Source organism: Bos taurus, chromosome 5 (genome assembly GCF_002263795.3).
Source record: "Bos taurus isolate L1 Dominette 01449 registration number 42190680 breed Hereford chromosome 5, ARS-UCD2.0, whole genome shotgun sequence".
Lineage (NCBI taxonomy): Eukaryota > Metazoa > Chordata > Mammalia > Artiodactyla > Bovidae > Bos > Bos taurus.
The window spans coordinates 100,264,872-100,369,588 of NC_037332.1; the positions used below are offsets into that span (position 1 = coordinate 100,264,872).

The window sequence follows — 104,717 nt, forward strand, 5'->3', positions numbered from 1 at the left end:
TCTATGTGCTGTGCTGTGCTTAGTTGCTTAGTCATTGTGATCCCATGGACTGTAGCCTGCTAAGCTCTTCTGTCCATGGAGATTCTCCAGGTAGGAATACTGGTTAGCTCTCTTTATTTTTAATTATGTGTTTGTCTGGCCAAACATCAGTGGAAATGGAGTTATGACCTACAGAAAGTTATCCCTTTATAAAGTCAACAAGAATATTAACTAAATTATCAAAATGAATTTTCTTAGGACACTGGAAATTCACAAAGACTTGCAAAAATCTACTACAACTTATTCAAGAAAACAGCTGCATCTCCTTAAGAACAGGGACTTCAGGGGAGTTTTCACTTTGTCATCCGTTTCTTCTCAGCCACATAGTAGACTTGGAACCCAACAGTCTTGCAACTACAGTAGCTGTGAAAACCAGTGACCGAACAGGAACTGGAAAGGACATTAACAATTTGGAGGTCCTCAAAACTGATTATCAGAGTAGTCATTATTTGAACCAGCTGGCACTTCCCTGGTAATTCCCACCTGTAGGATAAATTTTTACTTGACCTGAAACAGTCAAACAGAGCTTGCTCAGTGAAGCCAGCTTTTTCCCCAAAGACATTTGTCAAAAACTATCAGTACCAGTTGTTGAAAATTATACCTTCCTGATGTGGAAGTAAGTGTTGGGGCAAAGAAAAGTCTGATAAAGGTAGTTTAAGAGAGAAACTTGGGGGATACGACTGTCATAGAAGGCTTTGAAAAATTTAACATGCTTTTAGAAATATGGAAAGTGACATTCAAGTATAAGGCTGTGAACATGTTCAAGAAAGACGTGATAAGGCACTAAATTCTCACTTCTGACTGACAAGGCTCTATACAAATATTAACACAAAGCTTTTCAGTTGGCTATTTTAAATATTTTCAAAGGAATAAGGCAACCATGCTCTCAAGCATGTATGAGAATAATGTCTTAGCAAGTAGAAAATCTCAGTAAAGATACAGAGAAACAAAAATACACAAAAGAAACAAATAGAATTTCTGGAGTTGAAAATTACAAGAAGTGAAACTAAAAACTGACTAGCAGGGCATAACAGTGGTTTTGGCTAAAGAATCAATGAACTTGAGAGTAAATTGACTGAGAGTATCCAGTCTGGGAAAGAGAAGAAAAAAAAGAAGAAGAAAAACCTCACAGAGGTTTGGAACACTAACAAGCAAATCTATGTAGGCATATAGGAGCACCAGAGGGGGAGGGATGGAAAGGAGTAGAAAGTTTTTAATTATAATTACATAAATTTCAGGTGTACAGCATTATAATTCAATGTATATGTACACAACAGAGTGATCACTAAATACTAACCATCATCATGCAGTTGCCCTTCTTCAGTCATTTAACCCATCCCACCATCACCTTCCCCTCTGGTAACCAATAATCTGACTGCTATACCTATAAGTTTGTTTTTGTTTATTTTTGTTTGTTGCTAAATTTTTTTGATTCCACATATAAGTGAAATCATATGATATTTGTCTTTCTACCTCTGAATGTTTCACTCAGGCTAATGCCCACATATGTAGATGTTTATTTCTGGCCTCTCAGTTCTGTTTGAGCAATCTCTGTGTCTCTTTTTGTGTTGGTACCACACTATATAACTATAGTATATATAGCAGTTTCTCATTGTTTTGTAGTATGGTTCAACATCAGGCTGAGTAATATTTTCAGCATTGTTGTTCTTTCTCAAGATTGCTTTGACTATTCATGGTCTTTTTGATTCCATACAAACTTTAGAATTATTTGTTCCAGTTTTGTGAAAAATGTCATGAGTATCTTGATAAGCACTGCATTGTAGTTGTAGTCTGTTTTTGGCTTCCCTGGTGGCTCAGACGGTAAAGCGTCTGGCTGCAGTGCTGGAGACCCAGGTTCAATCCCTGGGTTGGGAAGATCCCCTGGAGAAGGAAATGGCAACTCACTCCAGCACTCTTGCCTGGAAAATGCCATGGACTGAGGAGCCTGGGAGGCTATAGTCCATGGGGTCACAAAGAGTTGGACATGACTGAGCGACTTCACTTTTTGGGTTACAGACATTTTAACAATATTAGTTCCCAATCTATGAGCACAGAATATTTTCCATTTATTTGTGTTTTCTTCAATTTCTTTCACCAATACCTTATAGCTTTAAGTACAAACCTTTTACCTACTTGGATAAGTTTGTTCCTAGGTCTTTTATTCTTTCTGGGTAGTTGAAATGGAACTTATTTTCTCTTTTGGATAGCTTGTTATTAGTATGTAAAAATGCCAGACATTTCTATATATTGATTCTGTATCCTGTAACTTTGCCAAATTCACTTACTACTTCTAGCAGGATTTGGAGGTGGAATTTTTAGGGTTTTTCTATATATAGCATTGCTCAGTCATGTCTGACTCTGTGGCCCCATGAACCACAGCATTCCAGGCCTCCCTGTCCATCAAACCCACGTCATGGAGTCCACCCAATCCCATGTCCACTGAGTCAGTGATGCCATCCAACCATCTCATGCTCTGTCATCACTTTCTCCTTCTGCCCTCAATCTTTCCCAGCATCAGGGTCTTTTCAAATGAGTCAGCTCTTCGCATCAGGTGGCCAAAGTATTGGACTTTCAGCTTCAGCATCAGTCCTTCCAATGAACACTCAGGACTGATCTCCTTTCGGATGGACTGGTTGGATCTCCTTGCAGTCCAAGGGACTCTCAAGAGTCTTCTCCAACACCACAATTCAAAAGCATCAATTCTTCTGGGCTCAGTTTTCTTTATAGTCCAAATCTCACATCCATAAATGACTACTGGAAAAACAATAGCGCTGACTAGACAGACCTTTATTGGCAAAGTATTGTCTCTGCTTTTTAATATGCTGTCTAGGTTGGTCATAACTTTCCTTCCAAGGAGTAAGCGTCTTTTGATTTCATGGCTGCAATCACCATCTGCAGTGATTTTGGAGGCCCCCAAAATAAAGTCAGCTACTGTTTCCACTGTTTCACAATCCATTTGCCATGAAGTGATGGGACCAGATGCCATGGTCTTAGTTTTCTGACTGTTGAGCTTTAAGCCAACTTTTTCACTATCCTCTTTCACTTTCATGAAGGGGCTCTCTAGTTCTTCTTCACTTTCTGACATAAGGGTGGTGTCATCTGCATATCTGAGGTCATTGATATTTCTCCCAGCAATCTTTTCTCCAGCTTGTGCTTCATCCAGCCTGGCATTTCTCATGATGTACTCTGCATATAAGTTAAATATGCAGGTGACAATATACAGCCTTGATGTACTCCTTTTCCTATTTGGAACCAGTCTGTTGTTCCATGTCCAGTTCTAACTGTTGCTTCCTAACCTGCATACAGGTTTCTCAAGAGGCAGGTCAGGTAGTCTGGTATTCCCATCTCTTGAAGAATTTTCCAGTTTGTTGTGATCCACACAGTCAAAGGCTTTAGCATAGTCAATAAAGCAGAAATAGATATTTTTCTGGAAATCTCTTGCTTTTTCCATGATCCAGTGGATGTTGGCAATTTGATCTCTGGTTCCTCTGCCTTTTTTAAAACTAGCTTAAACATCTGTAAATTCACGGTTCATGTATTGTTGAAGCCTGGCTGGGAGAATTTTGAGCATTACTTTGCTAGCATGTAAGATGAGGGCAACTGTGCAGTAGTTTGAACATTCTTGGGCATTGTCTTTCTTTGGGATTGGAATGAAAACTGAGCTTTATTAGTCTTGTGGCCACTGCTGAGTTTTCCAAATTTGCTGACATACTGAGTGCAGCATTTTCACAGTATCATCTTTTAGGATTTGAAATAGCTCAACTGCAATTCCATCACCTCCACTAGCTTTGTTCATAGTGATGCTTCCTAAGGCCCACTTGACTTCACATTCCAGTATGTCTGGCTCTAGGTGAGTGGTCACACCATCATGATTATCTGGGTCGTGAAGATCTTTTTTTGTATAGTTCTTCTGTGTATTCTTGCCACCTCTTCTTACTATCTTCTGCTTCTGTTAGGTCCATCCCATTTCTGTCCTTTATTGAGCCCATCTTTACATGATGGTATCTAATTTTCTTGAATAGATCTCTAGTCTTTCCCACTCTATTGTTTTCCTGTATTTTTTTGCACTGATCACTGAGGAAAGCTTTCTTATCTCTCCTTGCTATTCTTTGTAACTCTGCATTAAAATTGGTATATCTTTCCTTTTCTCCTTTGCTTTTTGCTTCTCTTCTTTTCACAGATATTTGTAAGTCCTCCTCAGACAGCCATTTTGCTTTTTGGAATTTCTTTTTCTTGGGATTTGTCTTGATCCCTGTCTCCTGTACAGTGCCACAAACCTCTGTCTGTAGATAATCAGGCACTCTGTCTATCAGATCTAGTCCTTTAAATCTATTTGTCACTTCCACAGTATAATCATAAGGGATATGATTTAGGTCATAGCTGAATGGTATAGTGGTTTTCCCACTTCCTTCAATTTAAGTCTGAATTTGGCAATAAGGAGCTCGTGATCTGAGCCACAGTCAGCTCCTGGTCTTGTTTTTGCTGACTGTATAGAGCTTCTCCATCTTTGGCTGCAAAGAATATAATCAATCTGATTTCAGTGTTGACCATCTGGTGATGTCCATGTGTAGAGTCTTCTCTTGTGTTGTTGGAAGAGGGTGTTTGCTATGACCAGTGTGTTCTCTTGACAAAACTCTATTAGCCTTTGCCCTGCTTCATTCTGTACTCCAAGGCCAAATTTGCCTATTACTGCAGGTGTTTCTTGACTTCCTACTTTTGCATTCCAGTCTCCTATAATGAAAAGGACATCTTTTTTGGGTGTTAGTTTTGAAAGGTCTTGTAGGTCTTCATAGAACCATTGCACTTCAGCATTAGTGATCTGGGCATAGATTTGGATTACCATGATATTGAATGGTTTGCCTTGAAAATAAACAGAGAATGCATCCAAGTATTGGACTCTTTTGTTGACTATGATGGCTACTCCATTTCTTCTAAGGGATCCCTGCCCACAGTAGTAGATATAATGGTCATCTAAGTTAAATTCACCCATTCCAGTCCATTTTAACTTGCTGATTCCTAGAGTGTCGACATTTACCCTTGCCATCTCCTGTTTGATTACTTCCAATTTGCTTTGATTCATGGACCTAACATTTCAGGTTCTATGCAATATTGCTCTTTACAACATCGGACCTTGCTTCTTTCACCAGTCACATCCACAACTGGGTGGTATTTTTGCTTTGGTTCTGTCCTTTCATTCTTTCTGGAGTTATTTCTCCACTGATCTCTGGTAGCATATCGGGTACTTACTGACCAGGGAGCTCATCTTTAAGTGTCCTATCTTTTTGCATTTTCATACTATTCATGGGGTTCTCAAGGCAAGAATACTGAATTGGCTTGCCATTCCCTTCCCCAGTGGACCACATTTTGTCAGAACTCTCCACTATGACCTGTCCATCTTGGGTGCCCCTAAACAGCATGGCTTAGTTTCATTGAGTTAGACAAGGCTGTGATCCATGTGATCAGATTGGGTAGTTTTTGTGATTGTGGTTTCAGCCTGTCTGACCCCTGATGTCCTCTTTCAGCACTTACTGTCTTACCGGGCTTTCTCTTACCTTGAATGTGGGGTATCTCTCACAACCGCCACTCCTGACCGTGGACATGGGGTATCTCCTCTCAGCCACTGGCCACCCCAGCACCGTGCAGCCACCACTCACCAGGATATACTGGAACAAGTTATGGACATCACCAGATCAGATCAGATCAGATCAATCGCTCAGTCGTGTCTGACTCTTTGTGACCACATGAATCGCAGTACGCCAGGCCTCCCTGTCCATCATCAACTCCCGGAGTTCACTGAGACTCACGTCCATCGAGTCAGTGATGCCATCCAGCCATCTCATCCTCTGTCATCCCCTTCTCCTCCTGCCCCCAATCCCTCCCAGCATCAAGGTCTTTTCCAATGAATCAACTCTTTGCATGAGGTGGCCAAAGTACTGGAGTTTCAGCATTAGCATCATTCCTTCCAAAGAAATCCCAGGGCTGATCTCCTTTAGAATGGACTGGTTGGATCTCCTTGTAGTCCAAGGGATTCTCAAGAGTCTTCTCCAACACCACAGTTCAAAAGTATCAATTCTTCAGCGCTCAACCTTCTTCACAGTCCAACTCTCACATCCATACATGACCACTGGAAAAAACATAGCCTTGACTAGATGAACCTTTTTTGGCAAAGTAGTATCTTTGCTTTTCAATATGCTATCTAGGTTGGTCATAACTTTCCTTCCAAGGAGTAAGCATCTTTTAATTTCATGGCTGCACTCACAATCTGTAGTGATTTTGGAGCCCAGAAAAACAAAGACTGACACTCTTTCCACTGTTTCCCCATCTATTTCCCATGAAGTGATGGGACCAAATGCCATGATCTTCGTTTTCTTAATGTTGAACTTTAAGCCAACTTTTTCACTTTCTTCTTTCACTTTCATCAAGAGGCTTTTTAGTTCCTCTTCACTTTCTGCCATAAGGGTGGTGTCATCTGCATATCTGAGGTAACTGATATTTCTCCCAGCAATCTTGATTCCAGCTTGTGTTTCTTCCAGTCCAGCATTTCTCATGATGTACTCTGCATATAAGTTAAATCAGCAGGGTGACAATATACAGCCTTGATGAACTCCTTTTCCTATTTGGAACCAGTCTGTTGTTCCATGTCCAGTTCTAACTGTTGCTTCCTGACCTGCATACAAATTTCTCAAGAGGCAGATCAACACCAAAATCAGATTGATTATATTCTTTGCAGCCAAAGATGGAGAAGCTCTATACAGTCAGCAAAAACAAGACTGGGAGCTGACTGTGGCTCAGATCATGAACTCCTTATTGCCAAGTTCAGACTTAAATTGAAGAAAGTAGGGAAAACCCACTAGACCATTCAGGTATGACCTAAATCAAATCCCTTATGATTATACAGTGGAAGTGAGAAATAGATTTAAGGGAGTAGACCTGATAGATAGAGTGCTTGATGAACTATGGACTGAGGTTCATGACATTGTACAGGAGACAGGGATCAAGACCATCCCCATGGAAAAGAAATGCAAAAAAGCAAAATGGTTGTCTGGGGAGGCCTTACAAATAGGTGTGAAAAGAAGAGAAGCAAAAAGCAAAGGAGAAAAGGAAAGATATAAGCATCTGAATGTAGAGTTCCAAAGAATAGCAAAAAGAGATAAGAAAGCCTTCCTCAGTGATCAGTGCAAAGAAATAGAGGAAAACAACAGAATGGGAAAGACTAGAGATCTCTTCAAGAAAGATCTCTTCATTTTAGAAATACCAAAGGGACATTTCATGCAAATATGGGCTCAATAAAGAACAGAAATGGTATGGACCTAACAGAGGCAGGAGATATTAACAAGACGTGGCAAGAATACACAGAAGAACTGTATAGAAAAGATTTTCATGACCAAGATAATCACGATGGTATGATCACTCACCTAGAGCCAGACATCCTGGAATGTGAAGTCAAGTGGGCCTTAGAAAGTATCACTATGAACAAAGCTAGTGGAGGTGATGGAATTCCAGTTGAGCTATTTCCAGTCCTGAAAGATGATGCTGTGAAAGTGCTTCACTCAATATGCCAGCAAATTTGGAAAACTCAGCAATGGCCACAGGACTGGAAAAGGTCCATTTTCATCCCAATCCCAAAGAAAGGCAATGCCAAAGAATTCTCATACTACCACACAATTGCACTCATCTCACACGCTAGTAAAGTAATGCTCAAAATTCTCCAAGCCAGGCCTCAGCAATACGTGAACTGTGAACTTCCAGATGTTCAAGCTGGTTTTAGAAAAGGCTGAAGAACCAGAGATCAAATTGCCAACATCCACTAGATCATGGAAAAAGCAAGAGAGTTCCAGAAAAACATCTATTTCTGTTTTATTGACTATGCCAAAGCCTTTGACTGTGTGGATCACAATAAACTGTGGAAAATTCTTCAAGAGATGGGCAATCCAGACCACCTGACCTGCCTCTTGAGAAACTTGGACTGTGAAGAAGGCTGAGCGCCGAAGAATTGATGCTTTTGAACTGTGGTGTTGGAGAAGACTCTTGAGAATCCCTTGGACTGCAAGGAGATCCAACCAGTCCATTCTAAGGGAGATCATCCCTGGGTGTTCTTTGGAAGGAATGATGCTAAAGCTGAAACTCCAGTACTTTGGCCACCTCATGCGAAGAGTTGACTCATTGGAAAAGAGTCTGATGCTGGGAGGGATTGGGGCCAGGAAGAGAAGGGGACAACAGAAGATGAAATGGCTGGATGGGATCACCGACTCCATGGACATGAGCTTGAGTGAACTCCAGGAGTTGGTGATGGACAGGGAGGCCTGGCGTGCTGCGATTCATGCGGTCGCAAAGAGTCGGACACAACTGAGTGACTGAACTGAATGAACTGAACTGAGAGGGAAATGTAGTGATGTAAACACCTATAGTAAAAAAAAGAAGAGAGATCCAACTCAATAACCTAACTTTCACCCAGAAGATATTAGAAATAGAGCAGCCAACCAAATCTACAGCAAGATGATAGAAGGAAATAATGAAATATGAGAAGAAATGGAGAATAGGAAAACAATAGAGAAAAATCAGTGATACCAGAAGGGTCTTTTATAATCAGGAACATATTAAAACTTTGACTACAATGAGTAAAAGAGACAAAACTAAATTACTAAATATCTGCCTTACTTGACAGTCTGTGTACTCTTTATAAGCATAGGTGTCATGGTTGCTTTGCCAATTCTGTATCCCAAGGACCTATTTCAGTGTTATGCATAACGTAGGTGCTCATTAAATATTTGCTAAATGAATCATCCATTTGTGATTTCCTACCTAAGGGTCTACCACCTGTATCACAAGACATGTTAAACCTCTCAGTTTCTGGCTTGTATTACTGATATGAACTATCCTTATTTTGGTTCCTTTTATCTGGTTTTGTTGCTCCCCACCCATTTCCTTAAATTCTCTGCTATAGAAAATGTCTATGGTGTTTGGACAATAGTGCTTTAAATTTTTTTCTAGTTACCTGGTGTGGTTTTAAAATTTCCTGTTAGGAAACTAAGATAAACGTAAGCTAGGAACGTAAAGTTCCAGACTTGAACACGAAGATAAACAGAAAAGATTTCTTTTTGATAAATATTTTGCAGTAATCACTTCAGATCGTTATGGTTTACCAGCCCATAGACAATTCCTCACTTCATCCATCCTTACAGCAATCAGAATCAATAGGCTCTTCCATGTAGCCCTGGTGTTTCAGGAGGCAGTGGCTACCATTTTTTAACTCAGAAAATAAATCCTAACTGGTCTCCATAATTATGATGATATCAGTTCTTTGCCAGCAATTGGATTATAAAAGATCAGTGAGGTATAACAGCTCACATTTGTTAAGCACCAACTTTAAGCCATGCACTATTATAAGTGTTTTACATGTATAAGCTATTTTTTTGCAACTACTTTATGTGATAAGTATAAATATTATTTCATTGTAAAGTTAATAAAATTGAGGTACAGTTAAAATTACTAAAATTTAATTAGTATAGATTTGATACTCCCTGATAAAGAGGAATTGCCCAAATTATCTGGAATAGACTTTCTCAGAGATATGCAACATCTAGGCTAAAATATTCAAATTACCAAAGATTTTTGAAGAACCTGAAAAAAAATACTCTAGTAACTAGAACATGAGTTATCTCCAGGCAGGAAGAAGTGTAAGAACTAAGAAGAGAAGAGAAGGTTATTTCAAAAGATATGCCAATAACAATGGCCTGAGTGGAGAAAACAGAAATGCTCTCAAGTTTCCAGCAAATTCCCACTGACAAATCACATTCACTTCATCTCAGTAGAAGTGAAAGGTTAGATATTATAGAATATAATATACATTTGCATATTTATTTCTCTTTTTTGCTGGTTGCCCTCATGTCTTCAATGTCAGGAATGAAAGAGTAACTATTATTGCATATCTTGTAGACATGAAAAGGATAATAAAAACATTTAATGAGCCAACAAATTTAGCAATTCCAATGAAATGGCCAAAATCCTTGAAATTGCAATTTAAAATGTCACAGAAAATTGCCTTATATCTTTTAAAAAACTTGAAATTGTCATCAAAAATCTTCCCTTACAAAACAGAACAAACAACAAAAATCTTCAAGTCTGATGATTTTATGTGTCAACTCCTGTAAACAATTAAAAAAATAATTTCAAATATAAAGTCTTTCATAAAAATAGTGAAACACTACCAAATCTGCATTTTCTAAGGCTCCAAAATCACTGCAGGTGGTGACTGCAGTCATATTAAAAGACGCTTGTTCTTTGGAAGAAAAGCTATGACAAAACTAGACAGAATAGTAAAAAGCAGACACACCACTTAGCTGACAAAGGTCTGTATAGTCAAAACTATGGTCTTTCCAGTAGTCATGTACAGATGTGAGAGTAGGACCAGAAAAAAGGCTGAGTGCCTAAGAATTGATGCTTTCTAACTGTGGTGCTGGAGAAGACCCCTGAGAGTCCCTTGGACTGCAGGAGATTAAACGAATCAATCCTAAAGGAAATTAAACCTGGATATTCATTGGAAGGACTGATACTGAAGTTAAAACTCGAAAACTTTGGCCACCTGATGCGAAGAGCTGACTCATTGGAAAAGACTAATGCTGGGAAAGATTGAGGGCAGGAGGATAAGGGGACAACAGAGGATGAGGTGGTTGGATGGCATCATGGACTCAATGGACATGAGTTTGAGCAAATTCCAGGAAATAGTGAAGGACAGGAAAGCCTGGTGGGCTGCAGTCTATGGTGTTGCAAAGAGACAGACACAACTCAGTGACTGAACAAAACAACAATCACTGTTTACATTTTCTAAGTTATCCAGCTCTTCTTACTAACAGTTTTCACATACACATTCTTCTACATGTGTAATCATCTAAGATATATCATATGTAATGATATAATTAACTTATTTCTACCTTCAGTTTCTACCCACTCCCCTCTTCCTCTCTGAGAAATGTCTACTACTGCTGTAGCCAGAAATTATTTATTTTTTCTATAAAAATTTTAAACTAAACCATTCATTTTGCAAATTATCTAGTATGACATTAGCACATATTTCTATTACTGCCTTACATGCTTTTCCAATCTTTATTGTATTTAGATTTGTGGGATTATTTCTCCTATCTATGTTGTTGGGTCTTAGAGAACTGTGATTAGATCACAGATTTCTCTGTGTCCTGTACGACACACCCGTCACAGTGTTTGGAACCTTGCAAACAATAAAAGTATTTTGTTCAAGGACTAATTTATTGATTAACTACAGGTGTATTAGCGTTTAAGATAACTGAAGTGTTTCTTTCTATAGATAGGGGAAAATACAGTGTAATTCTTTTCTCTTAGTAAATTTCCTACTGCCATAGGTTTACACAAAAGATTTAGCTATAAAGCCCAATTTATACAGCACTGCTTCAGCTGAATTTGTTCTATTAGTCCTGGACAATTATATTACCTACAGACATTAATAATCATGGCCCAGATAATCATGATGGTGTGATCACTCACCTAGAGTCAGACATCCTGGAGTGTGAAGTCAAGTGGGCCTTAGGAAGCATCACTATGAACAAAGCCAGTGGAGGTGACTGAATTCCAGTTGAGCTATTTCAAATCCTAAAAGATGATACTGTGAAAGTGCTGCACTCAGTATGCCAGCAAATTTGGAAAACTCAGCAGTGGCCACAAGACTAATAAAGGTCAGTTTTCATTCCAATCCCAAAGAGAGGCAGTGCCAAAGAATGTTCAAACTATTGCACTCATCTCACATGCTAGTAAAGTAATGCTCAAAATTCTCCAAGCCAGGCCTCAGCAATATGTGAACCATGAACTTCCAGATGTTCAAGCTGGTTTTAGAAAAAGCAGAGGAACCAGAGATCAAATTGCCAACATCCACTGGATCATCAAAAAAGCAAGAGAGTTCCAGGAAAACATCTATTTCTGCTTTATTGACTATGCCAAAGCCTTTGACTGTGTGGATGACAATAAACTGTGGAAAATTCTTCAAGAGATGGGAATACCAGACCACCTGACCTGCCTCTTGAGAAACCTGTATGCAGGTCAGAAAGCAACAGTTAGAACTGGACATGGACCCTTTTCCCCTACCCCGTGTTTCCCCGTGTGTCCTGAGCACCACGGCGACACCATGTTGGGCATGATCAAGAACTCGCTGTTCGGGAGCGTAGAGACTTGGCCTTGGCAGGTCCTGAGCAAAGGGAGCAAGGGAGATGTCTTCTATGAGGAGAGGGCCTGTGAAGGCGGGAAGTTTGCCACAGTGGAAGTGACAGATAAGCCTGTGGATGAGGCTCTGAGGGAGGCAATGCCGAAAGTCATGAAGTATGTGGGAGGCTCCAATGATAAGGGACTCGGAATGGGGATGACAGTTCCTATTTCCTTTGCTGTGTTCCCCAGTGATGATGGGGACCTACAGAAGAAATTAAAAGTCTGGTTCTGGATTCCAAACAAGTTTCAAAGCGACCCACCAGCTCCCAGCGATGACAGCATTAAGATCGAAGACAGGGAAGGCATCACTGTCTATTCCACGCAGTTTGGTGGTTATGCTAAGGCAGCTGATTACGCTGCCCAAGCCATCCAGCTGCGGTCCGCCCTGGAGAGCACAGCCAAGTACCAGACTGACTTCTACTTCTGCACTGGGTATGACCCTCCCATGAAGCCCTACGGACATCGCAACGAGGTTTGGCTGGTGAAGAGCAGTGAATGAGTCACTGGCTGTGCCCCAAGCTCCGCGGGGGTCTGCATCTGTGCCCACTTCCCCTGGGAGGAAGCAGTGCCCCCGTGCCGCTCCAGCAGAACCAACTTCCCTTCAGAGCCAGTCACTGCCAATTTCCTGAGATAAGCACGGTCCAGATGCTGAGGCTCTGTTTCTCTTGGTGGGAAATAACGTACCCACGATACACATGCGTCCTTCTAACTGACTTATAGACAATTCAGTGGTAGGCCAGAAAAACCCAGCAGCATTTTTCCAGCTCTCTGGATCCCCTAAAAACAGATATTTACAAATCATGAAAACTGTATTTTTATTAATCCATGGAAGAAGTGTGATTTACGCGTGATCTTTCATATGTAATTCTTAGAAGAGCTTTCTTTAAAAAGAAGCCAAAAATAAAGATCTTTGACTTAAAACAGCTGAAACAAACAAAAAAAAAGAACTGGACATGGAACAACAGACTGGTTCCAAATAGGAAAAGGAGTACATCAAGGCTGTATATTGTCACCTGCATATTTAACTTATATGCAGAGTACATCATGAGAAATGCTGGACTCATTGAAGCACAAGCTGGAATCAAGATTGCTGGGAGAAATATCAATGTCCTCAGATATGCAGGTGACACCACCATTATGGCAGAAAGAGAAGAACTTAAGAGCCTCTTGATGAAAGTGAAAGAGGAGAGTGAAAAAGTTGGTTTAAAGCTCAACAGTCAGAAAACTAAGATCATGGCATCCAGTCCCATCACTTCCTGGGAAATAGATGGGGAAACAGTGGAAACAGTGGCTGACTTTATTTTGGGGGGGGCTCCAAAATCACTGAAGATGGTGACTGCAACCATGAAATTAAAAGACGCTTAATCCTTGGAAGGAAAGTTATGATGAACCTAGACAGCATATTAAAAAGCAGAGACATTACTTTGTCAACAAAGGTCTGTCTAGCCAAGGCTATGGTTTTTCCACTAGTCATGTATGGATGCGAGAGTTGGACTATAAAGAGAGCTGAGCGCTGAAGAATTGATGCTTTTGAACTGTGGTGTTGGAGAAGACTCTTGAGAGTCCCTTGGACTGCAAGGAGATCCAACCAGTCCATCCTAAAGGAGATCAGTCCTGAGTATTCATTGGAAGGACTTATGTTGAAGCTGAAACTCCAATAATTTGACCACCTGATGCAAAGAACTGACTCATTTGAAAAGACCCTGATACTGGGAAAGATTGAGGGCAGGAGGAGAAGGGGAGGACAGAGGATGAGACGGTTGGATGGCATCACCGAATCAATGGATATGAGTTTGGGTAAACTCCGGGAGCAGTGATGGACAGGGAGGGCTGGTGTGCTGTGGTTTGTGGGGTCGCAAAAAGTTGGACATGACTGAGCGACTGAACTGAACTGAACAGACACTAATGTGCCTTTCTTAAGTTGGCCCAGGCACCCTACATATTTGTCTTTTTTTTTTTTTTTTACTTCAGAAGAGCTTTAATCATGAAATATAGTCCAAGAAAAAGAGGTATCACTTGCATCAGTGCAACTCACATTTGCCTTGCCTTTCTCTTTTAACAGTCTTTGCTGTATTTGTCTTAGCAAAGTGACAAATTATTAGCCATTTGGAGTGTATGACATTAAAATTTCCCTGTAAGCAGAATTCACTTTTATTTAACAGGTCCATGGTGCTAATGATCCATCTTCTGGTGATCATTCATATTTTATAAATCACCAACTGAAAGCATTAGTTTTTAAAATAATTCTTGATCTTAAATTCTTGGTTTTAAAATCTACTATAAAGTTTGTATCTATAGTATTTAAATAACTTGCAATCAATTTATTGATTACATAACAAATTTCTAGTTGTCTAACTTAAGGGCGGTAATCTTGCAGGATGGAAATGCAGCAACAATGACAGCCACATAAAAAACACTATGTGAAACAAGAGTTGAAATATGGGTTCAAATGTCATATTGGTTAGTAAAATGCACCTCTAGTGAGCAAACTATTTATTTGAGGTTTAAAAAATCTCTTACATTTGTTTCTGTACAGTGTTCACAGTGCATATATTTAAATTGAGCTTGCTAAATGAATTAATTCTGAAATATTGAATTAAATCAATTAAATGTGTTTAGTTAAGAGTTTTTTTTAATGCTTCTCATATTTCCCTTTCACTGTTTGTGTCTTCTTACAATCATTTATCATAGAAATTCTTCTTAGATATATATATATAAAATATATAATATGTGACATATATTATATGTCATATAATTGAAACATTTCTCTAGCAATAGATATTTTAAGATATTTGAAAGAAAAGATGTTATGTGAAAGGATTAGAGAGATTACACCATTCATAGGAATGGGGAATATAGATATGTTATGAAGAACCATGTGAGATGGAAGGAGAAAATAAAATCATCAGTTAAGTAGCAGCATCAGTAGACAAGAAATAAAAATTATAAGCTTGACAATAAAGGATAATTAGTTTTGAGGTGACTTTTAAAAAGCAGTCAAAGTTCAAATTGAATATAATCAGAAATAATATATCCATGAATTATAGTTGTCAGGTATATTCACTTTCAAAATGACTATATATGTGTGTAATTGTGTGCTTTTGTATAGAAATATACGGTAGGAAAAAGGGAAGATAGTATTTCCACAGCAAGAGATTTTACCTTACATTTCTGTAAATATAACTGAATTATAATACTCTTCTTTTATCATAAACACAGAATTAGCTTGGGTAAACATTACATTAATACTAAATCTTTGTCAGTTTGCTTTTTGCATTTAGGTCTACAATCCATGAAGAAGTTATTTATGTATGGTATCATAGGGATCAAATTATCTTTTTTCATGTGATAGCTAAGCACTTCAGACCACAAAATTAACATAGGTTGCCTACACCTTACAACAAACACTACTTCTGTCTATTAAGGCAACATCAAGCTAGAAAAGAAAAACTAGGACCAGTGTCCAAGCCCAATTATTGGAAACAGGATCACCTAGTCAATACCTTGATATATCATTAAATAGTCTTTATTTGTGAATGGATATCTCCACTTTGTTCCATCAATTCAGTCAGTTTAGTCGCTCAGTCATGTCCAACTCTTTGCAACCCCATGGGCTCTATGCAGCACACCAGGCTTCACTGTCCATCACCAACTCTCGAAGCTTGCTCAAACTCATGTCCATCAAGTCAGTGATGCCCTCCAACCATCTCATCCTCTGTCGTCCCTTTCTCCTGCCTTCAATATTTCAGGGTTATCATAAGGGTTTTTCCCAGTGAGTCAGTTCTTCGTATCAGGTGGCCAAAGTATTGGAGCTTCAACTTCAGCAACAGTGCTTCCAGTGAATATTCAGGACTGATTTCCTCTAGGATGGACTGGTTTGATCTCCTTGCTGTCCAAAGGACTCTCAAGAGTCTTCTCCAACACCACAGTTCAAAAGGATCAATTCTTTAGTGCTCAGCTTTCTTTATGTTCCAACTCTTACATCCATACATGACTACCAGAAAAACCATAATATGACTATATGGACTTGATTGGTAAAGTATTATTTCCATTTTTTAATATGCTGTAAGTGTTGGTCATAGTTTTTCTTCCAGGGAGCAAGTGTCTTTTAATTTCAAGGCTGCAATCACCATCTGCAATGATTGTGGAGCCCAAGAAAATAGTATAGGACATAACTTTATTCTATATATCTGCTTTTCTTTCTGTAGCATGGCATTACACTCTCTAAATTACTATAGGTTTGTAACTATTGATGACTGGTAGAGCAAGTTTTACAATCTTGTCCTTTGTTAGGAGTGCCTGGCTTACTTACAGATGTGTGAAGAATTATGTAAACTTATGTCAGTTTGTCAACTTTATTTAAAAATTTGTTAAGATTTTTGAATGGGATTGCAATGAATTTAAAAATTAATTTGAGGTATTTCCGAAGATGGCGGAGGAGTAGGACAGGGAGAACACTTTCTCCCCCACAAATTCATCAAAAGAACATTTAAAGGCCGAGTAAATTCCACAGAACAACTATTGAATGCCAGCAGAGGACATCAGGCACCCAGAAAAGCAACCCAAGACTTCGAAAGGAGGTAGGAAAAAATATAAAAGACAAAAAAAGAGACAAAAGAGGGAGGGACGGAGTTTCATCCCAGGAAGGGAGTCTTAAAAAGAGAGAAGTTTCCAAACACAAGGAAACCTTCTCACTGCCAAATCTGTGCCGAGCCTTGGAAGCACAGAGGGCAACATAACAGGTAGGAAAAATAAATAAACAATTAAAACCTGCAGATTGCGAGCCTTATGGTAACTCCCCCAGAGGAGAAGCAGCGCAGACGCCTGCACACGCCACTAGCAAGCAGGGGCTGGGCAGGGAGGCGCTGCGTGGGCTGCATCGCTTAGAGTAAGGATCTGGCCTGAATACCCTGAGCCCTATCTGAGCGAAATAATTTGGGCTAGCAAACAAGACTGTGGGATATCTACCACGCGAAAAGCCAGCCCTAACCTAAGACACCGCCAGGCCCATGCACAGAACAAAGGACTGAACAGAGATAGCCAGCTGCAGACCATCCCCCTCTGGTAACAGGCAGCCAGAGCCAGAAGGGGGCAATCGCAGCCCCAGAGAGACATTATCTATAAAACTGTAAGCAGGCTTCTTTGCTAACTAAAACTTCTTGGGGGTCTGGACAGTCAACATCTGCCTGAGAAGGTGTGCCGGTTGTACACCTAGATAACCTAGCGGCAGGGAGGTGATAAGTCGCAGCAATAGCGCTTGCCAAACACCTCATCACCTGAGCTGCTCGGACCTGGGACGGGCACAAAACGCAGGCCCAACCGAGTCTGCGCCTCTGAGGATTACCCGAGTGCCTAAACCCGAGCGGCTTGGACCTGGGAGGTGCAGGCAGCCCAGGGCCGGCCACGGATGGTTCCTGGCAGAGCAACCTAGAGCCTGAGCAGTGTGGGCAGGGAGGCTACACGCGCCGTGAGCTGGGGCAGATCCAGTGTGGCTGAGGCACTGTGAGCACACGCCAGTGTTACTTGTTTGCAGCATCCCTCCCTCCCTCCCCACAGCGCAACTGAACAAGTGAGCCTAAAAAAAAAAAAAAAAAAAAGTGTCCGCCACCGTCCCCTTTGATCAGAGCAGAAACTAGACACTGAAGAGACCAGCAAACAGAAGCTATAACAGAGGGAACCGCCTTGGAAGCTACAGGCAATAGATTAAAACCTTGTGGTTAGTACCGACTACATTAGGAAGGGGCCTATAGATCTTGAGAAATATAAGTCAGACCAAGGAACTAGCCAAAAATGAACTGAACCCACAATACTCACAACAAAACCAGAGAAAGTCCTAGATATATTTTTACTATTTTTACAATCATTCTTTTTTTTCTTTTAATTTTTAAAAAAAATTTTAAGTCCTCTATTATTCCTTTAGTTTTCACTTTTATAACCTATTACTTTGTAAAAAAAAAAAAAAAAACAAAAAAACAAAAAAAACTTATTTTTTTAAAGCAAACTTCATATATACATTTTTTATAAATTTTTTGACCTTTTTTTTTTCTTCTTCTTTTCTTTAACATTGTATTTTTGAAATTCCAAACTCTACTCTAGATTTTTATTTATAGCCTTTTGGTATTTGTTATCAATTTTTTACCTATAGTTGTTTTTTTTTTTTATAATTTCTGTGACTTTTTTTTTCTCTGTTTCTTTCTCTTCTTCTTTTATATAACATTGTATATCTGAAATTCCAAACTCTACTCTAGATTTTTAATTTATGCTTCTTGGTATTTGTTATCAATTTTGTACCTGTATTTTCTTTATAATTTTTGCGACTTTGTTTTTGTTTGTTTGTTTGTTTTTCGCTCTTTATTTTTCGTCTTCCTTTTTTTAACACTGTATTTTTGAAATTCCAAACTACTCTAGGTTTTTAACTTTTGCTTTTTGGTATTAGTTATCAATTTTGTACCTATATTTTCTTTATAATTTTTGCGACCTTGTTTGTTTTTGTTTATTCATTTTTTCTCTCTTTCTTTTCCTTCTTCTTTTCTTTAACATCATATTTTTGAAACTCCAAACTCTACTCTAGATTTTTAATTTTTGCTTTTATGTATTTGTTACCAATTTTGTACCTTTAAGAACCCAGTCTTCAGTACTCATTTTTCACTAGGGAGCGAGATCACTGGTTTGACTGCTCTCTCTCCCTTTGGACTCTCCTTTTTCTCCACCAGGTCGCCTGTGTCTTCTCCCTAACCCCTCTCTACTCTACCCAACTCTATGAATCTCTGTGTGTTCCAGATGGTGGAGAACACTTAAGGAACTGATTACTGGCTGGATCTATCTCCCTCCTTTTCATTCCCCCCTTTTATCCTCCTGGCCACCTCTGTCTCTTTCCTCCTTCTCTTCTCTGTGTAACTCTGTGAACATCTCTGAGTGGTCCAGTTGTGAAGTGCACATAAGGAAGTGATTACTGGCTAGCCCACTCTCTCCTCTATTGATTCCATCTCATCTCATTCGGGTCACCCCTAAGTCCCTCCTCCCTCTTCTCTTCTCCATGTAATGCTGTGAACCTCTCTGGGTGACCCTCATGGTAGAGAAACTTTTCATCTGTAATGTAGATGTTTTATCAATGGTGCTGTATAGAAGGAGAAGTTTTGAAACTACTGTAAAAATAAGACTGATAACTGGAAGCAGGAGGCTTAAGTCCAAACCCTGACTCCAGGGAACTCCTGACTCCAAGGAACATTAATTGACAGGAGCTCATCAAATGCCTCCATACCTACACTGAAACGAAGCACCACACAAGGGCCAACAAGTTCCAGGGCAAGACATACCAAGCAAATTCTCCAGCAACAAAGGAACACAGCCCTGAGCTCCAAGATACAGGCTGCCCAAAGTCACCCCAAAACCATAGACATCTCATAACTCATTACTGGACACTTCATTTCACTCCAGAGAGAAGAAATACAGCTCCACCCACCAGAACAGAGACACAAGCTTCCCTAACCAGGAAACCTTGACAAGCCACCTGTACAAACCCACACACAGCGAGGAAATGCCACAATAAAGAGAACTCCACAAACTGCCAGAATACAGAAAGGACACCCCAAACTCAGCAATTTAAACAAGATGAAGAGACAGAGGAATACCCAGCAGATAAAGGAACAGGATAAATGCCCACCAAACCAAACAAAAAAGGAAGAGATAGGGAATCTACCTGATAAAGAATTCCAAATAATGATAGTGAAATTGATCCAAAATTTTGAAATCAAAATGAAATCACAGATAAATAGCCTGGAGACAAGGATTGAGAAGATGCAAGAAAGGTTTAACAAGGATCTAGAAGAAATAAAAAAGAGTCAATATATAATGAATAATGCAATAAATGAAATTAAAAACACTCTGGAGGCAACAAATAGTAGAATAACAGAGGCAGAAGATAGGATTAGTGAATTAGAATATAGAATGGTAAAAATAAATGAATCAGAGAGGATAAAAGAAAAACGAATTAAAAGAAATGAGGACAATCTCAGAGACCTCCAGGACAATATTAAACGCTACAACATTCGAATCATAGGGGTCCCAGAAGAAGAAGAAAAAAGAAACACCATGAGAAAATACTTGAGGAGATAATAGTTGAAAACTTCCCTAAAATGGGGAAGGAAATAATCACCCAAGTCCAAGAAACCCAGAGAGTCCCAAACAGGATAAACCCAAGGCGAAACACCCCAAGACACATATTAATCAAATTAACAAAGATCAAACACAAAGAACAAATATTAAAAGCAGCAACGGAAAAACAACAAATAACACACAAGGGAATTCCCATAAGGATAACAGCTGATCTTTCAATAGAAACTCTTCAAGCCAGAAGGGAATGGCAAGACATACTTAAAAAGATGAAAGAAAATAACCTACAGCTCAGATTATTGTACCCAGCAAGGATCTCATTCAAATATGAAGGAGAAATCAAAAGCTTTTCAGACAAGCAAAAACTGACAGAATTCTGCACCACAAAATCAGCTCTCCAACAAATACTACAGGATATTCTCTAGACAGGAAACACAAAAACGGTATATAAATTCAAACCCAAAACAATAAAGTAAATGGCAACGGGATCATACTTATCAGTAATTACCTTAAACATAAATGGGTTGAATGCCCCAACCAAAAGACAAAGACTGGCTGAATGGATACAGAAACAAGACCCCTACATATGTTATCTACAAGAGACCCACTTCAAAGGAGGGGACACATACAGACTGAAAGTGAAAGGCTGGAAAAAAATTTTCCATGCAAATAGGGACCAAAAGAAAGCAGGAGTAGCAATACTCATATCAGATAAAATAGACTTTAAAACAAAGGTTGTGAAAAGAGACAAAGATGGTCACTACATAATGATCAAAGGGTCAATCCAAGAAGAAGATATAACAATTATAAATATATGTGCACCCAACACGGGAGCACTGCAATATGTAAGACAAATGCTAACAAGTATGAAAGGAGAAATTAACAATAACACAGTAATAGTGGGAGACTTTAATACCCCACTCACACCTATGGATAGATCAAATAAACAGAAAATTAACAAGGAAACACAAACTTTAAATGATACAATAGACCAGTTAGACCTAATTGGTATCTATAGGACATTTCATCCCAAAACAATGAATTTCACCTTTTTCTCAAGCGCACATGGAACCTTTTCCAGGATAGATCACATCCTGGGCCATAAATCTAGCCTTGGTAAATTCAAAAAAATAGAAATCATTCCAAGCATCTTTTCTGACCACAATGCAGTAAGATTAGATCTCAATTACAGGAGAAAAACTATTAAAAATTCCAACATATGGGGGCTGAACAACACGCTGCTGAATAACCAACAAATCACAGATGAAATCAAAAAAGAAATCAAAATTTGCATAGAAACGAATGAAAATTAAAGCACAAAAACCCAAAACCTGTGGGACACTGTAAAAGCAGCCCTAAGGGGAAAGTTCATAGCAATACAGGCATACCTCAAGAAACAAGAAAAAAGTCAAATAAATAACCTAACTCTACACATAAAGCAACTAGAAAAGGAAGAAATGAAGAACCCCAGGGTTAATAGAAGGAAAGAAATCTTAAAAATTAGGGCAGAAATAAATGCAAAAGAAACAAAAGAGACCATAGCAAAAATCAACAAAGCCAAAAGCTGGTTCTTTGAAAGGATAAATAAAATTGAAAAACCATTAGCCAGACTCATCAAGAAACAAAGGGAGAAAAATCAAATCAATAAAACTAGAAATGAAAATGGAGAGATCACAACAGACAACACACAAATACAAAGGATCATAAGAGACTACTATCAACAATTATATGCCAATAAAATGGGCAACGTGGAAGAAATGGACAAATTCTTAGAAAAGTACAACTTTCCAAAACTGGACCAGGAAGAAATAGAAAATCTTAACAGACCCATCACAAGCATGGAAATTGAAACTGTAATCAAAAATCTTCCAGCAAACAAAAGCCCAGGTCCAGACGGCTTCACAGCTGAATTCTACCAAAAATTTAGAGAAGAGCTAACACCTATCCTACTCAAACTCTTCCGGAAAATTGCAGAGGAAAGTAAACTTCCAAACTCATTCTATGAGGCCACCATCACCCTAATACCAAAACCTGACAAAGATCCCACAAAAAAAGAAAACTACAGGCCAATATCACTGATGAACATAGATGCAAAAATCCTTAACAAAATTCTAGCAATCAGAATCCAACAACACATTAAAAAGATCATACACCATGACCAAGTGGGCTTTATCCCAGGGATGCAAGGATTCTTCAATATCCGCAAATCAATCAATGTAATACACCACATTAACAAATTGAAAAATAAAAACCATATGATTATCTCAATAGATGCAGAGAAAGCCTTTGACAAAATTCAACATCCATTTATGATAACAACTCTCCAGAAAGCAGGAATAGAAGGAACATACCTCAACATAATAAAAGCTATATATGACAAACCCACAGCAAACATTATCCTCAATGGTGAAAAAATTGAAAGCATTTCCTCTAAAGTCAGGAACAAGACAAGGGTGGCCACTTTCACCATTACTATTCAATATAGTTTTGGAAGTTTTGGCCACAGCAATCAGAGCAGAAAAAGAAATAAAAGGAATCCAAATTGGAAAAGAAGAAGTAAAACTCTCACTGTTTGCAGATGACATGATCCTCTATATAGAAAACCCTAAAGACTCCACCAGAAAATTACTAGAACTAATCAATGATTATAGTAAAGTTGCAGGATATAAAATCAACACAGAGAAATCCCTTGCATTCCTATACACTAATAATGAGAAAACAGAAAGAGAAATTAAGGAAACAATTCCATTCACCATTGCAACGGAAAGAATAAAATACTTAGGAATATATCTACCTAAAGAAACTAAAGACCTATATATAGAAAACTATAAAACACTGGTGAAAGAAATCAAAGAGGACACTAATAGATGGAGAAATATACCATGTTCATGGATCAGAAGAATCAATATAGTGAAAATGAGTATACTACCCAAAGCAATTTATAGATTCAATGCAATCCCTATCAAGCTACCAACGGTATTCTTCACAGAACTAGAACAAATAATTTCACAATTTGTATGGAAATACAAAAAACCTCAAATAGCCAAAGCGATCTTGAGAAAGAAGAATGGAACTGGAGGAATCAACCTACCTGACTTTAGGCTCTACTACAAAGCCACAGTTATCAAGACAGTATGGTACTGGCACAAAGACAGAAATATAGATCAATGGAACAAAATAGAAAGCCCAGAGATAAATCCACCCACGTATGGACACCTTATCTTTGACAAAGGAGGCAAGAATATACAATGGATTAAAGACAATCTCTTTAACAAGTGGTGCTGGGAAAACTGGTCAACCACTTGTAAAAGAATGAAACTAGAACACTTTCTAACACCATGCACAAAAATAAACTCAAAATGGATTAAAGATCTAAACGTAAGACCAGAAACTATAAAACTCCTAGAGGAGAACATAGGCAAAACACTCTCTGACATACATCACAGCAGGATCCTCTATGACCCACCTCCCAGAATATTGGAAATAAAAGCAAAAATATACAAATGGGACCTAATTAAACTTAAAAGCTTCTGCACAACAAAGGAAACTATTAGCAAGGTGAAAAGGCAGCCTTCAGAATGGGAGAAAATAGTAGCAAATGAAACAACTGACAAACAACTAATCTCAAAAATATACAAGCAACTCCTATAGCTCAACTCCAGAAAAATAAATGACCCAATCAAAAAATGGGCCAAAGAACTAAATAGACATTTCTCCAAAGAAGACATACAGATGGCTAACAAACACATGAAAAGATGCTCAACATCACTCATTATCAGAGAAATGCAAATCAAAACCACTATGAGGTACCATTTCACGCCAGTCAGAATGGCTGCGATCCAAAAGTCTACAAGCAATAAATGCTGGAGAGGGTGTGGAGAAAAGGGAACCCTCTTACACTGTTGGTGGGAATGCAAACTAGTACAGCCACTATGGAGAACACTGTGGAGATTCCTTAAAAAAACTGGAAATAGAACTGCCTTATGACCCAGCAATCCCATTGCTGGGCATACACACTGAGGAAACCAGAAGGGAAAGAGACACGTGTACCCCAATGTTCATCGCAGCACTGTTTATAATAGCCAGGACATGAAAGCAACCTAGATGTCCATCAGCAGATGAATGGATAAGGAAACTATGGACCATATACACAATGGAGTATTACTCAGCCATTAGAAAGAATAAATTTGAATCAGTTCTCATGAGGTGGATGAAACTGGAGCCTATTATACAGAGTGAAGTAAGCCAGAAAGAAAAACACCAATACAGTATACTAACGCATATATATGGAATTTAGAAAGATGGTAACAATAATCCTGTGTATGAGACAGCAAAAGAGACACTGATGTATAGAACAGTCTTATGGACTCTGTGGGAGAGGGAGAGGGTGGGGAGATTTGGGACAATGGCATTGAAACATGTAAAATATCATGTATGAAATGAGTCGCCAGTCCAGGTTCGATGCACGATACTGGATGCTTGGGGCTGGTGCACTGGGACGACCCAGAGGGATGGTATGGGGAGGGAGGAGGGAGGAGGGTTCAGGATGGGGAACACATGTATACCTGTGGCGGATTCATTTCGATATTTGGCAAAACTAATACAATATTGTAAAGTTTAAAAATAAAATAAAATTTAAAAAAAATTAATTTGAGGCTTTCCTAGCAGTTCACTGGTTTAAGACTCCACTTCCACTGCAGCAGGCATGTGTTCAACCACCAGTTGGGAACCAAGATCCAGCATACTATGCACCATGGCCAAAAAGTTTTTTTAATTAATAAAGAAGTAAATTCAAGAAGAATGCCACACTTACAATATAAGCTCTCTAATCCTTAAACAGGATATGTCTATTATTTGTATCAATATTTCATAGTTTTGTTAAATGTCTTTTGCTAGACCTATTCCGTAATATTTGATTTTTGATACTGTTGAAATTATCTTTTTAAAAATATTATTTTATATTCTTTATTGGTTTCTATAAATTCAATTATATACATATAGTCTTCTACTTTCAAGAAAATTAGCTAAACTGTATTAAATATTCTAATAGATTATTTAACAGTTTGTAGATTCCTTGGCATTTCTTATGCACTCAATAATATCAACTATGAAAACTAAAATTTATGAATCTATTTCTAGGACTATATGAAGTATTTTCCCTATTCTCCCCACTTAAGTGCAACAAAATCCTTGAATATTACATATAAAAGTTCCACAAGAAAAATGAAAGATGGTGAGGATAAGACTGATTGGAAAACTCAGGACCAGAAAAATGGTACTGAGAGAGTCATTTCCTAGGCAGGTTGATAAGAAGTCTAGGGGTCCCCAAGGAGAGAGCGGTCTGGAGTTTTCAAGGAGGAAGAAAGGACAAACTTTTTTTTCCTTCTCTACATTCCTTAGAATTATATAACAATAATGTGTCCTGCCTGAGGACAGTCTCTGGATTAAACCTTCTGGCCAATTCTGTTATCTTAAAATGTAAATTATGGGAGTAGGTCTGGTGAGGTCTTTACAACCTCCAGACATTCTTTGGATTCATTGGAGAGTATATAACTTCATTGCTAACATTAGCAAGGGGGTACTCTTTCTGCCCCCTTCTGATGGCTATGTCAGAAGCTTTCTCTATCTCCTTTATACTTTAATAAAACTTTATTACACAAAGGCTCTGAGCAATCAAGCCTCGTATCTGGCCCTGGATTGAATTCTTCTCCTCTGGGGGCCAAGAATCCTGGTGTCTTCACGTGATTCAACAACAACCTTTCAGTACAGTGGTGGGTGTTCTCTTTTTGTCTCACTTGTCCCAGAGACACAGGGCTGAAGAATCCAGCAAGCCAAAAATGCTAACCAGTGCAAACAGGAAAATGTCCATACCACAAAACCCTGTTTTCCAGCAAAAATCCAAGAAAAGGCAAACTAGCAAAACAGCAAACTTTTAGTGAATAGCTACTCTACTCCAGTCAAGCACTGTGAAAAAAATTATGGTCCTACTGTCATCCACACTAGCACACTCCAAGGTTCAAACTTGAATTTCCACACTTTCCAGCCTATAAAAAACCTTCCAACTGCACCCTCTCCTGATGAGGTGGCATTAGAGAAAGCCATCCAGGGATCCAGGATCATGTTTTTGTATTTATTTTGTATTGGAATATACTTGCTTTACAAAGGTGTATTAGTTTCTGCTGTTGTTGTTCCATCAGTCACTCAACCATGTCCAACTCTTTGCAATCCCATGGACTGCAGCATGCCAGGCTTCCCTGTTCTTCACTGTCTCCCAGAATTTGTCAAACTCACGTCTATTGAGTCCATGATACCACGACAGAGTGACTAACACACACACATACACACACACACACACACACACACACATCTCTTCTTTAATGTTTGGTAGGTGGGAACATAAAACTGTATTTCCTTAGTCATGTCTGATTCCCTGCAACCTGTAGACTGTAGCCCACTAAGTTCCTCTATCTATGGAATTTTCCAGGCAAGAATACTGGCATGGGTTGCCATTTCCTTCTCCAGTGGATCTTTCTGCCCCTGGGATCAAACCTGCATCTCTTATGTCTCCTAAATTGGCAGGTTGGTTCTTTACCACTAGAGTCACCTGAGATGCCCCAAACTATCTGAGTATGGTGTGTTTTACTTATGTTTTTGTGTTTTATTTATTTCCCAAAGAAGATGTATTCAATTATGGATTCAATCTATTTAAAATTTATAAAACCATTAAGATTTTTAAAAATTCTTGTTTTAATTGTAGAAGAGGTTTATCTAGGATATGCCCATTTTGCTTAAATTGTCAAGTGTGTTAGCTTAAAACTATACATAATACACTTATGACATTTCATGCCTGCTTTGACCTTCCCTTTTTCATGGGTTTCATCTTCCTTCCCTAACATCTTGCCTCAGTAAAGGCCAGAAAAATCTATCAAGAAATAGTTTAATACATTTGAACTTCAAATTTATTGAGCAAAAGAGTGGTCATAATTCCTGAGTGTCTTCTACCTGCCGACAAATGTTCGTACAGTCAAAGTTGTGGTTTTCCCAATAGTCATGTATGGATGTAAGAGTTGGACCATAAAGAAGGCTGAGTGCTGAAGAATTGATGCTTTAAACTGTGGTGTTGGAGAAGTTTCTTAGGCCCTTGGATTGCAAGGAGATCAAACCAGTCAATTCTAAAGGAAATCAACCCTAATATTTATTGGAAGGACTGATGCTGAAGCTCTAATATTTTGGCCACCTGATGTGAAGAACCAGCTCATTAGAAAAGACACTGATTCTGGGAAAGATTTTGAGAAGGGGGCAACAGAGCATAAGATGGTTAACTGGCATCACCATCTCAGTGGACATGATTTTGAGCAACTCTGGGAGATGAAGGACAGGGAAGTCTGGCATGCTGCAGTCCATGGGGTCACAAAGAGTTAGACACGACTGAGCAACTGAACGATGATGTCTTCTGCCTGGAGGTTTTTCTCTCACTATGTTAGTAGATATAAATATATCCAAAGGAGGTGAGAGAAGCAGTTCTGTTGAAATTCATCATGCATCTATCAAGATTCACATACAAATAGAATTATTTGTTTCATCATTTAGTGACACAGGCCCTTATCTACCTAAAATTTCTACATGTTATATTTGCTATTTCTATACTACTATCTTTGAGAATATTCTCCCAAAATATTTTCTACATGTAAGTAGACTGGAATTAATTTACATAAAGATATATCTTATCCTTGGTATAGTTCTTTTATGTCCTTTACTTTCAAAAATAGATTTTTCAGAGTCCAGGTTTACATAATAATGAACATTGTATTTCACCTTTACTATGTCAAGTTAGGAAGAAGAAACATACCAGCTCATACTTTCCAAACCAACTCATTTCTGTGTTTGAGAAGATATTTCACCAAAGAGGAAAATTAGAAAGTTCAAAGAGTCAATTCAAAGAGAAGAGAAGGTAAGAAAGTGGTTAGCAGTGGAAATTCCCCACTTATTTACTTAAGGCTACCTCTTCTGAGCTTTTATGGTAACCAATATGAGATCACTCACACACCTGTGATTTCAAAATAAATTTGACCAATTTGCATAATTTGTTTTAATTCAAACAAAAAATGGAAGCCGTGATTCTCAAGAAGATTAAAAGTTGTTTAGAAACCTAACTCACCCATTGAAAGAAAAAGGAAACTTAAAAAAAAAAAAAAAAAAGATGAACAGGTTGTCTCCGGAAATTGTATCAGGTCTGAAGTTTGCGGTTTCTGTAAACGTAGGCCACCAAAAAGGATTCTGCTGAACTGCTGCCCAATAAGGACTGTATATCCTGTCTTCTCTGTACCACTTTGCATGCAGCTCACATTACTTCATTTCCTTTCTGGAACCTTCCCCCGGATTCTTCATATAAGGTCAAACGTGAAGGAGAACTGTTTTGAGTTGTAGTGGCTTCTTCCAAATTTGTCCAGGCACTAATTTCTCTATCTAAGTCTCAGTTTTCTCAATTGAACTGTGAAATCTTAATGATAATCTTTGCCCTGTGATAGCCCTCAAAGTTTTGATATGTTCTTTATGAAATGAAATTTCAGAAAGATCTCTAAAAAAGTGAAAGTTATATATTATGACCATGTATGTTTTGTAAGGAAAGAGTGTATTTGCACAAGTTTGGTTTCTTTAGGGTTTTTATGTGTTTCTTTGCTTCAGAGAACTGAATCCATCAGGGGTGACCACACAGGAAGCTGGCTTCCATATTTAGATGAATAAAGAGCAACCGAAATACCCTCTGACCCCAAAGTCTCTCTTACATCGCCCTGACCCTGTACACTTTGCTTTGTCCTATTTAGTGCCATTTCATAGGTGAGCTATCTTTCTTTGATTTAACAAACACTGATTAGTAATATAAACATAGAATTCACATGGGAAGACACTCTTGCAAGAGAAACTATAGGCTTTTAATAATTACATCATGACAACAGGTATCAACCAGAATTGTGCTTGCTAACTCCTATTCATTGTTCACACCTCTGCATGGATTTAAGTTGACTGCTTTCTCAAATATAAGGCAGATTTCTTACACCTAAAAAAAAAACGACTGCAGAAGGGGAGGGAGGAGTAATGCGGATTCATTTCGATATTTGGCAAAACTAATACAATATTGTAAAGTTTAAAAATAAAATAAAATTTAAAAAATTAATTTTGCAATGAAATTCAAGTTATTGCAGAAGACTTGAATTATATCAGGTATGAGGTATTCAATTAAGTATTGAATTGAATAGTATGAGGGCCAGTGGATACACCTAAGAAGCCCATCAATAGTATATGTTCTTGGTAATTTGATTAGGTTTTATGTTTTCAGCGTCTGATTACTCCCACCTTGCAAAGTGTTAATTTCAACAAAATACTGCTTTCATAAAAAACAAATAGAGAAAAATGATTTCATAACAAAAATAACAGATTTTGATCAATGTTATAACATTTAAAGACATTTATTTTCATAAAATCAGATCACCAGACATCAGTTTTCTGTGTACAATGGCACATGTAACATATAATACACATATTATACATATATATATAGGGAAGATCTATTACATGTATTACATAGTAGTGTATATAACATGTAGTACATATAGTATACATATGTTATTACATACACTATACATAAATATACAATACGTATAAAGTATTTATGCATGTGCATATATATATAACCATGTTTATATAAGTATATATGTATAGTATCCATTCACCTGATTATGACTGAAGAAATAAGAAAACTTGAACACAAATAAGTGTTTTGGTGTCACAAAAGCTGTTAGAGTTATAAGAGACTACAACTTCTTCACCTGTAGTCTAGACAGACAAGAGTCACATTAAGTCATATCAGCAACTATACTGTGACTGCTCAGTTATTATCTGTTAACATCTTCCATCAAAGGAGGAATTTTTCTTTCCCATGATCTTAATCAAACTGTTATTTCTTCACTTATTACTAAAGGCCTAATCTATGCAAACACAGTGGTAGAAAACTAATTTTCTCATTTATGATGTTTTCTTTATAAAAGCCTTATAAGTTGGATATTAATATTTTCATTGTACACTTAACAAAGCCAAAGTCCAGTAGAGTTGTATATCTGCAAATCTGCATAGGTAACAAGTGCTTGAGTTGATATTCACATATATTATTTGATGTATCCATCCAGCAAGTATTCGTTGAACTCCTATGTTCTAAGCTCTATTCTAGGTACAAGAGATGCATTGTTGTAAAATACAACCATGTCCCTGCTCTTAAAGACCTTACTTCCCAGTGAGGGAAGTAAATAAAACAATTGATAGTTTAGAAAATATGCATTTATGTAAAAATTAAAAACAAAATCTCAGATGATGACATGTTCTATAAACTAAAAGAGTGAGATAATAGTGACTCAGTTAAGTTAGTCCCTCAGTTTTTCCAACTCTTTGCAACTCCATGGAGCACAGTATGCCAGGCCTCCCTGTCCATCACCAACTCCTGGAGTATAGTCAAACTCATGTCCATTGAATCGGGATGTGATCCAGCCATTTCATCCTCTGTTGTCCCCTTCTACTCCCACCTTTGATCTTTCCCAGCATCCTGGTCTTTTCAAATGAGTCAGTTCTTCACATCAGGTGGCCAAAGTATTGGAGCTTCAGCTTAAGCATCAATCCTTCCAATGAATATTCAGGACCAATTTCCTTTAGGATGGACTAGTTGGATCTCCTTGCTGTCCAAGGGACTCTCAAGAGTCTTCTCCAACACCACAGTTCAAAAGCATCAATTATTAGGTGCTCAGCTTTCTTTATAGTCCAACTCTCACATCCACACATGACTAGTGGAAAAACCATAGTTTTGACTAGACGGACCTTTGTTGGCAAAGTAATGTCTCTGCTTTTTAAATGCTGTCTAGGTTGGTCATAACTTTCCTTCCAAGGAGTAAGCATCTTTTAATTTCATGGCTGCAGTCACCATCTGCAGTGATTTTGGAGCCCAAAAAGTAAAGTCTGTCACTGTTTCTACTGTTTCCCCATTTATTTGCCATGAAGTGATGGGGCTGGATGCCATGGTCTTAGTTTTCTGAATGTTGGGTTTTAAGCCAACTTTTTCACCCTCCTCTTTCACTTTCATCAAGATGCTCTTTAGTTCTTCTTCACTTTCTGCCATAATGGTGGTGTTAAATGATAATTACTAGCCTGCAGTGGTGGAGAAGGCAATGGCAACCCACTCCAGTACTCTTGCCTGGAAAATCCTATGCACGGAGGAGCCTGGTAGGCTGCAGTCCATGCGGTCGCGAAGAGTTGGACACTTACTGAGTGGCTTCACTTTCACTTTTCACTTTCATGCATTGGAGAAGAAAATGGCAACCCACTCCATTGTTCTTGCCTGGAGAATCCCAGGGACGGGGGAGCCTGGTGGGCTGCTATCTATGGGGTCGCACAGAGTCGGACATGACTGAAGAGACTTAGCAGCAGCAGCAGCAGTCTACAGTGGTGGTGTACTTGCTAAGTTGTGTCCGACTCTTACAACTCCATGGACTGTAGCATGCCAGGCTCCTCTGTCCATGGGATTCTCCAGGCAAGAATACTGGACTGGGTTGCCATTTCCTCTTCCAGGGGATCTTCCCAAACCATGAATTGAACCTGGGTCTCCTGCATTGCAGACAGGTTCTTTACCAACTGAGCTACAGGAGAAGCCCAAGCCTACAGTAGATGTTAATTTCCTACCCACTTGACCATAACATTTTCACAAAGGCCTTATTCTGAAAACAGAATATCTTTATTCAAGTCACATTAATGACAAAATTTGAGTACTAAAATTATTAATTAGAGCAGTATTTTGATCCTCTCCTTAAATCACTGGATATAGACATTCTGTATTTATTTTTGCATTGAGCTTATTAATTTACCTGTATGACATTGATACTATGGTAATATATTTTTATAGTAATTATACTCTAATCTAGCAAATGGAAGAAAAATAGAATAAAAAGATATTACTGAGGGGAAATAAGGCAGTCCAAATGACAGTAATATATAACCTGAAAATTGAGATAAATGAAATAGATCATTTAAGATAAACAATTTTAGAACATAGAAAGGAAGTTCCAGCCACAAGGTTTCTATTTCCTGCATTAAAGCAACTACTTACTAGATAATAACTTAAGAAATTAGTTCCCAGGGAAGAAGTGAATGGCACATTTCTAAAAGCCAGTTTATAGCTCGCTAAGTAAAACACTTCCAGACTGGAGAAAGATCCATGAGGATAGATTTTTTAACCAACAATAAATCTTCTAACCCCAAATGGTGTTGGGTTCATAGCAGATGTTCAATGCATATTAGTTGTTAAACGTATGATTTAATGAATGAATGAGATTCCAGGGAAATATGACTCTTCAAATTATTTCCATCTCAAATATAGGAATCTCTAACTTTTAATTCTTTACTTGGATATTCTATTTCCTAAACTATTTGTTTTCTACAAATTTAAAAAGGATATCTCAGATTCTGGGAAATTCCCGCTTGCCTCTTCATATTGCACCTACAGTTGTGAGAAAGCACATTTCAGATGGCAGGGGAAACCCATAGCTCACCACAACAACACATTGTAAACTGTCTGAGCCTCTGGAGCATAAATTAAAGAGAACAGGAGTATCTGAGCGATTAGGAGGTGAGAGGAAGGGGGTGGAGACAACATAGCTGAATATAAATGCTGAGGTATCTCAAAGACACAGAGACGGAACAAGAGCTCCAGCAGAGACTTTCACTGTAGGTTGGCTCCACGTGGGATTAACCAGGGGGATTGTGACAAGGATGAAGATGAATTCTGAAGATTTTTCTGCAACAGAGACCAGCTCCTTGCACCTGAAAAGAGAACAACAAAGTAAGTCGATTCTTTTTCTCTAAATACTGGTAATATCTACATCTATGTTTATATCTATCTATGATATACACCAGTAGTTAGGGAGAAAATCAAGCTTGCCTTTTGTGGAAAAACTTGGCTATGTTCTATTTGATCAGGATACAAGAGAAAGTGGGAAGAAGTAAATATTTCTTTATCTATGTGAACACAGAATACCTGAGACACAAAATGAAATCACAAAGGTGAATTTTAGAAACTTCTTAAAAATCTACGTCTTTGTTTTATTTTATACCATCTCAGTTTTTCAGATTTAATTAGAAAATCCCCTCCCTAGCCCAGTGAAGTATCATTTTTTCATAGCCATCTGGACATCCCTTAGGAAGCACTGCCTCTCTTTATGAAAAATTCTATTTTTCATTCTTGACTGGCTGAACCTTGTACCATTGTGTGATTTTCATGGGCTTTATCTTGTGTTCTCAAGAAAACATCCTCCAGTTGCTAGGAACACAGGTTTCCAGACTTTGAGAGAATAGCCATATAAGCATCTGAATATTTATAGTGTCCAAAGGCAATTTATTGTGAGAACCTCATAAAGAATTCTTGAAAACACAGTCTTCTTCTCTAGTCCTATGGGTACTCTTTCCCTCCATTTCACTTTTCTATTTGTTGTTGTTGCTGTTCAGTCACTAAGTTGTGTCTAACTCTTTGTGAACCCAAGGACTGCAGCATGTCAGGCTCCCCTGTCCTCCACTGTTTCCCAGAATTTGTGCATATTCATGTCTCTTGAGTCAGTGATGCTATCTAACCATCTCATTCTTTGCTGCCCCCTTCTCTTCCTGCCTTCAATCTTTACCAGCATCACGGTCTTTTCCAATGAGTCGGCCCTTTGCATCAGGTGGCCAAAGTATTGGAGCTTCAGCATCAGTCTTTCCAGTGAATATTCAGAGTTGATTTCCTTTAGGATTGACTGGTTTGATCTTGCCCTCCATGGGGCTCTCAAGAGTCCCCCAGCACCACAATTTGCAAGCATCACTTCTTTGGCACTCACTTTTCTATTTCACCTTTCTAATCGTGGACTTCAAATTCTATATGAATCAGACATTTTTCTTCCTTTCTTTTATTTTTCGTCAAAATCTACACTTTTGCTGTATCACTTTTCTCATTTTCTGTTTGTCTAATCTATCCACAGACCTTTTCATCTCTTGTCACCAGGATTTTCCCATTGTTTTCCAATAACTTTTTTGGTGAAACTTTCTTGACTTATTTCATTTCTCTCTCTCTTCCTCTCATGTTAATGAGGTGCCCCAAACACTAGAAGGTAGGAACTAGAGTTTACTTGTAAACACAACTATCCAGTAACAAAGAATGTGTTCAGAACAACAGAGGTGAAAATACCTAAAGGAGGGGGTTGTTTTCTGAATATGTGTCTACTAGCATGGTTTGCTTTAGAAAAGCATTCATTGCCTCTGATAAAACTATCTTTCACTTAGGAACACAAAATCAAGTGTGGATATTGCAAGCCACACAAATTTTTTGGTGACCAGATACCCATAACTTGATGACTCAGCTGAACTTCCTGAAAGAAAATGTATATTTAAGAATAAAACCATTCAATAATAGCATAGTTGAAATAAGAAGGAATTAATTGTAGGAATTGTGAACTTTTCCTGAAATCATCCCAATCTTCTATTGAATACTTGATTTATGAATATTAAGTCTATGCTGCTCTTGTAGCTTTATCAGTGTGAACAATCTTTGAGCACCACCCTTGAGGGATTCAATATGTACTAGAGGATTTGTTTTCAAATTTCTCCATTAATGGACAGGGCTTGTAACCAAAGCGGAAGTATACTCTTAGGGGAATGTTTTGTTGCCTAGGTGATAAAACAAACTGTGAATAACAATAGCCCTAACTAATGAACTAATGATATAACTTAAAATCAGAGAATCACCTCCTCAGCTTATCCACTGGATGTCCAAGCCAACAGTGTGAGTCCAGTGGATAAGCCAGTGGACTCTGGCATCCATGAGCTACTTGGATGTGTTGATACCTGCTGAGGAGCCAGAGATGTTCCTGCATTGAGTTTGAGCCCCTTCATTGAGTCTCACATGGTGAGAAGTGAAACTAGACAGAGAGCTCTGAACTTGCTACCCCAACTACCAAGCGCTGCTTCTGGTAATAGTTGTATGCTGATGAGAAAATAAAGATTTGCTTTAACAAGTTGAGAGAAATAGAACCAGATAGGAGTGAAGAAAAGTCTTCTCTTGGAAAATTTGAAAGCAGATCTATGCTGGGAAAAACAACCTTCAGAAGAGGCAAAAGTTGTCTTAACATCCATTGCATAGTAAATTGCTTTGAAGGAAAACAGCATCTCTTTGTCTAGTTAAACCTTAAAGAATACAATTATAATATATGTTGATTTTCATAGCTACTCAGTACATATTTGGGCAAATATTTTATAATCTCATTATTGTGACTGGATTGTTTCATTTCTAGCCAAAAATAACTTATTCAAAATTTGAGGAAACGTAACTTATAAATTTCACATAAGAAGGTAGGGAGACATATATTTTTTTAAATGCCTCAAGAGAAAATCAAATATCTCTTTCTTACTTCTATAGCCTGCCTCATCATCCACTTTCTCTCTTCAGGTCATGCCACTGGGACTTATTCTGCAACATATCATGAAGGGTCCATTCAAGTTCCTATCCCATGTGCTGTAGTAAACGTGGTCTTCATCACCACTCTCATTATAGCTCTCGTTGCTCTATCAGGTGAGTCTGCACTTCATGAGTTCATCAAAAATTCTGATTAATCTTAAATCATCTCATTTTTCGTACATGGTCAATTTCCTAGGAAATATAAAATATGGTTCCACATTCCTTAGATAACTGATACAATACTTTTCTAGTTTTCTAGTGCTTCAGAACTATTAAAAATTGTCTATGATTTATATAATACCATGGGATAAAATTACATGTGAGAAGATATTTAACTCTGGAACAGAAAGGGTTGATTTAGATTCTAAACAAATTGATATTTAATTGGAAAAATGTGGGCTGCCCATTCATTGTTGATTAAAAAATGATATCTAAGCCATAGATTAATCAGGAATTGGACAGTCTCTTATCTCAAAAGACACACAATAGTGGGTATGGATAATTGAGATAATTAAGAATATATCTAGAAGCTTCCAAGAGCTAGTTTTGTTACGGTATTTGAAGCATACAGCTATACCAAGATTCATTTGTGTTTTATACACACATGAAATTTTACAATGTTAGGATACATTCCCCAGCCATAAACCTTTTTGTATTCTGAATTGCTACTCTGCTAGTATTCTCTCCTCCACCTTGCCATATAGAGTTATATCTATCACGTCTTCAAATTCTTCCCCCTCTGCATTCAAATGCAAAACCTTAATTGGAATTTATAATATAGGGCTGGCCATAAAATTCAGTTTTTCTGTTACCTTGAACCAACTTTTCAGCCAACCCCTATACCTTATACCCCTTTTCAACTAGAGTCAAAAGACTATTTTCAAGATTTTTAAATTTCCCCACCATTTTCTGACCAAAGTGACACCCTCTTATTTCTTAGACCTTGTACAATGATGATGAGGTACAATAAGAGATCAGATAAAGTGAAAAACTGCCTTCTTGCTCTCTATGGAATTTACCTTCCTTTTTTGATATCTTTAAATGGAGCATAACCTATAAAAATTCTGAATCAGTGTGCTGTACACCTGAAGCTAATATATTGTATGTCAACTATACTTCCATAAAATTTTTTTTTTAGTTCATCTTCTTTCCTCTCTTCCTTTATCACCTAGTAGAGTATCCCTGAACTACTTTGTACCCTATGGGTACTTGGTTCCTTGTGTTGCTAAAACACACCATTTTTATGTTCACAGTGGGCCAGTACAACTGTCCAGGACAATATGCATCATCAGCGCCACCAAACACCCATGTGTTTCCATGCTCAGATGATTGGATTGGACACAAGGGGAAATACTACCTTATTTCCAAGAAAACAAAGAACTGGACCTTGGCCCAAAACTTTTGCTCCAAACATGGTGCCACGCTTGCTGTCATTGATTCTAAAGAGGACATGGTAAGATGGCATTCAAAAAGAATTCCATAAAGTGTTGGTATTCTTTTTTATTTTATATAGCTAATCCGTGATTTTCTTCTGTTTCCTTCTAAGTGTAGATATTCTGTCTGTCTCTGACCCGGGAAAACTTAGTCACAAGAAACCACATGATCAGTCTAAGGTCCAAATGAGAGTCCAGTGTAGTCTTTAAGTGTGATGTGTTTAGCTTCAAAGATCAGAAATCCAAATGAGCTGAACCCACATCGCACTATTAATCATTAGTTAATACAAATGATCAGCTGAGCTACAATGCTTACTACTTGCAGATTTGAAAAACAGAATGTATTACATACATACCAAGAGGGGTGGTTTAACATACACTTCCTTTGTTCTTCCTTCAAGAACTTTTTAAAACAACATGTGGGTAGAGCTGAACACTGGATCGGGCTGAAAAATGAAGCTGGCCAGACGTGGAAATGGTCAAATGGCCAAGAATTTAACAACTGGTGAGTTTCAAGATATCTCTTTATGCTTCCAAGGCTGCCAGCTCCCAAAGCTGGCAGCTTTCCTGTTTTTTCTTTCAAAGTGTTGTTCTTTATGAGGGTTGTGCTCTTAGAAGCAGAGCTTTAACATTCTCTTTTGTATGTTATACTCTGTGGGAAGGGTCTCCAACCTCCAGGATCTAATGCCTGATGATTCAAAGCGGAGCTGATTAAAAAATATATAAAATAAAGTGTACCATAAATGTAATGTGTTCGAATCATCCCAAAACCATCCCCCTGCCCCAGTCCATGGAGAAATTATCTTCTATGAAACTTGTCCCTGGTACCAAAATGGTTGAGGACAGCTAAACTATGGAATTCTTAAAGAAGGGCTTTAATAGTAATATCCTTTTTTATCTGCTTGGAGTTCATACAATAAGTACTTCTAGTAACTTGATCTCAGTAAATTCTAGTGAAATAAGATTCAAATATTCCAGGTATAATTATGATGATGTGAAAAAAATTTCCAATCTAATATTTTTATTTAATTGACAAGATACTTTTTGGAAAGGAATTCCCTTTTAACTTTCCCAGTTCTCATATCCACAGGGATAAAGAACAATATTTCCAATACCTATTGATAATTAGAAGCTTCTATGGGTCTGAGAGAAAACTTGCCCCAAAATTAAAGATGCTTACTTAATTTCCATTACCTGTATATTTTCAAGTTTGAAGGACACCGTATAAGTTTAGTATTAATCTTTGTCACTCAGATGTGAATGAACTGTTAGGTCTCTAGTTTCATGAAAATGAGAGATTCAGAGAACTAGTTTAAATCTCTAGAAAAAGAATCCTTAGTATGCCCCACATCCACAAATGGGCACCAGGGGCTGTTACCCCCCATAACTGTATGAACTAATATGCATGATTGTTGAACGTGCGCACTTTCTGGGAAGTTTCTCGAAGGGTTTCTGCACTCAAAAATGAATAAGAGTCACTCTTGTAGTGACACACCAGCCAAATGAATGGAGCTCTTCACTCTTAAGTTTGTATCTTCTCTCCACATACTATTCTTTTCCATCTTTGTCTACTGTCTCTACAGATTGTTCTGTGATCATTTGACTGGCATACTTGCCTCATGCATTACATCTTAAAAAAAACAACAACAAAAAAAGCAGAAGCCATCACCACCACCACAAAGTTGATTTTCATATAACTGAACGGAAATGATAGGCTGAAACTAATTCCGGTTTCTTTATTGTTTGACAGGTTCAACCTTACGGGGTCTGAGAACTGTGCAGTTCTGAACAGTGCAGAGATCAGCAGCACAGAATGTGACAAGAATTTACACTGGATATGTAGCAAACCCTCCAAATAAAGAGGAATCATATTTGCTTATAGACATTCTAACATGGAACTCTAGGAAATATGACAACTGTGGGCAAATGCTGCTCTCTGGTCAGAAGTTTCCCATTAAGACTTTGTGAGAAAAAAAGTTTGTATTATTTGGGAAACTTTCTTCCACACAAGACTGGAAAAAAGGGAGAAAAATTCCAGGCATGTCTGCATTATGGAGTACTCCTGCCATGATCTGAAAGTGTCACAGGTGACTGATAAATCTTGTCCAAGGATGAGATAAATGACTGCAAAGCTTTTGAGTGCACTTTATATATTTTTGATTCAGAGATAATAAAATAACTAGGTTTAGAGTTATTATTTATTGTTGAATGACTACAAACAATGTATGCCCTTCATGCATTTGTACTGTATGAAGGAATTAGATGGTGGTATTAAAAACTGAACATAAACAAAGAAAATTTTAACTAGCAGCACAGAGATTTAGTCTAAATGCATTTTGCTAACTCCAAGGACATTAGTAAATGGGCAATGCTTATGAAATGAAGCTTTGTAATATTTCTCTCTTTTTAAAGAAGTTTGTCAAGTTTCTTTTCTTTTCTTTTCTTTTTTTTTTTTTTTTTTTTGTCATTTCTCCCCCAAAGAATGGGGTGGTTAGGTATTTATGTTATTTTTTTCACTTCTTCACTGTAAACTTGCCTTTTTCAAAAGTATATAAAGTATTGCCTTATATACAGTCTCTCACAAAGGTAAGGACAAGAAGAACATGAGGAATATTTGTAAAACAGATAAACGTGTTGGAAAATGTGCAATATGTGATGTGGCAAATGTCTCTCAGGAAAAAGTCTGTATTGTTCAAATCTGGAAAAATAATAGTTCTATCTGCTTATCAATTTGTGGCTTTCCTGATACAATTCTATCATGTGCAATACTTCATGTGAAATATTTCCTAAGTGCAATAAGGTGTGTTTATTTGTTTGTCTTTTGTATCCAGTGCAATTACAAGCTGCCTTTATGTATGTTAAAATAAAAGTAAAATAAACAAAATGGTTTCTAAGAAGTGGTGATGCCTACAAAATATATTAAAACTTACATCTCATACTAGAAAGAAAGAAACAGAATAATATAACATTTTTTGGAAGACATACCTATTATAAAACCTTAACTTTATAATTATTTGTACCTGGAAAGTTGTTTTCATGTGTGTTTTCAGAGAGCTCTATACAGAAAAAGTTCAGTAAATAGTCTAATTGACTTGAGAGGAATTTATGTCAGTTAAAAAATTTTCACTCTATAACTTCAGTTTTTTCTTTTTTAAAACTTTTTAATTTTGTATTGGAGTATAGATTATTAATAATGTGATAGTTTCAGATGAACAACAAAGGGACTCAGCCATACCTATATATGCATCTCTCCTTCCCCCAAATCTCCTCCCGTTAAGAATGCCACACAACATTGAGCACAGTTCTCTGTGTTATACAATAGGCCCTTGCTGGTCATCCTTTTTAAATATAGTAGCCTGTACATGTTGATGCAAATGTTGTCCAAGTGAGAGGGTCATTTCCTAGACAAGTTTCTCTCCCCAAGGAGAGAAGGGTCTGGAATTCTCAAGGAGGAAGAAAGAACAAACATTTTTTTCCCTCTACATTCCTTAGGATTATGTATCCTGCCTGAGGACAGTCTCTGGATTAAACCTTCTGGCTAATTCTGTTATTTTAGAATGTAAATTATGGGAGTAGGTCTGGTGAGGTCTTTACAACCTCCAGACATTCTTTGGATTCATTGGAGAGTATATAACTCCATTGCTAACACTAGCAAAGGGGTACTCTTTCTACCCCCTTCTGATGCCTATGTCAGAAGCTTTCTTTATCTCCTTTATACTTTAATAAAATTTTATTACACAAAAGCTCTGAGCAATCAAGCCTCGTCTCTGGCCCCGGATTGAATACTTCTCCTCCAGAGGCCAAGGATGCTGACATCTTTGCGTGGTTCAACAACAACCTTTCACGAGTTTCATCTCTACCTCACTAGTTGACCAGCTGTTTATTTAGAATTCGGTAGAAATTTCATTATTAGCTAGAAATTAAGTTAGCTAATACAAGAAAATGGACTTAGAACAGTACTTAGCTCAAACTGAACCCTAGTTCAGTTCAGTCACTCAGTCATGTCCGACACTTTGGACCCCACGGACTGCAGCACGCCAGGCTTTCCTATCCATCACCAACTCCCGGAGCTTGCTCAAACTCATGTCCATCAAGTCGGTGATGCCATCCAACCATCTCATCCTCTGTCATCCCCTTTGCCTCCTGCCTTCACTCTTTCCCAGCATCAGGGTCTTTTCAAATGAGTCAGTTCTTCACATCAGGTGGCCAAAATATTGGAGTTTCAGCTTCAGCATCAATCCTTCCAATGAACATTCAGGGCTGATTTCTTTTAGGATAGACTGATTGGATCTCCTTGCAGTCCAAGGGACTCTCAAGAGTCTTCTCCAATAACACAGATCAAAAGCATCAATTCTTTGGCGCTCAGCTTTCTTTATAGTTCAACTCTCACAGCGATGCATGACTACTGGAAAAATCATAGCTTTGACTAGACGGACATTTGTTGGCAAAGTAATGTCTCTGCTTTTTAATATGCTGTCTAGGATGGTCATAGCTTTTCTCCAAGGAGCAAGCGTCTTTTAATTTCAAGGCTGCTGTCACCATCTGCAGTGATTTTGGAGCCCCCCCCAAAACAAAGTCTGTCACTGTTTCCATTGTTTCCCCATATATTTGCCATGAAATGATGGGACTAGATGCCATGATCTTACTTTTCTGAATGTTGAGTTTTAAACCAACTTTTTCACTCTGCTCTTTCACTTTCATCAAGAGGCTCTTTAGTTCTTCTTCACTTTCTGCCATAAGGGTGGTGTCATCTGCATATCTGAGGTTATTGATATTTTCCCCAGCAATCTTTTCTCCAGCTTGTGCTTCATCCAGCCTGGCATTTCTCATGATGTACTCTGCATATAAATTAAATAAGCAGGGTGACAATATACAGCCTTGATGTGCTCCTTGTCCTATTTGGAACCAGTCTGTTGTTCCATGTCCAGTTCTAACTCTTGCTTCCTGACCTGCATACACATTTCTCAGGAGGTAAGGTGGTTTGGTATTCCCACCTCTTGAAGAATTTTCCACAGTTTGTTGTGATCCACACAGTCAAAGGCTTTGGTGTAGTCAATAAGGCAGAAGTAGATGTTTTTTCAGAACTCTTGCTTTCTCAATGATCCAACAGATGTTGGCAATTTGATCTCTGATTCCTCTGCCTTTTCTAAATCCAATTTGAACATCTGGAAGTTCATGGTTCACATATTGTTGAAGTCTGGCTTGGAGAATTTTGAGCATTACTTTGCTAGTGGGTGAGATGAGTGCAATTGTGCAGTAGTTTGAACATTCTTTGGCATTGCTTTTCTAAGGGATTGGAATGAAAGCTGACCTTTTCTAGTCGTATGGCCACTGCTGAGTTTTCCAAATTTGCTGGCATATTGAGTGAAGCACTTTCACAGCAACATCTTTTAGGATTTGAAGTAGTTCAGCTGGAATTCCATTACCTCCACTAGCTTTATTCATAGCAATGCTTCCTAACACTCACTTGACTTCACATTCCAAGATGTTTGGCTCTAGATGGATGATCACATCATCATGATTATCTGGGTCGTGAAGGTCTTTTTTGTATAGTTCTTCCGTGTATTCTTGCCACATCTTCTTAATATCTTCTGCTTCTGTTAGGTCCATATCATTTTTGTCCTTTATTGTGCCCACCTTTGCATGAAATGTTCCCTTGGCATCTGTAGTTTTCTTGAAGAGATCTCTAGTCTTTCCCATTCTATTGTTTTCCTCTATTTATTTGCATTGATCATTGAGGAAGGCTTTCTTATCTCTCCTTGCTATTCTTTGGAACTCTGCATCCAAATGGTATATCTTCCCTTTTCTTCTTTGCCTTTCACTTCTCTTCTTTTCTCAGCTATTTGTAAGGCCTCCTCATACAACCTTTTTATATTTTTGCATTTCTTTTTATTGGGGATGGTCTTGATCACTGCTTCCTGTACAAGTCACGAACCTCCATTCATAGTTTCTTCAGGCACTCTATCAGATCTAATCCCTTGAATCTATTTGTCACTTCCATTTATAACAGTAAGGGATTTGATTTAGGTCATACCTGAATGGTCTTGTGGTTTTCCCCACTTACTTCAATTTAAGTCTGAATTTGGCAATAATGATACGGTCCACAGGGTTGCAAAGAGTCAGACACAACTGAAGCAACTTAGCACACATCCCCACATTAGGCAAGATAATCCGCCCCCCAAAATTAATGATTTTGGAAAATATGAATATGTCATATTACAAGCAAGAAATTCTGATGGAGTTACTGTTATAAGCTTTCAGATAGATTACCCTGAATTGTATAGGTAGCCACAAACTAATTACAAACATACTTTGTTTTATTGTGCTTTGCCTACTGCATTTTTCACATCTTGAAGTCTTGTGGCAACTCTGGATCAAACAACCTATCAGTGCCATATTTTCAACAGAATTTTCTCATTTCATGTCTCTGTGTCACTTTTTGGTAACTCTAACAATATTTCTTTATATTTATTATGATGATCTGGGGTCAGTAATCTTGGGTGTTTCTATTGCAAAGAGATTATGACTCACTGATGGTCCAGATGATGATTAGAATTTATCAGCAGTATTTATTTAAGATTTTTTTTAATGTGGACCATTTTTAAAGTCTTTGTTGAATTTGTCTCTGTTTTACTTATTTATTTATTTATTGCCTCAAGGCATGTGCGATCTTGGCTCCCCAACCAGGGATGGAACTCACACCCTCTGCACTGGAAGGCAAAGTCCTAACCACTGGAGCGCCAGGGAAGTCCCAGAAGTAAAATATTTTTAAATTAAGGTATGTTCATTGATTTTTTTTCTTTAGACACAATGCTATTGCTCACTTAATAGACTACAGTATGATGTAAATATAACTTTTATATGCATCAGGAAACCAAAAAGTCTGCCTGACTTGTTTCCTTGTGACATATCCTTTATTGTGGTGGTCTGGAAACAAACCTGTACTATCTCTGAACTCTGCCTGTGTATGAGACTTTAAAAGCAGAGAAATGTCTCTGGCTAGAGTTAGAGAGACTGGCCTGAAGGAGAGGTCAGAGAGATTAGAAGCATTTTTGCTGGCTTGAAGATGGAGTAGGCAGCAGGATAAAGAAGGCCATTGGCCTTAAGAAGATGAGAGAGGCGGGCAGTCAGCAAGTAAGTGAAAATTAAACCACTTCAGCCAAAGAAACTGGCATTCCCAACTACTTGCACAAGCTTCAAAGAACACACATTGATAAAGAACATCGTAACACTGCTGGTAAAATCCATTATAAATCTCTGCTACCTACACTCAGCTTGGTTTAGTGATCCCTTATCCAACTCTGTTCTTTCTCCACCCCAAACATTGGCAGTTCAAACATTTCTCCACAGATGACTAATTAGATATCTTAGTTTACTGAGAGTTCATCTTAAGTTCCTGCTCTTTTAACCTTCAGGGAAGGGAAACCCTGCTGACACCTTGATTTTGGCCTCATAAACCCTAAGCAGAGAGAACTGAGTCACACTGAACGTGAACTTCTGAGTTATAGAAACATTAAGATAATAAATACATGTAATTTTAAAATGTGGGATTTGTGGTAATTATGGCATCAAGAGAAAACTAATAATTTTCATTTTCAGCTAGTTTCTGTTGAATAAAAATACAATTGATATTTTTATATTCATTTTGCATATCCAGGGACCTCTCAACTCACTTATTAATTCTAATAATTTATCAGTAGGGTTACTTGAATTTTCTATAAGTGGGATTGCATCTATGGCTGATGTGTGCTGCGATTTTTCCTTTCAGATCTTTATAACTTTAAAAAATTTATTGTATTTGCTAAGGCCATCAGTAATCATGTTAAGTAAATGTGATGACAGTGAATATTTTGTCTTGTTCTCAATCTCAAAGAGAAAGTTTTCAACAATTACCTTTAACATGATGTTTAATATAGTTTTCTTTGCTTGTTTGGTTGTTTATTCTTTGTGGAGGGGTGGTGGTAGTGATACATATTATCAAACTAAGAAAAATTCTATTTCTTCTGAGATATTAATTTTATCATTATAATTTTTAGTTCTAAAATTCCATTTTCATCATTTTTTGTAATTTCCAAGTTTCAGCCTAAATTCTAATGTATTTTATTTCCTTGAACTCATTTTAAATATGCTATTATTTCAACTATTTGTATTTCTTTTTAAAATACAAAATATGTATATTTAAGAAATAATTATATGCAAGGCTAATTATCTTTAAATTATATTTGGATTTTCCTATGTCAAAGTCTGCTTGACTTTGTATTAATACTTTCAAGTTTATTAATACTTGTGGCTCAGCTGGCAAAGAATCCACCTGCAATGTGGGAGACCTGGGTTCTATCCCTGAGTTGAGAAGATCCTTGGAGAAGGGAAAGGCTACCCACTCCAGTATTCTGGCCTGGAGAATTCCATGGACTACTGTCCACGGGGTCACAAAGAGTTGGACACGATTGAGTGACCTTCATTTACTTACTTTACTTAGAGCCCTTGGAGGTCTTTAACTGCTATTATTTCTAATTGTTATTTTTCATGTTCCTTATTTACTCAAATACCCATTTTGTACCACTGTTGTGGAATACTAGATTCTGTCTGTGAAAGACTGTAATAAATGTCTTAGAACTAAAATAATATTATATTCTTTGACCAAGCCAGACTTAGTATTCCTCTTACAGTAACTAAATCTTAGGTTTCTTCCTGACTGCAGACTCCTGACCTCCCTCTTCTTAGAGCATTATTCAAAAAATTTTGTAATTGAAAATTCTTTCTCTGTTGCTTTCAGATATAAATTTTCTTCCAGCCTCTTGCAAGTTTGACAGCCCACAAATACTTTTCTCAGGCACCTGTGAGCCATCCCTTTGAAGTATAATCACCAAGGAGAGAGCAGCCCTGCCTCCCAGTCTCAATAGAAGCGTAGGAACCTAACCTAAGAGCAAAATGTATGTGCTGTGTTCAGCTGTATTCAACTTTTTGTGACCCCATAGACTGTAGCCCACAAGCTCCTCTGTCTATGGGATCTCCCAGGCAAGAATACTGGAGTGAGTTGCTATTTCCTTCTCCAGGGAGTCATCCCCACCCAGGGATCAAACCCAGGTCTTTCCCAATCCTGGCAGATTTTTTTTTTTAAAAAACCACAGAACCACCATAGAACAATGTGGCTAAAATACTGTTGAGCAAATAAGCACCAATAAGCCAACACAAATGGCCTAAGTACATTGACTACCTTCTAACATTCTCCAGCACCTTTGACTCCAACACTCAGAAATCCTCTTGCCTTTTGTTTCAGTAGAATTTATTTCAATTTCTTCACTTACTAAAACAGGCTTCAGTAAACTCTTCCTCTCCTATACAACTCATTCAGTATAATTTTTCTTTGGCATCTGGCAGAGGTTAAATTTGCTTCTAGCAAATCATCAGAGTCATGAACAATCTAGGATCCCTTCCTTTAACTTTAGATACTGAAGGGACTTGAAGTTGAGCTTGGTCTCCTTCAAAGACCAGCCTGCTTTCAGATCAGTCTTCCTCCTAGAGCGGTGTTTTTCAACCTGGGAGGATTTTGTTTCTCAAAGGATATTTAGCCATGTCTAGAGATATTTTTGATTCTTCAACATGGTACGGAGTAAAAGCAGGAGGAGGTTTGCTCCTGGCATCCAGAAGGTAGAAGTAAAGGAAACTTCTGAACAGGCCCCAACAACAAAGAATCATCTGACTTAAATTGTCAGTAGTTTCCAGACTGCAAACTCATGTCCTTGGGTGTAGATTTTGGTGAACCAACCCAGCCAGATATACTGATTTTTCAGTCCCTCAATCCCACTCGAAGACCAGAATTATTCTCACTTCTAAGACACCAAAGCCTTGTTCAGGAACTCAGTTTCTTTTGTCCGTCTTTGAAAATCTTCTATAGATAAAGGAGCTCTTCTTTCCTGGTTTCAGCTTCTTCTAGATTTGCATTATGCCGGTTTTCATTACTTTGCCATCTCACTGATGCCTTTAATATGGTTTAAAATATTTTACCTACTTTATAAGTTGCCCTCAGTAGGGACAGGCTTAGTATGACCTATTGAATGATTACCCATGCCTTTTATGACTAGCCAAATAAGACTACTTGAAGTCTCATGCTCCCTTTAAGAAATTTCTTCTGAATAATTCTCAAACTTATTGTTGAGTGCCTAGAAACTTGTTGGTTATTTTCTATCTCTGACACTGAACTGTTGTCCCAGGCTTTCCTTAGTCACATTTTGCTGAATTATACCTGATTCCATGTGGCACAAGTTTCAACTCATACTACTTGACTAAATTTGAGGACATCTGTTCCTTATATTATCCAAAGCACCAAAAATATAAAAGTGACAAAACTTCACACTGAATGATGATATTGTTCCAATAAACATAATTTTTAAATGCAATAATTATAACAGTTTTATTTGGTGCATCTCTCCGGTACTCTTGCCTGGAGAATTCCATGGACAGAGGAGCCTGGCGAGCTACAGTTATGGAGTCGCAAAGAGTCAAACATGACTGAGCGACAACTATTATTTATATCAGTGACTAAATAAATATGATCAATTTACTTAATTCTCACATTCTGACTCAGGTGTTACTGCTATTGGTGTTTTATGTAGAAGGAAACCAAGTCACAAGGAAATTAAGTACTTTGCCCAAAGTCTTTACATTTCAGATCTAGGACCCATAGTCAGACTGGGGGAAATTTGGCTTATTTAGGCATATAAAAATATGGAATATTTAAAACTGAGTGAAATTCCATGGACTGAGGAGCCTGGCAGGCTATAGCTCATGGGGTCGCAAAATAGCTTGCTGCTGCTGCTGCTGCTAAGTCGCTTCAGTTGTGTCCGACTCTGTGCGACCCCATAGATGGCAGCCCACCAGGCTCCCCCGTCCCTGGGATTGTCCAGGCAAGAACATTGGAGTGGGTTGCCATTTCCTTCTCCAATGCATGAAAGTGAAAAGTGAAAGTGAAGTCGCCAGTCTTGCCCGACTCTTAGCGACCCCATGGACTGCAGCCTACCAGGCTCCTCTGTCCATAGGATTTTCCAGGCAAGAGTACTGGAGTGGGGTGCCATTGCCTTCTCCAAATACCTTCAGATCAGATCAGATCAGTCACTCAGTCATGTCCGACTCTTTGTGACCCCATGAATCGCAGCAGGCCAGGCCTCCCTGTCCATCACCAACTCCCGGAGTTCACTCAGACTCATGTCCATCGAGTCAGTGATGCCATCCAGCCATCTCATCCTCTGTCGTCCCCTTCTCCTTCTACCCCCAATCCCTCCCAGCATCAGAGTCTTTTCCAATGAGTCAACTCTTCGCATGAGGTGGCCAAAGTACTGGAGTTTCAGCTTTAGCATTATTCCTTCCAAAGAAATCCCAGGGCTGATCTCCTTTAGAATGGACTGGTTGGATCTCCTTGCAGTCCAAGGGACTCTCAAGAGTCTTCTCCAACACCACAGTTCAAAAGCATCAATTCTTCGGCGCTCAGCCTTCTTCACAGTCCAACTCTCACATCCATACATGACCACAGGAAAAACCATAGCCAAATAGCTTCCTACTGGCTAAACAAATCAGATTGCTGTTATTGTTTATGGTAACCACAATCGCACAGCGCCCTCTGCTGGTAGGAGGTTTTTTCCGCCGCAGTTTCCACTTTCTAAAACTTTCCAGTTCTTCAGGTGTGAAAGTGAAAGTGAAGTCAATCAGTCGTGTACGACTCTTTGCGACCCCATGGACTGTAGCCTACCAAGATCCTCCATCCATGGGATTTTCCAAGCAAGAATACTGGAGTGGGTTGCCATTTCCTTCTCCAAGAGATCTTCCTGACCCAGGAATGCACCCCAGTCTCTCGCATTGTAGGCAGACGCTTTATCGTCTGAGCCACCAGGGAAGGATCTCTTCAGGTGAGATCCTTTTAAAATCATCTACTCTTTTCCTAGGCTTCTCTAGTGGCTCAAACGATAAAGAATCTGCCTGCAATGCAGGAAACCTACGTTTGATCCCTGGGTCGGGAAGATCCCCTGGAGAAGGGAATGGCAACCTACTCCAGTATTCTTGCCTGGAGACTCCCATGGACAGAGGAGCCTGGTGGGCAACAGTCCATGGGTTTACAGAGTCAGAAATGATTGAGTGACTAACATAACAACAACTCTTTCCATAATCCCTATAGATCAGATCAGATCAGTCACTCAGTCGTGTCCGACTCTTTGTGACCCCATGAATCGCAGCAGGCCAGGCCTCCCTGTCCATCACCAACTCCCGGAGTTCACTCAGACTCACGTCCATCGAGTCAGTGATGCCATCCAGCCATCTCATCCTCTGTCGTCCCCTTCTCCTCTTGCCCCCAATCCCTCCCAGCATCAGAGTCTTTTCCAATGAGTCAACTCTTCCCATGAGGTAGCCAAAGTCCTGGAGTTTCAGCTTTAGCATCATTCCTTCCAAAGAAATCCCAGGGCTGATCTCCTTCAGAATGGACTGGTTGGATCTCCTTGCAGTCCAAGGGACTCTCAAGAGTCTTCTCCAACACCACAGTTCAAAAGCATCAATTCTTGGGCACTCAGCCTTCTTCACAGTCCAACTCTCACATCTATATATGACCACAGGAAAAACCATAGCCTTGACTAGACGAACCTTTGTTGGCAAAGTAATGTCTCTGCTTTTGAATATGCTATGTAGGTTGGTCATAACTTTCCTTCCAAGGAGTAAGCATCTTTTAATTTCATGACTGCAGTCACCATCTGCAGTGATTTTGGAGCCCAGAAAAATAAAGTCTGACACTGTTTCCCCATCTATTTCCCATGAAGTGATGGGACCGGATGCCATGATCTTCATTTTCTGAATGTTGAGCTTTAAGCCAACTTTTTCACTCTCCACTTTCACCTTCGTCAAGAGGCTTTTTAGTTCCTCTTCACTTTCTGCCATAAGGGTGGTGTCATCTGTATATCTGAGGTTATTGATATTTCTCCTGGCAATCTTGATTCCATCTTGTGTTTCTTCCAGTCCAGTGTTCTCATGATGTACTCTGCATATAAGTTAAATCAGCAGGGTGACAATATACAGCCTTGACGTACTCCTTTTCCTATTTGGAACCAGTCTGTTGTTCCATGTCCAGCTATAACTTTGCTTAGGTGTCTGTCAAAAACATCAGTGACAACTGCTTCATTTTCTAAAGCAGCAATACCATCCGTGGAGACAAAAAGCTGACCAAAATTTAAAAGGAAAAATTTTGCTCATTGGTAAATTTTTGATACTTATTTGTGCTGTTGCATGTGGATTTTGAAAAGTGGACTTTAAACCTATTCCTAGCAATCTGGAAGGTCATGCACATTTAGAGTATGAATGTCCAGGAATGATTTCAAAAAGCCCAAAACTCTCACCTCTGACTGATCTTGAGATGCTGTACCAATCGGAATTGAAGGCCAAGGGAAGTTTTTAGCTGTCTGTGTGAGTGATGAAGCTGTGTCCATAGCCGCCCAGATTCTCTTAACAAAGACTGAGATTACAGCTTAAAAAAAAGAAAAAGCAATAAGAAAAAGATAGACAATAAAATGCAAATTTTTAAAGGGGCAAAAGACTTGAAAGGGAGTTGCACAAAAAATAGACATCAAAATGTCACATCAGCTTTATCAAAACCCTCAAAATTGTCATCAGAGAAATGACATGAAAACTAAAAGGAGTGACTGTACATCTACTACAGTATCAAAATTTAAATTAAAAAATGAACAAGAATAAAAAGAGAATACCAAATGTTAGTGAGAATTTGTTTTAGTTGGAAAAAAGAAAAACTTCTAAAGGGAGTGTAAATTGAGGAGGACACCCTCGGTTTGACAATGTCTACTAAAACTGAACATGCAGGTAGCTCAGGATCCAGAAATTTGACTTATTTGCTAACAAAAATAAAAGTGGTATGCATATGAAGAATGGTGCAAAAAAAATTCACAGCAATTTTATTCATCACAGCCCTGAACTGGAAACAACACAGATGTCCATCAGCTATAAAACAGGTCAGTTGTGGTACAACTGTACTATGATGCTCTGTATCTGTGACAGCACAAATAAGGACTGAAAATCTGATGAGTAGAGCAGCTCAAAATAAAAGACTACAAACTGCGCAATTCTATTTTTATGAAGCTCTTTGAAACCCTGGAGTGACAAGGATTGCTATAAATCCTGAAGGTACTTCTTTACGGTACCTTTCTGCCTGGCTGGTCCATTTGTTCATCAGCCTTATTTGTTACTAAAACTAAATTAGTTTTTTCCTTTGATATTCACGTCTCATTTCAAGTTTCTCTCTGATGAACTTCTAGGCTGCAGTAGAACCTCGTGCTTGCTCTGCTGGATAATTTTTTTGATTCATATATTAAATGTTAGTAAATGGTTCATCTAACTCACTAAAAACTCAGCTTCCTGGGGAGAGGATACTCTTTTGAAACTCAGCGTCTGGTTCCAAGAGAAGCCATTGAGTTTAGCCAGTGAGTTTATATGTGTTGGTGTCAAATAATCTTTCAGATTTCTGATCAGCTCCTATCCTTCTGTGTGATTTTAGGTAAGTTACTTTGCTTCGTCATCAATAAATAAGGATAATAGTCACCTACCTTTTTATATTTGTTGCAATATGTGAGGTTTAAACAAGCTAATATCTGAAACACATGATGATCTTAATAAATGTTAATTTTTAGCTAATGCAATCTCTAGTATATTTTTACAGATTTAATGCAAATTAGTTTACTGTCTTTATGAGACTATCTATATTAAATTTGTGAAAAATTTATATAAATATTATAAGCTTTATATATATTTCATGAAAATTGATCTACTAATGGAAATACACTCAATGTTTCCCTGAACAGAAAATATTTGGAGATCTCTCTCTCTTTTGATGTATACCTCACAACATATAAATAAATCCAGCCAGGCACAGGAACATAAATTGGAATGATTCTGTGTATTTTAACAACAATGTGTCATCCGACAGAAAGTGCCACTAAAATACAGGGGAATTGTGACTACCCATCTAAACTTTCAAACTACATTTTAAGTTCACAAATATAAAAACCTATTCAGACAAATTACTAAAAACTGTCATTTCTCTAACATCATTTACTTTGTGTTTGTTGACAAAAATCTTTTGATTCTATTGAGAGAGTCAATTCCTAGGCAGGTTGATAAGAAGTCTGGGGGTCCTCAAGGAGAGAGAGGTCTGGAATTCTCAAGGAAGAGGAAAGGACAAATTTTGTTTTTTTCCCTCTACATTCCTTACCATACCGTTGACTGTTCAGTCGTGTCTGACTCTTTGCGACCCCATGGACTGTAGCCTACCAGGCTCCTCCGTCCATGGGATTCTCCAGGCAAGAATACTGGAGTGGGTTGCCATTTCCTTCTCCAAGGGATCTCCCCAACCCAGGGATCAAACCTGGGTCTCCTGCATTGCAGGCAGATGCTTTATCCTCTGAGCCACCAGGCAAGCCCCTACATTCCTTAGGATTATATAATAATAATGTATCCTGCTTGAAGACAGTTTCTGGGGAAAAAGCCTTCTGGCTAATCCTGTTATCTTAAAATGTAAATTATGAGAGTGGGTCTAGTAAGGTCTTTACAACCTCCAGACATTCTTTTGATTCACTGTAATAACTAATTAAAAGTATATAACCCCATTGCTAACACTAGTGAGGGGGCACTCTTTCTGCCCCCTTCTGATGCCTATGTCAGAAGCTTTCTCTATCTCTTTTATATTTTAATAAGACTTTATTACACAAAAGCTCTGAGTGATCAAGCCTCGTCTCTGGACCTGGATTGAATCTTTCTCCTCCAGAGGCCAAGAATCCTGGCATCTTTCATGGTTCAGCAACAACCTTTCACTATTTTGGACAAATTTCTGTGCTGATAAATAAAAGATGTCTCAGGTATTTTAAATCAATTACTAGTTAGAGACTACTGGTCCCTCCATTTTTGCTTAAACCTTAATCTCACTTCGTGTATTTGAAATTAAAGATTCTATTTTTCTTTTAATGTAAAATTTCACTTTACATCTTAGAACATATTTCCTCTTTTGTAACCATCTCACATTCCTGATTTGCACACTTTCCTGTTCTTACAACTCCCCAAAATGTGGTTAATTACTTAACCCACTGTATTATCTATGTCTTGGACGTTAACCATTACAGACCTTCATTTTTTTATCATGATGTTGCATCTTATTTTTCTTCATTGCAATTTAACAATGTTGGTAGAAAAAGGGACTTTTCTAAATTCTTAAGGATGCATGCAAGCTATTGTTAAATAATCAGTCTTCCTTAAGCATTACTATTTTTAGTCTCTCTTTCTAAACACAAAGGTACCTCTTTCAGAGGTAAGTAGAAGAAAAGTAAAGTACCACAAAAGGATAAGGAAGAAGTTAGAAAAATACTGGCAAAGGAAGCCAGTGGTGTACAAGAAAAAGTAGGAATATTTGTATACTTTATTTATAGTTTATTAAACTATATCATATACTTTATTATATATTACAATGTTCAAAAATATAATAGTAGTCTCATATGATTATATCTGTTATAGATTAGTACTTTGGCATTGAAAAGATAAATTTGTCCAAAGGTGTTTAACTGTTACATTTTGAAGTCAAGATTTAGGCCCAGGCTTTTAAAGTTCCAATCTAGCTTACAATAGACTGTGATGGAAATATAATCAAATAATGTAGAAAAAAATGAAACTAAAACAATTTAGCCTTATAATATTCAACTTTTCAAACTTCTGTTTATAGAATACAATATGAATGAAAATGTGTTTAAAATGTAAACACTATCAGCCACAATGAAATAACAAGAATCAGACTTATAATCAATTCGAAAATTTGTGGTTCCTGGAGAAGAAAACAGCAGCCCACTCTAGTATTTTTGCCTGGGAAATCCCATGAACAGAGGAGCCTGACAGGCTACAGTCCATGGGGTTCCCAAAAGAGTTGAACACAACTGAGAGACTGAGCACAGCACAGAAAAAATGAGAAATTAAAATCTATGCTTAATACATTGCATTCAGTGGTAAATTTCTGTGAACTTCATTTAAAAAATAAGATTTATTTTCTTTTATGACAGAACCTTGAGATATTTTGACATAGAGTTATTTCTATTTCATATAGATTATTTTTCAGTTTGGAAATCTTCTGCATAATATATGCTTCAACTTAGCTTGCTGTTAATATTATAAAGTGTACAAGAGAAGAAATAGCTTTAAAGGAATTTTAAAGTATTGCCTAGGTAATTACAATGCATTTCAAAGATGAGGATTCTGTCAATTCTTTCTACTACTTTCATTAAAAAAAAAAATCCTCTTTTTCTTGTCCATCCTTCCCAGTTGTTATTCCACTTTAGAGAAAATGCTAGAAGGTCAAAGGGTTTCTGCCTGAAAATATGTCTGATCTAAAAGAGGAAGTGGTTTATAGAAGAAAGTGATGCAATCTCTTCTGTGGTACTATTGAAGTTCAAAATCATTCCAACTGAGGGCAGAAAACTAACTGAAGTGCAAGAAACTACTGCATGGAGAGTAGTTTTCTTTCAGATCATGCAAGTGTCCAATAACCTATTGCCTTGATTGATAAGGCTGAGCACATTGTTTTTATGTTTTATTCATTGAGGGAATCTACCAAACTTGGGAGAGAGGAAGGAAATTATCTGTCTCAATATATCTCATTTACAGGAGGTTTGCAAAAATATAGGATTCTTTTTAATTTCTGCAATGGCTGGAGAGATAGTCTATGCTGATATCAAACATACATCTTCAGAACATTCATCTTCACTCCAGAAATCTGGTAAGCTGAATCTAGAACTCCTGTTAAAATTAATGTTTTACTTTAAATCTCCCTTGTTTCTGTCCTGTGTTTACATCTGTCTTACTGGAAATGTGCTAAGTCATTTTGTCGTGTCCAACTCTTTGCGACCCTATGGACTGTAGCCCACCAGTCTCCTCTGTCTGTGGGATTCTCTAGGCAAGAATCCTGGAGTTGGTTGCCACTTCCTTCTCCAGGAGATTTACTGGAAATAGGAGACTGGATGCAAAGCAAAATCTACTGAATGCCAGGGTAAAAGTGAAGGATTTTAATGACACAAAGTGTTCATAAGTTAATTGTAACTTTAGTCTTAATATGTAGACCTTTGCTTTTGGTTTCCATGAACTCTATTCCTTATATTTCTTGTGGTGGACATTTATTATATTCCTGTGGTGACATTGATACTCATAACCTCTTTCTGCTCTATAATTTTACTCATCCAAATCTGAAAATAACATGATAAACTCATTCACACTGAGGAAAATATCCCTGACAATTATTCACATTGTTATTTAGCCTTTTGGAAGTTGTGTATCGGTAGGATAAAAATGTTAAACTAAAATAAAAAGATATAAAATGTTAATATCTTATTCCTGAAGTTTAGAATTAATGATTATCTGAGTAACAGAATATTTTTGAAGCACAAGTAGATAGGCATACAGCTAAAGATAAGATTGTACCTTAATCACAAATCACCTAAAAACCAATAGCTTTTTCAAATCCAGTGTATGTTCTACATACATTCTATACAAATGAAGCTTTAGGGAAAATTCCATGTTGCATTTATATTATCTCCTCTAGGGTAAGAATTTTTGTATTGTTAAAGTTACATAAAATGTTTAAAGTCTCCACAAGCTTGTCCTTGTGGAATAAAATTGATGTCTTGCTTTCCTGTTATTCCCAAGTATCCATTTCTTCTTTCATATTTTTAAGCTTGCAGTTTTCAAGTGGATCTCATGTATGGTTTTCTCCAGTTGAAAGAAATTTCCTGTGTTTAAATGGTCTCTCTCTAACTTGCTCAATGGGGCTTCCCAGGTGGTGTTAGTGGTAAAGAACCCACCTGCCAATGCAGGGGATGTAAGAGATGTGGGTTTGGTCCCTGGGTCAGGCAGATCTCCTAGAGGAGGGCATGGCAAACCACTCCAGTATTCCTGTCTAGAGAATCCCATAGACAGAGGAATCTGGTGGGCTACAGTCCATAGTGCCATAAAGAGTCAGACATGACTGAAGTGACTTAACACAGCACAGCACGACTTGCTCAATATGGGCTTATCTGCTTTCTTTTCTTGATAGACTGGGAGCTTTCATTTTATGTGAGCTAATGGAACTTAGTTTGAGAAGTAATATGGACGAAACCTGTATTCTTATTCCTCCATTTCCCACAAATCTCATATAATTGGTCCATTTTTCTAGAGATTGTTTTAACTCACTTTAAGCTACAAGATCAAGATTTTTGATTCTGCATGCCAGGATTTAATTTCGTCTATTCATGGAGAGAACATTACTTTTATCCTGGTCAAAAAAAAAAAAAAGGAAAAAAAATGGTACAAATGAACCCATTTACAAAACAGATACAGAGTCACAGACTTAGTAAACAAATTTATGGTTACCAAGGGGAAAAGAAGGGAGGGATAAATTGGGAGATTGAGATTGACATACAAATTTATAAAATGGACTTCCCTGGTGGCTCAGTGGCAAAGAATCAGCCTGCCAATGCAGGAGACCTGGGTTCGATCCTTGGGTTGGGAAGATCCCCTGGAGAAGGCAATGGCAACCCACTCCAGTATTCTTGCATGGAGAATCCCATGGACAGAGGAGCCTGGCAGGCTACAGTCCAAAGGGTCATGAAGGGTCGGACACAACTAAGTGACTAAGCACACAAGTCAGCTATATTCCAATAAAAATTAATTTAAAAAAGAATAGAACAAGGAAAAGAGATTTGGGGACAATGTCTTTAATGTTATCTAGTCCAATTTTATTGTAATGTTAAAAATGAGGAAATATGAATGCATAAAAATTAAATTACCTACCTATAGTCATGACTAGAAGTCAAATATTTTATTACTCTTTCACTGCATATCTCTGTTGTGGATAAATGCAACTTCTGTTCCCATGTGTCATATTCAAGAGGGAAAGAAAGATGCTACAATCCAAAGTAAAATCCAGATTTGCTACATTGGATTGTAATGTCCCACAGAGCCCTACACAATTGTCCCCGAGCTTTCTCTTCGAAGTTGCTAAATTTCACTTGTTTAACTCTGGTTGTTGACTTTCTCTTTCCTCTTTAGAATTATCATAGTCCTTCCTATTTCAGAGCTTCATGTCTGTTGAAACTCTCTCCCTGATCTCTTAATCTTTGTATTTCCACTGCCTCGCACAGTACTAAGTCCTTGGTAGGCAATGAATAGATGCTTGGTAGGCAGATGAATGTATAAATGGATTTTAAATAAATGGATCTCATTTATTTTAAATATTTTAAATATTATAGTTTCATTGGTTCTCCAAGACATAAAACAAGAGGGTACCCCCATGAAACTGAGTGAAATATCAGTGAGAAAAGGTAATACAATTAAGAATATTCTGGACTAAAACTCAGAAATTCATGATTTTCTTAAACTTTACTTCAGGGGCCTAAAGGAATGATATAGTACTCCTTGTATTAGTTCCATTCATGAACTCTGATGATTTATTCTCCAACTTTTTAGGTCTGAAATATCAGTTCTTCACCCTAGAAATGTGTGTTGGGATATTATCACATTCTTCTCACTATTGCCTAGTCAGGCACAATTTGCATCGTTTTGCCTGATAAAAGAAAATGCATGGACTTCTTTTAGTGTTTTGAGAATTTAATAAATTCTCATTAAAGATGTTTTACTTAATAATAATTTGAACAAGCACTCTCTAATAGTATTCTACTAAATAAGCATTCATGTTAGTCATTCTTGACATTTGATTTTGTAATTGGTTGTATTTTCACATCAGTTATAGTAGGCTCTCAGTTTGTGAAAGTATCAGTTGTGTCTGACTCTTTGCAACCTCATGGACTGTAGCCCACCAGGCTCCCCTATCCATGGAATTCTCCAGGCAAGAATGGTGGAGTGGGCAGCCATTCCCTTCTCCAGGGAATCTTCCCTATCCAGGGATTGAACCTGGGTCTCCCGCACTGTAGGCAGACATTTTACTGCCTGAGCCACCAGGGAAGCCCCATGTAGATGTGTATATATCACATATCTAGTGGAATTGATATACTGTAACTATTTTGGATAAGAGCCTCTTGGTTTTAGTCATCAATCAGCCCAGAGCTAAAAATGTCATTTTCTTTTTATGACTTATTTATCTGATTACAAGAGATAGAATGGATAGTGAACAAAGGTCTAATTTGGTAGTCAAGAAACCTGAGCTATGATCTCAACTCTACTATCAAGTAACTGTGTTTTGTGGACTTAAAAATCCCCATTTTAACATTCAAATGTTGGACAAGATTATCCCTAAAATTACTTTTATTTTAAAATGTATAATTTTATGAAATTGCAATTACATATAACAGGAAATAGGTTTATTGTATAAGAATGCATAAAAGAGACATAAAAGAATGGATCAACCCAAATAAGTGAGGGCTGTCAGTAAGTTTATTAGAGAATCTTGAGAATGTCAGTCTTATATAAAAACGTAGGAATGCAGAGAGTAAATCATAAGTTAAGATTATGAATGGTGAATCAAAAGGAAAAAAATATATTCATTCAGTTTTATAAATTCCCCCTTCTTCACAAATCAGGGGACCAAATTTGTATGTAAGAGGAATTTAGGTCTACATATTTCAAAGGAAAGTAACTCAAGAGCATAACCGACAAAGTTTATTCATCCCTTCCTTACCACCTAAGGAATTACTTAACTGGGCTTACTAGTGAAATTTATCCAATTTTATAGATTCTCACCACCACGGAATTTTCCTGAAAGTTGGGTGTGCAATGATTATCATTCTTCTTGTAATAGTAATTGTGCTGAGCATGCTTGGTAAGTAATTACCAATAACCTTTATTTACCCCAAAGTATTATTTTATCATGACCTGTTGTAATTGTGTTTGCTGTTAAAGTGGTTTCTACACAATTCAGTACAATTTCACAAAAAGCAGGAAATTTGGTACACAAATAAAATTAGAGATTTTCCATAGAACTTCATCATGTGATATTACATATATTATGGATTCATTTCATTGATATATGAAGGAGGCTAGATTTATATTTTATGATCAAAATCAGCTTCTCTGAACCATGTTCTGTGAAAGCAAACTAAACTATGAAGCATATTTCTGTTTAAGCTTATTCAAGATCTTATTCAAGCTTACTAAAATCATGGCATCCTAAAAGAAAAAAGAAAAAGAAAATCATGGCATCCTGAAAGTGAAGTGAAAGTCACTCTGTCGTATCCAACTCTTTGTGACCCCATAGACTATACAGTCTGTGGAATTCTCCAGGCCAGAATACTGGAGTGGGTAGCCTTTCCCTTCTCCAGGGGATCTTCCCAACCCAGGAATTGAACTGGGCCTCCTGCATTGCAGGCAGATTCTTTACCAGCTGAGCCACAAGGGAAGTCCCATTATCTACTCAGGGGCATCCTCAATCTTGCATCTATGGGTGAAAATTTTGTCTAAAACCAATCAATTCACTCAGGCACTTAAAAATTATACTCATATGCTGTGGATATAGTGAAATATAGTCCAACTTTATATGGCAATTATTTTAATTGTTTATTAAGTAAATGCTTGGAGAAAAACTTCCAGATGATGTATACTCTAAGGAATTCAGGTTTCCAGATTCAACCAAACCCTAGAACAGATCAAGGCAATATCTGCCTGTATTGTCCTTGTGAATGATATTAGTAATTATGTATGTCATTAGGTACTAGAGGTCAATGAGCAGAGTCAGAATTCTAGAACTGGACAGGGCCCTAGAAATCAACAAGGTCAAGCCTCCAGTTGAGGTGAACAGTGTAAAGCCCAGAGTGATAAGTGGTTTGAGTAGTTTAATATAACTAGGCAGTGGCCAAATTGGGACTTTAACATTGAAGGGATGAAGCAAAAAATACTTAACATTCAACACCTCTGCTGGGATTTCCCTGGCAGTCCAGTGGTTAAAACAACTCTGCATTTCCACTGCAGAGGGTGCAGGTTTGATCCCTGGTCAGGGAACTAATATCCCACATGCCATGGGGCATGGCCATTAAAAAAAAAAATACTCTCTCTGTTATGTTTCTTTTTGGTATAGGTTAATAGATTTGCTTGTTATCAAAACAGTAGTTTGTTAGTAACGGATTTGTTACTATGATAGATTTTAAAGATTTAACTGATTAATACACACTATTGTGAAATTATAAATAACCAAAAGTAATTTCAGTGAAATGGCCATCAGAAAGACAAATGTCTTTCTCATGATAGAAAAGTACTCTGGGCTCACCCTGTCCTTCCATATGTAGACTTTAACAACCTCAAAAGGAACAGAATCATGAACTGAAATCAAAACACAGAAAGCTCTTTCCATGAATCAGGTGACACTTGGTACAGTTAATAGGAATTTACCAAACACAAACTATCCAAATGAAGCTTACATTCAAAGCTGGTTATTTTGTGTTTATTAAAATAAATATGAAAACTCCAGAAAAAAATCAAGTGAGTTTCCTTCTGGTCCCAGATCATATTTTACCAATTCCCCTAAATTTGATATTAATAAAATTAACATGAGTATGTGCAAAAGAAGATCCAATCTTGGGAAAAGGAATTTTTTCCCATAAATTTTAATCACTTTAATTTCTCTGGAGTTTCCACATTAATCAACTTCACTGAGTCACTACAACCTAACTGTTTTCTGCTTTATATTTAATTAAGAAAAGATGTGTCTTCTTTCACTAGTTATTCAGTTCAAATCTGCAAGACAAACTGAAGTGGATAATGAATTAAAGAAGAAATATTGTACTGAGCAAAGTAAATCTGAAGCAAACAACTCAATAGGTAATGTTATTTTATATTGCCTAATTCTTGAGTTGACTATGATGGCTACTCCATTTCTTGTCAGGGATTCTTGCCCACAGTAGTAGATATAATGGTCATCTGAGTTAAATTCACCCATTCCAGTCCATTTTAGTTTGCTGATTCCCAAAATGTCGATGTTCACTCTTGCCATCTCCTGTTTGATCACTTCCAATTTGCCTTGATTCATGAACCTAACATTCCAGGATCTTATGCAATATTGCTCTTTACAGCATCAGACCTTGCTTCTATCACCAGTCACATCTACAACTGGATGTTGTTTTTGCTTTGGCTCTGTCTCTCCATACTGTCTGGAGTTATTTGTCCACTGATCTCCAGTAACTTATTGGGCACCTACTGACCTGGGGAGTTCATCTTTCAGCGTCCTGTCTTTTTGCCTTTTCATACTGTCATGGGACTCTCAAGGAAAGAATACTGAAGTGGTTTGCCATTCCTTTCTCCAGTGGATCACATTTTGTCAGGACTCTCCACCATCACCCGTCCGTGTTGCGTGGCCCTACACGCATGGCTCATAGTTTCACTGAGTTAGACAAGGCTGTGGTCCATATGATCAGATTGGTTAGTCTTCTGTGATTGTGGTTTTCATTCTGTCTGTCCTCTGATGGAGAAGGATAAGAGGTTTATGGAAGCTTCCTGATGGGAGAGACTGACTGAGGGGGAAACTGAGTCTTGTTCTGATGGGCGGGGCCATGCGCAGTAAATCTTTAATCCAAGTTTCTGTTGGAACAACAGACTGGTTCCAAATCAGGAAAGGAGTACATCAAGGCTGTATATTGTCATCCTACTTATTTAACTTATATGCAGAGTGCATCATGAGAAATGCCAGGCTGATGAAACACAAGCTGGAATCAAGATTGCCGGGAGAAATATCAATAGCCTCAGATATGCAGATGACACCACCCTTATAGCAGAAAGTGAAGAAAACCTAAAAGTCTTTTGATGAAAATGAAAGAGGAGAGTGAAAAAGTTGTCTTAAAGCTCAACGTTCAGAAAACTAAGATCATGGCATCCCATCCCATCATTTCATGGCAAATAGATAGAGAAACAGTGGAAACAGTGGCTGACTTTTTATTTTGGGGGGCTCCAAAATCACTGCAGATGGTCACTGCAGCCCTGAAATTAAAAGACGCTTGCTCCTTGGAAGAAAAGTTATGGCCAATCTAGAGAGTGTATTAAAAAGCAGAGACATTACTTTGCCATCAAAGATCCATCTAGTCAAAGCTATGGTTTTTCCAGTAGTCATGTATGGATGTGAGAGTTGGACCATAAAGAAAGCTGAGCACCAAAGAATTAATGCTTTTGAACGGTGGTGTTGGAGAAGACTCTTGAGAGACCCTTGCACTGCAAGATCCAACCAGTCTATCCTAAAGAAAATCAGTCCTGAATATTCATTGGAAGGACTGATGCTGAAGCTGAAACTCCAATATGTTGGCCACCTGATGTGAAGAACTGACTAACTATAAAAGACCCTGATGCTGGGAAAGATTGAAGGCAGGAGAAGGGGACAACAGAGGATGAGATGGTTGGATGACATCATTGATTCAATGGACACAAGTTTGAGTAAACTCCTAGTGTGGGTGATGGACAGGAAGCCTGGTGTGCTGCCGTCCGTGGGGTCGCAGAGTCGGAAATGACTGAGTGACTGAACTGAACTGAACTGAACTGAATTCCTGAATAAGCAAGTGTGGACAGTAGCATGTATTTTACTTGGGTATATCTGAATAAAGGGGAAATTCCTCTACCCCTACATAGGCATGGTTTAGACCATTGTTTTTCATGGGCCTATTACAGTTCTTGACAAAACTGTTTAAAGACTGAAGACAAATGAGAAAAATAAATTTGTATGTGTTTTAAATGAATTTAAAGGTACTATGTTGAAATCATTTTATTAGTATTTTTATTTCTACTGGGACATGTGCAGGTGTACAATATGGTAAAAAATATTTTCTTTCCTAAAATTCATGATCACACCACATAGCTTTTTGTCAGTTTTTTAATGGCACTACATGAAAAATGTTATAAATGATTATTTTATGCGTTTTTATCTTTCACATATTTATATATTTTTAAAAGTCAAGAAAACACTCAATTATTTAGCTTTTCTGTTTTCTTTTTCTTTCTGTTTCCTTTATTATTTTTAATCTGTTGATTTAAGTTTTTATTCTATATTGAAAAACTATATTCCTTTCTTTTTTTGAACCCGCATATATAATGTTATTAGAAAGACTTACCAGTCCATGTTATAGAGTAATTTCAACTTCTGGGAACTCATTAAAACTTTAAAATGGATTTTAATTTTTCCAAGTCTCCTCAACCTCATTCCAAAAACTTTAATTTTTTTAAACTAGTGAGACTATGATAGCAAATTTTCTGGGACATTATTCCCAACACAAAAGCACATTGTCCTCCTTCTACCCTTGATAGAGGTGGTAACATGGTGTTGAATAAAATTGCTTTAAATTCTGTCCAGACCCTTTTATACATAGGAAGATCAATCTATCTGAGTTTTAGAGATCACCTATCATACAAATTTTGCCCAATAAAAATTCTTCTCATGATTTTATCATTCTCAAAATTATAGTGATACATAATTCTCAAAATGTCTGGTTCATTGTTGAAATCACTAGTTGAAATCTCTAATTTCTACTTTTCCTCCCAAATTTTTATCTTCCTGAAGTTTGGATGTTGATCGCTTTATCCTAGTGTCTGTGCATTGCCTAGCTCATAGAAAACATAACATATTTTAAAGAGAATAAATTAAATGGGAGAAAGAAGAAAAGAGAGAAAGAAAAAAAAATACAATTGAAATTCTGTTAGGTTTTATTTGTTTCAAAATCCATCCTGAGAAAAGCACATACTTTTGTCAAAGAAGCTTAGGCCATAATTTAACAACTTTTGAGAGGCATTAATTATTATGCAATATTAGGGATGCATTCTCATGTTTCTTTTAATTATTTATTCTTTTTCCTTCCAGTTTCTTTCAATTCTTCCACTGTTCATACATCATGCCCCACCAAAGATTGGAAGCTACATGGGGGAAAATGCTACTGGGTTGCTGAACATGAAAATAAATCTTGGAATGAAAGTAAAAATGACTGTGTCACGAAAAAATCACATCTCATGGTGGTCCGAGACTTCACTGATACGGTGAGGTATAAAATTTTAAGATTATAGCATCCTTCACAACTGCAGTAGTTCTTTGTGCTACAAATTTGAAAATTTCGGTGAAAAAAATTTAAACCTCATTGATATTAACTGCACAATTATTGGTTGAATGAATCACTGAAACTATATTATTATTTTAGTCTTCTTTTGCTTCCTTTGTGGCTCAGCTGGTAAAGAATCTGCCTGCGATGCGGGAGACCTGGGTTTGATCCCTGGGTTGAGAAGATCCCCTGGAAAAAGGAAAGGCTACCCACTCCAGTATTCTGGCCTGGAGAATTCCATGGACTATATAGCCCATGGGGTCGCAAAGAGTCAAACACGACTGAGCAACTTTTACTTTCACATTCACTTAGCTAGGGATAGAAGAAATCCTTTTAGTAGTATATACCTAAGTTCTTCTCTATAAGGGATCCATTTCCCAGATTGCATTTTAAATGTATGACATCACTCTCATCTCCCATATTTAATCCATCATTGCTCACAAAGTTTGTAGTCAGACAGCATGGCAGCTGAAATTAAAAATGATGTTCAGAGAAAGGAAATAGAGTATACCCTTCTTATTAAGCTTTGTTTTTTGTTGAAGAAAACAAATATTTTTCTAACTCTGGCTTAATTTAAATTGAAATTTCATACACGAAGGTTGGACACTAAACCTAAATAAGACCAGTATAGATATTAGTTGGCAAACATCAAATAAGGATTCTTAGCATAAGAATTAGTATGTTGAAATTACAAACGATGTCAAAGGCTCAGCTTCAGAAAACTCAGTGATGAACAGTGCTTTACAAGCCTGGTTAAGTCTGGAGGGTTTATATAAAGGCAGCTGTTGAAACTTTTGTAGGGGGAAGAAAAAATTCCTCTGAGTTTCATAGAAATCCACAAAAACAAGAAAATCAAAATGGGAAGTAAGTTATCTTCAGTGTAACCAATGTAACCCCAAATATCAAACTGTAAAACTCTTTGTCAGATCCAGTCCAAATGGGTTTGAATATGAACCAAATCCAGAATGGGTGAAGAACTAAAAAAGAGACTTTTTTCTTCTCTTAGAAGTCAGCTTAAGACAAAAAAGGGGAAGAAGGTATCAACTTGAAAGGACCTAATAAAGTGAAGTCGCTCAGTCGTGTCCGACTCTTAGCGACCCCATGGACTGCAGCCTACCAGGCTCCTCTGTCCATGGGATTTTCCAGGCAAGAGTACTGGAGTGGGGTGCCATTGCCTTCTTCAACTAATTCACTAGTTTAGTATGCAATAAAATAACAGAGGCTTTGAATAAGTTAAACTGGCTAGTAACAACTAATCAGTTTTCTTCAGTGATCACTGTTCTACACAGGCAGGATAATTAACTCATGGATAGTCTTTCTGGTCTATCTTCAACTATTCTTACACTACATAATCAATTAGGGACATCTTTTTACAGATATATGAAGAGAACACAGGTAGCTTTACGTAAGTTGAGTTTGTTAAATCTATTCATTATGACAGGGGATTTCTGACACAAAAATTGCTCACTGCACACTGAACCCCAGAGAAGTGATGAAAAAGACAGCTGATGTTAGGAGGTATATGGGAGTGGGGTAGGGTGAGAAGTCATGGATAAATTAAAAACTGGCAAGTATCTGCTGAAGCAGAGCCACTTTTTAGGACATAATAATAAGAAAGCATCTAATAAAAAGAGACTGAGTTACATAGCTTTGTATTTGGAAATGAACACACAGTTCCTCCTAGGTCTTTAAAGTGGAGTTTCAGTTCATTATTAAGTGATTGGTTAGGTTTCTTGTTGCCCAGGAAACACATCTTTTCTGCATTTCTGCCTTTTTCCATTTGATGATGAGCAGGAAACAGATATGGTTTTTAGGGAAGTCTTTCATTGCACTGTTTCTCCATGCATTGATTTATTGTCTGTTTCTACCCAGGAACTGAGCCCAGATGTCCCACATTGCAAGCAGTTTCTTTACCATCTGAGCCACCAACAGAATAATAAAGGGGCTGTAAGGCTTTCCAGGTGGTGCTTGTGGTAAAGAACCTGCCTGCCAATGCAGGACATGCAAGTTTGATCCTTGGGTCAAGAAGATCCCCTGGAGGAGGGCATGGCAACCCCTCCAGGATTCTTGCCTGGAGAATGCTATGGATAGAGGAGCTGGGTGGCTACAGTCCATGGGGTTACAAAGAGTCAGACACAACTGAAGGGACTTAGCACGCAAGCACCCAAAGGGGTTGTATGAGTTTGTCAGAGCTAACATAACAAAGTACCACAGACTTGACGGCTTAAGAGAAGTCATGGATAAATTAAAAACTGGCAAGTATCTGCTGAAGCAGAGCCACTTTTTAGCCATGACGGCTTAAGCATCAGAAATTTATTACTCACAGCTCTGAAGGCTAGACGTTCAAGATCAAGGTGTTGGCGGATTTGGTTCCTTACAAGGCCTCTCTCCTTAGTTTCTAGATGGCCACCTGCTTGCTCTGTCTTCACACGGTCTTTCCTCTGTATGCATGCATCTGTGTCTCTCTGTACGTCCAAATTTCTGCTTCTTATAAGGACAGTAATCAGATTGGATTAAGATCTACCCTAACAGCCTCATTTCTGCTTAGTCACTGTCTCTAAAAGCTGTGTCTCCAAGGCAGTCACATTTTGAAGCATGGGGGGTTAGAGCTTCAAATGCATACATTTTGAAGAGACACAGTTGAGGCCATAATATTCTATCCTCTGGCTCCTGAAGCCTGTAATAGGGGTCAATTATACATGTGAAGCAACTGAGCACGGCATGGCATACATGTGAATTGGGCCGTGGTAAAGAATCTACCTCCCAATGCAGGAGACACAAGAGACACAGGGTTGATCCCTGGGCTGGGAAGACCTCCTGGAGGAGGAAATGGCAACCCACTCCAGTATTCTTGCCTTGGAAATCCCATGGACAGAGAAGTCTTGCAGGCTACAGTCAGTCCACAGGGTCACAAAGAGTGGGACAAAACTTCAGCAACTTAGCACATTATGGACAGCCATATACTTTGTCTCAGGGGTTATGTTATTGTACAAAAAGGAGATATTACCCACCTCCTAGAGTAATGGCCATAAAAACAAAAATAAACAAATGGGACTTAATTAAATTTAAAAGCTTTTGTACAGCAAAAGAAACAAGATTAAAAGACAACCCTCAGAATAGGAGAAAATAATTGCAAAGGAAAAAGCTGACAAAGGATTAATCTCCAGGATATATAAGCAGCTCATGCAGCTCAATATCAGGAAAACAAACAGCCCAAACAAACAAACAAAAAAAAAATGGGCAGAGGACCTAATCAGACATTTCTCCAAAGACATACAGATGGCTAATAAACACATGAAGAGGTGCTCAGCATCGCTCATCATTAGAAAAATGCAAATCAAAACTACAATAAGGTATCAACTCACATGGGTCAGAATGGCCATCATCAAAATCTCTATAAACAATAAATGCTGGAGAGGGTGTGGAGAAAAGGGAATGCACTTGCAATGTTGGTGGAAATGTTAATTGATACAGCCACTGTGGAGAACAGTATGAAGATTCCTTTAAAAAACTAGGAATAAAACTATCATATAACCCAACAATCCCATTACTGGGCATATACGCTGAGAAAACCATAATTGAAAGAGACGCATGTACCTCAATGTTTGCTGCAGCACAATTTACAATAGCTAAGATATGGAAGGAGAAGGCAATGGCACCCCACTCTAGAACTCTTGCCTGGAAAATCCCGTGGACAGAGGAGCCTGGTAGGCTGCAGTCCATGAGGTCGCTAAGAGTCGGACATGACTGAGCAACTTCACTTTCATTTTCACTTTTCACTTCATGCATTGGAGAAGGAAATGGCAACCCATTTCCAGTGTTCTTGCCTGGAGAATCCCAGGGACGGGGGAGCCTGGTGGAAGGCCGTCTATGGGGTCTCACAGAGTGGGACACGACTGAATTGACTTAGCAGCAGCAGCAGCAGCAGCAAGATATGGAAGCAACCTAGATGTCCATCAATATATGAATGGATAAAGAAGTTATGGTAAATATATACAATGGAATATTACTCAGCCATAAATATAATACATTTGAGTCAGTTCTAACAAGGTGGATGGACCTAGAGCCTGTTTTACAAAGTGAAGTAAGTCAGAAGGAGAAAAACAAATGTCATATATTAATGCATATATATGGAATATAGAAAGATGGTACTGATGATCCTATTTTCAGCAATGGAGATGCAGACATACAGAACAGACTGGTGGACATAGTCGGGAAAGGAGAGGGTGAGAGGAATTGAGAGAGTAGCATGCAAACACATAAATTACCACATCCAGTGGAAATTTGCTATATCTGATGCAAGGAGCTCAAATCAGGTGTTCTTTGACAACCTAGAGAGGTGGGATAGGATGGGAGGTGGGAGGGAGATTAAAGAGGGAGGGGACACATGTATACCTATGGGTGATTCATGTTGATGTATAGCAGAAACCAACACAATATTGTAAAGCAATTGTCCTCCAATTAAAAAAAAAAAAACTAATACAATTATGTAAAGTTTAAAAATAAAATAAAATTTAAAAAATAAAAAAATTTAAATTAAATTAAATTTAAAAAAAAAGAAAAGTACTTACATAATAAGCATACAAAAATATCTGGCTATATTTTGTTAGCTGCAAAGCAGTTTTTTCCAGACAATCCTGCGAGTGCTTTAATGCTACAGTGATTATTTCAACTGGCTAGCTATTTAATTACCTTATATATAGAGAGAGAGAAAAGTTCTTACATTATTAACCATTCAACAGTAACCCCAATAAAACTTTGTGATTAATAGAGATGAAGCTAAATCTTTCCAGTAATGTACACTCTTATCACCATATGCAGGAAATATCTATGGAATAATAGTCACATAAGGTATCACCTAATACTTATAAAATCAGTTTATTAAAGGCATTATAAAAGAAAAAAAAAAACTTATAAACAATATGTGCTCCATCAGCTCAGAGACTACTTTCTTTCTGTGTGTTTTTCCTGTGTGTTTTCTTGCTTCTAGATTATTGTTTAATACTTGTATTCAGTAATAATCACTATTATTTAGGCAAGAAGCATTCATTATGGGCCAAGCCGTGTTTAATATTACTTATTAACAAAACAATAACAGTTCTTTGAGATAAGTATGAATATTATCATAGTCAGAGTTTTAGTGACTGGAAAAATGCAGAAATAAAAAGAATAAATAACTGTGCAAAGATGTGTAGTAGTAATAGTAGCTGCAGCCTGACGCCACAGACTTGGTGTCTACTAACACTGTCCATAATAGTTCTTTTTTTCTTTGCAGTCTCAGTTTATGTTTTTATATTGGAGTATAATTGGTGTACATATATTCCCTCCCTCTTGATCCTCCCTCCCACTCTGCCATAATACCCCTTTAGGTCATCACAGAGCACTGAGCTGAGCTCCCTGTGCTATACAACAGCTTCCCACTAGCTATCTATTTTGCACATGGTAATATATATATATATATCCCAATCTCCCAATTTTTCCCACTCTCCCTGTCTTCTTGTGTTCACATGTTCTTACTCTGTGTCTGCATTCCTGCCTTGCAAATAGGTACATCTAGATTTTTTTAAATTTATGTTTAGATTCCTTATATATATGTGTGTGTTAACATATGATATTTGTTTTTCTCTTTCTGCCTTACTTCACTCTGTATGACGAATGATAAAATTTCATTCTTTTTTATGGCTGAGTAATATTCCATTGTATATATGTGCCACATCTTTATCCATTCATTTGTCGATAGACATTTAGTAATTTTTCTTTGGCTTTTATCCCATTGCATTACTGTGGATTTCCCCTCCACTGTGATCTATTTGAAAATGTGAAGCCTGTCTTACCTGTTCATTCCTAGCTTCTAGTGCAGTGCTAGCCACATAGAAGGTGCTCCTGTGGTATTTTATCTTGCATCTGTAAGAATCACTTGATTTCATACAACATTTTCTATTCTTTTTAGACTTTCCTATGGCAAAATAGACATCATTCATTTTGGGTTGGTTTGAGGATTCCTCCTGGAGGGAAATTATGGACCTGGTTGGACAACAGCACTTTTGACCCTCAGCTGTAAGTCTTTTGCATTTCTTTTGCATTTTTTCTTTTTGTGGTTTTTAATCCCATGTTGTATGTGACAAGAAAGAGACATATGACATCATTGGCTTTGAAGTGATCTAATGGGTATAAATTTCCTGACTGCTACAGTCTGATAAATATTTCTATAAAATGATTCACACAGAAAGTTGAGAAAGAAATCTCCCTCCATCCACTCAGAAAACTTATGTATGAAACAGGATTGCCCTGTTGCCTGATTTTAGCTTTTTATATAAAAGGTAAATTAGCAAGTATAAACTCTTTTATGAGTGCACATGTTTGTTTTACAGAGCATAACTTTCTGCTCACTTCTTACAGTGATCAATTTTTAAGCAATAAAAGTGTCAGAGCTGAGGGACTTCCCTGACGTTCCAGTGGTTAAGACTCTGCATTCCCAATTCAGGCGGCATGGATTCAAACCCATCTCATATCACGGGGAACTAGGATCCCACACACTGCTCAGAATGGACTAAAAAAAAGTCAGAGGTGATGTTTTAGCTCTCTTTAATGAACTATCAGGGCTTCCCTTGTGGCTCAGTGGTAAAGAATCTGCCTGCAATGCAAGAGATGCAGGTTCAATCCCTGGGTCAGGAAGACCCCCTGGAGAATGAAATGACAACCTACTCCAGTATTCTTGCCATGGACAGAGGAGTCTGGCAGGTTATGGTCTATATGGTCACAAACAGTCAGACACAACTGAGAGACTAAACAACAAAAATGAACTATTAACTTCTCTGGAGAGACGTTTGAGAAATTAACATAAAGTGGGAAGGATTGCTTTGCCTATCATATGGTTGTGTATTTAAATAGTTTTAATGAGTTTACTCTTTATTTAAAAAAATAGAAAACATTTTCTGAAGTCCTTGTAAGCCTCTGGCCATATGCATATACTCATGGCTGATGTAAAGAAAACCATCTGCTTTCTTTCTGTAGGTTTTCAAATCAACGAGAAACCCGGAGTATGAAATGTGCCTGGGTGTCTTCTACCGAGATAACCAAAGAAGATTGTCAGAAAAGTTATCCATGGATTTGTCAACTATAATCCACTTGGCAGAAAATAAGTCTCTATTTGTCTGACTAAGAGACACCACATGAAGTTTGAGCTCAGATCATAAGAAAGCTCAGAGGGCTGTGTGTGTGTGTGTGTGTGTGTGTTTTATAGCACTATTCTCAGAAGTGTGGGAAGGGAGATACACAAAATAAAATATTTTAGAAAATGAGTGTACGTGATGAATATATTTTTACATCTGAATGAAGTGGTGATTCAATCATCCATCTCATCGTGCCAGTATTTTTTTAATTTTAGCCTTTATCTTTTCTGTATCTTCAGACTGAGTGATTCACACTTTCACTTAGCTTAACTTGATATCCTTAGTTAATTTCTTACATTCTCACAGCTTCAACTACCACATACAAAGCAGTGCACATCAAAGTCATATCTGCCTTTCAGATCATTCTCTGATCACCAGACCTGTATACTCTACCGGCTATTTAACACAGCAAGTATAAAACCCCAAAGGTACTTCCAACTCAACTTACAACAGTAGTCCACTAAACTTCATCATAAAAGGAACCATCTTCCAGCACTCCATATCTCAGTAAAGGATATGCCATACAAGACATGCCATCTAAAAACCAGTTGTTGTTGTTGTTCAGTTACTAAATCATGTCCGACTCTGCAACCCCATGAACTGCAGCATACCAGGCATCCCTGCTCTTCACTATCTCCTGGAGTTTGTTCAAAATCATGTCTCTTGAATCAGTGATGTTATCCAACCATCTCATCTTGATATTACTCTCTCTCACATGCATACCTCTAGGTTGCTCTCCACCTTCATCTCATATCACCAAGTTTTATTTGTGTGTGTGTTAGTCGCTCAGTCATGTCTGACTCTTTGCGACCCCGTGGATCATAGCCCATGAGAATCCTCTGTCCATGGGATTTTCCAGGCAAGAATATTGGAGTGGGTTGCCATTTCCTTCTCCAGAGGCTCTCCCCAACCCAGGGATTGAACCCGGGTGTCCCGCATTGCCGACAGACTCTTTACCCTCTGAGCCACCGGGAAAAATACCAAGTTTTATTTATTTTTAACTAAATATCTCTGGTGAAGTACAGGAAAGCCTGGCATGCTGCAGTTAATGGGGTCACAAAGAATGGAACACGACTGAGCAACTGAAAAACAGCAGAAATATCTCTCAAACATGTCCTCCTCTCTTTAGCACCACTTTCATGATCTTAACACAAAGACACTAAAATAATTAAATAGCTTTAATAACAACATCTTCACTCCATTTCAATTATTCTCTACCATGAATTCTGTGACATTTTAAAAATAAATACTGACAATGCAATTTTTCCCTTTAAAAAACACCTCATTATCTTCCTTGTAATAATACCAAATTCCATAACAAAGCCTAACAATCCCTATCAGGTCTAATCTTTCTTTATTGTCTCTTCCTCCACCTGGGCTTCCCAGGTAGCCCAGTGGTAAAGAATCTGCCTCACAATAGGGGAGATGCAAAAGACACGGGTTTGATTCTTGGGTTGAGAAGATTCCTTGGAGTAGGAAATGGCAGCCACCCCAGTATTCTTGCCTGGAAAATTCCATGGACAGAGGAGCCTGGTGGGCTACAGTCCATGGGGTCTCAAAGATTCAGACATGACTGAGCATGCACACCAAACTTACCCAAACTCTCCGGACCACAACTTCGTTGAACTAGCTTTTGGAACTCATAATACATTTCACCACTTTGCCTTAACAGAAGTTGCTCTCTGGACCTGGAATTCTTTCCTCTCTCCTCCATCAAGTTACCTCCCAAACATTCTCTGCATCTCTGCTCAGTTTTTAAGAATTTTCCCTTGAGCTCCAGGACAGGGTTGAATATTTTGACATTACATTCCCCTCCCCAGCACCTATTACATTTTTAGTCTTAATTATACCAGTCTTTTGAGTGAATATTTGATTCATATCCTCTGCCCTCACTTGGCTGTAAATAACATGAGGGTCCAATCACTGTTTTTATATTTCTACTGCCTCTTAAATTACCTACTACATAATAACTACAAAAAAAAAAAAATATATATATATATATATTGTATTGAGTTTTCCCTAAGAGACCATAGAAGTAAAAATGTTGATATGTGGTTAGGGAGAAGAGGGGGGAAAAGAAGCAGACTAAGATAACAGAGGTTTAATTGCTACATCATTAAAAGCCAACTGAAAACCCAAGTACTTGTCTGCTTGTACGACTGATATGGAAACAGAATCTTATAAATAATAAAGGACTTTAAGTGCTTCAGAGACAAACTTTCTTGTGATGTTTATGCTCACAGGTGATGATATCTGTACAAGTTTTCTTGCATATCATATGTAACACAAACCACCTTATATGTGCTGAGTTGAACATTGTGTATAAACTGGTGAGCAAAGCATTTAAACTGTGGCATGTTGGCACTGATGCTGGGAAAAACTGAGGCAAGAGGAAAAGGGGGCAACAGAGGATGAAATGGTTGGATGGCATCCCTGACTCAATGGACATGAGTCTGAGCAAACTAAGGGAGATAGTAAAGGAAGAGGAGCCTTGTGTGCTGCAGTTCATGAGGTCGCAAAGGGTCAGACATGACTTAGCAACTGAACAGCAATAACATGTTGGCACTACATCCCAACAACAACAACAAAAAAATTGTTTCATTTTAGGGACACAGTAGTGTTCATAAGACAAGGATAAAAGTCAACAAAGAACACTTGAAAGATTAGCAGAACCCAGTGGCCAAGAAGACTCAAGACAGGATATAAGACCATTGGTTGGACATGAGGAAATTGATGTGTTAATACGTGTTGACCAATGTCAGAATGGTGTCTGGTAATAGGGAGATACCCAATGATGTGAGTAAAAGGATCCAGTGTGAAGCTATGACAAAATAAGTAGATGGGAGATGTGATAAAGAATAGATCAGAACTGAGATAGGAACCAGTGAGAAGAGCCTGTATAGAGCTCTCAGGGAAAGAGGAGACAATGGGTCCTTTTACTCACATCACTGGAACCCAGTGTGAAGTTGTGACAAAAATAAGAAGATGGGAGATGTGAGGGAGAATAGATCAGAACCAATGAGAAGAGCTTTTTTAGAGCTATCAGGGAAAGAGGGGGCAAAAAGACCAGAAATAGACAGTGCTTAGCAGGGCGTGGTTAGCGATTGGAGTTAGTGGACTTGTGGTTAGTGATTGGAAAGGTGACTATGGAGTATTTGCCAGAAAAAAAGGGGATACCAGAGCTACAGAAAGCTAAAACCACAGAGCTGAGGAAACTAAAGAGGACAAAGAGGAAGACACATTCCCCACAAGTTCCTCATGCAGCAGCCAACTGCCACCATTGCTACAGCAGAGTTGCTGACAGTGTCCCTTAAGATAGAGTTTGTTCTCGTGGCTGCAAGAAACAGAAGATATAGGCTCCAGCCATAAGCAGAACAGGAACAGGAGGATCTGGTCATTTTCCCCATATCCCCAACTTCCCTCATCCCTTTTACTCTCAACTGAGGACTTTCTTCATATGGCCCTGCCTGTGGTTTCCCCTACTCAGTGTCAATGCAAACTGTGCTGGGGCTCTGGAGCTTCATACCTCGTGTGTTGAAGAAGGATACAGGAAAGAATGAAAGTCAGTTCATTACCTTTTCAGAAAAGAAAGCCAATCTTGGGTCAAGCTCTCAAAGACTGAAAACGAAGAGAATCTATTACAAGTGTTCAAGACTGTCTTATGTGAGGCTGAGTAGAACATACTCCTAGGGAAAATCCCTTGAGAGATTAGATTTTGGTATCTCCAGTCTTTAGTATACAAGGCCAAATGATCAACATCAAAAGAGTAAGATGTGTATACAATGTGTGTATGAGTTGCTTAATAATACACAAAGAAATCATACACATATCTAGTATCCCATGTGAAACTCACAATAATTCTGTATGGAGTCCAGTTTTTGTTTTTTCTCAATTAGGAATCAAAAATATAATAAAATTAAAACACTTGTGCCAATATTCCAAGTCAACTTCTACCTTTGATTATATTTGATATGGGTGAGTGACTGATTAACATGGATAAAGTTCTCTCATTCTTCAAGTATTCTGAATTCTTATAATAAATAATAGCCATTGAATCATTGTGTTTAGGATTTTATTCTGGAGCCCAAAACCATACTTAGCTGGAAGGTCTGAGAGCTTCTATCCATGCTGCTCCTTCCTAGTGCAATCTGTCCTCTGAGAAGAATGATATCCTACTATTCTCTAAGAGTTCTCATCTTCATTGTCTCTCTGAGTTTACATAATAGAGGTAGAAAAGTGTGAAGACTGCAGGACCAATGTAGAATCTGCTAGAGGCTGAGCCTAGATTTCCCTTATCTAATTGATGTCTTTCACAGATATTAGCAAAAACTGATACTGGAATGGTAACATCTAGAGAAATAAATGTGCATTACACTCCAGGTGTGATTTTTTTTTCTTGCCCAAGGCTCTTTTGGACTCTGACTTTGATGGTCTCAAGTCTCCCCTCTCCATCCATGCCGGATCCCACACTTTCTGGTCCCTCGCTCTCATGTCCCTGCTGAGAACCAGGGGAAAAACCACATGATTGATTCTACAACCCATTGAACTCACTGTCTAGTCAGTCACAGAACTCACTTCTTATACTGATCTACTGACTTACTCTGGCTAGTGATGTCTTGGGTCTCCTGAAATTAATGTCAGTCAGAGTCGGTGTTTCCATAACTCTTCCAAAGTCTGATTCTTCAAATCATAGTCACGTAGGTAAATGGTCACAGATTTCTTTGGGGAAACATGGGGAAAAGATTAACTATAAGAAGTCTGTCAGTTTAGCAGGGCACTTCCTCAAGGGACGAGGAGATTCTGGCTCTATAAACCAGCTCATGTCTAGGAGTTGACTGAAGGGATGATGTTTTGTTGATTCAAGTTATCATTCTGTTCACTCACCCAGGACTCTTCCACTTAAGGGAGGCCATTTACAGTCTCTTCAGGCAAAATAAGGTTAACCTTCTCACACATGGGCCACAGGGGTTCTTCTAATGGTAAAAAGAGCTCGATAGGAGTTAGAGTTCCATATCCCTAGTTTGTTTGGAATCTTCCCATATGTCCCCATTCTAGTTTTCAAGACCTCATTCCTTTATAATTAGTGTTGAAATGTTAACAGAAGAGGTCTGCAGTGTTGGGAATACAGAACAACTCTCTCTCCACTCCCCCTCACAACGCAGCTAACAGTGGTTTCAGGAAATCTTATTTCCCGGAAAATTCCAGATATTTCTAGGAACTTGCTTGTGCTGTGCCTAGATTGTCCCAGCATTGTGTCTGACAACAATAAGCAGTGCAGACTCTATCCAGCAGAGGGAGCCGTTCAAAAAAGTTATTCTTAGGAAAGGCATTATTAGGAAAGGTTTCCTGTTTATCGTTTTCAGGACATGGAGAGCAACTCTTAACATTAATAATTAATAAATTTGTTGTTATTGTTTAGTTGCTAAGTCGTGTCCATCTCTTTTTGCAACCCCATGTACTGTAGCCCACCAGGCTCTCTGTCCACGGGATTTCCCAGGCAAGAATAGTGGAGCAGGTTACTATTTCCTTCTTTAGGGGATCTTCCCCACCAGGGATCAAACCCACGCTTCCTGCTTTGGTGGGCAGATTCTTTACCACTGAGCCACCTGGAAAGCCCAACTGATAAGAAAGAAAATGCGTTCATATTGGAAAGGAAGAAGTAAAACTTACACTATTGCAGATGACATGATATTATATACAGAAAACCCTAAAGATTCCACCAAAAAAGCTGTAGGACTAATAAATGAATTCAGTACAGTTGCAGGATATAAAATCAATATACAGAAATATGTTGCATTTCTATATGCTAATAACAAATTATCAGGAAGAGAAATTAAGAAAGCAATCACATTTATAATTGTATCATAACGAATAAAATACCTAGGAATAAATTTAACCAAGGAACTGAAAGACCTATACACTGAAAACTATAAGACATTGATGAAAGAAATAAAATAACACAAATAAAAGGAAAGACATTCCATGCTGATACATTGAAAGAATAAATGTTGTTAAAATGTCCCTCCTACTCAAAGCTATCTGGAGATTCAATGTAACTTCTGTTAAAATTGCAATGGCATTTTTCAGAAATAGAACAAAAAAAAAATCCTAAAATTTGTATGGAAACATAGAAGATGTAGAGTAGCCAAAGAAACTGAGAAAGAACAGAACTGAAGGCATGATTCTCTCTGATTTCAAAATTTATTACAAAGTTATAGTAATCAAAACAGTATCATACTGGCATAAAAACAGACATATAGATCAATGGAACACAATAGAGATCTCAGAAATAAAGCCACATGTATACGGTCAATTAATTCATGACAGAGGAACAAGGAATACCCCAAAGGAAGGGACAATCTCTTCAGTAAATAGTGTGGGGATAATTGGACAGCCACATGAAAGGTAGTGAAGCTGAACCGCTGCCTTACTTCATAAACAAATTTAGTGCAAAGTGAGTTAAAGATGTGAGTGTAAGACCAGGTGGAGCCATCACCATAGTCTCTCTTCCCCCACACACCAGCATCAGCAGCTGACCAATAGAGAGGCGGGCCCATCAAACACCTGATGCACTGTACTACAGAGTAGTACCCCACCCTGGGTATCCCTTAAATGCCTGACTTGCCGGTCTGCAGAGTAGGACCCCAGCCAGGGGGGGCCCTCTATGTGCCTGACTCGCCGAACAACAGAGAAGGACCCGAGGCAAGGAAACCTTGTAGGTGCCTAAATGAGTTGAGCTACAGAGAAAGACTGGCCAAAGAGGCCTTCTGATCGCCAGCCACAAGAGGCTCAGAAAAAAAGACTCTGATAGGGCCATAACTCCCGTGGTGGAGGCAGTCTGTGTCCTTGCACAGTTGTCATTGCCAGGGTCCCTGCAAGCTAAGCAACTGCGCCACTTTCAGGCTCAACTCTCACTGGGGCAGAGCTGCCACAGGCAAAAAAGTATTGCACCTATTCACTCAGGGTCACTTCTGTTGTGTTTGACCCTATGTGACCCTGTAGACTGTCGCCTGCTAGGCTTCTCTGTCAGGGAGGGGGACTCTCCAGGCAAAAATACTGGAGCACATTGGCCAATACTGGTTGCCATACCCTTCTAAAGCACTGTGTTTCCTGCTGCCCTAGCTGCCAACTCCCCTGAATACCTGGCACTGCCAGAACCCCTGGGCCCAAGCAGCTGCACCACCTCCACACCTGGCCCTCACAGGGGCAAACCTAAGTCCTCCAGGGCAGCCTCAGGAGCAAACCCCAGTAGACGACCCACATGCAGATGTGGAAATAAAGCCACAATTGAAACGCAGGGGCAGTGTGGCTAAAGAAGAAGACCCAAAAGCCTTCTCACCAGCTGTACAAGTTGCAGATTAAATCCACATGATCAACTAGGCAGACCCTGTGTCTATGGAATATATAAAAGGTCATTGAGAACTCCCACAAAATAAAATGCACTAGTTCTGATAGCTGTGGACATTGGAGACAAGAACACACAGGAGGAGGACCAGATTAGAATCTGAGCTGCCCCCACAGTAGGTTCAGAGATCAAGGACAATGTTGGAGGACATCCTGGGGAGGTGAGGTGGACTGTAACTCCCAGTGAGGGAAAAGACTCTGACAGCTGTGGCTTAAGAAAAACATTTATTATTCTTATGTTTTGACTTGTTCTGTAGATTCTTTAGGATTTTTTTTCTTTTTTTTTTCCTGCTCCCACACTCCCCGCCCCCAGTTGTCAATTTTATTGGCACTATGAAATCTAATTAAGCTTCTGAGCTTTTTTTTTTTTTCTCAATCACATTTTTATTGTTGTTATAAACCTCTGTTATAAAACTCTAGGGAGTTTTCCTTTTTTTCCCCTCTCTTTTTTTAATTATAACTTTTTAAACCTATTATTATTTTTTCTACATTTATTCCTTTGTTTGCTTTTCCTACTGTACTGTTCCCCTTGCAGTTAATCATTAATGTATATAAATCTTCTTTATCTACCTCTATTTAATTTTTCATATCTATTTTTTTCTTTCTTTTATTCTTTTTTTTCCTCTCAACATATTTTTTAGTTTTATTTTCATTGTTTTATTCCATAATTGACACCTTGCTTTAGTTTTGTTTTCCAGTTAGTGCTTTAGTTATTTTTGTTCTGGTAGACATAATTTTTGGTTCCACTTGTTTGCCAGGTCATTCTATTGTACTTTTTATTTTTGTTGGACAGTTTTGATTTTGCTTATGGGTGTGTATGTGTTTATTCAGTCACATTTTTTTTGTTATAAACCTCTGCCTCTATGTTGGACTTTTGAAGTTCTGTCGAGTTTTCCTTTTTCCCTTTCTTCTATCTTCTTCTGTTTATTTTTTTTTCTTTTTTCTTTTTCATAATTTTGTTTTAATTTATTATATTTTTTCTACATTTATTCCTTTTTTTTGCTTTTCTTAATGTTCTTTCCCCCTTGCAGTTAATCTTTAATGTGTGTAAATCTTCTTCATCTACCTCTATTAACTTTGCATATCTATTCTTTCTTTACTTTCTTTCCTTTCCTCTCAACATATTTGTTATTTTTGTTTTCATTGCTTTATTCCCCACTTGGCACCTTGCTTTAGTATTGTTTTCCAGTTTTTGCTTTAGTTAGTTTTGTTCTTAACTGGTAAATATAATTTTTGCTTTCTTGTGTTCACTGGGTCAATCTATTGTACTTTATTTTTGTTGAACTGTTTGATTTTGCTTATTGGTGTATATGTATATATGTATATTCCATTAATTTAATTATTGTTTGCATTTTTACTGCCATTTGGGGTTCATATTTGGTTTCTCATTTTTGGTTATTTGTTTTAATCTCACTTAATATCATAACAAACCAGTTGCAAAATCTTCGTTCCTAACCAGAGATCAACCCCTGAGCCTTTGGAGTGGGAGCACTGACTCCAGAGAACTAACCCTTGGGGTATCAAATAGTGAGAACTCACACAAAGGAAACCACTGGAATACAAGACCCAGCATCACCCAACCACCAATACCATCCTGGTGCAGGACACCTCATCTAAACAACAAGTAAAACAAAAATACAACCCCAATCATCAGCAGACAGGATCACCACCTCACTCAGCCTTTCCCATCAAAGGAAAAACAAACAAACAAGAATTCAGCACAAATCTCACCCTAAAAGAAGCTTACAAAAACCACTGGACCAATCTTAGAGGGAAGAAACCAAAACGAAGAAAGAATTCAACCTTGAAGCCTGGGAGAAATATATCTCAAACCCAGTGAGTTTTAAAAAAATAATAATGAAAAGGCAGAGAAATACTACACAAAGGAAGGAACAAACTAGAAACACAGAAATCCAAATAAATGAAAAGGAAATAGCCAAACTACCTGAGAAAGAATTCAGAATAATGATAGTAAAGATGATCAAAAACCTTGAAAGCAAAGTGGAGAAAATGCAAGAATCAACTAACAAAGGCCTAGAAGAATTAAAGAATAAATATGCAGAGACAAACAACACAATTGCTGAAATTAAAAATACTCTAGAAGGAATCAATAGCAAAATATCTGAAGCAGAAGAATGAATCAGTGAGATGAAAGAGAAAATGGTGGAAATAACTTCTGAGGAGCAGAATAAAGTAAAAAGAGTGAAAAGAACTGAGGATAGTCTCAGAGACCTCTGGGACAATATCAAATGCACCAACATTCGAATAATAGGGGTCCCAGAAGAAGAAGAGAAAAAGAAAGGGTATGAGAAAAATTTTTAAGAGATTATAGTTGAAAATTTCCCCAACATGGAAAAAGAAATAGTCAATCAAGTCCAAGAGGCACAAAGAATCTCGTACAGGAAAAACCCAAGGAGAAACACACCAAGACACATACTAATCAAACTAACAAAGACTAAACACAATGAAAGAATATTAGAAGCAGCAAGGGAGAAGGAACAAGTAACATACAAGGGAAATCCCATACACTGAGCAGCTGATCTTTCAGTAGAAACTCTGCAGGCCAGAAGGGAATGGCAAGATATATTTAAAGTACTGAAAGGGAGAAATCTACAACCAAGATTACTGTACCAAGCAAGGATCTCCTTCAAAATTTATGGAGAAATAAAAAGCTTTTCAGACAAGCAAAAGTTAAGAGAATTCAGTATTACCAAACCAGCTTTACAATAAATGTTAAATGGACTTATATAGTCAATAAATACAAAAGAAGAAAAAAGATCTACAAAATCGACCCCAAACAATTAAGAAAATGGCAATAGGAACATATATATCAATAATTACTTTAAATGTAAATTGATTAAATATTCCAACCAAAAGATACAGACTGGCTGAATGGATACAAAAACAAGAACCCTATATATGCTGTCTACAAGAAACCCACTTCAGACCTAAAGACACATATAGACTGAAAGTGAAGGATGGAAAAATACATTCCATGCAAATGGGAAGCAAAAAAAAAAAAAAAGCTGGAGTAGGAATCCTCATATCAGACAAAATAGACCTTAAAATAAAAAAGATTACAAGAGATAAGAAAGGACACTACATAATGATCAAGGGATCAATCCAAGAGGAGGAGATAGCAATTGTAAATATCTATGCACCCAATATAGGAGCACCTCAATACATAAGACAAATACTAACAGACATAAATGGAGAAATTGACAGTAACACAATAATAGTAGGAGGCTTTAACACCCCACTCACACCAATGGACAGATCATAAAAACATAAAATTAATAAGGAAACACAAGTCTTAAATGATACATTAGATGAGATGGATCTCATTGATATCTTCAGGACATTCCATCCAAATGCAGAAGAATACACCTTCTTCTCAAATGCACATGGAACATTCTCTAGGATAGACCACAATTGGGTGAAATCAAACCTCAGTAAATTTAAGAAAATTGAAATCGTATCAAGCATTTTCTTCAACCACAACACTATGAGACTAGATATCAATTACAAGAAAAAAACTGTAAGAAACACAAACACATGGAGGTTAAGCAACACGTTTCTAAATAACCAACAGGTTACTGATGAAATCAAAAGGGAAATAAAAAAGTTTCTAGAAACAAATGGCAATGAAAACATGACAACTCAAAACCTATGGGATGCAGCAAAATCATTCCTAAGAGGGAAGTTTATAGCAATACAATCCTACCTCAAGAAACAAGAAAAACATTGAATAGACAACCTAACTTTACACCTAAAACAACCGGAAAAAGAACAACAACAACAAAAAAAAATAGTAGAAGGAAAGAAATCATAAAGCTCTGAGCAGATATAAATGAAAAAGAGATGACAGAAACAATAGTAAAGATTAACAAAACTGAAAGCTGGTTCTTTGAGAAGATAAACAAAATAGACAAACCTTCAGCCAGACCCATTGAGAAAAAAAGAGAGAAGAATCAAATCAACAAAATTAGAAATTAAAAAGGAGAGGTTATATCAGACGATGCAGAAATACAAAGGATTATAAGAGACTATTATGAACAACTATATGGCAATAAAATGGATAACCTAGAAGAAATTAACAGATTCTTAGAAAAGTTCAATCTCCCAAGACTGAACCAGGAAGAAACAGAAATTATGAACAACCAAATTACAAGCACTGAAATTGAAGCTGTGATCAAAAATCTCCCCAGGACCAGATGGCTTCACAGGAGAATTCTACTAAACATTTAGAGAAGATTTAAGGCCTATCTTTCTAAAATTATTTCAAAAAATTGCAGAGGAAGGAACACTTTCAAACTCCTTCCACGAGGCCACCATCACCCTGATACCAAGAACAGACAAAGACAGCACAAAAAAAGAAAACTATAGACCAAAATCATTGATGAATATAGATGCAAAAATCCTCAAAAACATTTTAACAAACAGAATTCAGCAACACATCAAAAGCTCATACACCATGATCAAGTTGGGTTTATTCCAGGAATGTAAGGATTCTTCAAGATATGCAAATCAATCAATGTGATACACTGCGTTAACAAATTGAAAGATTAAAAACCATATGATAATCTCAATAGATGCAGAAAAAGCCTTTGACAAAATTAACACCCATTTATGACTAAATATCTTCAAAAAACGAGCATAGATGAAACCACCTCAACATTGTAAAGGCCATATATGATAAGCCTATAGCAAACATTATTCTCAGTGGTGAAAAACTGACACCATTCCGCCTAAGATCAGGAACAAGACATGGGTGTCCACTTTCACCATTATTATTCAACATAGTCCTAGAAGTCCTGGCTATAGTAATCAGAAAAGAAAAAGAAATAAAAGAAATCCAGATCAGAAAAGAGAAAGTAAAGCTCTTACTGTTTGCACACGATGTGATACTGTACATCAGATCAGATCAAATCAGATCAGTCACACAGTCGTGTCCGACTATTTGCGACCCCATGAATTGCAGCACACTAGGCCTCCCTGACCATCACCAACTCCAGGAGTTCACTCAGACTCATGACCATTGAGTCATTGATGCCATCAAGCCATCTTATCCTCTGTCGTCCCCTTCTCCTCTTGCCCCTAATCCCTAACAGTATCAGAGTCTTTTCCAATGAGTCAACTCTTCGCATGAGGTGGCCAAATTACTGGAGTTTCAGCTTTAGCATCATTCCTTCCAAAGAAATCCCAGGGCTGATCTCCTTCAGAATGGACTGGTTGGATCTCCTTGTAGTCCAAGGACTCTCAAGAGTCTTCTCCAACACCACAGTTCAAAAGCATCAATTCTTCGGTGCTCAGCCTTCTTCACAGTCCAACTCTCACATCCATACATGACCACAGGAAAGAACCATAGCCTTGACTAGATGAACCTTTGTTGACAAAGTAATGTCTCTGCTTTTGAATATGCTATCTAGGATGGTCATAACTTTCCTTCTAAGGAGTAAGCGTCTTTTAATTTCATGGCTGCAGTCACCATCTGCAGTGATTTTGGAGCCCAAAAAAATAAATGACACTGTTTCCACTGTTTCCCCATCTATTTTCCATGAAGTGATGGGACCGGATGCCATGATCTTCATTTTCTGAATGTTGAGCTTTAAGCCAACTTTTTCACTCTCCACTTTCACCTTCATCAAGAGGCTTTTAATTCTTCTTCACTTTCTGCCATAAGGGTGGTGTCATCTGCATATCTGAGGTTATTGATATTTCTCCCGGCAATCTTGATTCCAGCTTGTGCTTCCTCTAGCCCAGTGTTTCTCATGATGTACTCTGCATATAAGTTAAATAAACAGGGTGACAATATACAGCCTTGACATACTCCTTTTCCTATTTGGAACCAGTCTATTGTTCCATGTCCAGTTCTAACTCTTGCTTCCTGACCTGCATACAAATTTCTCAAGAGGCAGGTCAGGTGGTCTGGTATTCCCATCTCTTTCAGAATTTTCCACAGTTTATTGTGATCCACACAGTCAAAGGCTTTGGCATAGTCAATAAAGCAGAAATAGGTGTTTTTCTGGAACTCTCTTGCTTTTTCCATGATCTAGCGGATGTTTGCAATTTGATCTCTGGTTCCTCCGCATTTCCTAAAACCAGCTTGAACATCAGGAAGTTCACAGTTTACATATTGCTGAAGCCTGGCTTGGACAATTTTGAGCATTATTTTACTAGCGTGTGAGATGAGTGCAATTGTGCAGTAGTTTGAGCATTCTTTGGCATTGCCTTTCTTTGGGATTGGAATGAAAACTGACCTTTTCCAGTCCTGTGGCCACTGCTGAGTTTTCCAAATTTGCTGGCATATTGAGTGCAGCACTTTCACAGCATCATCTTTCAGAATTTGGAATAGCTCAACTGGAATTCTATCACCTCCACTAGCTTTGTTCATAGTGATGCTTCCTAAGGCTCACTTGACTTCACATTCCAGGATGTCTGGCTCTAGGTCAGTGATCACACCATCGTGATTATCTGGGTCGTGAAGATCTTTTTTGTACAGTTCTTCTGTGTATTCTTGCCATCTCTTCTTAATATCTTCTGCTTCGGTTAGGTCCATGCCATTTCGGGCCTTTATCGAGCCCATCTTTGCATGAAATCTTCCTTTGGTATCTCTGATTTTCTTGAAGAGATCTCTAGTCTTTCCCATCCTGTTGTTTTCCTCTATTTCTTTGCATTGATCGCTGAAGAAGGCTTTCTTATCTCTTCTTGCTATTCTTTGGAACTCTGCATTCAGATGCTTATATCTTTCCTTTTCTCCTTTGCTTTTCACTCCTCTTCTTTTCACAGCTATTTGCAAGGCCTCCCCAGACAGCCATTTTGCTTTTTTGCATTTCTTTTCCAATGGGATGGTCTTGATCCCTGTCTCCTGTACAATGTCACGAACCTCATTCCATAGCTCATCAGGCACTCTATCTATCAGATCTAGGCCATTAAATATATTTCTCACTTCCACTGTATAATCATAAGGGATTTGATTTAGGTCATATCTGAATGGTCTAGTGGTTTTCCCTACTTTCTTCAATTTAAGTCTGAATTTGCCAATAAGGAGTTCATGGTCTGAGCCACAGTCAGCTCCTGGTCTTGTTTTTGCTGACTGTATAGAGCTTCTCCATCTTTGGCTGCAAAGAATATAATCAATCTGATTTCAGTGTTGACCATCTGGTGATGTCCATGTATAGAGTCTTCTCTTGTGTTGTTGGAAGAGGGTGTTTGTTATGACCAGTGCATTTTCTTGGCAAAACTCTATTAGTCTTTGCCCAGCTTTATTCCATATTCCAAGGCCAAATTTGCCTGTTACTCCAGGTGTTTCTTGACTTCCTACTTTTGCATTCCAGTCCCCTATAATGAAAAGGACATCTTTTGGGGGTGTTAGTTCTTAAAGGTCTTGTAGGTCTTCATAGAACCGTTCATCTTCAGCTTCTTCAGTGTTACTGGTTGGGGCGTAGACTTGGATTACTGTGATATTGAATGGTTTGCCTTGGAAACAAACAGAGATCATTCTGTCATTTTTGAGATTGCATCAAGTACTGCATTTCGGACTCTTTTGTTGACCATGATGGTTACTCCATTTCTTCTGAGGGATTCCTGCCCGCAGTAGTAGATATAATGGTCATCTGAGTTAAATTCACCCATTCCAGTCCATTTTAGTTCGCTAATTCCTAGAATGTCGACATTCACTCTTGCCATCTCTTGTTTGACCACTTCCAATTTGCCTTGATTCATGGACCTGACATTCCAGGTTCCTATGCAATATTGCTCTTTACAGCATCGGACCTTGGTTCTATCACCTGTCACATCCACAGTTGGGTATTCTTTTTGCTTTGGCTCCATCCCTTCATTCTTTCTGGAGTTATTTCTCCACTGATCTCCAGTAGCATATTGGGCACCTACTGACCTGGGGAGTTTCTCTTTCAGTATCCTATCATTTTGCCTTTTCACACTGTTCATGGGGTTCTCAAGGCAAGAATACTGAAGTGGTTTGCCATTCCCTTCTCCAGTGGACCACATTCTGTCAGATCTCTCCACCATGACCCGCCCATCTTGGGTTGCCCCACAGGCATGGCTTAGTTTCATTGAGTTAGACAAGGCTGTGGTCCTAGTGTGATTAGATTGACTGGTTTTCTGTGAGTATGGTTTCAGTGTGTCTGCCTTCTTGCAACACCTACCGTCTTTCTTGGATTTCTCTTACCTTGGGCGTGGAGTATCTATCTCTTCACGGCTGCTCCAGCAAAGCGCAGCTAATGCTCCTTACCTTGGATGAGGGGTATCTCCTCACCACCGCCCTTCCTGACCTTCAACATGGGATAGCTCCTCTAGGCCCTCCTGTGCCCGCCACAGCGTGGGGTTGGTCCTCCCGGCCACTGCCCGTGGCCTCGGGTGTGGGGTTGCTCCTCCAGGCCGCTGCCCCTGGCCTTGGGCTTAGCTGGGTGGGGTAGCTCCTCCCGCCCACCGCCCATGCCCTCGGAGGTGGGATAACTCCTCTCGTCACCACCCCTGACCTCGGATGCTGGGTATCTCCTCTCAGCCACCCCCCCGACCTCGGATGTGGGGTAGGTCCTCTCGGCCGTTCCTGTGCTGTCGCAGTCTGGCACTCGCCGACGCTGCCCCTGACCTTGGACGTGGGGTAGCTCCTCTCAGCCACGCTTTAGCACGCCCATCGCAGCCGCCTGCACTTTAAAACCATAAAGATATTATCAAAAAATTACTAGAGCTAAACAGTGAATTTAGCAAATTTGCAGGATGCAAAATCAATACACAGAAATCACTTGCATTTCTATATACTAACAATGGAAAATCAGAAAAAAAAATTAAGGAATCAATCCCATTCACCATTGCAACAAAAAGAATTAAATATCTAGGAATAAACTTACCTAAGGAGACAAGAGAACTATACACTGAAATTAATAAGACACTCATGAAAGAAATCAAAGACAATATAAACAGATGGAGAGATATTCCATGTTCCTGGGTAGGAAGAATCAATATTGTTAAAATGATTGTACTATCAAATGCAATCCACAGATTCAATGTGGTCCCTATCAAATTACCAATGGCATTTTTCAGAGAACTAGAACAAAAAGTTTCACAATTCATATGGAGACACAAAAGACCCTGAATAGCCAAAGCAGTCTTTAGAAAAGTAGAATGGAGCTGGAGGAATCAACCTTCCTGACTTCAGATTATACTACAAAGCTACAGTCATCAAGACAGTATGGTACTGGCATAAAAACAGAAATATAGACCAATGGAACAAGATAGAAAGCCCAGAAATAAACCCATGCACCTATAGTTACCTTGTTTTTGACAAAGAAGGCAAGAATATACAATGGGATAAAGACAGCCTCTTCAATAAATAGTGCTGGGAGAACTGGACAGCTATACATAAAAGAATGAATTAGCACACTTCCTAACACCACACACAAAGATAAACTCAAAATGAATTAAAGACTTAAATGTAAGACCAGAAACTATGAAACTTAGAGGAAAACATAGGCAGAACACTCGATGACATAAATCAAAGCAATATCCTCTATGACCCACTTCCTAGAGTAACAGAAATAAAAACAAAAGTAAACAAGTGGGACCTGATTAAACTTAAAAGCTTTTACACAGCAAAGGAAACTATAAGCAAGGTGAAAAGACAACCCACAGAATGGGAGAAAATAATAGCTAATGAAACAACTGACAAAGGATTAATTTCCAAAATATACAAGCAGCTCATACAACTCAATGCCAGAAAAACAAACAACCCGATCAAAAAATGGGGGAAAGACCTAAATAGATGTTTCTCCAAAGAAGACAAACAGATGGCTAACAAACACATGAAAAGATGCTCAACATTGCTCATTGTTAGACAAATGCAAATCAAAACCACAATGAGATATCACCTCACACCAGTCAGAATGGCCATCATCAAAAAGTCTACAAACAATAAATGCTGGAGATGGTGTGGAGAAAAGGGAATGCTCTTGCACTATTGGTGGAAATGTAAATTGATACAGCCATTATGGAAGACAATATGGAGATTCCTTTAAAAAACTAGGAATAAAAGCACCATATGACCCAGCAATCCCACTCCTAGGCATATACCTTGAGTAAACTAGGGTTGAAACAGATACACGTTCCCATTGTTCATTGCAACACTATTTATAATAGCTAGAACATGGAAGCAATCTAGATGTCCATCGACAGATGAGTGGATAAAGATGTTGTGGTACATACACAAAATGGAATATTAACTCAGCCATAAAAACGAACACAACTTAGTTCTGATGAGGTGGATGAACCTAGAACTTATTATACAGCATGAAATGAGTCAGAAAGAGAAAGATAAATATAGTATTCTAACACACATATACGGAATCTAGAAAAATGGTACATAGAATTTATTTACAGCAATGGAGAAACAGACATAGAGAATTGACTTAAGGATATGGGGAGAGGGAGAAGAGGGTGAGATGTATGGAAAGAGTAACATGGAAACTTACATTACCATATGTAAAACAGATCACCAATGGGAATTTGCTGTATGGCTCAGGAAACTCAAACAGGGGATCTGTATTAACTTAGAGGAATGGTATAGGGAGGGAGATGGGAAGGAGGTTCAGAAGGGAGGGGATATATATATATACATATACATATACATATACATATACATATACATATACATATATACATACATACATACCTATGGCTGATTTATGTTGAGATTTGACAGAAAACAACAAAATTCTGTAAAGCAACTATCCCTCAAGGTCGGGGTGGGGGAGGGAGGAAATCTAGAACTTTAACATCAGGAATTAGTTTCCTAAGGCTTAGAACACTGAGATAAAAAATTAAAAATACAATCAAAGAGTTGAGAGAAAGCTTTTTTAAAAAAGTTAAAAATAGAACTGCCATGCCATCCTGCAACCCCAGTTCTAGACATTTATCCAAAGAAAATGAAAACACTGACTTGAGGGAACTCCCTGGTGGTCCAATAGTTAGGACTCTGCACATTCACTGCCACAGGCCTATGTTTGGTTGGGGAACTAAGATCCCACAAGCCTTACAGTGCAACCGAAAAAAAAGGAAAATAGTAACTTGAAAAGATATATGCACCTTCATACCCACTGCTGAATTATTTGCAACAGGCAAGATATGGAAATGACCTAAGTGTCCACTGATGTCTGAATGGATAAAGAAAATGTACCATATAAACAAGGGTATAATTCAGCCATAAAAAAGAATGAAACTACCGTTTGTGACAAGCTGGATGGACCTTGAGAGTATCATGCTAAGTGAAATGAATCAGAGTAGAGAAAGACAAATATCATATGACTTCACTCATATGTGAAATCTAAAAAACAAAAAAGTTCCTGGATATGGATACAGAAATCATATTGGTGGCTACCATATGCAGAGGGTGGAAGGTGGGCAAAAGAAGTTGAAGGATAAAAGAAGTCAGGGATACAAACTTCCAGTTATAAAACAAATAAATTCTGTAAATCCCGTAGCTGTCATGTAAAGCATAGCAACTCTAGTTAATAACACCGTGTTGCATAGTTGAAAGTTGCTGAGAGACTGGATCTTAAAATTTCTCATCACAAGAGAAAATACTCTGTGATGATGGACGTAAGCTAGACTTGTGATTGTTTCATGGTGCATATTGAAGGGTTGTTGCTGAACCACGCAAAGATGCTGAGATTCTTGGCTTCTGGAGGAGAAGAATTCAATCCGGGGCCAGAGACGAGGCTTGATTGCTCAGAGCTTTTGTGTAATAAAGTTTTATTAAAGTATAAAGGAGATAGAGAACGCTTCTGACATAGACATTAGAAGGGGGTAGAAAGAGTACCCCCTTGCTAGTGTTAGCAATAGAGTTATATACTCTCCAATGAATCCAAAAATGTCTGGAGGTTGTAAAGACCTCACCAGACCTAGTCCCATAATTTACATTTTAAGATAAAATAATTAGCCAGAAGGTTTCATCCAGAGACTGTCCTCAGACAGGATACATTATTATTATATAATCCTTGTAAAGACCCTGGTGATGCAGAAGTTAAAGTATCTGCCTGCAATGCAGGAGACCTGGGTTCAATCCCTGGGTTGGGAAGATCCCCTGGAGAAGGAAATGGCAACCTACTCCAGTATTCTTGCCTGGAAAATCCCATGGACAGAGGAGCCTGGTGGGCTATAGTCCATGGTGTAGCAAAGAGTCAGACAAAACTGAGCAACTTCACTTTAAAGACCAGACCTACTCCCATAATTTACATTTTAAGATAACAGGATTAGCCAGAAGGTTTAATCCAGAGACTGTCCTCAGGCAGGATACATTATTGTTATATAATCCTAAGGAATGTAGAGGAAAAAAAAGTTTGTCGTTTCTTTGTCCTTTCTCCTTGAGAAGTCCAGACCCCTCTCTCCTTGGGGACCTCTAGACTTCTATCAACCTGCCTAGGAAATGACTCTCTCAATATGAATAACAAATCACTATGCTATATACTTGAAACTAAGATCCTGTTGTACATCAAGAATACCTCGATTTTCAAAAACAGAAAATTTAAAAACAATCAGTAACTGACTTCCCCACTAGAGATTAGTAATAAGGAAGGAAAAAGGGGAAAAGGCAATGAGTTGATACCCTATAAGAACCTTAAGGAATAAGAGAAAAAATCTTTAAAAAACTCTGACCTCAAGAGAGGCAAATGGATATGGAGACAAGAGCATAGAGTGTGCCCTAATCTGTCTTCAGAGCTTGGCCATACACTGTGTGATTCCACACACCGGAAAACATCTCTGGTGATTTCCAGAAATAAAGGAAGTATATATGGATTTTCCAGAGACTGGGAAAGGGAGAAGGGCAGAGGGGATGTTAAGGCCCCTGCAGTCAGGCAAACTGTCTGTTGGTATTGCTGAAAAAATACCTAAATCTAGAAACTGTAAAAACTGGGAAATATGAGGATTCACCATGACCCCCAGACAGTGCAGTGGAAGAATAACAGTGTTTCTACACAATCCTGTGTTCTGTGCTTTACTTCCCAACATTTCGTAGACCTATTCTATGTTGCTATACATGCTATAAAGTACAGTGTCAGTATTTGCAATTTTAGAGCTATATTATATTCTTTTGGGGCTTCTCTGGTGGCTCAGTAGTAAAGAATCTGCCTGCCAATGCAGGAGACCTGGGTTTGATCTCCAGGAAAAGATTCCCTGGAGAAGGAAATAGCTACCCACCATGGTATTCTTGACTGGGAAAGCCCATGGACAGAGGACCTGATGGGCTACAGTCCATGAGGTCACAAAAGAATCAGACATGATTTAGTGACTACCGATCAGATTAGATACTTATTTGAACAATGACCAAAGTTTATATTACCCTTTATTTATTTTGGATACATTGTTTGATACTAATTTTTTGTACCACAAACAGAATTGAAACTAAAACAAAATACATGTCCGTCCATTATTAACAACAATGAGTTTATTAATCTCTCAATTTCATGTTTTCTAATAGAAATGATTTCTATCCAATACCTCTAAGAAGAAAACTAACTTGATTTTATGGGCTAAACAGACACATGAGTCTGTAAGATAAAAAGAGATTGTAAGATTGGTCAAGAGATACCTGGAGTGACAGGCAAATTTGGCCTTGGAGTACAGAATGAAGCAGGGCAAAGACTAATAGAGTTTTGCCAAGAGAATGCACTGGTCATAGTGTCACGCGAGTATATGTTCCTCGGTTCTTTGTCTCATCACAACAAAGATTTGGAGCAACAGACATTAAGCCCTCGGCGCGTCACAGCTCTCGGGTCTTGGACAAACTGAGCTACAGCTCTTAGGAAAATCAGTGTTACAGCTCCATTTTATTTAGAAGATAGCAGGAGAATCCAAGACTGGAAGAGAAGAGAGTGGAGGAGTGCGTGGGGAGGGAGGGAGGGAGAGAGAGAGAGAGCGCACACATGGGAGAGAGAAAGAGAGAGAGTGAGAGAGAGAGAGAGAAAGAGCGCACGCACGCGGGAGAGAGAGTCTGTGAGAAAGTGCTTTGGCTCCTCCTTTTATATCTTTTTCCCTCCACCTTGGCCTGCCCTATGCAAATTGAGCTTAGCCAGGAGTGCTGTTTGTTCTGCCTGAAGTCTTCACTCTGGTCCTCGGACCTTCCTTTGACGTTCCTTGTCTTTTAGCCACTGCCATTTTGGACTCCTTTTCCCTATTCTACCTACCTAACATTCCCCCCTCAAGAGATGGGAGGCCCAATTCTTTGGGAATAGGGGCGTCGAGGTCTTTCTGGCTACTTCCTGCTGAACTGGGACGGTGAGGGGTATTAGGCCTTCCCCTCTTGCTAGTCTCAATCCTCAGAGTCCTTATAGCAGTGTCCAAGGGTGTGTGATATTTTCTGTGGTCGGCTGTAGTTTTATATCTTTGTTGAACTGGTACTGCATGTTGTAGCTGGTTGACCTGGGCAGAGACAAAACAGGTTAGACAATTGACAGTACATGGAATTGTCATAGGGCATCATCAATATAGCATAACAAGGACTAGTAGGGACACTGGTCAATTTTAAATTCACATGGCCAGGATGGCTCAAGTCTCTCCTTGTTCAGGGATCAGAAGATCTATCTCCTGTCTGTTTTGGAGTAGTCTCTGTCAAGCTGTGTTGGCTCTTTAGAGTTATCCTGAGAAATCTTATTCCCAGCAACCAGATTTTGGGGGTGTTCGTTAGAATGACACTCATTGGTAGTCCTGAATAGGTATCTGAGATCTCCCAGGGGCTCACAGGTATATTGAGTGTCCTCTTCAGTTTTCTTCCATGGCTTGACTCATGAATAATGAATCCAACAGTCATGTCCTGGTACCTTGACTGCTGTGGGGGTAGAAAGTATTACAGGGTAGGTGCCCTTCCATGTGGGCTGGAGTTGAGCCTTTGGGGACTCATCTTTCCAGACTTTAATTAGGACTTGAGTTCCTGGAGCATATAGTGGTGACTCTTTAGAATCTTTTGGGTCCTGGTTCATACCCCACAAGTGTATATCCTGTTGGAATTGCCCAATGGCCATGGTATAAGACTGGAGGATCTGAACCTCTGTATCTAGGAAGAGGTCATTGACATAAACAAAAGGCCTCCCATATAGCATCTCATAAGGACTAAGACCAGCTTGTTCTTTAGGGGCAATGTGGGTGCGGAGGAGAGCTATTGGTAAAGCCTCTTTCCATCCTAGGGAGGTCTCCTGGGTTATCTTTTTTATCGCTGATTTTAAGAATTGATTGGCTCTTTCTACTTTTCCTGAAGATTGAGGCCTCCAGGCACAATGAAGATAATAAGTAATGCCCAATGTTTTCGAGACCCCTTGGGTGACCTTAGAAGTAAATGGTGTCCCATTGTCACTTTGTAATGACCTGGGCAGACCAAATCTTGAAATGATTTCATGGAGCAGTTTTTTTTACTACCTCCTCAGCCTTCTCAGTCTGGGTGGGAAAGCCTTCAATCCATCCTGTGAATGTATCTATCATAACTAATAGGTATTTATACCCTTGAGAAACTGGTATCTGGGTGAAGTCCATCTGCCAATCCTCTCCTGGGTAGGCCCCACGTCGTTGGACGGGCTGGGCCAGCTGGGGTCTTCGAGCTCCTTGGGGGTTGTTTAATTGGCAAGTGGGACAAGAGGAGACCACCTGTCTTATAGTTGTTTGGAAGCCTGTTCCTCTGAAGGACCTTTCTAGTAATCTTTGGAGGGCCTTTTCTCCTAACTGAATAGTGGTATGTAAGGAGTTAACCAACTTCCATTGGAGGTTTCCAGGCAGAAAAAGGAGTCCCTCCTTTTGGAACCACCGCATATGATCTTCTTGAAAGCCCTTGCTCTTAGCTTTAAGAGTCTTGCCTTCAGTTTATGAAGCAGTTTCTGGCAAATTAGTCTGTGGAACTAAGGTGGCAATCCCTATTAGGTCATGGTTTTGTAATGCTGCTCTCCTAGCTGCCTGATCAGCTGCTTGGTTCCCTCATGCCACTTCTGTGTTCCCTTTTTGGTGTCCTTTACAGTGGGAGACTGAAACCTCAGTGGGCAGATGGACTGCCTCCAAGAGTCGAAGAATTTGATAACCATATTTGATTGGGGACCCTCGGGTAGTCAAGTGGTCCCTTTCTTTCCAAATAGCCGCATGTGCATGTAGCACCAGAAAGGCATACTTGGAGTCAGTGTAAATGGCTATTCTTTTTCCTTTTCCCAGCTCTAAAGCTCGAGTCAGGGCTATGAGCTCAGCTAATTGGGCTGTTGGCAGAGGCTTAGCCTCTATGGTCTCAAAATTGGAGACTACTGCATACTCGGCTCTTCTTTTTCCATCCAAGACAAAGCTGCTTCCATCAGTGTATCAGATTTCCTCAGGATTGGTCAGAGGATCTTCTGACAATCCCTTTCGGGGTTTTGTCCAGTGGTCCAAGGTATCTAGACAAGAGTGAAAGGGGAGAGAGCCCTCGGGGGTAGGTAGGAGGGTGGCTGGGTTAAGAACCTCACAAAGGGATATAGTGAGGCCTGGATTTTCCATCAGCATTACTTGATATCTGAGGATTCTTTGATCAGGCATCCATAAATGGCCTCTCCCATTTAGGAGTTGTTCTACTTGGTGGTTGATAAAAATAGTTTGCCCCCAAAGGAGAGTTTTAAAGCATCTTCTATCATAATTGCAATAGCTGCAAGATTTCGAAGGCAGGGGGCCAACCTTGGAAAGTTGGATTGAGACTCTTGGATAAGCAAGCTACAGGCTGGGGCTCAGATCCCAACCTTTGAGTTAACACTCCCAAGGCTATTCCCTCTCTTTTATGGACATAAAGTTGGAATGCTATTTCTGGGTCTGGCAACCTCAAGGCAGGTGCCTGAGTTAAAGCTTGTTTTAGTGTAGCCTCTGCCTTCTTTTGAGGAGTTCCCCACATCAGTGAGATTGAATCATCTCATCCCTTTAAGCTTTCATATAAAGGCTGGGCAATTAGACCATAATTGGGTATCCAGATTCTACAATAACCAGTTAGCCCCAGGAAAGCTCGCAATTGTTTTCAAGTCGTGGGGGAGGGCAACTGGAGGATTCCTTGTACCCGATCAGAGGACAGCCTCCTGGACCCGTGCGTAATCTGAACTCCCAGGTAAGTGACCTTTGTCTCGACCATCTGTGCCTTAGCATGGGAGACTTTCTGCCAAGAAGTTTAGAACCTGAATTGCATGTTTTTGGGCACTTTTCCCATCTGGAGAGCAGATTAGTAGGTCATCTACGTATTGTAATATTTTCCCATTAGGTCCTAGGTCCAGATCTAGGAGATCCAGGCTAAGGGCCTGTCCAAACAGGTGGGGGCTATCTCTGAACCCCTGAGGTAATACTGTCCAAGTCATCTGTTGGTGTTTTTCTCCTGGGGCTTCCCACTCAAAGGCAAAAAGGTATTGGAATTCTTTAGCCAGTGGTATGCAAAAAAAAAAAAAAAAAAAAATGCATCTTTGAGATCCAAGACTGTAAACCACTTGGCACTGAGTGGGATTTCTCCCAAGATTACATAGGGATTGGGTACTGTGGGATGGAGGGGGACTACAGTTTCATTTATGACCTGGAGATCTTGAACCATTCGCCAGGTTCCATCTTTTTTCTTTACTGAGAGGATTGGGGTGTTACATGGCGAACTGGTAGGGACCAATAGCCCACAAGCAAGGAATTTATTTATTAAAGGCTGTAGTCCCTTCTGAGCCTCTCTTTTGAGAGGGTATTGTTTCCGGCTAGGAAACTGAGTGGGGTATCGGAGGACAAAGATGACCGGTTCAGCTTGGTGGGCTTGTCCAGGAATCCCCTGATCCCACACCTTGGGGTTAATTTTGTCTTCCCATAGTTTTTGGTCCCTCTCTATTGAAGGTGTAATGGGTTCTTCAGTAGTAACCAGGAGCTGTAGAGCTCTAGGGGCTGAAAAACTTCCCATCACAAGGGTAGTCCCCAGTTTAGTGAGTATATCTCTTCCCAATGAGGGGGTAGGACACTCAGGGGCCACCAGAAACTGGTGGGAAAATATTTGTCCATCTCAACAACAAAGAAGTGCTTAGGTGAATCTTTTGGTAGTTGCTTTTCCTGTAGCACCCAAAATGGTACAGGTTTGGGAGGAGAAGGCTCCAGAGCAGGAGATCAAGACAGAGTAGGTAGCCCCTGTGTCAACCAAGAAATTCTCAGACCTACCTGCCACATCCAGTTGCACCTTTGGCTCCAGCCCCGTGATGGTTATCTGTGACAAGCAGGCTGGTGCACAGTCTCACAAGTAATAGGCTTCCTTTCTGTTTCCATAGGTAGACTTCCTTAGGGGTGAGTCTTTCTGAAGCTTATCCTACCCAGAACTGTTGCAACCTGAGAGCCAGGCATCCCTGGGTCAGGGTGCTGATCCCCAGGCAGGCTGAGGCATGACAGCCTCCTAGAGACTGAATCCCCGGGCAGGTCGAGGCATGACGGCCTCCCGAGAATTGGGTCCCTGGGCAGGTCGAAGCGTGACAACCTTTTGAAGACCGATCCCTAGGCAGGTCAAGGCATGATGACCTCCTGGGACCCCCCAGACTGGAGTTTGGGCATCCCCAAGATCTCCAATGTGACCAGTATTGGGTAGGATTAGGGGGTTGAATATTATAGAGTATTTCTCTCCCAAGGCCAGCTATTTTCTGATTGTCTCTCCAGAAGATTGTAGAGGCAACCTTGTGGGTCTGGATGGGGCTCAGGAAAAGAGCATGAAACAGGAGGGAAGGGGGCAGAGCACAACCTTTGAAAGAATAACATAGCACAAGGGTATAATGTAAACCAATTAAAATCAATTGGGTCCAAGATGATTCAAACAAAGCTTAATCCCCAATCTATAAGCCAACAGACACACCCAGAGGTGGCAGGATATCCCCAATGGCTGGGATGATCCTCTTACTCATTAGCATATGAATTCCACCCCCTCACAAAACCTAGCCAGCCCTAATTTCGTGGCCCCAGCCCTTGCCCTCAGCAATGGTTCACACCCTGAAGAGTGGCTTCTCTCTGGATCCTAACAAATCCACCTCTTATCGCTTTGTCTCTCAATAAATTTTTGCAATGAGACATCAGAGCCTGAGTTTCATTAGTTTTGGCCGGGTTTGAGTCCCGGGAGAGAGCTGAAGGACAGGAGGAAAAAGCAGTGGGAAAAAGGTGCCAAAGAATCTCCTTCATAGCCCGCCGGAAAATTTGCTAAATATCTGACCAGTGCTCACAGTTTCATTGGTCTGATCCTTGGCACAGAGAAGAGAAAGGACAGAATAACCCCCACCAGCTTGGGTAACAGCTACTGGGGCTCAGCAGATAGCGCCTTTGGGACATGTTGAGGAGTAGCCTCTCCAGAGTCCCTCAGTTGTGCCCCCTGCCGCCCGCCTGTTTGCTGGAGGTTCGAGGAAACAAGAAATGAGAGATTGTAAAGGTCCCTCCAGTCATAGGAGCGAGGACCTCTTACCTTAACCAGAGGTCTTCTGGAATCTGAGACTGGGCCACGTGAGCTTTCTGCTGAGTTTGGTTTTCGATGTCCCGGTTTCCAGCACGATGGGCCTTCCCCTGCGCTGGGGTTCTTTGCCTTCCGCTTCTAGCGCGGGAGCTTCACTGAGTTGGGCTCCTGCTGTGTTTGGCCTCTTCCCCGCAGAGGTTGTTTCAGCCAGGTTAAATCCGAGTCACGGCACCATAGATGTCACGCGAGTGTATGTTCCTCGGTTCTTTGTCTCGTCACAACAAAGATTTGGAGCAACGGACATTAAAGCCCTCGGTGCGCACAGCTCTCAGGTCTTGGACAAACCGTGCTACAGCTCTTAGGCAAATCAGTGTTACAGCTCCATTGTATTTAGAAGATAGCAGGAGAATCCAAGACTCAAAGAGAAGAGAGTGGAGGAGTGCGTGGGGAGAGAGAGAGAGTGAGAGAGAGAGAGAGAGAGAGAACACAGACACACGGGAGAGAGAAAGAGAGAGAGTGAGAGAGAGAGAGAAAAAGCGCACACACGCAGGAGACAGAGTCCATGAGAAAGCGCTTTGGCTCCTCCTTTTATATGTTTTTTCCTCCACCTGGGCCTGCCCTATGCAAATTGGGCTTAGCCAGGAGTGCTGTTTGTTCTGCCTGAAGTCTTCACTCTGGTCCTCGGACCTTCCTTTGACGTTCCTTGTCTTTTAGCCATGGCCATTTTGAACTCCTTTTCCCTATTCTACCTACCTAACAATAGCAAACACCCTCTTCCAACAACACAAGAGGAGACCCTACACATGGAAATCACCAGATAGTCAATAAAAAATCAGATTGACTATATTTTTGCAGCCAAAGATGGAGAGGCTCTACACAGTCAGGAAAAACAAGACCAGGAGCTGGCTGTAGCTCAGATCATGAACTTCTTATCCACTCCACTATACAGTGGAAGTGACAAATAGATTCAAGGGATTAGATCTGATAGACAGAGTGCCTGATGAACTATGGATGGAGGTTCGTGACATTGTACAGGAGGCAGTGATCAAGACCATCCGCAAGAAAAATAAATGCAAAAAGGCAAAATGCTTGTCTGAGGAGGCCTTACAGATAGCGGTGAAATGAAGGGAAGCAAAAGGCAAAGGAGAAAAGGAAAGATATAAGCATCTGAATGCAGAGTTCCAAAGAATAGCAAGAAGAGATAAGAAAGCCTTCCTCAGTGATGAGTGCAAAGAAATAGAGGAAAACAATAGAATGAGAAAGACTAGAGATCTCTTTAAGAAAATTAGAGATACCAATGGAACATTTCATGCAAAGATGGGCTCAATAAAGGACAGAAATGGTATGGACCTAACAGAAGCAGAAGATATTAAGAAGAGGTGGCAAGAATACACAGAAGAACTGTACAAAAAAGATCTTCACGACCCAGATAATCACAATGGTGTGATCACTGACCTAGAGCCAGACATCCTGGAATGTGAAGTCAAGTGGGCCTTAGAAAGCATCACTACGAACAAAGCTAGTGGAGGTGATAGAATTCCAGTTGTGCTATTCCAAATCCTGAAAGATGATGCTGTGAAAGTGCTGCACTCAATATGCCAACAAATTTGGAAAACTCAGCAGTGGCCACAGGACTGGAAAAGGTCAGTTTTCATTCCAATCCCAAAGAAAGGCAATGCCAAAGAATGCTCAAACTACTGCACAATTGCACTCATCTCACACGCTAGTAAAGTAATGCTAAAAATTCTCCAAGCCAGACTTCAGCAATATGTAAACTGTGAACTTCCTGATGTTCAAGCTGGTTTTAGAAAAGGCAGAGGACCCAGAGATCAAATTGCGAACATCCGCTAGATCATGGAAAAAGCAAGAGAGTTCCAGAAAAACACCTATTTCTGCTTTATTGACTATGCCAAAGCCTTTGACTGTGTGGATCACAATAAACTGTGGAAAATTCTGAAAAAGATGGGAATACCAGACCACCTGACCTGCCTCTTGAGAAATTTGTATGCAGGTCAGGAAGCAACAGTTAGAACTGGACATGGAACAACAGACTGGTTCCAAATAAGAAAAGGAGTACGTCAAGGCTGTATATTGTCACCCTGTTTATTTAACTTATATGCAGAGTACATCATGAGAAATGCTTGTCTGGAAGAAGCACAAGCTGGAATCAAGATTGCCGGGAGAAATATCAATAACCTCAGATATGCAGATGACACCACCCTTATGGCAGAAAGGGAAGAGGAACTAAAAAGCCTCTTGATGAAAGTGAAAGTGGAGAGTGAAAAAGTTGGCTTAAAGCTCAACATTCAGAAAACGAAGATCATGGACTCCGGTCCCGTCACTTCATGGAAAATAGATGGGGAAACAGTGGAAACAGTGTCAGACTTCATTTTTCTGGGCTCTAAAATCACGGCAGATGGTGACTGCAGCCATGAAATTAAAAGATGCTTACTCCTTGGAAGGAAAGTTATGACCAACCTACATAGCATATTCAAAAGCAGAGACATTACTTTGCCAACAAAGGTTCATCTAGTCAAGGCTATGGTTTTTCCTGTGGTCATGTATGGATGTGAGAGTTGGACTGTGAAGAAGGCTGAGCACTGAAGAATTGATGCTTTTGAGCTGTGGTGTTGGAGAAGACTCTTGAGAGTCCCTTGGACTGCAAGGAGATCCAACCAGTCCATTCTGAAGAAGATCAGCCCTGGGATTTCTTTGGAAGGAATGATGCTAAAGCTGAAACTCCAGTACTTACTTTGGCCACCTCATGCGAAGAGTTGACTCATTGGAAAAGACTCTGTTGCTGGGAGGGATTGGGGGCAGGAGAAGAAGGGGATGACAGAGGATTAGATGGCTGGATGGCATCACTGATTCGATGGACATGAGTCTGAGTGAACTCCGGGAGTTGGTGATGGACAGGGAGGCCTGGCGTTTTGCGATTCATGGGTTCGCAAAGAGTCAGACACGACTGAGCTACTGATCTGATCTGATCTGATAGAAATAATCATGTTTTCCTCTCAGTTCTGACTACCTTAAAGCTCAAAATTTAATCCTTACTTACTAATCACAAGTTTGCTTAGCTTTTTAAATGGCAGTATACCAAACTGCTTTCCTTTCTTTGGTCCTGATAATTAATAACTATTTCTTTAAGTGTATATGTTTTTTAAATCAACTCATAAACTTTTAAAATAAAATTTTGTGGATATAAATGTGGGGATTGATTTGTTTCATTTCTTTTTTTAAGTCAACTCCAGGATATTTCTTCTATTAGCAGATATCTAGATTGGGATTTATACCTGAGTACTTCCAGAATGTTTTGACAGATTGCTGAATACAAGGAGCCTCATTTATTACTCTCCACTGAGGAACTGTATATTTTGCATCTCCTATAGCACTAAGCACAAAGCTATGAACAGAGGAGGCATTCAAATAAATGAATTAATAAGTCAATGAATAAAGTGAACATCCTCAACCTTAAGGTGTTCGAAACCAGTCAAACCTCCAACTCCTTTCTGGAAGTAGGACAGGGACTTCCCAGAAAGAAAATTGCAGTTTCACACATTTCCATGTAAGAGGTGAAACCAGAAGTTTGTCTTTCAATATTGAGAATTGAGGTTAGAAATCCATTTCCATAACATTCCATCCCTTCCCACTATCTGTTCTCATTATGAGTCAACTTTATGGTTTGGTAGAAATAAAGTCACTTTCTTCAAAAATCTCTAATTTCTGCTACTATATTCTACTGCTCTAGGGTTGGATAGTTAGATCAATCTACAAAGACATTATTTTATTTCTTAAGTAAAACAGGAACTAGATATCTATCCAGTATACACTTACTATAATAAACAGGCAAGTGCAATTTTTTAAATTGGAAAAAGAGTCTTCACTTCATTACACATAAGATGGGTACAGACATACTAGTTTTAGCTGTATGAAACTAACTTATTCAGTCTTTTGATTTCTGATCTGTAAAATGCATATACTAAAATATGGCCTACCTATAAAACATAGGCGTTACATCAACTTTGCCATACCTAGGAAAGCATATTGTTTCATCAGCTCTGTCTTCTGGCTGGGTGTGGGAACTCATCTGGTTTCTCCAAGGATCTGCACTTACCACTATATTTTTGTTTTTTATCCCATGGATCTGGACTTCGTTTGTACATTGCTTTCTTCATGAGACTGGAAAATAACTTCTGCATTTTAACTCTTTATATTTCCTAACCCTAGAGAAAGAGAGATGCCTTTCCTCTCCCAGAGTTCATATGTTAAATATCAGGTAAGTTAATTAAGAGGGCTAGTAAAGAATCTGCCTGCAATGCAGGAGACACAAGTTTGATTCCTGGGTCCGAAAGATCCCCTGGAGGAGGAAGTGGCAACCCACTCCAGTATTCCTGTCTGGAGAATTCCATGGACACAAGAGCCTGGAGGGCTACAGTCTGTGGGGTCCCAGAGAGTTGGACATGACTGAGCAACTAAGCACACACACAAAAGCTAATTAAGAAAGACTTAGTTTAGGACAATATCTATTTCTGAAATAGTTTCTGTTTAGGAGAGATGGAAAACTCTAATTGATCAGTCTAGTTTATGTGCATAACCCTTGGCAGGTAGGGGAGGCCCAATATGTGGCAATTCCAATGGGTCCAGATTAGATTTGGGAGAGAATTTGCTGCAAAGGAAAATTAAAATTCTGGAAGCTATTCCCAGACAAAACATGCTTGTAAAAAAAAATAAGAAAATTAAGTAGATAGGGCAGAGAGAAATTAAAGAAGTGGCTTCAAAAATTGTGCATGCAAAATTACTATGTAGCAAAGAGTAACAGTTAGTCTTTCTATGCTCACAAAGAAAAAAAGTAGCTGAAAGCCCATTATATGAGATTTGGAGAATAATTTTTTGTTCTTTTGTTGTTGTGGTTCTTTTTCTTTCTTTCTACTTTGATGTGGACCATTTTTAAAGCCTTTATTGAATCTGTTACAACTTTGCTTCTGTTTTATGTTTTGTTTCTCTGGCGAGAGGAATGTGAGATCTTCAAGAGGCATATGAGATCTTAGCCCCCTGACTAGGATCAAACCCACACCTCCTGCATTGGAAGGCAAAGTCTTAACCCCTGGACCACTAGGGAGAATAATTTCTAATAATAATATAATATATAATAATAATGATTTCTAAAAAGAGAAAAACATGCTAAATGTATTTTTTCCAAAACTTGGACAAATTATTTTAGGCCATGGGTTATATACCACACTTTTGACCTCAAACTTTACTTTCCCTTTTGGAAAAGAAGAAGTAAAGAAAAGCACAGATGAAATAATTAACTTAATAAATAAGAAGTATTAAAATAAACAACACTTTTTCTCCATGAGAAAAAAGATATCTCACATAACAATGACAGGTTATGGTGAGTTTTTACATTATTTTTTCTAAAAATATGATGTAATTTAAGTAGCAATACTACCCCCTCTAACATTTTATAATATACATCTCATCTGCAGTAGCAAGTACACTGCATTTAACATTAAGAGGAAGGTGGGTGGCAATGAAGAAATTCAGAAGCACTGGTCTTTCCTTTCTTCGGGCATGTAGCAAAATTCTTTATCCTGGAGGATTTTATACATTGATTCTTTTGAACAATATTTATTAAAAGAAAGAAGGAATACACATATAAAAACAAAGCTCATAAAATGTATACATGAAAAGTTCCAAATAAGTTTTAGGGCTTCCCTGGTGACTCAGTGGTAAAGAATCTGCCTGCCAATGCAGGAGACAAGAGTTTGACCCCTAGGTGGGGAATAGCCCCTGGAGAAGGAAACGGAAACCCACTCCAGTATTCTTGCCTGGGGAAGTCCCATGGACAGAGAAGCCTGTCAGGCTACAGTCCATGGGGGTGGCAAAGAGTTGGACAAGACTGAGTGACTAAATAACAACAACAAAGTAAGTTTTATCAACACTTTGAGAAGGGATAGTAAGTATCTTAAAGGCAGATTAGAATATGAGCAAATAAGGAGAAAGACATTCCTAGGGATATGGAAGAGAGTTAAGGTCTGTGCTTGACCTTTCCAGGTATTTCCAGTTTGCTCAGCCCCTACGGAGTCCGCACTTCTCACCCATGCATTTGCCTTTTTTCTTTGGGAGATTATTTGTTTGCTTTTTTGTTTATCCTCAAGTATATAGACCCATGGTTAGGTCTGATTGCATTTAGGCTCTGAGGTTCTTGGTTGCTCGTCATTGTCCCAGGCCCTCTCTTTCCCTCATACAGCTGTAAATGGGAGTTTTTTTTTTTTTTTTTTTAATTATTGCTTCAGTAAG

At 38.7% G+C, this 104,717-nt stretch overlaps 3 protein-coding genes across 7 annotated transcripts; all 3 read left to right on the forward strand.

Moving 5' to 3' along the window:
• Positions 1-12,173: 12,173 nt before the first annotated feature.
• LOC101905801 (heme-binding protein 1-like) lies at positions 12,174-13,188 on the forward strand. Its single transcript, XM_059887294.1, has one exon. The coding sequence runs from the start codon at positions 12,191-12,193 to the stop codon at positions 12,764-12,766; it is 576 nt and encodes a 191-aa protein (XP_059743277.1). The 5' UTR covers positions 12,174-12,190; the 3' UTR covers positions 12,767-13,188.
• A 19,917-nt stretch (positions 13,189-33,105) lies between these two features.
• On the forward strand, positions 33,106-40,226 carry CD69 (CD69 molecule). The gene is made up of 5 exons (NM_174014.3): positions 33,106-33,256; positions 35,888-36,010; positions 37,150-37,349; positions 37,731-37,834; positions 39,080-40,226. Exons 1-5 carry the CDS (start codon positions 33,193-33,195, stop codon positions 39,186-39,188), a joined length of 600 nt encoding a protein of 199 aa, NP_776439.1. The 5' UTR covers positions 33,106-33,192; the 3' UTR covers positions 39,189-40,226.
• On the forward strand, positions 39,326-71,698 carry CLECL1 (C-type lectin like 1). Of its 5 annotated transcripts, XM_059886763.1 has the most exons (9): positions 39,326-39,416; positions 43,989-44,107; positions 51,289-51,874; positions 55,018-55,129; positions 59,075-59,161; positions 61,054-61,152; positions 64,166-64,338; positions 70,348-70,454; positions 71,412-71,698. In XM_059886763.1, the coding sequence occupies exons 4-9, from the start codon at positions 55,057-55,059 to the stop codon at positions 71,518-71,520; spliced, it is 648 nt and encodes a 215-aa protein (XP_059742746.1). In that variant the 5' UTR covers positions 39,326-39,416; positions 43,989-44,107; positions 51,289-51,874; positions 55,018-55,056; the 3' UTR covers positions 71,521-71,698.
• The last annotated feature ends 33,019 nt before the right edge of the window (positions 71,699-104,717 follow it).

Bases quoted from the DNA above. Each gene is read 5' to 3' on its own strand.
- CLECL1 (XM_059886763.1), top strand. From the start codon at position 55,057: ATGGCTGGAGAGATAGTCTATGCTGATATCAAACATACATCTTCAGAA. The intron at 59,162-61,053 runs GTAAGTAATTAC...TTCTTTCACTAG, and splicing joins AATTGTGCTGAGCATGCTTG to TTATTCAGTTCAAATCTGCA. The intron at 64,339-70,347 runs GTGAGGTATAAA...TATTCTTTTTAG, and splicing joins TCCGAGACTTCACTGATACG to ACTTTCCTATGGCAAAATAG.
- LOC101905801 (XM_059887294.1), top strand. From the start codon at position 12,191: ATGTTGGGCATGATCAAGAACTCGCTGTTCGGGAGCGTAGAGACTTGG.
- CD69 (NM_174014.3), top strand. From the start codon at position 33,193: ATGAATTCTGAAGATTTTTCTGCAACAGAGACCAGCTCCTTGCACCTG. The intron at 33,257-35,887 runs GTAAGTCGATTC...TTCTCTCTTCAG, and splicing joins CCTGAAAAGAGAACAACAAA to GTCATGCCACTGGGACTTAT. The intron at 36,011-37,149 runs GTGAGTCTGCAC...TTATGTTCACAG, and splicing joins AGCTCTCGTTGCTCTATCAG to TGGGCCAGTACAACTGTCCA.